The following is a 131,832-nucleotide window of genomic DNA, read 5'->3' as shown; positions in this document are numbered from 1 at the left end:
ATGAAACAAACAAAAATGGAATAACTAGCGGCAAGGACCCAAAGAACTTTCAAAGATAATAGATTAGGGTGAAAAATGAAGAACAGGCGATAGTTTTATATTAGCAGCAAACAACAGCCCATAACCCTTGACCACTAATGTGGCAAAGCTGGATGTGACCCAAATTTTGTAGGCAACTATGCACTTATGTCCACTTGTCACTGTCCCAGTGAATGGCAACTTTCCTTGGACTGTTACCTTACCTACCCTTCTAAGATTTCAATTGATGAACACTGGTATTTTCCATAGAGAATTCGCAGGCGGAAGGAGGGCATGGAAGGATTGTTGGAGAGAGTATAAGTCAGGCTTCATCTTTTGAGCGGAATCTGTACACTTGTGAACTCTCGAAGGAGCACAGCGAGTTGAAGTGATCATGTTTCAGGGAATATTGGGGTGGCGGAGAGAGCATGAGAGAGATGAAAGTGTGGGCCTTCGGCAGTTGATGAGGACGGCTGCTAAAGGTGATATATAGATTAAAAAATTGATGCATAAAGTAACATTGTATACTGCTATTTCTTTAAACTACTTATTTTCTATAAAACATCCTTCCATCAATTATCCGTGAAAAGTATATATATATATATATATATATAATATAATATAATATAATATAAGTGCATGTACTTATGTTTCGTGGCTAACTTTTTTTTAAACTATTTTATACCCTTCTTGTTTATTTAAATATCTTAACATTACATTATCTCTCCTCTTCATCTGTCTTATTTTTCTATTTTGAGGTACCCTTTGTTCTTTTTTATAATTAAATATTAATATTTTTAATTCATTTAAAGAATTAGTTTCTTTATTAAACTCTCATGCCCTCCGCTCTCTCTGAATAAAGAAATTAATATTAGTTTCTAAATATTAGAAAGGGTGAAGGACATGAGAGTTTAATAAAGAAACTAGTTTTTTATTTTAACTGAATAATGAAACTAATATAAGTTTCAAATATTAGTTTCTTTATTCAGTTAAAAACTATTCAATAACTAACAAAATTGGCTACCTACAGCTAATCGCTAAACCAAGCCTCATCGTTCACCTTCTCCGACCCTACTGCTGTCAGTGCTGATGGAAGTAACCAAATGTTCAATTGAAGTAGCATCATTGATATTGACAAATCATCCAGACTTATGAAACACCTTGGAGGACCTTGGCTCTCTAGCTACTGCTGAAGCCCCACCAGAATCTAGTTTAGCAACATAAACTTGCTTCATTTTAGAGGCAAAGTTTTTACCTATCTCTGATGATTGTTTTCTTCCTTGGAACCCCATTCTCCCCGATGGGATCATTCACCTCCGGAACTGACCTTCTAAGAAAGTCCATCAATTCTTTGATCCAAATACCTAGCTAGATTAAGGTACTGGTGTGTTGATGAGGTCTGCAGATGAGAAGATTGCGGCTTGAAGGCGCACCAATAGATCTCAAACACTTCCCGATGCCTACTCCGAACCCTTGAAAACCCCAACCTCCTTGCAGATAAAAGATCCAAAATAGATATGGCCGATCCTGAATGCACCAATGATTGAGAACTGATTTCACTTCCCACCAAACCAAAGCATTGCTCAGCAAACTTACTTAGTCCATCATATTTCCTACCATTCCTTTCCAACCAAACAAAATACGGGATGAGCACAAAGCCCTTCAACCACACACCCTTAAGAGTAACCTATGATGCTTGAGGCTTCCACCATGTCATCATACTTTCAAAACCCGCAAAACCAGGCCATGTCATCTCAAAACAAGCACAATATTTCTTCCAAATGGAACTCGCAAAAGGGCAGTCATAAAAAATGTGATTTCTAGACTCTTCGTCAACACCACACAACTCACATCAGGAAGGCAGCTGAATTCCCCATTTTTTAACATTATTTGTTCGTAATATGTTCTTAATCATTCTCCATCCAAAAATAGCTTGACTAGGCTGAAGATTAGACTTCCAAACCAAAGACAACCAGGCCACCTTTGGTGATTCCCTTCTCACCTTGTCTCAAGCCGATTTCAAAGTGAAAACGCCCGAAGAAGTTAATCCCCAATGGCATTTATCCTCCAAGTCCACTACCCTAATTTTCTTTGCTTGAGCAACAATATTCTCAGAAAAGACTGATTCAACTTGGGGAAAATTCCACTCACCTTTCCTTATAAAATCTGACACCCTTGCTTGCATAGAGCTAATGATGCAAAAATTTCTTTCAGCCATCTCTTCAATAGACTTTCCTCCCAACCATCTCTCCAAAAATCTATTTGTTTGCCATTTCCAATAGTCCACTACTCATGAGACTCCATCCACTTCCACAGCTTGTTAAGGCCTGACCATATTGAGGAAGAAATATGACCAGCTTTCATCGTTCCATCACCCTTCAAGAAACGAGCTCTAAGGAAAGAGCTCATTATAGATCTCTCAAGTTTAATTTGCCAGGCTAACTTGCATAAATAAGCAAAATTAACATCTCTCAATCTCCTAATACCTAGACCGCCCTCCCTTTTAAGCTTGCATACTTCCTCCCATTTGACCACTATCTTTTTCCCAGACTCCATATCCCTAGACCAAACAAAGTTGCGCATCCACTTCTCTACTAATTGAATAGTGCTCAATAGCCACCAATAAATCCCAAAATTATGGATAGGGATACTCGAGATCACCTATCTTAAAACTCCACCCTACCTACTATAGAAAGAAGCCTTCCCTTCTAGCCCGACATCCTTTTCTTAATTTTATCCAACAGAGGTAACATCTACTCCCTTTTAATTCTCCCCTTGAACAGCTCAACCCCTAAGTATTTTGTAAGCAACCTTGCCGAGTCAATGCCCAATACTTGCTAATATAATGCTTCCTGTGGGCAGCAACAGTCCCAAAGAATAAACTGCTTTTTTCCAAGTCAAATTTTTTACCTGAGAAGGCCTGATATTTAACCAGAAAAGCCTAAAGATTCCTTACATACTTTGAAGAAGCATTTGTAAAAATAAAAATGTTGTCAGAAAACAATAGGTGAGAAGGAGTAACCACACCTCGAGGACCTGGAAGGGTCTTGATCATCCTTTCATGCACCAAACCACTAAGGCCTCTACACAACACCTCTTTAGCCAAAATAAATAGAATAGGGGATAATGGGTCACCTTTACGCAGCCCTCGTCCTACCTCAAAAAATCCTACCGGACCCCCATTCACCAGCACTGAAATTCTAGAAGAAACCAAGAGATGGTGCACCCATGAAATCCAAATTGCTGAAAAGATGAACCTCTTCAAAGTTGCAAACAGAAAGTCCCAAGATAGAGAGTCGTAGGCCTTCTGAACATCCAACTTCATTCCCATCCCACCACTCCTTACTGTTGAATGCATAAGGTTTGAAAGCTCAGACGCCAAACTGATATTTGCAGAAATTATTTTTCCCTTCTGAAATGCATCATGTTCTTCTAAAATCAACCTAGGAAGTAAAATCAAAAGTCTAGAGGACATAATTTTTGTTAGCACTTTACAATAAAAGTTCCCCATACAAATAGGATGGAACTTATCTAGTGACGCTGCCCTCTCTACCTTAGGAATAAGAGTAAGAAAGCAATTATTTATGCCTTTAGCCAATCGACTAGCCACCAAAAAAATAATAATAATAATAATTACAGCCCTGCAAAAAATGTCCTCAATTATATCCCAACATTTTCTAAAAAAATTACCTAGGAAACCAACGGGACCAGGCGAGGTAGCTGGATCCAAATCCCACACAGCCTGTTTAATTTCTTCCCTACTCAGAATAGCCTCCAAACCTACCACGTCCTCCTCTTCCAACACCTTGGGAATAGTGTCTAACAACTCAGTATGAGTTGTGGTTTCTGATGCCTTATGAAACCTCTGGAAAAAATCAAAAATGTAGGAAGCAATTCCCTGTTGATTAGACACCCACGAGCCATCCTCCTTCTTTAATGAAGTAATCTTATTTTTTGCATGCCATAACTTAATAGATAGATGAAAATATTTGGAATTGCAATCACCATTCTTCAACTATCTTTGTTTAGCCTTCTCCGCCCACAACCCATCCTGCATCTGATTTGCCTTCAGCAAAGCAGTCTTTGCATCTGCCTCTTTGTTAAATAAACCATCTGACATCCTAGCCACCTCTATCATGTCTTGCATATCTTTTAGAGCGAGCCTAGCCTTCTCCACCTCCTCATTCAAATTTGGGAAAGCAACTCTCATCCAAGCCCTCAGCTTCTCCTTCACCATTTTTAATTTCTGAGCTAGAATATAAATTGGATCACCACCTACTTGAAGGTTCTAAGCCTCTTCCACCACTGACAGAAATTTATCGTTTTCTATCCAGAAAGAATGAAACCGAAAAGGAATATTATTAGGCTTTGGGACTTCATCAAAAACAACCAATAAAGGGGCATGATTTGAGAATGAAGACACCAAGACCCGTTGTTTCACACTCTTAAAAAACATCCAACCATTTCTCATTATAGAAACTGCAATCCAGAATCCCTGCGACATAACCCCACCTACGATTATTAAACCAAGTAAACTTCTTTCCCTGTAAGGGGAACAAGAAGCTGTAGAAATGCAACCCTAAAACGATGCAGAAGATAATGGAAAAACAAAACAAACAGTGCACACGGATTTTACGAGGTTCGGCAAGGTTGCCTACGTCCCCGGTGAAATGAGATCCTGCTTCACTATCAATGGAGAATAGGGTTACAGCGCTCGTCCTCACACCTCTCAGTATTGCTTGCATTACAGAGAAAGAAACCCTCGCTACAAATATATAGTGAGAAAAAACCCTAATCCGAATTAAACTACAACTGCTACCATAATCCGGATTAAACTACAATTGCCACCCTAATCCAGATTAAACTACAATTGCCCTCAAATAAAAAATTCGAGCGGGGGGCTGCGCCCCCTACACCCCCTGCTATGCAGGGGGGCCTCCTACCCCCCTTGCAACCCCCACAGCCCGCTAACTGGCTAGTGGGACTGCCGTCCTGGCTGTCTAGGTGCTGCACCAGTACTCCCTGGATTAAACTGCGACGGAATACAAGACATCATACACCAACAATCTCCACCTTGGCTTGAATTCTATCGAGCCTCTTGTAAAGATAACTTGTAGACGTCTTCATCATTGTACCTCATTAGAGGTACAAACCCGCACCTGTTTGGTGCGTCCCTCATCTTCAACAATGAGTAATATTAATCAAGTCCAAACAGGACTCGAACTTCTCTGTAGTAACTGACTTTGTAAACATATCTGCAGGATTGAGATCTGTATGAATTTTTCTCAAGTGAATACTGCCTTCTGACACAAGCTCCCTGATCTTGTGAAATCTCACATCAATATGCTTTGTCCTTGCATGAAACACCTGATTCTTTGTAAGATGTATGGCACTCTGACTGTCACAGTGTAACACTGTACCTCCTTGCTCCAACCCCAACTCACGAACCAGTCCAGCCAACCAGACTCCTTCCTTGGTAGCCTCAGCTGCTGCCATATACTCTGCCTCTGTAGTGGACAATGCAATTGTAGACTGAAGCATCGCCCTCCATGATATAGGTCCACCAGCCAATGTAAACACATACCCTGTAGTAGACCTCCTCTTATCTAAATCACCAGCATAGTCAGAATCAACATAACCTGCCAATTCGGTAGAACTTCCCTTGCCACTGAACATAACACCTATATCTTTAGTCTTGCTCAAATATCTGAAGATCCACTTAATTGCATTCCAATGTTCCTTCCCTGGATTACTCATATATCTGCTAACAACACTAACTGCATGAGACAAATCCGGCCTGCTACAAACCATAGCGTACATGAGACTCCCAACTGCGCTAGCATAAGGGACTTGAGACATCTGCTCCACCTCCTCATATGTTGTAGGGCATTTCCTTTCAGATAACTTGAAGTGGCCAGCTAACGGAGTGCTAACCGGCTTGGCCTTTTCCATATTGAAATGGTCTAGCACCTTTTCAATATACCTCTTCTGAGTTACCCAAAGTTTACCTGCATTTCTATCTCTAAGGATTTCTATGCCAAGGATCTTCTTAGCGGCACCAAGATCCTTCATCTCAAATTCAACACTCAACAAAGACTTCAAAGAGACTATATCATGTTTGTTCTTTGCAGCAATGAGCATGTCATCAACATAAAGCATCAACAAAATAATGGAATTATCACTTGACACTTTATAATAAACACAACTATCATACTCACTTCTTGTGTAGCCAATCTTCATCATGTAGGAATCAAAGCGCTTGTACCACTGCCTAGGAGATTGCTTAAGGCCATAAAGCGACCTCTTAAGCAGACAAACATGGTCTTCCTTTCCCTGCACCTTGAAACCTTCAGGCTGCACCATGTAAATCTGTTCCTTTAAGTCACCATGAAGAAATGCAGTTTTCACATCAAGCTGTTCAAGCTCTAAATCATACATGGCCACCAAAGCAAGTAGTACCCTGATCGAAGTGTGTTTCACCACTGGAGAGAATATTTCATTATAGTCTATCCCCTCCTTCTGTGCATAGCCCTTGGCTACAAGTCTAGCCTTATACCTTTCACGCTCCTTCTCAGATGCTGCCTCTTTCTTACGAAAGACCCATTTACACCCAACGGTTTTTCTTCCCTTGGGTTTTTCCACAATCTCCCAAGGCTTGTTCTTCTGTAGAGATTCCATTTCCTCCATCATAGCTGTCATCCATTTATCATGCTGTGCATCACTCAAAGCATCATGGTAGGAAGATGGATCACCTGTACCTACAGTGAGGGCATAGGCAACCATGTCCTCAAACCCGTATCTCATAGGTGTTTTGTGAGTACGCTTCCCTTTACCCTTTGCCACAGTATAGGGAACTTCTACTGCTTCCTGTTGTCCTGGTAAGTCACTTGATGACTCATTCTCTCTTGTTATTTCTAACTCACCTAACTCCACTTGCACAGTAGAACCTTCTTTATTTTCATCAACTGCTTGTGAATTGTAATTTGACTTCACTATATGAGACTCATCAAGCACGTCTCTGCTAACAACAACTTTCTGTGAACTTGGATCCCACAACTTGAATCCCTTTACACCTTTCTTAAAACCAAGAAAGATACACTGGTTAGACTTTGAGTCTAACTTGGAACGCTGCTCACTTTCAACATGCGCATAGGCTGGACAACCGAATATTTTTAGAATAGAATAATCTACTGGTTTTCTGTCCATACCTCTTCAGGAATTTTACAATCAATCACCTTTGATGGAGACCTATTGATAAGGAAACATGCCATGTTCACTGCTTCTGCCCAAAATCTCTTGCTCAACCCTGCATTCAACCTCATACTCCAAGCTCTTTCTAGAAGTGTTCTATTCATCCTTTCAGCTACACCATTTTGCTGTGGTGTCTTTGGAACCGTGAAGTGACGTGTAATCCCTTCAGCTTTGCACAATTCTAGAAACGGCTTGTATGTGTACTCTCCTCCATTATCTGTTCTCAAGTATTTAATTTTCTTTCCTGTCTTCCTTTCTACCTCAGCCTTCCATTCTTTAAATTTAGTGAACACCTCACTTTTATGCTTCATGAAGTAGATCCAGACTTTCCTTGAGTAATCATCAACAAAGGTCACGAAGTATTCTGCCCCACCTTTAGATTTTGTTATTGAAGGACCCCATACATCGCTGTGTATATAATCAAACACCCCTTTACTCTTATGTTTTGCAGTTTTGAAACTAACCTTGCACTGTTTCCCCAACACACAATACTTGCAGAAGTTCAGTTTATAAGTTTTTACTCCCTTCAACATTTTCCTTTTATGAAGCTCCATCAATCCTCTTTCTCCCATATGCCCTAACCGCATATGCCACAGATAGGTATCATCTGTATCAAATATTGCATCTGTAGTCACAGATGCTCCACCTATAACTGTGCTCCCTATGAGTCTGTATAGGTTTCCTGCTAGTTGTCCCTTCATGACAACCATTACACCCTTAATAACTTTGAGAACTCCACCTTCTGCTATATACTTACAGCCATTTGAGTCAAGTGCCTATCCCAAAGATATTAAGTTTTTCCTTAATTCTGGTACATGTCTCACATCTGCTAAGGTTCTTACTATCCCATCAAACATCTTGATTTTGATAATGCCTATCCCAATGGTCTTGCATACAGTATCATTCCCCATTAGGACAAACCCACCATTATATGGTTGATATGTATCAAATCAATCCTTATGTGGACACATGTGATATGAACATCCAAAATCTATAATCCAAGAATCAGAAGGTTGATTCTTACCTGATGATACAGAGAGTACATCTCCATCATCTCCATTTGAACTGTCAGCCACGTTAGCTTCCTCAGATGCCTTATCTACACCTTTCTTCTTTAAGTCCGCCTTCCTCTTCAAGCACTCTCTCTTCAGATGACCTTCCTTCTTGCAATAGTAACAAGAGACCTTTGTCTTTACCCCTTTTGATTTCGATCGACTCTTCCCAGATCCCTTTTGATTTGATCTCCCTCTTTCCTGCTCCTTATCACCTCCGAAAAGACCTTCTCCTTGAGATTTCGTACTACTGGCCTTCTTCCTTGTATCATTGGACATGAGGGCAGCTGCGACTTCATCCATCTCAAGGGTCTCCTTTCCGTACAAGAGAGTCGTTACTAGGTGATCATATGATTCTGGGAGCGATGACAGCAATAGTAACGCCTTGTCTTCGTCCTCAATCTTAACCTCCAGGTTTGCAAATTTACTTACGATCTGATTGAACATGTTAAGATGCTCTAATAGATCCGTACCTTTCTCCATCTGTAGAGAATACAATTGCTTCTTCACGAACAACTTGTTCGTTAAGGACTTCATCATGTAGATGCTTTCAAGTCTCGCCCATAACTGCGGTGCAGATTCGATACCCACAACATATTATAGGGCATCATCAGAAAGATTTAATCAAATAGCACTTACTGCTTTTTCCTCCATCTCTTCCCAATCTTCGTCAGTAATTTTTGCAGGTTTCTTCGACTTCCCCAATAACGTTTTCGCCAAACCTTGCTGTATCAGAAGATCCTTCATCCTTTGACGCCAGAGGGTGAAATTGTTCTTCCCATTACACTTCTCGATATAATATTTGATATTCGATCCCTTCCCGGCCATCGTGATAGTAAACCCTAAAACGGAAACTTAGAGCTCTGATACCAATTTGTAGAAACGCAACCCTAAAACGAAGCAGAAGATAATGGAAAAACAAAACAATCAATGCACACGGATTTTATGAGGTTCGGCAAGGTTTCCTACGTCCCCGGTGAGATGAGATCCTGCTTCACTATCACTAGCGGGACCGCCGTCCTGCCTATCTAGGTGTTGCACCAGTACTTCCTGGATTAAACTGCGACGGAATACAAGACATCATACACCAACAACACTCGTCATATCTTTCTTACTCAATTCCATAGAGCCCACCATTAATCCCAACTTTGTTTTCTCAATTCTACTAAAGAGCTTTTGGATGCAGCCAAACAAACCTATTCTCAGGAAGGGAACCACGCTCAAATTTATGAGATCCGCTGTACAGTTCGTTCCACTACTTAGAAGTCAGAAACAAGCCATGACTATCTCATAGGCCACGTCAACTATTGAATCTAAGAAGTTGCACCACATCCTCATAATATTGTCAAATAAAACTTTGCCCCTAAAATAAGGTCTTGATGTCTCCTTCAAAATAATTTAAGAGGTTCTTCAGGATTCCAATCACTACACTTGATATCCCTAGTCAACAATCCAAATCTCTCTCTTTGGGTTATTTGATCACATCCTTCAATCTAATCCTGCTAAATATTAATCTTAAACCTTAGCCACACATTTCTATTAGGGCCCTATCCTCCAAATAATATTAAAAAATCATCAAGCATCAAGATCCAATAACATCCTAGAACCATTATATTCCTGGTTTAGATCAAGGTCACTACAGTGTGCATTTTAGCAATTTGAATCAAACCACCAAAATGAGGGTTGGAACCGATTAAATGAACTTTAGAGTAGTAAAACATGCAATAAAAACTCAATTTGTACATGATTGTGGATATAGCAGTGTAGCAACGGAAAATGCAGGCTCTGTACCCAAACAGATTCTTTCCTCAGCAATCAACTCAAAAAACAGCAATAACAGACTTTGGATGACCAATCATCCAGAAAACTCTGCTGAAAGTTTCCTACATTCTCATAGATCCCTTTCGAGTTTTACATGTGAACAGAATTTTTTACATTTCGAAGGGTTTTTTTTTTTTTTTTTCTAATCTCTACTTGGAACAGTTTAGAATATATTACGCACCTGAAATAAAATAGTACATAATTAACTAAAGGGGAACTCATATTTCACGTAGCCAGCCTCATATAAATCAGTTCATATTTCAAAACAGGGACTGGGAAACAAACATAATGTTACAGGAATGTTCCTTTCCCATTTTTTCATATTTATTTTCTTCCCTACTCGTGCATAAAGAATGATATGTTTACCTGAGAGGGTTTGCCAAGGTTCTCTGCCCAATAGTAACAAAACTAGTCTCCTGATTGGACATGAACCAAGCAAGTGATGAAACACTGGAAAATGAAAGGAAACAACACACATTAGGCCATATGTCCTTAAAAAAGATTATACAAATATTTTTCTTCATGGTACGCTGTCTGCCAAAAATAAAACTCATTAAGATTAAAAAAAAAAAAAATGAAATTGTAAAAATATTAAATAAAACTGGCCTTCCAGTAAAAATATGCTCCCGAAGACCCAAGATTGTGGGCTCACGTTTCCCACGACGATCTTGCATAAACTCCTCCAAAACATTTCTCATTTTGAAAGCCTCCTCAAGGTAATTATCCTGAAAACAGAGTTTAAATAGATAAAGCAAGTATGAGTGTTACCTATAAAAATAAAAATAAAAGTATGAGTGTCTTCATCAACCTCAAAGAGGAATAGTTATCTGGGTCAGGCAGTAATGCTGTTGTTTTAGGAAGGTGAAAGATATTAATTAAAAGCCAAATTAATTAACCTGTGTTTCCTGACCAATATGGAAAAGAAAAAATACAGAACAGAAATTTGCAGTACATTTCAAAACCAATCAACAAAGAAAACATAATTGGATAATCTGTCACTTGATTTCAAATATCAAGTACAGAATTGGACTGAAACTGATGCTGGCCAGTGGCCTGACTGCTGACTGTATTCAAATAAATTTTACCTGATTCATGTCTATGGTCTGGAGAGCTTCCCCACGGGTGAAAATTATGGCATGATTTTGATTTTCAGGCTTTCCTTCACCAATAACCGTTGGAAGACCAGGGAGCTTGATGCGGTAAATTTCCTAACAAGAAATAAATAAATTCATATTTAAGTAGAGTTAGAAGAAAGATATGGTTCTGTATCATAGAACAAATATCAAATGCTCAACCCCAATAAATTATCTATTGGTTGGGTGGAGAGGGAGATTTTTTTTTTTCTAATGAATTTTTTGTTCATCCAAAGAAAATCAACATACATATAATTATATTCAGACCTAAATCGCAACCCCTCAGCCCCTGGTTCCGCCTGTTTTTATAATCCATAGTTTTTTCTGCATTTGAGAATCAGAGGAAGCATAGGGTCTTCCTTATTTAGTTATTCTTCGAAATAGTTGCTGTAACTATTTCTTCTCTTCCACCCCCACCCCCAAAAAAAGAGAAAACATTGGACCCAAAATACTCGATTGGGGCACACTTACTGAAGTATTTATACAATTTGACATCTAATATTCTTTTGTCATCATAATTAAATTTGTTTTTGAATTCAATCCTATTTTTCACCTAACGAGTTGGTTTTGCGAATTATCTAATACCAAATATCCTTAATTATACAATCTGAGTTGGTTTTGCGAATTATTAAAATACAAAAGATCATAAATTATTCAATCCAATATTCTCTCTCATTTGAAATCCATTGTTGATTTTAACTATCCGAAGGATACCCAATTCAATTTATGGACTAATAATAATGTTTGAATTTGAACAAAATCGGCCAAATATTTCTGTTTCTCCAGGGGTCAAAATCACGTGCAAAGGAGAAATCTCAAACATTAACCAATGGTGCAAGACATGGCACATGTGATATTGAAAGGATTACGTCTCACCAGGGAAGGTACTTGCAAAACATAACCTAAACAAACAACCGTTGTTTAGCCAACTCATCAGCCACCTCATTAGTGGTCCTTGAGCTCCACTAGAACGAGATTCAGCCATGCTGACAAATGGAAAATGATTCTAGTCAGAGTGAAATTCTCCATGGCCTCACAGGTCATACTTTATGGTGTCCATGGTGGATGGCAAGACACTGATTTAAGAGGCTGTATATCCCAATTTTTCACACTTCTACCTCTGGTACTTTCAGTTCTAAATTTTCTTGGGATTTCATTAGAACTCGAGCCCCCTGGCCCCTTGGCGCAAGCTTGTCTGATTCAAGTTCCACATCCCTATGCATTGCTTTACTGTTTGGAGAGCCTTATCAAACTGTCTTCCAACGCAGTCCTTGCTCATCCACCGTCAGATCTGTCTCTCTCCCCTTTGTTGCCTCTGCTGGAATGCTATTGAAGACATCGATCACTTGTTATTTTCTTGCCCCCTTTCCTCCCCTATTTGGAAAGGTGTTCTTGTGAACTGTTGGCCAAGAAACTGCAGGATCCTTCCTCTCCAAAGGGAATAGCTTTGGATTGACATGACTTTTGATGGCTCTTTTTTCTGTGAGTGTGGGAAAGCTCGCCGTCAATGTTGCTATTAATCATATTTGGATGGAGTGGAATATTAGGAAATGGACCTCCGAACTCTAGTACTATTCGTCAGATTTGGGATTCCATCTCCTTTGAAATCAATGTAAAGCTCTCTGGTGTTTCTTCTTGTATTGATTCTCCACGGAATAGACACATGTCTCCTAGGGTCTCCCCTGTTGCTTATTTGTACCCCTCCTTAGGATTGTGGTTTTTTGGCATTCTTCCTACGAAAGTAGGTCTACAGCTCTGCATCAGAGCTTCTCATAGAAAAAGTATCGGCATTATCATATGAGAAAATTAAATATGAAGAAAACTTTGGCTAACTCAAATTTATTTGTAGATCTCATTGTTGGTTTCTATGAGACTACCTAAATTCCAATGGCTGGTGCTTCTTCAAACCTTCTTTGCTCATCATGTGCAACTTCCCTCCCCCTTTTTTGACTCTTGGAAGTTGGATTTGTATCACTCGCTTAAGAATTCCATTATTCTATTCATTTCTAACAGATAAGTAGACGCTAGTTCCCTTAATTCCATTCTTTCATTGTATACAAACCACCCATTACAGTGCCAAAAGGTAAGATGGAAAATGAACAAAGTCAATGAAGCGACAGAGAAAACATAAAAATAGTGGGACATTATCAAGTCTGGCCTCTTTAAAGCCATCAGAAGCTTCTTCTTCAATCCCTCTCAGATCCATGGTATAGGCCACATTTTTCTCTACCTCAATCCAAAGAAAGGGGGGGCTTCCTCCATGACTGACTTTAGGCCCATCTCCCTCTACAACCTTCTCTACATATTCATTGCCAAAATCCTTGCATTAAGGATCCAGACGGTAATTGACTCCCTGGTTAGTGCTAATCAATCGGCCGTTATTGCTAGTGGAGCATCTCTGAAAGCATTCTCTTGTGCCATGAAGTGGTGAGAGGGTTTAATTTCAAGTCGCACTCTCTTGCCACCCTTCTCAATATTGATCTCCACAAAGCTTTTGATTCAATCCAATGGGACTAATTCTCAAAATTCCTCTGAGCGATGTCCTTCCCCCGTGCTTATACACTGGGTTCATGCTTGTATTTCTTCTCCTTGCTTCTCTGTCCTTTTCAATGGTAGCCTTGTTGGATACTTTCCTTCCTCGGCGAGTATCCAGTCAAGGTTGCCCCCTTTCCCCCTTCATCTTGTCCCTTGCTTTGGAAGTCCTCTCTAGATCCATACAAGTTTCAACGGATCTCCATTTCATCTCCCCCCTTCCCAAATGCAGATCTCTCGGCCTCACCCATCTTGCTTTTGCTGATGATCTCATGATCTTCTCTAAGGTTGATTCCCTCTCCATTGATACCATCATGTCTTCTCTTTGCCACTTTGAGCAATTCTCTGGTCTCCGTCAATCTCCTCAAATCCCATCTCTTCCTTTCTGGGTTCTCTGATGTCTCCAAAGCCCACCTCCTTGCTCTTGCCAAATTCTCTCATGGATCTCTTCCTATTAAATATCTTAGCCTTCCTCTTATCTATGCTAGGTTAATTGCCCACCACTGCACCCCTATATTGGATGTAATCAGGAAGAAACTACAACTTCGGAAGGGCAAGTTTCTTTCCCTTCCTGGTTGATTGGAGCTTATTAGATCAGTCCTTCAATCTTATTATATTTATTAGTTTAGTGTTTATGAGCTCCCCCTATCTTCCATCAAGAAAGTTGAATCCCTCTTCTTCTCCTTTCTTTAGAAAGGAAATGATTCCTCCAAATTTCTTCACCCCTCAATTGGACCTCTGTCTGTCTCACCAAGATGGAAGGTGGTCTTAGGCTTAAGAAGATTCAATGTCAACTCTACCGGTATCCTCAAACTTCTTTGGAAGCTTGCTTCCAAGCAAAATAATATTTTGGGTGTCTTAGACAAGGATTAAAGTATCAGTTAAGATACGTATCAGAGATATGCTAGGACACGCTAAAGATACGCACATAAATGGATAGGAAATACCTTTTTATACACTTCTACATAAAAAAAAATAGTTAAAAAACGCTATATATAACATGTCTTATGCATAAACACTAAATTGAGAGTATCGCATTAAGAATCTAAGGTTTGTAGTTGTCCCATAAATGTAAAATCCTTGTTCCAAACCTTGATTTCCACTTTAGTTAGAGAGAAAAATGACTAGCAGCAACTTTGGAACAAAAACCCCTCAAAAAATCTTGTTTTTTTGAAAAATGATCCATCTTGACCATTATATGATTGTAGCACATCGCATCGGTATGTATTGTACCATAGCAGTATGTATCGATCGATTCACACCGATATGTACCGATACATACCGATACACACACATACATACTTATACATACCGAAACGTACATTTCACCTCGATTTTATATTTTCCATAAAGTATCAGTACGTATCAGTGTATCGTATCGTATGGTATCAGTGTGTATCGATGTGTATTGTAGGATACGTACAAGGATTAAAGTATCGGTATCGGCCGCCGTATCGGCCGACTAAATTTAAGATACCTATTGGAGGGGTATCGTATTGTATCGAAGATACGCTAAGATATGCTGAAGATCAAGGATTAAAGTATCGGTATCGGTCACCGTATCGGTCGACTAAATTTAAGATACATATCGGAGGGGTATCGTATCGGAGATACTTTAAACCATGGATACGTATCGATACGAAAGAATTTAAAAAATTCCATATATGGTATTGGTAGTATCATACCGGTAAGGACCAATATAGATACGTATCAGCTGATACGGTACGATACATACCGATACTTTAAACCATGGTCTTAGTTTTACTCCCACTTTCTCAAGAGATATTCCCTATGGACTGTTCTCATTCCCCCCAAATGCTTCATAGGTTTAGCGTAAAATCCTAAACCTTGGAGCCCTTGGTCTTAAGGCTATCTCCTCCCTCATTTTTTATGACTCCTCGGGCTCGACAACTGGCATCTAGCAGGTGTCCAATTAATGTAGTACTATATTTGAAAGAATCAAAATAGTAGCCAATTGACAAGGATCTATACTCAAAGAATGGTCTCGATCCAAATAATGAAGACTAAGAGTGAAATAAGACGGCAACTAAGGAGGAAAAACAAAACTATAAACCTGAGGGGAAAAACAGTAATTTTTCCCAATCTTGAGAAGGGAATGGTAGACTTGGTATTTTTCAAATATCTCAAGGTCAAGCCACCAAAAAGAGCCCAAATTTGAATTGATCCCCAAATCAAGGTTCTTGAATACCTGGTCAGAATTTGAGTTTGATCGGATGGCAGAATTGCTTAATCCGAAAAAAAAAGTGTGACATCCTACCTTCTAGAAGACTTGAAGAAATTCAAGGAAAATTTGAAGAACAATACTTGTTGGATGAAGAAGATGATGAAAGAATAAAAAAATAAAAGAAGAATTGAGATGGGATAGATGTGGGTCGGATGGTGGGATGGCTATCTCAATCAGGGCCCCTCACCAACAGCTATCTCAGCTGTTGATGAATTCTTTCTCATAATTTTGGGAGCACAAAGCTGCAATTTCGTTAATAAATTCGTGTACAATTCTGTAGCCCCTTACAAACTTATATAGAAGACTCAAAACAGACTCGGACACCAATCAATCCTTAACTAATTGGGAAACATAAACTGACTGGGAAACTAAAATAACAAAGAGAATAGACCCAAAACAGGACTCTAACTAAACTAATGAACTAAATCTCGTTTTCCTACTTTATACACATATTTTAGGCCCATTAAAGTGGTATATTATAAAGAAAACCCATGGGATCAAAAGCCCAACACATACATAACCCAAGCCAAGGCTTATTTCCAATAAAATAAGCCCATTAAGTGACTTTATCTGCATCAGTCCTTTTTTCTATTGTTAGAGCTAGAGTTGTCTATTCTTCTGGCCTCCCTAAGGATGCTCTTGTTGTGTCCATCATTTCCAATGGCTTCTGGAATCCCCCCTTCCCTCCATCCATCCCCTCTTTGACATCTTGTCTTCCCTTCCCCCCATTCCCCCGCGTCATCGGGGAAGAGGAGACAGGCTTGTATGGTCCCTTTCCCCTTCTCTGCCTGGGACCTTATCAGACCTCATAACTCTCTTGCTCCGTGGCAGAAAATTGCTTGGTTCAAGGGTCATATTTCTCACTATAGCTTCACTGCTCGGAGAGCCCTCCCCAACTGTATCTATAGGCAAATACTAAAAATTTAATGAATCTTATCATGGTAAAACATTGCTAAAAAGATGAAAAGTCCGGTAAAATAATATTTTGTTATGCCATCCATCAAATTATTTTTATTTAGGTGATTTTAATAGAATTCCCACACTTTAAAAGAAGTTTGACAAGAACACAACTTTGTAAACAAAACTCATATTTAAGTAATCTTGGACTTGTTGGAAAGCTGGTATTGTGCTCTACCTAATACAAAATGTTTCATGTAAAAATAAAATCATTTGACCAGTCAAATTTATTATAAAACAAGAACATTTCTCTAAATGTTGATTTTTGATGATTTGATGTGATTTAATATTGATTTTTTATGACTTGATGTGGCTTAGTGTTGATTTTTTATAATACAAGGTATATTTAGCATATTATATAATGTTAGAAAAGAGGGAAAATAAAAGATAACATTTGGTCGCCTCAGGCACCTTGTTCGCCTTAGGGAAAGCACCTTGTCGGCTAAATGCTTAGGCACCTCTCCACCGCCTTGGTTTGCCTTGGCGCTGTGCCAACTATGGCAACAATGCCATGAGTGCGATCCTTCCACCTTGAGGCATAGTTTCAAATTTCGATCAAATACTGAAATTTTGACAGTTTATCTCAGTTTTGTCCCTTGTCGAAACAAAGCCACCAGTGACTTGACAAGCTTACAAGGTTTCGGTCTTCAACGAAATGACCCAACTGGTCAAAATTTCGCTCAAATGGTTGAAATTGTATAATGCTTCCCAATTTTAAGTTTCTTCATTTGTATTGCCTATTCCAATTTTTATTTTTTATCGAATGTTGTATGTTCTAGGACTAAATTATGTGTAGAATTAACCATCCAAAAAAAAAAAATTTGTCTAGAATAGACTATATAAAGGAAAGGATACAGTAGGCTATAGTGTACATTAGCACCCTAGGGTACGAAACCAAACTAATGTAGGACTAGATCACTAACAACCTAACCCAAAATAGGATCACAAGTACAGAAAAAACAAGAGAAAACAGTAGACTATAAATCTATTATCCCAATTCCAGCAAGAGAAAAAAATTGGTAACAGTCCCACTATTAAAATACTGAAATGTCAGGTTGACAGGATTTTCATAGTTGTCAGCTGTCAGACTTTAAGTTTCTCCTTGCAACATGTATAGCAGATTATCCAAATGAGGGTTTCCTATTTGGCTTTTGTGGTCCTTCATTACTTTCCCTAAAGTTGATTAATATAGAAAAGTCGTCCAATTAATGAAAATCTAACTCCTAACCCAGAAAAGATAGAGCAAGAAACTGGAAACAACTTAAGCAATCAATAGAAGCACATCCAGTGTGACCATATCGGGAAAGTGGAAATGCACTACGACCGTTAGCGCAAGACACATCTCTGTTAGTTCCATACCTCATCAAATTTATCCCCTCCCTTGAGGAGAACAGAGTAATAAACCTTTTCTAGATTCCCATTAACAGTCTCCTCTCTCTCATCTATGTAAGCAACACGCAGAGATGGATACCTATAAAGTTTTAGAGGATTGAGAGTGACAATTAATCAATAGATTTGCAAACAGAGAATGAACTTTTAGCATTCTATTAAAAAATTTATAGCTTACTGTAACATGAGATTTAAAATGTTCTGGTAACAACTGCGGTCACGAGGATCACTGGATTTTTTCTGTTGGCCATAGATCTGACAGGAAACAACATAGGTGAACTTCATATTTACAACAGCTTGTGAATTAGCAGCAAGAGCTCTTTCCTCCCTATTGTTTAAATCCACTGCCCTGTAACCACCAAAAATTTCTGCAGTAGCAAATGTTATAACTCATGAACATTCATTTTGGTCAATGGCCATTAAGATGACTACAAAGGGATATCAAAATCATATAAGCCAGAAAACCACTGACCATGGTCCCCTGCCATATCCAGGAAACTTTGAAGCACAAGTGCCTGCCTATAATACATCATCCCTCTCACTAGATAAAGATATAATGTGTTAAGTCAAGGTAACAACATAGGGAAAGAAAGGCTGCAAGAGTTTTGTGGTGTCCGTACCTGTCCTAGAAAGTGTCTGACCTCTGTAAGATACCCACTGACGAGTTAACTCCATCACGTCTATTGCAGCATCACGAGTCTTCAGATCTTTAAGACGTTCCCGGAAATTGCTCCATTCATCTAGTTTCCAGTCACCATGAACATATGATACAAATAAAAACTTGATTGTATCCACATTAATTCCTGACTAGGAAAATTACAACACATTAAACTGCTGTAAGAGTTACCAGGATATATTTTCTGTAGGTAAAACAAAATCGATATTCCATCCTCGTTCTCTTTCTCAAGTTCCTCCTCAGAATAGAGGACATCTTCTTTGTAGTATGGCGTCAAGACACTATACCATGGAGGAAGCAGTAAACATTAGAGCAAGAACACCATCCAGTAATCTCCCATCCACATTTCAGAGATCCACAAATCAAAAGTGCTTATTGGTGCAGGTGCAAGGTTTGCTACGTAAAAACCTACTCGACAGAAGTACATCTCCACCTATCACGCATGAAGTATGCAACAAAGATGCAAAGACTATGCAAAGTAAACGGGAGAAAGAAACATTTAAAAAAGAAAAAGAAAAAGTGACCAGTGAAATATGAAGTCTTTCTACCCCCCCCCCCCAAAAAAAAAAAAAAACTCTCTACCTGCGCAATGAAGACTCTGTTCAAAATTAATAGAGCTGCTCTGTTCATTTACCCAGACCGTCCCTAGGGTAGGCTCTGATAAAACAAACAGGCAGGTTGATCGATCAATGATTCCTTTTTTTTTTTTTTTTCCCATAACTTTTCCTATTTAGTTTTGTTAGCATGACCAATGGGAGGATGAAAAACTCATCCTTCCTGTTCTTAAAAGCAACACATGGCATTGAAGGGCTGACAATTATTGCAGCTCTAAACTTTTCTGTCTAAGAGTGAGCATTGAGATACACTTTGGCATCATTTCATAGATGGGAGTGGAAATTTCATTGCCCCAGTCATGTTATATTATTTTCCTTTTCTTTTTTTAGCTCAATTATGTTCGTCCTTCTTCCTCCTTTGTCTCCCTCCACCCTTCCCCCCCGCCCCCCCCAAAAAAAAAGCACTGGAAAGTGCATGGAAACAGAGCTTTGGCCTGTACTCTCATCTAGAGGCCCTATCCAGTACTAATGTACTATATAAAACTCATATTCCCAACAAGGTTTGAAATCACATTTCATTTCGGTGTTTCAGTGGGTTTGCAACCACCAAAATACCGGAATTTCTCAAAAATCTCAGCAAGTTTATGTAAAAAAGAAAAAATCCAAATGACTTTTTCGGTGGTCAAACAACCATATTATGATCTGAAACTTGGTGGGAAACTTGTTTTAAGGTGAACAAACATATTTAAAACTTGACTTCGCTAAAAAAATGACACAGTGGTGTTTTAGAGCTGCATCCTTGTTTGGCAGTAATCGTCAGAATTATAACGCAACATCAGATTTTTTTTTTTTTAATGAGTAAATGAAACTTGATAATTTGATGTTATGCTTGTGGTTTAACCATTTCATTACAATATACAATATTTCTACATGTCCATGAATTTTCTTCCTTTTTTTTTAAGAAAAAATTTATGCCTTGAATTGGGCATCTGCTCCACTTTGTGCCTTGCTCTTCTGGCCATTTAGAGGCCCATATGCTTTGCTTGTGCTCTTGGCCAATGACAACATTAAGATATGTATTTTGGTAACCTAGTGTCGAGATCTGTTTCAGCATGATACTTATGAACTCTTTAGTATACATAATAGAAGACTAGGACTACTAAAGGTTCAAACCTGAAAGACAGCATATTTCGGACTTTTGGAGCATTTGGCATTTTCATAAATAAGGAATTAGTAAAGAAAGTGATGCGGCGGCGTGCTTCCAAATTCATAGGCACATCTATTGCAGATTCCTTAACAGTCAACAGCAAATGAAGTCTAACAACCTGCAAATAAAAAGATAGAAATGCTTAACAAGAAGAAGGTGTTGGCCATAGAGAACACAACATATAGGGAAAATTCTAAGGGCAGGGTCAGCCATCTAAAGGACCCCCATATTGGATTGGACTTCATGGGATCAAAATTTCCTGAAAAGAACACGAAATAGAAGTATCCCATATGGTGCGATAGACAGCTGACCCTGGAGTCCTCCAAGCATTGCTACAAGATATAATGGTTCAAATGCAGACAACAAGTATAGGTATACCTTCTCCATCCAGGATCTATCCAGCATTAGGTCAAGTTTTATCTTTTCAAATTTTTGTTCTTTGCTGTCGTTATCCTCTCTCCTTGCATGAGCTCTTTCCATTATTCTTGAAAACGAAGGGAAAAGATAATAAGATATGAGTCATCAAGACGCATCTGGCAGTGCCAAAGTAATGATGTAACAGAATCTTACTTATGCCCATTAACCATAACATCCTCCGTAATGATCTCCATAATATCCTGAAGGACATTGATTATTTGGGTCTTATATGACTCAACATCTTCATAATCAGCTTTCTGTAAATATGAGATATTAAGTACACAAATGGATGATACCAATGAGGATAGAACTACACTCAGTACAGAACAATAAGAAATAAGGGACTTGAAACAAGATCACTACCAAAAGATTTAGAAGTCTCTCCAACTTAGAGCTGAGATTAGGAAGTTCACTCATCTTGAATTCATTCAAGAATCTATGCTGATGTATGCTAGCATCCAGTTCAAGACATATGTGATTGACAAACCTGGTTCATAAGGCAGAAAATCCATAAAATCATGAATCACTTAATTAGAATGAGAAAATTAAGCAAAGATACCTTCTTATAACAAAACCAATGTTTACGTAGGAAAGCACTATTTCTTACATTATATCCTCCTCGTCATCCAAAATTCCATACAGTATATCTCTGAGTGTTTCATAGCATTCAACCACCGCAGAGAGCATGTACTCATCACTTTTAATCTTTTTAAATAAATCAGTGTCCGACTTCCCCTTGAAATCTTTTGCCATGTCCAATGCTATAGGTATCTACTTAAAAACAACACACAGTGAATATCTTGATTATATCAATGAACATAAGAAACTTTCCACTATACATACTTTACTGGCTAGGAGAAACGGTGGCCACTGGACAACAGATACAATACTTGAAGAATATGGTACAAGAAGCAGGTCCTTCTCCCTAAACAATATAAAGTCAAATAAGTAATAACTTAAACCGAAGGGATAAAATTCAAAATATATTAAGCAAGAGAAGTTTCAACCTATTACTGAGTAAGTCCTCCTTGCGCAGACAAATGATGAACTCATTCCACACTTGGGAGAACTTAGCTATGTTCTTTCTTTGCAATGACTCATCCTGATAATGCACAGCAAAGAAGACCTCATCATTTGAAATGGCTACGAATTAGGGATGGAATATGTTCAGAGACTGGTCAAAAAGGAAACAAACCACTTTCGTATCCATAAGATCCCAGTTCCAGGTCTGGATCCATGTGATCCATATCCAATCCAATGGAAACTAAATGTGGATAAGATCCAGGTTGGTTTGAAACATTTGTGCTTAGTCTTAACTCTTAATCCATCTAATAAGATCAATAAATACATCCCCAAATTTCTTAGGATCCGCTCATCCTAATCCAACCAGGATTGTAGCAAGCAAATGGGATTTTAAATGGCAGATTAGACTGGATCTCTAATTTTGATCCAAACCTTCTATTACTCAATCCTGAAGTTGCCCATCTTTTTCCAGTTTTGGGTCCCCAATCCCAACCGAGTTTATGTTTAGCTTGGGTTGCAATTATGGTATTCTAATCCACACCAAACTACCAAATCACTCTCTTTTCTTGTTTTCTATTTTCCATGTTTCCTGCTTTTTCCTCTTCATTCCTCAATTTAACTATCCTGATTTTTCTGAAGCTGACAAATCATGAATCAATTTAAATTTTGTTTGGGTTGAAGATGGATATGGTTCCAACCAACCTATCCCCTCCCCTACGCAGCATTACCAAATAAAAAGATCTGAACAAAAATATTCATAGAACTGATATGTTATACTTTGATGTAAGTCTGATTGATAACTGTACATATGTTATACTTTGATGTAAGTCTGATTGATAACTGTACACATACTGAGTTGTAAAAATATACATAGATGTATAATAAATATTTCAAGATTGTGTATCCCATTTAATTTATTACCATGGGGTTACTTTCGAAATCCTCATTTGGTGGCACAAGACGTTTAGTGAAAGCTGCTGGCACAGAATCAAACCTGGAGCGCAACATCCCAAGAGTCCGAATCTAAAGTAAAGCCAAAAACATTAAAAAGATCAGCATGATACCTTATCAAAAAAATAATTATCATACTCAAATACACTTAGGAAAAAATAAATTTCTTTCTATTGAGAAACCATTTACCAGTGACCTTCAGTATATTACTAAGCACACTGTTAAACATTTCCTGCAAGATGTTTCTTAATGGTACCAATGCAGACTGCCAGTTTCCACTAACCTCACCCAGGTGGCTGAAGGCTCCACTGATACCACCAAATATGGTAGAGAAAATAGCATACCATATCTGTGCATCCATGAAATACACCTACATGCCAACAATTGTATATGAAGATTGAATATTAAAATCTAACAATGATCAAAATGCCATTTATCGAGGGTTTTTTTTTTTTTCTTTTTTTTTTTGGGGGGGGGGGGGGGTGGGGGGGATCTTCTTACCAGAACAATTGGTGCCCATATAGAAATAACAACACCAATATTGTACTTTACTGCATCAGTTTAAGCATATTAGAACAGAGGAATGCCACTCAAGAAAAGCGAAACAAACTAGTAACAGCATAAACAAAATTTTACCATTAGGAAAAAATTCATGCCACACATAAGTACCAACTTTCAACCCCATGATCACTTTCGTAGGTCCAATTAAAGGTAATATCTGTTTAAGGAAGTGTGCCGTTAGAGCTTGAAAATTTAACAGTAACATTGCAACTTCTGAAACTGGAACAAAGAATGTGCCAGAACTCCCAAAAGATGATTAAGTGTTTACCACAAAGAATTGTTTTCTTTAATTTGATTATAGGCTAAAAATGTATGCATCCACAATATTAGTAGACAAAATGTGGTAATATCATAGTTGTCATGGAGTTTAGGTGACCCAATGCGTGGGAGGGGAGCCTGGATGTCAAGTCGACACCTATGTGATGCCTTGACAACTATGGGTAATAGTTAGTTCTGCTTATTTGAATCCTAAGAGTGCTGCATTTGGGGAAACAAAATCACCTCAACATAGTAGCTGAATGCTAACTTGCAGATTAGCAGAAGGATCCAAAAGAGAGTGTATCTGACCAATGAAATATTACCCTGTCAGATAAACAAATAACATTTTCTTTAACTAGAAACCCAAAACTTGTCCCTTTTCTTACTTGAGAAGAGACAAGAAGCCCTCATGCAGGCCCCTTCCAACATACAGTTTTGGCTGCAAAAAGACCACGTATAGGTAAGAAAAACACTAGCCGAAGAAAGTAAGAGAGACAGGAAAGAAACATTTGTTAAAAGACAAAACAGAGACTTGCCTGTGCCCACCACATAATAAGGACAATAATGTGTGAATTTGAACGCTCCATTGATCTCCGTAAAGGCGGAAGAATGAATATTATTGCAGCCAATATATTGGGCATCATAAAAATTACAATGGCGAAGTTAAAGAATGACTGGCTTTGCCAATTATTGATCCAACCACTGAAAAATCTTACTAGTCCTGTTGGATTCTGCACAGAGCTGAAATAGCCTATGGGAAGGACTACTACCCATACAGCTGCAACTGCAAATTTCAGGAGGTACCGAACAATTTGGGTAGGTTTCAAGCTTCCCCAAGCTCTACAACTAAGAATTATATCCAGCATAGCTGCATGATAAAGAAGTAATGAAGGATAAGACAACAGAATAGAAGCAAGGCAATATAGGATGACAAAGAAGCCACTATCCAAGTATCCAACAGAAGTCGGTTCTATGCCCCACCATTTTAGAAACAGCTAAAGAGATGTATGGAACAGCTAAAGAGACAGGTATGAGCTCAAGACTGAGTTCAAGACTATAATGTACATTAGGCATATTTGAACAGTGCATTCCTTCTTTAACAAAAATATCAAAATGACAATAGAAATATTAAAGAAGTCAAAAAAGATTCAGACACTGCACCTTGCAAGAAATTAAGTAAAGAATAAGTTATAAAAATGCTCATAACATTTCTGAACACATCCGCATCAAAGAAAGATGAGAGTGACCCTCTAGCGCTCCATGCAACTATTACCATAGCCTGAAGACCAAATGAAAGTACGACTGTAGTTGTATTCCATAAAAAGGCAAAGTTAAATACCAACTTCACTGAAATCGATAATTGAACATACCTGGAAAGCCAAAATGAAGAATACCCACAATCGGTCAAAACTTCTATAAAGATGCCAAAAGGTACGGACCTCAACAAAATTTGTCTTAGGCTTTCTCCTTCCAGCAGTGACAGTGTTGGGTTGCTGCACAAATGAACATGCATGGAATTAGTAATGTGCCTTTTAGAAAACAAATAATTTTTATGGTAAAAGAGAAATTTAAAACTCAATCCAAAATATAGGATGAAAGGAACAGCTAATCTGCAGGATCCCATTGTAGAATCACAAACCATCAAAACATTTCACTGATACTCACTAGAAATATTGTAGTATTGTACAACATTGAAAACTGCTAAAATGCCAAATTGGAGCACTGCTAAAATCCCTTAGTGGCATATCAAACCCTACAGTCAATTGAAGTGTTCAGAACTGATGTAGGACAGAATTCAAGAATTCTGCAGAGGTTGATTGATCAGTTCTAAAACAAAGGAAAAGGAATTAAAATGGTAATGCAAACTGAGAAGCCAAAGAGTATGATCCTCAGTTGCATACAGTTCCCAGGTAGACTGTTAAACAAATGCAAGAATCTTCACAGTTTCGGCTGATCTGATCAAGGTAATTTCTAACAGTTACTGCACAACAGAGAATAAAGGGAAGGAAGGAAAAGAGGAAAGGAAGGAAAAGAGGAAAGGAAGGTTGATGAGAAGAAAAAGAACCTTCTAGCAAGGTACCACAGGAAGGGAGGGAAATGAGTCTTGGGGTGGGGAAGAGAAGAGAGAGAAAAAAGATCACGAGAGGGGGAATGGGGAGCTTTCACATACTACTTCTCAAAACAGAATTCTTAATCCATTCAATTCGATGGGGAATGAATTTCACAATTTTAAACAAGAATAAACTACCAGAATTCTAGTCAATCTATGCTTTCCTAAGTAATAATCTAAAAACAATGAAACAAAACATTTAGAATTCGGCTCCTTGACCATCTCAACGATCTAAAATTTCCCGTAAGAGGCTGCAGAACTTTCGGGGATTCGTTAGTCATTCTCAAGCCCATCCCAATTTGGAATTCTTTGTGGTTCGGCAGTCCGGCTTGTACAGGCAAGTACCCCAACAACTGAAAGAAGTGGGCTTTCAATGTCAAAAAGAACATCAAGTTAGCATTCCGGTTATAATTAGTCATCAAGAACGACCGCCCTGCCGAAAGGTATATGGAAGATTGACATCAAAATTACGTGGACACCCCTGTACTATGGCCTGATTGCTTGACACCCCTAAAGTTTGAAACAATTACTTGAACCACTTCTTACAACTAGCCCCTATCTGCTAGTTAGTCACCGTTTAGTGATGACGTCATGGGTTTGGAAACTCCTAAATGCCCAAACTACCCTTTAAAGGTAGTGAGTTGACCCTTTTACCCTTTCACTAAAACAAGGGAAGATGCCTTCCTTTTTATCGTTGAACAACCCCCCACTCTCTTTCTCTGCTACTGCGGCGATTTGCAGACGCTGGAGAAGAAAGAAGCAAGCACCTGATCTAACATCCTACCGCCGGCCAAAAAAAAAACTCAATCCTTCCACAAACCCTTGCTGAAACCCCCCTCTTATTCGAAACCCTATCCTGCAACCCTCCCCTGAAAGAGCGACGGAAACAATGCGAAAGAGCCAAGCTAAAGAAACCATAATAACTGATAAGGTTTGGGGTTTATAAGGTTTAATGAGTCAATCTGATTTCTAATTCAATACGGTACAGCAGGAAGAAGGTAGGAGAAGGATTGTCTTTCACTCTCCTCTGTTTTTCCTTTTCTGTCTCGTCTTCTTTCTTCTTGGCCCAATTCCAAGCTTTCAACCACTGCAACTCAACATGCCAGGTATCTCTCTCTTTTTCTCATAATGTTTCATAAGAAAATGATAAAATATTTGGGGTGGAGACAAGGAGAAAAAGAATAAGACAAATGATTACTTTCCATCCTGCTAAGGATAACAAATTGCTCATCTTCTCTCACCCATAGTTAGCAATTCGGCCGAATAATTCGCGAATTATTCGGCCGAACCGAATTTTAAAGAATTTTATCAAAAATTCGGACCGAATCCGAATTAAAAATAAAATTCTTTAAAATTCGCGACTTTTTCAAAATTGAATATAATTCGCGAATAATTCGGACCGAATCCGAATTAAACCGAATTATTCGGTCCATTTAAACATTATTTTTTAAAAAAAAATCAAAAATAAAAATAAAAAAAAAGAAAAAAAAACAATTTTTTTTTTAAAAAACCCCAATAAGATTTTTTGACCGCTTTTTTGACCGAATCCTTAAATTAATCGTCCGAATTATTCCGAATAATTCTCCGTCCGAATAATTCCCGAATCCGAATTTGCTAACTATGCTCTCACCATATCTCGTTGCTTTTCCTGTACAACCTGAATCAACCCTAACCTGTAAAACCTTAGAGCTGAATATGCCCTAATTTCTGATATGGTATTGTGAAAGAATTGAGATGGAAGATGGTTTAAAGAGGAATCCCTTCACCCACTACGTAAATCGATTTGGGGTTTTTTAGGTTAATACCTTTAAGGGTAAATTGGTCATTTTTAACTTCACACGTTTCAGTTGAATAACTCATAAGGGTAAAATGGCCTTTTCATTCAACTACTAACAGCAGACTAACACCATCAGGTTTCATGGGGCTTCAAGTGATAGTTTCAAACTTTAGGGGTGTCAAGCAATCGTGCCATAGTACAGAATTTTTCAGAGTTCAATCATTGCCAAGGCTCAAAAAAACCAGTTGGAGGAAGAGTGAAGAAACGTCAAATAAAATACTTTGAAATCCAAACTTACGGCTAGATTGGGAACACACTTTTAACAACAGATATCTAAAACAATTTTAAAATAAAATAATCTACTCACTAATAACTAACAAACCTGACATAATCTTATCAATATACGTAATCCCATTCGCTCCATCAGTTTACCTTTAAACATGCAATTGAGTGGTACTAAGTGATGCAGGTGACATCCCTTGGAAGAAGAAATTTTAGATTTGGGTTTGGTTCAGTTTTTTGGGTCAAGTTGAATCCGCATTTCAATAAGTTAGGTCCAATTTTTTTTTGGTGAATAAAGAATTCATTACCAAAGAGGAAATGGGAACGATACAAGGGGCCCCAAAGGGGGAAAAGTGAGACAAAAACTAGCAAAGAAGCCATAAAACACAGCACCAACCCATCAAGGGATGGGTTCAGCGGGCTGCAAAAGAGAGAGCATCATCAAGTAGATAGAGAAAAAGTAAGATAATTTCTGAAGCAAGTATTAATGGTAAACATGGATAAAAACCTCATTTCTAGGTTGTGTCTCATCAGAATGCACAAAAAAGTCTGCTTTACGGTTCATTGGCCACCCCAACTTAAAACAATTATCTGACCTGCAAATGTAACCAGAAATTTCAAATATATGTTAAGAATATCAAGTTAAATCATAAATCATCTAAACATAACCTATGTTCCAAAATATTCAAAGAGAAACTAGCAATCTTACCAAAAATATTCATTTAGATCATCATAATTTCTCCACTTTGAGTGGCTTACAGTGCCTCCTTGGTTTCTCTTGGCTTCCTTTTCCACCAAACAACAATGAATACTCAGACATGACCTTGAATTGGAGCATAATAACAAACCAGTCACAAGATGTCGGTTACCTTGCGCAAGACCAGGTAGATGGGTGTCACAACTTCACGCAGAAATGCCTCCTCACCCTGGTGTGCTGGTCGAAATGTACCTCCACTAACTGAATACACATTGCCGTGCAGGATCCCATCAAGCTCTTTAGCCATCTTATTGAATAAAATAGAAAAAGTATTATTAGTTTTTATGAATGAAAACGGTTTGTTAATTCTGATACATAGAAATCAACAGCAAAAAAAGAGGATTGAGCCTATCAACCACAATAACAGCATGACCACTTTGTAAGTGTAAACAATATTAGAAGAAGAAGAAAAAGAGAATAGGGAGGAAAAGAGAATTGATGGATGTGTAACCCTATTGGGAATTACAACTTAATGTTAAAACTCCCACTTCAATATATAATAATCTACAGATAACAAAGGATATGATTGGAAGAAAAAAACAGAAAAACAAAAGGAGACAAAACTGTTCCTCACCCATCTCCTATTGCTAATACCGAGATCCTACAGATCTCGATTTACACCCCCCCCTTCACGCGGGAGCATATATGTTAATCATACCTAGCTTGTTACAAATATAATCCACTCTAATACTTCCCAAAGACTTTGTAAACAAATCAGTAAGTTGCTCCCCTGTACGAATATGACAAGGAGAAATAAGTCCTTGTTGCAACTTCTCCCGAACAAAGTGATAATCTACTTCAATGTGTTTCATTCTTTCATGAAACACAGGATTCGAAGCAATATGGATAGCAGCTTGATTATCACACCACAACAGCATGTGCAAATCATCTGTAAATCCAAGTTCAACCAATAACTGTTTCACCCACATCAGTTCACACGTAACATGTGCCATAGCCCTATATCCTGACTCTGCACTAGATCAAGCCACAACTGTCTATTTCTTGCTCTACATGACACAAGATTCCTCCAATAAATGTGTAATAACCTATAGTTGACCTCCTGTCAATAGGAGAACCAGCCTAGTCAACATCTGAAAAGCCCTCAATCCATCTATGTCCATAATCCGCATCCAGGATCTTTCTTGAGGAACCGCAAAATACGTATAATAGCCTCCCAATGAGACACCTAAGGAGCAGACAAAAATTGACTCACCACACTGACAGGAAAAGCAATATCAGGTCAAGTCATTGTCAGATAATTTAGTTGTAAATTTCCCAACAAGCCTTCGACACTTCTCAGGATCCCCAAGATCATCACCATCATCAACTATAAGCTTTAAATTGGGATCCCTGGGAGTATCTAGAGGTTTAGAACCCAACATTCATGTTTTTGAAAAAAAAATCAATAACATATTTTCGCTGTGAAAGTGAAATTCCTTTCCCTGACTGAGCCACTTCCACACCCAAAAAATATTTCAACCTTCCCAAATCTTTAGTCTGAATTTTCTGTTGTAAATGCATCTTAAACTTTTCAATTCACGAATCATCTCCTATTATAACAATATCATCCACATATACAACTAGAAATATCCGAACTACAATAGAATGCAGGAAAAATACAGAATGATCAGTACCACACCGTGTCAGCCCAAACTCCAAGACCACTTCAGTAAACCAACCAAACCACGCCCGAGGCGACCATTTCTGCGCATACAAAAGACTTCTTGAATTTTCACACCATTTCACACTCCACTTGAGCAACAAACCCAGGAGGTTGCTCCATATAAACCTCCTCAGGGAGATCACCATGCAAGAAGCCATTCTTATCATCTAAATGAAATAAGGGCCAATGGTGGGTAGTAGCAAGAGAGATCAAAATGCGAACCGAAGTCAGTTTACCACAGAGGAAAAAGTATCGAAGTAATCAATCCCATACATCTGGGCATAGCCTTTGGCCACAAGCCTGGCCTTCAAACGTGCCAACAAACTATCTGGATTTACTTTCACCCCATAAACCGAACGAAAACCAATAGATGATTTCCCTAAGAGTAACAGAACAAGGTCTCATGTTTGATTTTCCTCCAATGCCAACAGTTCCTCAATCATAGTAGCCTGCCAATCAGGATGAGACAGTGCCTCTGCAACAGACTTAGGAATAGAATGACTCTCAACAGTATTTAAACAAGCATGGAAAGTAAAGGACAAACCAGAATAGGATACAAAGTTAGAGATAGGATGTTGGGTACAACCCTGAACACCCTTATATAAAGCAGTAGGTGCATCAAAATCAGAAGCAGCAGCATAAGAAGAATTACCTACAGAAGATTCAACAGACGAAAGAGGCAAGGCAGAGGCAAATGAAGCCGAGGGGCCAAACCTTGATGGGTGCGATGCTGGTACACAATAATAACAGGTCATAGCTGCGGAGGTGGTGGCGGCGGTGGTGAAGAAACCTAAGGAATCTGAGGACAAAAGACTAAATAATATACAACGAAATATCATCATCCAACTTTTAAGCAACAAAAGAAGGGTCAGAATAAGGAGAGGACTCAAAGAAGGAAACATTAGTTGTGAGACTTGTGACAAAATACTTATACAACTCAAAAGAATAACAACGATAACCCTTTTGAGTATGAGAATAACCAACAAACATATATTTAAGAGCTTTTGGATCCAACGTAGAAACACCTGGACAATGATCACGAATAAAGTAAACACTACCAAAGACACGTGGTGGTAAAACAAATAAATGTGTAGAAGAAAATAACAGAGAATGGGGGATACCACCATAGAAGATAGAAGAAGGCATGCGGTTAATAAGATAACACGCAGTCAAAACAACAACAGCCCAAAAAAGGTTTGGGTACCTTCATTTCAAAAAGAAGAGTATATGTAACCTCCATTAAGAGTTTGTTCTTCCTTTCAGCCACACCATTTTGTTGTGGGGTGTCGTCACAGGAAGACTAATGTAGAATTCCATGATGAACCATAAAAATAGTAAAGAGATTGGAGAAATATTCCTTAGCATTATCACAACGAATGCACAATGGAATATTAAATTGAGTTTGAATCTCATACACATATGCAAAAACAAATGGAAACCAGCTCGGAACAATTTTTCATTAAATAAATCCAAGTAACTCTGAAATAGTCATTAAAAAACATAACAAAATAATGAAATCCCAACTTAGAAACAACTGGACAAGGACCCTAAACATATAAATGAACTAAAGAGAAAGAAAGGTTGGTTAGGCCGTTTATTGACCCTAGGGGCTAGCTTACATGGTGAAGCTTCCCAAAGTAACAAGACTCACAACTTAAACTAGAAATAGACCAAAACCAAGAATCTAAAAGTTTCAAATTGTCCAATGAAGGATGACCCAAACGAATAGATTCAGGGAGGTGATGCCATACTCGAACACACCACGGATAAAGTGTCCTCGAGTAGATATAGCCCCCCGATTCATGACCTCTACCAATTGTCCTCTTCATCGCAAGGTCCCGAAAGACAGGAATCAGAGAAAAAGTCACAGAACAATTACGGGTTTTGATGAACTAACAGACCAAAGATTAAAAGGAAATCTAGGTAAATAAAGAACATAAGATAAGGATAAAGAAGGGGTGGCATGAACAGTGCTTGTACCAATAACCTTAGCTAGAGAACCATCAACTAACGTAACACTAGAGGACGACGTATAAAAGAAGAAAATAAACCTGAGACCCCAGTCATATGATCCGATGCACCTAAATCAATGATCCAAGGTCATGAAGCTGAAGCAATCAAAAGATAAGCAATGGCCTTACCTGTCTAAGCAAATATAGCAGTAGAAGGTTGGGATGAGTGAGAAATATGAAACTCTGTAAAGTGTGCATAATCTTCATCAAACATCTTCACTGTCTTACCATCTGATTGTGTAGATGATGTAGCAACAGAATTAGTAGTAGTACCAGAATTGGCAAGCTATTGTTGAGATGGTTTGCCCTAAAGTTTCCAACAAAAGTGTTGGATATGTCCTGGACGACCATAAATGGTGACAAGTCCTCACTGAAACAGAAGAATCTGAGTTAGCGTAAGTGCCAAAATTAGGGTCTATTAGGACTAACCCCACGACCACCATTACCTGCCCCATTATTGGGCTCACGGTTAGGTGTAAAAGAAGTCAAAGCCGAATTATCAACAGGGGTGGAATCACGTGGAATCTCACAAGACTCATAGACTCTATGAAAAAGTGTCTAAAAGTGTGGCTACCTTGTCACCACCCAGAATCAGAGAGCGAAAAGAGTCAAACTCCTTCCCAAGACCACCCAAAAATCCCATGACAGCAAGCTCTTCTCACTGATTTTGCATCTGTTACACATCAAAAGTAATAGGAAGTAAGGAATTCAGCTCCTCATACATCCTCTTAAAGTCAGCAAAATACTAAGTCAAGGAACGACCCTTTAAATCAGCACTGTAGAACTCCTGAGACAAATCATATAAGCGGGAAAGGCTGTTTTGTCCGGAATACGAAACATTCAAATATTCTCATAACTCCATAGTAGTATTAGCATGGGTAAGTCAACAATCTGATTCTCCATAGAATTCGGCATCTGTCCCAAACTTCTTGCATCAATCGTGCCACATAATGTGTTAGCAGCGGGTTTAGTCTTTGTCAAGTGATCCTGGTGATCACGACCAGTCAACACCAACCTAACAATATTTTCCCATTGTTAAAAGTTGGCAATTCCTCATAGTGGTTTTTTTTTTTTTTTTTTTTTTTATGAATAAATAATTCATTACCAAAGAGAGAAAAATATACAATCCCATGAAGAGGGGGAGAAGAAAGAAAGCAAAACCCTCAGGGGGAGACAAGGTTCCTGATTACAGAGCTTGGAAGCTCCTAGGAAGCTACAATGTGACAATTTCTGGGGGAGGGGGGACAATTGGAAGAAACTTTTGAGATCTTTACTTTGACATCAAAGAAGATGGAGTTCCAAATCTTTCCTAAAGGTCAAGAGTTGGAAGTCCATTTCCTATGATTTCTCTCCATCCAGATTGATTTAAAGTAGCACAAAAGGCGAGCTTTCCCACATAGTCACAAATGGTCTTCCCTTGGAAGGTCATATCCACCCAGATCCACTCCCTCTGAAGAGGGAGAATTCTTCTATTAACTGGCCAGCACTTGGAGAGAACAAGCTTCCAAATGGAAGTGGAGACAGGACAAGCAAAGAAGAGACGGTCCGTGTCTTCAGGCTCAGAACCACAAAGATAGCAAACAGGAGAAACCTGGATTCCTCTTTGGATGAGGAAGGCTTGCGTGGGGAGACAATTCTTAAATGCTCGTCAGGCAGTGAAGCTTTGCCGATGGATGTGATGCTTAGACCAAATGAGTTTGTGCCAGTGGGTGGGAGACCCATAAGCTCTGATAAAGTCCCAAACAGATTTTGCACTGAAGTGACCACTCGGAGCATGGTTCCAAATAATAGTATCAGTCCTCTTGAGACCCGCAAGAGAAATGATTGGCAAAGAGGACCAAATTTCAGCTATCTGGGCAGATGCAGGGGCAGGGTGGCCCATGAGCCAAAGGAGATGATGTCAGCAACCATAGCATGCCTTGGGAGCCCAGAATTGTAGATATTTCTAGCACTCAAAACCTGCGAGAGAAGGCTTTTAGGATGCCGAGGATCCAGCCAACGGTAGGTGGAGGAATGCGAATGGAAATGGCTCTTTAAGCCATAGATCTCAGAGAAATTAGCTTGTGCCACAACCAGGAGGCATCGGAAGGAGGGCGGACCAACCAAAAGATTTCTAGTGTGAGGAGATGCGAATACACCCAATGTAATGCAATAAATTTTGGAACCTTAGAACATATATCTTTTTTATGTTATTTTCTAAGCTTATCTTTTTTATGTTATTTTCTAAGCTCACTTAAATATTTAAAGTTATGGTTTATTTAACGACTTAATGAGTTAGCCTAGCGGTTAGTACCTTGACTATCTAGAGGTCCTAGGTTCGAGTCTTGTTAGTATTAAGGGGGGGCTTTTATTTCTTTTATTTTTAAATCATTCCTTGTGGACCCCACCTCTTTTAAACAAACCAAGGGAAAAATAGAGAGACGTGAGGAGAGATAAGGAAGAGAGAGACGTAAAACTGGAAGAAAAGAGAGACGTGAGAGGGGGAAGAGAGAGACATGAGAAGGGGAAATGAGAGAGACGTGGATATAAAAAGAAAGAAAGAAAGAAAGAAAGAAAAGGATAGGAAGGGGATTTTGGTGCCTACTTCTCTATTTTTCTGCTCACTCCAGGTAATAAAGCTTCCCCTTATCCTTAGCTTAAATTGTTGGTTCTGGTGGTTCTTCTTTTTGGGATCCAATATGGGACCCAAATCATTTGTTTTTTGGGACCCTAATTGTTTTTAGAGTTTTGTTTCCTTTACCTGGATCAAATCTAATATTCTTTTTAGGACCCAAATCACTTGTGACCCAATATTTAGGGTTTTTAGGACCCTAATTGTTTTTAGGGTTTTGTTTTATGGTTAGGGTTTTTTTGGAAACCATTAAGGTTTTTCTTGAGACCAAAACCGTGACCTAAATCTAATATTATTTCTTATCAAGGCTTAGGATTCAATTCATAGGGACCACATATAATATTCTTTACGTGACCCAAATCTTGGGCAAGATAGTAATTAACATAGACTATTACTAATTTCAGATTGGGACCTCCTGGGCACTTGGGACTTAAAGGGGAGGTAACACTTTTGCAAACGAAGGTAAGTGGATTATAGTGGGATTACCCCACAGGTGTGTGGGTTCATTGTATGATGTGATGTTTGGTGTGCTTGTATCGTTGATATGTGCTGACATACTTTTTGAATTGTGTTTATGTGTGAAAGGAGTTTACGGAAGTAATTGATATTTGATGAAGGTGACTTAGTGTGATGTATATTGATGTCGATTCTTACGTGGAGATTTTACCTATGTTCCTATTTTTAAAGAAAGTGATTTCATGAATAGAGATTTTGTGAAAGTGTGAAAAGAGAAAGTATGTGAGGGTAAATAGACTACTCTGTACCATACCAGAGAGGGGTGTCCCATTGAGCCACGGGACTTATACCCACTATACACAGTGGTGTATATTTAGTCACAGAGTGGTGACGACAGTGTGATTGTGCGATCATGCGATCGTGGGATTGTGGGGGCTGTGTTTCCTTCTCGTATTATGGGCGGTGGTAGCTTATTTCCCTCAGTGCTGGCTAAAGTGTGATAAAAAATGAGATTTTTAAATGATCGTGTTTTATTAAAAGTGTGGTTTGAGAAACCAAAACTGTTTGTTTTAATCGTTGTTTCTAGCTGATTGTTTGCCCTGTGATGTGTTTTTACTATTTTCCCTTACTGAGCTATTGAGCTTAATCCATTATTTTAACATCACAGATAGTAGAGATGAAGATATGCTTAGAGCAGATTTCGAGGGACACCTGAAGCTTTCTTTTTTTTTTTTTCTTTAGTAGATGATTTTAGTAGGTTGTTTCATGTAAACTCTGACAAAGTGTTCTTTTAAATTTTGGGATCACATCTTAGATTGCCACCTTAGATCACACCTTGAATTGTTATGAGTTCTCATATGCCTAATTTTTAGTGAATGTTTTGGATCATTTGATCATTGCCCGCGAGGGTTGTACCCTTACTTGTATCTGGGTTTGGGTTATGACACCCAATCAACCCAAATGCTTTTCTTTTTGTTAACAACCTTCCAGATAAGCGTGAGAATACCTACCATGTTGACATCCTTGATGCGTCTCAATCCAAGACCCCCTTCTTTTTTAGGGAGGCAAGTAGTAGCACAACTAAGTGGCAAAGGAATCTAGAGGAATCACACCCTTTCCAAAGGAAGGAAGCAAACAAAGATTCCAGCTTGGCTATTGTCACTTTGGGCAAACCACATATGCCAAACCAGTAGATGTAGGAAGCTTGGAAGATTGATCTGATGAGCTCAAGGCAACCGGCAAAGGATAAGAGCTTTCCTTTCCACAATTGGAGTCGCCTTCTAATGCTATCCAGCATAGGAGAGCAATGATGACTCGTGAGCCTTGCAAGGATGAGCGGGAGCCCAAATATTTGACCGAGAGAGAGCCCAAAGCAAAACTAGTTTTCTGAAGAAGAGAGTTCATGGAGGCTTCCGAAATCCCAGTCAAGAAGATGAGAGATTTCTCAGGGTTGATGTGAAAACCAGACATCAAAGCAAAGAGATTCAGGCAGTGCATAATAGTGTTAAGGGAAGAGTCATCAACTCGGGAGAAGATCTTCAGGTCATCAGCAAAAGCAAGGTGAGTGAGCCTGATGGCCTTGCATTTGGTGATGGGGATGATGGAACCCTAATCCAAAGCAGATTGTAGGCTGCGAGAGAGAACCTGCATAGCAAGGAAAAATAAGTAGGGGGACAGAGGACATCCCTGACAAATGCCTAAAGAAGAGAAGTATCCAGTTGAGCTACCATTAACCAATACTGAAAATTTGGGGAAGGCAATGTAGTGAAAGATCCAGTTGGTGAAGACAGGAGGGAAGCACATCATGTTGAGCACTAAAACAATGTTGTCCCATCTCAAGGAGTCAGATGCCTTATGGATATCAATTTTCATAAGAGCTACCGAGGGGTGGGTCTTTCTGTCAAAGCCTCTAACAATCTCATGACAGAGAAGGATGTTGTCTCGGATGAATCTTTTGGGGATGAAGGCAGATTGGTTATCACTAACAAGAGAGTCAATGATGGACTTGATTCAATTGGCAAGGATCTTAGCAATAAACTTGTATAGGAGGTTGTAAAGGGAGATTGGAGATTGACCTGAAATCGTTCATTATGTCTGCACCCTCCTACTTGGGAATGATGTAGAGGAAGGTATGACTGATAGCCTTGATCTGACAGGGATTGAAAAACAAGCTCTTGACAGCTTTGATAAGATCCTCTTTAATGATATCCCAAACAGAATTAAAGAAGCCCATACTAAATCTATCAGGCCCAAGAACTTTGTTGGCTTTGTGAGAGAGGATAGCAACTGTAATCTCTTCATCAGAGGGAATGGCCCAGAGCTTTGGAGCAACATTGTCTGGAACAAGTTTATTTATAAGCCCCTCAGGAATGGGCAAGATCGGGGAAGCATCCGGGTAGAACAAGAGCTTGAAATGATTGACAGCCACCTCTTTTATCTCATCCACTTTGGAAACTTGGGTACCATCAGGAGACGATAGCATGGTGATGGAGTTGAAATTGTTTCTAGCCTTCAAAGATCGATGGAAATAAGAAGAGTTGGAATCTCTTAATTCCAGCTAATTGAATCTAGCCTTCTGCTTTAAGAAACTTTCTTCTTGGGCCAGAAGAGATGAAAGGATTTCAGATTCAGCTTCCTCCTCAGCTAGAGAGGAGTTCATATGATTAGACTGAAGACAGGGCTGGATGGAGGACATACAATTCCTGCAATCAGTGGCAAGAGAAGAGATACCCCCAAAAGTGTTAGTATTCCAAAGCTTTAAGGCTTCTTTGACATTACTGAGCTTCCTGGATAAGGCAATGAGAGGGGTTGAGAAAGCTTGGACAGGATTGAGCCGGGCTTCCTTGACAATAATGGTAAAGTCAGGGTGGGACGTCCACATATCAAAGAATTTGAAGGGCTTAGCACCAAAGGAGATATAGGGATGGATTGAAAGGTAAATGGGGCTGTGGCCTGAAATGGATGGAGGCTCAAAAGATGCATGGGAAGAGGGAAAAGCAAAAATCCAGGCTTCATTAACAAGCATCCTGTCAAGCTTGCAAGCAATGCAGAAAGGGCCATTCTTTTGTTATTCCATGAAAATTTGATACCCGACCAGCGGAGGTCATCAACTGCAATGTCCTCAATGCAATCATTGAAGGTGTCTATGCTAACCAGATTTTGATGGCCTCCTCCTTGTTTTTCATGAGCGTACCGAACAACATTAAAATCCCCACAAATCCCCCATGGTCGAGAACCTACTTGACCAGCGAGGGAACGAAGGTCATTCCAAAGGGATTCTCTGTCAGCCAAGCTATTGCAGGCGTAGATAGTAGAGAACAGAAAGGAGTAACTGCAGGAAGTAACATAAATAGTCAAGTGAAGGAGCTGGGAAGAGGCAAAGATGAGGGAAACAAAGAGGATTTTTGGGTCCCAGAGAAAACAGATTCTACCATTAGGACGGTGGGAGTGATTGGTAAGGAATGACCAGCCTGGGGCTATGATGGAGGCAATACGGGAGAAGAAAGATTCCTTAACATGTGTTTCCAACAAGCAGCAAAACTTAGGACAAGGGTCCTTGATGAGCAGATGTGTAGTAGCATGCTTATTAGGGGAAATCAGACCCCTAAGATTCCAGACGAAGGCCTGTGGCATTAGGCAAGGGAAGGGGAAGGTGACACATGCTCTGCAGGGAGGGGGCAGGCGGGGGAATTAGGAGGGCAGGACTTACTGCGTCGCTGATAGGAGCGATGCAAAGGGAGGGTAGTCGAATTCAAAGGCCCGGGGGTGGTCAACGAAGAGGGTTGGCGAGGTTTCCTGGCGGCCTTGTTGGCGGGAGGTTTCTTCGAAGGAGCAGAGTTATCAGGTAAGGAAGACGAGTCAGAGGAGGTCCAATGGGTTGAGACTGTAGTGGTAGAGGGTTGAGGGGGGTTAAGATGAGGGGGCCCAGGGTAGTTCGCGAAGATAGGTTGGGCCAAAGAGGAGGTGATATTTAGAGGTGGGCCAAGAAGGGGCAAGTTCAGGCCTGGCTCTCCAAAACAAAAGACGACGAGGGAGATGAAAGGGTTTCGTTAACCCTTGGCTCGACCACGACTACGATTGAACCAAATGGGGGCAAACCAAAGGTGAAGAGATGGTCAAAGGGGATGGGACAAAAGGATCCTTCAACAAGACAGAAGGTAGCTTTCCAGAAGAAGAATCCACTAGCGCTGAGTCGCAGCAAGAAGCAGAGGGATGCTTCTCATCAACAGAGGACTTGCTTGCAGGGGAATCTTCAGCAGAAGAAGAAAGATCCTCAGAGGAGGAGCCAGAGGATGACGAGTAACCATCATCAAAAGAGTGGGCTTCTTGGGAACCGACAAGGGATCGATGGCAGGACAAGAAGGAAAATCCTGAGGTTCTATCCCCTCATCCGGCTATAGAACCGAGAAACAGTTTTGTCCAACGGGCAAAGAATCAGAAGGGACCTCTGGAAGCAACCTAGAAGGGCTGGTAGAGGTACTGTGGCACTTACAACATCTTGCAAGGCCTCTGCCCCTCTCCGGAGGAGAAATAAAAGGGTCGACCATCAATAGTAGACATGACCGATCTATCTCGATGAGAGAGGTGTAATGGTGCTATCCGCAGTGGGTTTAGGTAGGCAAGAAGTTGTGTCATTGCCGAAGACCTTGCATCTTAGGCAATGAGGTGGTCGCCAGTCGTAATGAATGGGTTGCTGAAAGCAAACTTCATCTCCATCTTGGATAGTGATGGAAGACGGTAGAGCAGCAGAGGCTGGCACTTCCACACAAATCGGAGAAAAGGCAAGCCTATCTTTCCTGTTGGTTCTAGCGTCGGATCATATAGGGGTGCCAAGCACAGATCCAATAATGCTCAGGCCATCAAAACACCAAAAGTGCAAAGGGAGACCTGGCAGAGAGACCCAAAGAGGGATGGTGAAATAGTCCACTTGGTTTAGCAGAAGCTACCCGTGCCAAGGCCTGAGGAATATAGGCTTGCATCCCATAAGCCACAAGCCACGAGCCACCCTCCAAGCAACGGTTCTTGTCTCGATCCTCAAAATTTGAACGAGAAGAAACCATGATCCATCAAGAAAATATCCACCATGCTTGAGGGCCTCCATTGCTTTAGCAAAGATTTCTTAACCAGGTGAAAAGGCGTATGTTTGCCCACAAAATGACCAATGAGAGAACATTACCATTTAGAAGCTTCATCGTCAAGAAGACCCGCTGGGCATTTAGCCAATAGGGATTCACCCAGTGAATAAGGAGGAACGAAATGCAGGGGAAGGCCGTCTACAGGGCGCTGACGGCAAAACTGTGGTGGCAGTTCCAAGCGTTAGCCAAGGGAGAGGGTTGAGGTTAAAGGAGAGGGTTAGAGATGGTGGGTGCAGGTTTAGGATGGGGGGAGGAAAGGTAACGGTGGGAGACCCCCCATCAAGGGAAGAACTATGGAGGCCAGAGCTTAAGGAAGGGTCATGTCGGAGTTCAGGGAAGGGTGGGGGGGTGCGGATGGGCTGAATCTGTAAACAGCAGTTGGTCCATCCCAATTCCCCATAGTTATTAAGGCGGAAAGGCGACCGAGGCGTTTGAGGGTCTTCCGAAGCACTTTGACGATAGGGCGGGCATAAGGCGTCGCTTTATCGAATAAAGATTCTAGTGTTTTTTTTTTTTTTATGTAACCATTTTATTTGACACAAATAGGATATTAAAAGTTATATAATTCTACTTGTATGCTAAGCAAAGGTTAAAGATTCATACCAATGCAAGATATTCATACAAAATTAATTTAATAAATAAATAAAGTGAATAAACTAAAATCTATGATGCCAAAATGAGTGCCTAAGGTCATCCACTATATTTCTACTACTGTCAATCTGATTAGGGCTGCAATTAAGGTCAATATCGCTGGAATAGGAAAAGAAAACCAGGAAAGAGGAAGAAGAATGAAAGAAGAGAAGGGAAGCTCACTAGAATGGGAAGAAGAAGAATGAAGGAAGAGAAGAAGGGATTAAGGGAAGAGGAATAGAAAGAAAGAAAGAAAAAAAGAAGAAAAAACATATGAGAAAGAGATCTATGTTCAGTAACAAAGAACTGAAAAAATAAGAAGAAAAATAAGAAAAAGAGTAACTTGATGGAGCTAAAATGGTTTGAGGAAGACTCGCCGGAGCCAAAATCGACGGAGGAAGGAATAATTTGTGATTTATTCAGCCAAAGTATGGTTTTTTACTTTATATAATTTGATCCCATAGTTCTCAAGTATACAGAATTCTCATAGACTCGCCAATCACAACAAAATATATGGAATCTGTGGTAATACACTTCAAATGAAAGTAACAAAAAAAAAACATAAAAGGTGTTCGCATTAGTTGTAAGGCGCAGACGCGCAGTAAGGCATCATAAGGTGTCGCCTTAGCCATTAAGGCGGTCACCTTACATGAAACCCATAAACCGCATGACTGCCTTAGCCTACTCATATTACCTTAACACCTGGGCTTCACCTTAGTAACGCCTTGGCGACACCTTAATAACTATGCAATTCCCTCTAATTTCTTCTCAGTAATACGGTTAGAGGATGAGGAAACAATCTCAGTAATAATATTCTTTGGTGGTTTAGACATTTTTCACAAAATTGGGAAAATAGAGAAACATGTATTAATGATTCAGAGAAAAGGCTCATCCAGACAAAAATTGGTACCTGCAAAACCCTGACAAAAAATCAATTTCTCCAGAAAACCCTGACAAAACATTGAAAACTGCTAGCCACCTCTGAGAACTCTGAAACCCAAGCTGCAATCCTCACTTCATAAATCAACCAACATCAAAGGGAGAAATATGAAACTCCAATCGCAATCTCCATTTCATAAATCAACTAACATCAAAGAGAGACCTAGTTCTTAATTTGAAACGTTAACTAGTCTCTAAACAATCCCATAAAAAAAAAAACAGCATAGTGTGTTGCACCCCTTCAAACAAAATCTGAAAGAAACCTCAAAGATGATCAAAGATGAATCAACCAATAATGGTTAAAGGCTTGAAAGAGAGGAGAACAAGATACTAGGATATTTGCAGCGGTACCTAAGGATCTTGCCCTAATACCATGTAAACCATATTAGAAGAAGAAAAAGAGAAGAGGGAGGAAAAGAGAAGGATGTGTAAACCTATTGGGAGTTGCAACTTAATGTTATAACTCCCACTTCATTCAATATATAATAACCTAGAGATAACAAATGACATAAATGGAAGAAAATGAAAGAAAAATAAAAGGAGACAAAACTGCCCCTCACCATCTCGGTATTAGTGCGAGATCCTACAGATATCAATTTACAGTAAGCTATGAAGTAGTACACATCCGAATGTTTGCTTCTCTCTTCACTCCTCTCTTCTGTCATAAGGTCCAACTCCCTTTGCTTGTAAAGTTAGTGATTTCCATTCAATTTTAATGGCTCTCATTTTTTTATCAAAACAGGAAAGGAAATTATCCCAAACTTTACGGGGGGAGGACATTACCACAAAAGTAAACATCCCTCTGATTCACATAATAATACAATTACACTATATACTGTCTATTTGTTTGAAAAAAATTCTTTACTTAAATCTAAAGTTCTTTACAAAGCTCCAGACCTTCAGAAATCCAAAGCAAAAGAAAGACACAAGGAATGAATTCTTAAAGAGAGTAAAATCTGGGGAGGTAATGTGAAAAGAGGGAAGGTCATGGCTGGTTATAAAATTTATATAAATGAACATTCTATTTCCTTGCAAACCACGAAGAAGAATGTTAAGAAATGAAGTGTACTGTGAAGATAGACTGCCTGTAAAGTTAAAAATGGTCTAGTAAAAGCACCAACATCTTTCTTCCTTTATTCTTATTGATAAACCAAAAAGCATTATTAAGAAGAACGAAAACACATGAAGAGATCACCAATCCATGAGGTGATGATACATATAGTACCTGTTAGAAGTCGATGTTAGTAATGGAAGAGGAATCGTGACTGCTGCTAGCACAAGTCACGATTCCCCCTAGGGGTATTTTGGTCCTATTAGATCTTAGTATGTTAGAGTTAGTTAGTCATTGGGTTTCCTATTTCGGTTGTGCTTTCTAGTTTTCTATTCATGTTATGCCTTTGTAATAGTTAGTCTATATATTGAATGAAGGGGGCCAGTCCCAACCTTAAGGTTGTGACTCCCAAAGTTACAGCCATCTCTTGTCTCCTTCCTCTTTCTTATTCTTTACATGGTATCAAAGCTTGATCCTTAAACAAGAGATCAAGTCTTTGCTGGCACTACATCAACTAGTAGCATACCCTCTTCTTCTTCTTCTTTGGTTGTTGTTGGTTGATCCTAGAGGTCACATTTACATTCAAAGGGGTGATTCGGTCCCCCAGTTTTTGGATTTTTGGACTTTTGGAATGGATGCTTGATTGATCATGATCAATCAAATTTTTTGAAGGATCGACTCAAGTTATTGGTGATAATGTATTGCTGATTTGATTCTGTTAAAGAGTATTCACGATAGGGAGAGTGTCCCCATCGTGCTATAAGTTCAGTCTTAGAATTAGAGTTGTTTTATGGTTTCCTCATTAGATTATAATGAGGTGTTTGAGTTTTAGTAGGTTTCCCACCAAGACTACTTATTGGATTATAAATAAAGGTGAGCACCACGATAGCTATATACAGTGGGTTTAAATATCTCTCTCGGTTTTGCTTCTTTTTCTTCACAGGTTTTGGTTGGTTCAGCTTCTTTACATGGTATCAGAGCTTGATCCTTAGGGACTAGTACAATCAAGATAGTTTTCATCATTACAAGTTCTACTTTCAATCAAGAGTGATTGAACCATCACAAATTCTGTTTTGAAGATCTTCTCGATTTTTTCTTGAAAGGAGCGGAGCACCCTATGCTGTTTTTCCGTTACTTTTAGAGACTATTTCATGACCAGCTTTAAGAACTAGATCTCATTTATGGTGTTTTCTGATTTATGCAGTGAAGATTGATGGAAGATCAAGCTAGTGAAGAAGTTTTGGACAAAAATCGATTTGTCTGAGTTTTTGGGATAAATTTTTGGGAGAAGGTTCTTGAGATTTATTTTTTTGGAAAACGGTTTTTAGATTGATTTTTTGAGAGAAGGTTTTTTTTTTTTTTTTTGGATCAATTATAATGCTCTTAATTATGGGATTTTTTGGGAAGCTGATTATTTGTCCATGTTTACTGCTACACGTGAGGGGGAGATTAAAGATTATTATCAGTTTGAGTTATTGTCTGCTTAAGATTGTTTCAGTTGAAGGTTGATTTATTATTAAGTATCTGCTCATGTATGTCCTCAGCAACAGTTGGAGATTGATTTATTGTTAAGAATTTTCTCATGTATGTCCTCAGCAACAGTTTTATCTTTTAAAGATGGTTATATTCAGTGACTAGATATTGTTTGGTATATTCAGCAATGATGCTGGAGCATTTTCAAATGGGCCAACAACCCAGCCCAATAAGCCCACAAGCCTAAGCCAAAGGATATAAACTGGAAATAAAAGTTATAGTCCAAGATTTTGGGGTAACTTCACGGCGACACATGTTCCAACTCAGAAGGAACTAGAAGTTGTGCCATATATGGATGGAAAGATCTAGAAGTCTATTTTCCAACAAAAAAAAAAAACGGTGCATCATTTGCTATTTTCTAGAAGAAGTTATGACCATTTTGATAAAGTGTGTTTGGGCCGACTCCAAACACTTAAAATTCCAGAATTCATCTTTTCGGTACAACTTCCATTCAAATTCGGTTCTAGGACTTCTTGGGCACTTCAACCATTATATTTTCAGACTCTTCAAGATGTGAAAAATGCCTCTCAAGGTTCCCAAGGTCCTTTCCTATTGGATAGTTGTTTGTCTTCCCCATGTTTGTTTTTTCCAATTAGTCTTAATTTCATTCTTGGAAATTGCCTATGCTTGGAATGTTGTTCCATGCTCATCTATATAGCTTATACTAGTGAATGGAATGTAGATACTTGGATTTTATTCATAATTTGAGCCTTTAGCCTTTAAGAAGAATTAGTTCTTCTAAAGTTCTCTTATCCCTTAGGTGCATTTCCTTTGGGTGGCGAGTTCTTTTTGTCTTTGGAAGCAGCCACTTGTGTTACCTCCTACTCCTCTATAATTTTCCGGCGTCAAGCAACCTGATGTTGTTTGAACCCCAACAACCTAATGTTGCTACTTGGTTTAGGAAGACCTCTGCTTGAGGCTTGTGAGTGCTTTTAATGTAATTGTTGGATGCTACAATTTTATTGGAGTTCCTTCTTTGGGAATGTTTTTTGGTGTAGCTGTTGGATGCTACACTTTGTTGGAGTGCCTTCTTTGGGAAGGTCTTTTGATGTAGCATTGGATGCTACACTTTGTTGGAGTGCCTTCTTTGGGAAGGACTTTTGGTGCTGCTGTTGTTCGTTGTTATTGGAATGTTTTCTTTGGGAAAGGCTTTTGGTGGTGGTGTTGTTCGTTGTTGATGGTTTTGCTTGGTTTATTCGACAAGAAGTTTCTTTATCTGCTGCTGTTTGATGTGTTTGAGCTGATATTGCTACTCGCATTATGATATTGGAGTTCTCTCTATGCTCAGTGGAGTTCTTGTAGGTCTAACTTGGAGCATTCTTTTGCTATATGTATACTCCCTCTTGAGGGGGAGTGTTAAAGAGTGTTCCCAATAGGGGAAATGTCTTCATCGTGCTATGAGTTGAATCTTAGAGTTAGAGTTGTTTTTTGTTTCCTTATTAGATTGTAACTAGGTGTTTGAGTCTTAGTGCGTATCCTACCAAGACTTTATTTATTGGATTATAAATAAAGGTGAGCACCACAATAGCTATATACAGAGTTTTCCTAAACGACCCAGTTTAGGGTTTTGTCGCCTGAGTCGATTTTTATTATCTATTGTTTTTTTGCTGAAGCTTTTAGTTGGAATTTGAGTTTTGCACCAATTTGGATTGATCAATAAAGTTGGATGAATTATTTTTAGATCTATCTCCCTGCCAGGGTTTCAAATCGATTTCCTATGGAGCAAGGTTTGTCAAAATCTATTTTTTTTGCAAGTTTTTGGAAATCGAAATTTTGTTTTTACTTTGTGATAATGGCTGAATCTGAAAATGTTGTTACTGAGGAAGTATCATCCTTCTCTCATAGGATCACAAAGAAGAAACTTGCAAGAGCTTCCAATTTTCAAAAGTGGAAGAAACTTGTGCAAAATTGGTTTTAATTGGTCATGGTCAGTTAGGTCATCTTACAAAGGTGCTTGTCACAGCGTAAGGGTATTACGAGTAATTGGACTGATATGGATCTTCTTATTGCATAGCGTAAGGGTGTTAGGAATTGTACCCAACATCCTATTTCTAACTTTGTGTCATATTCTGGTTGGTCATCTTCCTTTCGCTCTTGTCTTTCAACTGTTTCTCTCATCATGTTCCTAAGTCTATTGCAGAGGCATTATCTAGTCCTAACTGGAGGATAGCTATGGAAGAAGAATTACTCGCAATGGAGGAGAATCAGACTTGGGATCTTGTACCGTTGCCTAAGGGCAAATTTGCTTTTGGTTGTTGCTGGGTTTATGTGGTTAAAGTTAACCCTAATGGTTCTCTTGCTCGGTTTGAATTCCAGGTTGGTTGCAAAGGGGTATGCCCAGGTTTATGGTGTTGACTATATGGATACCTTTCCTCCCATTGCTAAATTGGCATATGTTCGTCTTCTGATATCTCTTGCAGTGGCGTCTCATTGGCCGCTGTATTTAGCTTGATGTGAAGAATGTTTTTCTTCACAGTGATTTGCATTAGGAGGTCTATATGGAGCAACTTCCAGGGTTTGTTTCTCAGAAGATCCACTTAGCAATAATTGGTCAACCTACCACTAGGAATAATCTCATTGGTTGGTTTATACTAATTTGAAATATAATCTCCCGCTTTCATTGACTAATAAAATGCAGTCATTGAAGGGAAAAAGAAAAAGACAAGACAAAATTACAATTATGCTGTTTCAACAGAATAAAAGAGAACATACATTATGGAAGATGTAGCAAATACATTCTGGCATGAATCGAATATTTGAAGCTTCACCCCAAATGAGAAGATACAATCCAATGTAAAGTAGCTGTAACTGTTGACTGTCAGCAGCATTACGCGGGATCCTGCAAATAAAAATAAGAAAACTAATAAAAGGACACATCCAGAGCTTCTCAAGGCAAAAAAGAAAGCACCCAAAAAATTGTATCACTACTTTGAAGGACATTGTTATGAATTATGATATGACTTGCAACCACTTACTTGACATTTTGTTCAATATGCAAGTAGTTACACCATGAGTAATAATTTTTTAAGATTCTCTTCATCAAATTCTCTACAGTGCCATTATCCAGCTGCAATAAGCATATTTGTTAATCATAAATGATGGATGCAAGTCCAGATAGCTAACAAGCAAATAGACCAAACTAAATTTGATCCTGGCCAAAAGATAGAAAATTACCTGGCCATAATCCTCTAGTTGCTTATTCTTTATATCAGCATTTGCCAGTAACAATATTAAGTGTTCCCTCTGATTTGCTAAATTTCCTTTCTTCAATGTCAAACATTTATGACAAAAGCAGAAATAGTCAGATGGCTCAAGTGTATATTTACTGATAATAGTCAAAAACAAATTAGATTGTGGAGAAAACTAGGATTACATATATCCAGACCAACAGATGACCGTGTATTTTACAGCCGGCACACTTAAATCTTCTGCAAAGAATTCAGAACCACTGGTTGACAAGCCCCACCTAAATAACTTCAATTCAAATCATCTAATCATATTCCTGTAACCACCAGAGGTTTTGTATTCCTACTGGTTTTTAAAGATCTCATAATTCATAATTATTCCCAACGTAACCATTGTTTCCCTGGTATGTGTCCTTTTCTACAAGAATCCTGCACTTTCTCCGCAGCTTTTTACAAATTACAATTGAAAAATCAGATTCTACCACATCTACAATTTGAATTATTCAAAGTTGAGGAAACAATAGCACAATTTTTTTGGGGAGTGGGGACAAATAGCGATGAATGCGATTTTCCTATTTTCAAGTCATTTCATAGTGAAGGGGCACACAAGTTGGGTATTACATTGAGATTTGAGAGGTCAACGCTACGGAAAATTCCTCAAATAATTCGATATGCAATAGAGCAAGAACCCAGACTAGATGCCGAAGGATCCATCATCCTTCCCCATCGCTCTCTCTCTCTATCCCTTCCCATTCCTCCTGCTTGCTTAACTCTACCAAGAGCTGGAAAAAAATAAACGAAAAAGAAATTGCCTCTTTCCCCGACAGACTGCACCCATTGAAACCCCACCCTTTGATCTCCCACAGCAACCCATCATCGACGCCCTTCTAAGGTTTCTGCAATAAAAATAAATAAAAAAAAGAAACAACGCCACCTACTGAAACCTAATCCCCTTCGTTCTACCCCTCCCTCAACAGCCCTAACCCCTCACTGTGACATCTACTCCACTAAACCCTCCCTTCCATCGAAGTTGCCAACTCCGATTCGAAGTGGAAGTCCAGCTCCACCTCCACGCTGATTCTCCAGCGGTGACATGTCTTCTCTCCCACAAAATCAATAAGTCCTTCCCATCGTATTTTTTTCTACTCCCTAACATACCCCCACCCACTCAGATTTAATTAATTCCCTTTACCGGCTTACCCCATCTCCATACTACCCCTCCCTCTTAACGTTACTCTCCCTTAGCCTTCTATTTGCATTTACATTTACATTTTATCATTTCCTAATTCCTATAATGCCCCTGCTGGACTTTGTTTGTTAGCTTGCTATTGTTATTTACAGTTCTACCACCAACTAGACTATTAGAGTTACTGATTCTAAATTAGAGTTAGTGAGTCTAAATATAAACCGTGTATAAAATCCAAACCTAAAGCTACATCATGGAGATTGATCGGTATGATATATTCCTTAAGAGTAAAAGATGATCTCCATACCCTGCAAGATAAACTTTGTAATCTCCATTCAGGTTGCTAAATCCTATTTGGCCACTCCATGAACAAGCGTTCATGGCCATTATGGAGAATTCCTTTACGAAGGAGATAAGTTAGTTACATTTATATATGAAAAATCGAGATCTGGTGATATAACGCAGGGTCTTGAGCTGAATGAGATGAAACTTTCACATCCGATTTTGAGGGGGGGAGCTCCTATAGGAACCTATCCCAATTTCCCTTTTGCTAGGCCTATAGCTAAGAGGCCTACTTTCTACAATTACGAGACTTATTCAAATATAAAATACAATCCTGGAAATACAGCATACCGCTTTTTTTTACTACCCAAGGATTCGATACGTTTCAAAATCGACAAACCTCTACGGGAACAGGTGCTATCAGAGAACAATTAGCAACAGCTTGCCAATAATAATAACACCTTCTATGATAAGGTGTCAAGCATGATAGAATCCTCAGAAGGCAGATCATAAGACAACAAAAGTGAAGATTAAGCTAAAATGAACAGTCTGATCAAGGTTGCAGTTGAAGAATTGATCGACGGTCCGATTTTATTTATAAAACCCCGTGATCAAATTCCAATCAAATACAAGACATTTGCTTATAACCATCAGAGGATCGTGATGATTGATCGTGAAATGCACTAGATCATTGCCCCATCAAAACCTATGTTTGTGGATAGCTATCAAATAGTGTTGATTCTCTCATTTTACAAAACTTGTAGTCGAGTTTTTCTCAATGCTAGGGGAGTTGTTGTAGGTACACTACCTTGAACCGATCCAAGCCCATTTGGGTATCCAGACGAAGATGATAGCTAGATCCAATGGTTCAATAGGAAATAGGGACTTACTTTGAGTTATTTTGTAATTTCGCAAGTTACCTTCGAATCAGAAATTCTGACTGCCATCCATTCCAGCAAATAAAGTCCCTAGTCTTGATGGCTTTAGCATATGTTTCTTCTCTTCTTGTTGGGATATCACTAGTTTCGATCTCATCTATGCCATCCACAATTTCTTCTTTAAAATCACACATTCCTTTGCCTTATCCCCAAAAAAGAAGGAACCTCCTCCATACAAGATTTCAGACTTATCTCCCTTTACAACCTTCTGTACAAATTCATTGCCAAAATTCTAGCCTATCGCCTTCAATTGGTTGTTGATTAACTTGATTCCCTGGTTAGTTCCAATAAATCTACATTTACTGCCGGTAGGAGCTTTTTATAACAATATGTTATGATACGAAATTATTAGGGAGTTTGAGTGCAAATCCCACTCCCCTGCAGCCCTCCTCAAGATTGACATCCATAAAGCTTTTGACTCCATCAATTGGGACTTCATCCGCAAAGGCCTAATTCAAATGTCCTTTCCCCTGTTTTTGTTCACTGGATCTATTCATGTATCTCCTCCCCTCTTCAATGGGGATCAGATAAGGTTGCCCTTTATCCTCAACGGTAGCCTAGCTGGCTATTTCCTCTCTCTCTCTCTCGTTGTGTGTATGGTCCCTTCCTAGGAAACACTTCAACTTTAGCTGGATGTCAAGATCAAACAAATAAGTTAGATGTGATACTTGCCCTATAAGCATGTTACACAATTTTACAAGTGGTTTACATCCATAACATCAATGTAAAAGATCAAAAATTGATCCAGTTACTGCCATCCCTTTTGCAGTGTTCTAGTAGTATTTCTTTTATAAGTAGCTGAATGGCAAGATTAAACAATTAAGTTTGTTTTACTTCTTTTTTTGCTATGTCTGAGTAGATTTAGGTAAAACAAACTAAAACATTGCAACATGAACTATTGGATCTATTTGATCATAGATTTTAAAATTTCTTAGAAAGTCAACAATAGACCATTACTACATGTAAGAAACCTCATCTTTTTGAACAATTTCAATTAAATACACTTGTCTCTCAATACGGTGTTCTCCATTTTAGTGTTTATGCATGATACATGTTATATATTACTTTTTTTAACTGCTAATTGTGCAAAAGTGTCAAAATGTGTATCATGTCCATTTATGTGCGTATCTTTAGCGTAGTGTATCTCTAATACGATGAAATACCCTTCGATACATATCTTAAATTTAGCCGACCGATACGACAATTGATACCAATACTTTAAGATGGCAACTCTCACTTTCTAAGACTGACTCACCTAAGAAAAATTCTGAGTCACTGCTCTCAAAGTAGGTGTACTTGACAGTTTCTCACTTTCTTGATCCCCTTATATGTGAACTATATGCGAATAATTAAACATCGTAGAGGACTTTTACTAATGCAGAGGCCACAGAAACAGTCCATGAAATGTAAACTTCAGTAGTTTACAATTATGTCTGTTAAAAAAGAATTTCCGCATATAACAAAATGATAAAATACAACATGAATAGGGATTTCAGATTGCAACTTACCTGAAACCCGAAAGCTAGCCAAAGCCAATCAAGCAAATCATGGATGGCTATATCCCTGTCATCAGGCTCATTAGGTGTCGATTGAACTCTGGGCTTTGGAAGGTTATCCACCTTATGCAGAGCCTTAATCGCTGCTTTGATCTATACTTCCAGTCAGATAAAGAATTAAGCAGAGTAGTTAAATGAAGCAATAAAATTTGCAGCCAAACAAAATTTAAGAAAGGATATAAAACACAAATTTTACCTCAGCAAGTTCCATTATTGCTGGCTTAACTCCAGTGGCATACAACGGAAGAATGTTATAGTGTACATACTGCTCCTTTTTCATATCAACTTCTCCAGCCCATTTGTTTATCTGAAAGTAGATACACAATAACACAACCTCTAAAAAATTCTCCAAACAAAATAATAATAATAACATGAAACTAGTACAAAAATGACACAAACTGACCTGTGGATCAATTTTCTCAGAAGGCACCACAGCTTTCACAACATCATATAACACCGAAGCAATCTGATAGATCTTGGCCATATCCTCCCTACAAATGACTGTCAGAATAAAGACAGTAAACCAAGAAAAATAGATACTTGAGACATTCAATATTAAGTCTTACGGTTTTCTCTTGTAATGGCCGTCCCTAACTTTTCCTTCATAGAACATATAGTAGAACTTCTGTATTTCCTTAGGATCATTTCCTGCAAGCTGAGGTTTTGTTTCCCTTTCCTCCTGGCACCAAAACAATCTCGACATGTTTTAAGGAATGTAAGCACTTACAATTGAAGCTTACATATACTAGAAGCATATGGTATAAAAGATTTTATAGACAGCATCAAGTAACTTTAAATGTAAAAGCAAATAGAATTTTCCCACCATAAAGTAAGCACCTTTAACAAAACACAGAGTTCAGAGTATGTTAGTACGACAAGCACGCTGGTAAGTCTCATAATAATCAAGTTCTTTCCACATACCACAGAGTTAAGAGTAATACTAAGAGAGAGTCATCTCCCACCATAAAGTAAGCACTGAGCATTATTCCCACCTGGGAATATGTTTCTTTGGCTGTTTTCCACATCAGTGTAGCAGTTTCTAACAACAGATAACCCCGAGTGGAGTGAGCCGTCGAATTCAGCAGGTAGGACATAACCAAGTAATTGGCAGCATGCCATTTGTCCCGAGGAGCACCAGCAGTTGAATGGCAGGCAGTAGCAACTGTGAGATACCCGGAATAACCATGGGAACTGATAGGCAGGAAACAGAATCTGGACCACCTCAAATAGTTGCTCCCATCCAACTTGATGGATTAGCAGGAATGAGGAGTAGTCTCCATTAGAACCATGACCTACACTGTTCGAAAGAACTGATGTAGTTGAATCCTCTGACCCCATAGTTGCTGGTCTCAAGGAGAATCACAGACTAATAAAGTCCAGATCTAAAAAGTCATAGAAATCTGAAAACAAATCAACCCATACGGATCAACCCACAAAGAAGACTCCCGGTGGGACGTGGGAAGAGACTCACCACCAAGGGTAAAACCCTAAAAAAAAAAAAAAAAAAAAAAAAAGCCCGTTACCTAGTGCACAAAGGCTTCCCACATTTAAGCAGGGTTCTGGGAGGGTATATAGGTAGATAGCCTGACCCCATTTGCAGAGAGGAGTCCCGCACCACTGCGCAGGCGGTCTACTCGAACCAAAAGAAAAGGGTCTCAAGAAGGAGAGAGAGAGAGAGAGAGAGAGAAAAAAGGGTGAGAGGCAAGAAAGTTTGAGAGCGTCGCAAGGGGTGTTAAGGCTTCCATGGAAAGGCGAGCAAGGCAATGGAGGGAGAGGGGTGAGGGAGAAGATGGAGAAGGAGAGAAAAAGGGGCGATGGAGAGAGGAGAGGCGATTAAAGTTCCCACTCTGATACCATGTTGATTTTGGGGAATGAATGACTTGTGTCAATTGACACTACCCCTCCCTTGTTCATAATAGCAGGGTTATGAGTACAAAAACATGTAAGCCCTTATGGACAATCCCTATGGACAATTCTACCCTTATACCCATATTATAACAAAAATACTTGCGAAAACTAGCATTAATATATTCAATGTCAATGTCACTGTGAAGGATCCGAACCTTGGCATCAAACTGGGTCCAGATCATGGTAACAAATGAGTAAAAACAAGTAAATGCCTCAGATTTATGGAGAAGAAGATAAACCCAAGTTAAGTGGGAGCAACTATCAATAAAGAAATAAACCAATGATAACCATTCCGAGTGACAATCCAAGAAGGTGCCTACACATCTGAATTAATAGTAGAAAAAGCGGTATCGCATTTATCAAAGTATGGAAATAAGAAATCCGGATATGTTTAGCCAATTCGCAAGTTTCACAATAAAACTATCCAGATTACAGTCCGTTATCAAAGAAGGAAATAAAGAACGAAAGGAGTGATGACCAAGACGTTGGTGCCAGAGATGCACTTGTTAAAGAATGTTATTAGCCTGATGAGTATGAGAAGAGGGGAAGGCATAGTAGTAGGAGCTGGTTCTAGGTAATACAGCCCGTCCCGTACCCTACCACATCCAATCGTTGATCCTGTCACCAGGTCCTCAAAAAGACAGTGTGTGAAATAAAATGAGAAGCAACAATTATTTTTTTTTTGGATGAATAAATAAATTTATTACCAAAAGAGAAAAGAATATACAAGGGAAAAAAGAAGAGGGGGTAAAAGGGACCAACACAAAAAAGTACCACACTCAGGAAGAGGGATCCTACAGGAAAGGACACGTCAAGGGAGAAATAATGGAGATAGGAAGACCCCAGGAAGACAACAGTGAACATGTTCCTTGTGGTGTCACGGACAGAATGGGGGCAAAGAGATCCAAATTTTGGAACTAACATCAAAGAAGACTGCCTTCCAAATCTTATGGAAAGAACGGGAATTGGAAGTCCATCTACAAAGATTTCGCTCCATTCAGATATGGTTGATGGCAACACAGAAGGCAAGCTTCCCGGCGGTGTCGCAAATGGAAGAAGCAACAAGGTTACGTCGGCCCAAATCCATTCTCTACTCAAAGGGAGGATAGATCTCCTAACAGGCCAACAACTACTGAGGACCTTTTTCCAAACAAAGTGAAGAAAGTGCAAAAGAAAAAAAGATGATTAACATCTTTAATGCCATTCCAACAGAGACAACAGGAGGGGGAAACTTAGATGTGTCGGATATGCAACAATTTAATTCAACAGTAAGGTGGTAAATAGAAAGTAAGTTAGCACATAGATTAGGAACATGTAGAATAGAAGATAAGGAATAGTATAGAGCATACGATAGAACTTTACCAAAAATGGAGGATAAGGATTGTCAGCAACCCGAACAAGGAACGTAGGAACAGAAAAGTCTGAGGAATCAATCATATGCTTTTCTAGGTCAAACAAGACCATGTGGAGATCCTTCTTATGGGATTTATAACTTTCCATGAGCCTTCTCAATAGGTAGATAACCTCTATCGTGGATCTACCTGGCATAAAACTAAACTGGTTCTCCGAGATCTTAGTTTCTCTTCACAGGTGGGCTTCAATAGCCTTCTCTATGATTCATTAGTTTTATGCTTCTATAGTTATTGCAACTCTGAAAATCCCCTTTATTTTAGTAAATCAGGACTACAATGCTTCTCCTTCAATCATTTGTCATCCTCCTTATGTTCATAATCCTGTTAAACAACTTGGTTAAACACTCCGACGGTTTTCCACACTTCTATGGTATCTTATCTAGGCCAGGTGTCTTGCCTACTTCATCTTTCTCAAGGCTTCTTTAACTTCCGCTACCCTAATCTGTTATACATATCTATGACATGTGGGATCTTGTTGAGTAAAGCAATTTTACAGGTCATTCCTACTCAAGAGATCTCCATTTACTAGGGCACTAATATACTCATCCCATCTCTTCACTGTCCTCACCCCTTACCAACACTCTGCAATCATCACCTTTGATACACCTCACTAGATCAAAATCCCTACTCTTACTTTCTCTCATTTTAGTTATCTTATATATAGCTTTTTCCCTTTCTTTCATGTTAAGATTAATATAAAGATCTCATATTTCTTCATCCTGGCCATCCCCTCAATCTTCTTAGCTTTGTTTCGGGCAGCATGATACATCTTCTTCTCTTCTGAATCTTTTTGTCATGACTTATGTTGTAATAAAGGGTTTTATGAGTTTTAGGGAAAGTGTCAGTTACCAAACGGGCCCTAAGGGGTTTAATCATCTTTATAATTCTCTAGAACCTTCTCTCCATTGTTATAAATAAAGAGGGCTAGTGTCATATTAGACACAAGTCATTACCCCATCCAACATGGTATCAAAGCTGTAGCTCTGAAACCCTAAGGGCTCTCCCTCTTCTCCATCTCTTTGCCTCTTTCTCATTTCTCTCTCCCATCGCCTCCTTCATCTGCTCCTCCCTCCATCTCTCTTCATCTGCTTCTCTCTCATGGTGGGAGCTTCTTAAACCACAAGAGGGCTTCTAGCCTCCATCCATCCTTCCCCTGGACTCTCAGACTCTCTTCAACAATGATCTGAGAGACCCTGAACCTTTTTTCATAACTTTTTCAGGTTTTCTCCCAGAAATCGTTTTTTCTATTGTCGGGATGCTTTTTCCCCGTTTGATGCTCTGATTGTCCTAATGTTTGTTGTGATTGGTGCCCCTTATCCTTGTAGTCGTATGTACTGACCACTTTTTTGTTTGAGAGCTCTGTTCTAGAGCTATCCCCAAAATCGTTTTCTCAAGATTTTACCCTTTATCAATTTTTTGGGTTTTCTAGCTTTTCTGATTATTTTGGTGCTTTCTCTATCTCCGGCTAGTGTCTCTAATATTTGCACAGCCCCCTTGTGATGCACATTAATAACCAAAATAGGCTTGTTTTATTAGGAATAAGCCTAGGGTTGGGTTGTATATGTGTTGGGCCTTCAATCCATATGGTTTGGAGTGTATTGGGCCACTTTTATGGGTCTAAAAGAGGGGCTCTAAGATGAGTACGGGATTACTAGATAGTTTCTTTTTTTCATTAGTTTCCTTTTTAGTTGGGCTTTGATGGGGTTAATTAGTTTCTAATTTCAGTCAGTAGTTAGTTTCTAATTTCAGTAATTATATTTTCCTAGTTTCTATTTTCAAAATTGGAAACTAGAGGAGTTGTTTTTTGTTTAGTTTCCTATTTCAGTTTTGGAAACTAAACTTAGTTTCTATTTTGTAAACCCCCCATCATTATTGTAAATAAAGGAGAGCTCTCATTAGTCGAGCCACGATTTATACAAACAAAAAAATTGTTGCTGCTGCAATGTCTCTGCTGAGATTTCTGTGTTTGATCAAAGTGTTGGGTTTGGTGTTTGATCCAAGTGACTCCTTGCGGCGTAAAGTCCAGAAGGTTTTCTTCAAGCTTTCTTATTATCTTTCAAGTTGGCTTTCAAGTTATTTCAAGGTTTTACTGCTGTTATTGAATCATGTATTTACGCTTGATTTCCTGCCCAGAATTCCTGAAAACAGAGCCAATCGGCCTTTTCTGTTGGTACTAGCTCCAGTCATCGGCTGGTTCCCAAACTTTAGTCGATTGTTCCCCTGTACCCCCTTAAGGATCGATCCAAGGTAGGCCTGATTCTACCCAGCCATTAGTGAGATATTACAAATCACCATATTCTCGTCTTTAGTGACCTGTCATGACCAGAACTGAACTCGATGGGTTTATTTTAGTTTTTGCTAGTTGTTGAGCCTCTGTTGCATATTCATCTGTTGATCTGAATTATTTGAAGCCTTATTCCATCACTAGTTTGCTTTTATCTGATTATCCTTATTCTGTCCTAATTGATACTGGTTGTTGAGATCAATAGCCTACTGACTTCTTACTGTTCTATTGGAATGATTATTGCTAGTGTGTTTTAGGTATTTGGTTGTTCTTTGGTTTTAAAAGTTCCTGAAGTTTGGGTCAAATTTGAGTTTTCAAATCTAGTCCTACATTAAATGGTACAAAGCATGGCTGAGAACAACACTCTCACCTTAGCTTCTATATGGAGATGCTACAGAATATGAGAGCTGAACTGAAGGTTGAACAGCAAGCCTTGCGGACTGAACAACAAGTTATGAATGCAAGGTTGTTGACTGTGGAGACCCAACCACAACAACCTACCCGTGGCTCTCATACAGCACCTGAGGTGGAAGCTTCATTGAACATAGTTGCTCAGTTAGTTAACAGGAGACCTATCCCTAATCTAAGAGCACCATAAAGGGTTCCTGTAGAGCAACCTACTTTTGAAGAACACATAAGGGGATACTTTTGAGACTGAATGTCCTGCACATCAGAGGTACTCAAGAGATTCACAGAAAGTCAAGCTTGATTTGAAGGAGTTTGATGGTAGACAAGACCCCCAATTGTTCTATGATTGGGAAGCTGCTTTGGATGACTATTTTGACTATTATGACTTACCTGAGGAACGAAAGATGAAACTAGCTCGTGCTAAGCTAGTTGAAGCTGCTCGTGATTGGTGGAGAACCTATGAGCAAGAGTTGGAAAAACGTGGTAGAGAGCCTACTACTTGGTAGGAGATGAAGCTTGAACCATATGACAAATATTTACCACGTAACTTCAGAGCTCACATATAAGATCAACTGAATTCTCTTCGTCAAGGGACTATGACTGTTGCAGAGTATATGAACAGATTTGATGCACTTTATTCTCGCACAGGCATAAGGGAGAATGAGAGACAATTACTATCTCGATTTCAACTGGGATTGCGAGCTGAAATCAACAGAGGAATTAGTATTGTTGATATATACTCAGTGAGGGATTGCTTTGACAAGGCCTTACAAGCAAAGGAGCTTATAGCACAGTCAGGTAGAAGGTTTGGTTTTCAAGCTGGGGAGGTCAAGAAAAATTTTTCAGCCACTAAACCTAGTAGTTCAGCACCCCCAAAGGTCACCTTTCCTCCACGGGTTGATTATAAAGGAAAGGCACCTATGGCAGGCAACAACAAGGTACAGTGCTTTCATTGCCAAGAGGTAGGACACTTTGCGAAGTCTTGCCCACATAAGCAGAGGGTTAATGCAGTGGTTGAAATTGAAGAACCCAATGGGGAAGATGAGTTAGCTCTTTATCCATACCCCTGGGAAGACGATGATGATGGTAGGTATGATTATGACCAGGAAGATACTAATGATGATGGCACTTATGGCATTCATGTGATAAGTAATGTCTTGGTGGCTGAAACCATAGAAGAAGACTCCACTAAAGGATTCTACAATGAAGAGAGCATAGAAGACAAGACTAAAGTTGTGGAAGATGAGGTAGTGATTGAAAGCACTCCACAACAAGTCTTTGGGTTTCATGATGACAAGGAAGAGCTTGTTCCTCCTACCCTTGATAAGAAGGCTACCAACATTGATGACTCTATTCATACAACATTCACGGTTGGTATAGATTCAGAGGTTGAGCATATAGAGTTTGTTATACCATCATGGTTCTTTGAAGAGAAAGCTCCACGCCTTGAAGACTACCTTCCAAAAGTCTACAAGCAACCTGAATTCTATTCGGGAACGATTATGGCTACTATTCACATGTTGTTCCCACCTCATCACTGCAAAATCCGATGACGAACTTTTTCAAGATAGAGAGAGTTGATGCAGATTAATAACCAAAATAGGGCTTATTTTATTAGGAATAAGCCTAGGGTTGGGTTGTATATGTGTTGGGCCTTCAGTCATGTGGTTTGGAATGTATTGGGCCACTTTTATGGATCTAAAAAAAGGGCTTTAAGATTGAGTACAGGATTACTAGTTAGTTTCCTTTTTCCATTAATTTCTTTTTCAGTTGGGCTTTGATGGGGTTAATTAGTTTCTAATTTCAGTCAGTAGTTAGTTTCTAATTTCAATAATTGTATTTTCCTAGTATCTATTTTCAGAATTGGAAACTAGAAGAGTTGTTTTTTATTTAGTTTCCATTTCAGTTTTGAAAACTAAACTTAGTTTCTATTTTGTAAAACCCCCATCATTATTATAAATAATGGAGAGCTCTCATTAGTAGAGCCATGATTTATACAAACAAAAAAATTGTTGCTTCTGCAATGTCTCTGCTTGCTTTTTGTTTGATCAAAGTGCTGGGTTTGGTATTTGATCCAAGTGACTCCTTGCAGCGCGAAGTCCAAGAGGTTTTCTTCATTATTTTTCAAGTTGGTTTTCAAGTTATTTTAAGGTTTTACTGCTGCCATTGAATCAGGTATTTATACTCTTGATTTCCTGCCCAGAATTCCTGAAAACAGAGCCAATTGACCTTTTCTGTTGGTACTAGTTCCAGGCATCGGATGGTTCCAAAACTTTGGTCGATTGTTTCCCTGTACCCCCTTAAGGATCGATCCAAGGTAGGCCTGATTCTGCCCATCCATTAGTGAGATATTACAAATCACCTTATTCTTGTCTTTTAGTGACCTGTCATGACCAGAACTGAACTCGATGGGTTTATTTCAGTTTCTGCTGGTTATTGAGCCTCTGTTGCATATTAATCCATTGATCTGAATTATTTGAAGCCTTATTCAATCATTGGTTTGCTTTTATTAGATTATCCTTGTTCTGTCCTAATCGTTACTGGCTGTTGAGATCAATAGCCTGCTGATTTGTCACTATTCTGTTGGAATGATTATTGCTGGTGTGTTTTGGGTATTTGGTTGTTCTTTGGTTTTAAAAGTTCCTGCAGTTTGGGTCTAGTTTGAGTTTTCAAATCTAGTCCTACATTACCTTGAGTAGCAACCATGTCTACCAGCTCATCTGTTTCTACTGGCAGAGACACCATGACTCTTCCTACCTTTCCTCCTTGTGTTATCAAGCTCGATGGCACAAACTACCTTATGTGGTCATGCTCGATCTGCATATCCATCAAGCCCCGTGGCTATTACTGGTACCTCACTGGAACCACGAAGTGTCCAACCACCGGTCCTGAGATTGACAAGTGGGAGTGTGCCAACTCTCTGGTTATGGCCTTCCTTGTCAACTCCATGTTGCCACAGCTTTCGCTTAACTATCTCCTCCTTGACTCCGCTGCGAAGATCTAGAAGTCTGTCCAGGATATCTATTCCCAGGGAGGGAATGATGCTCAGGTCTTTGAGCTTCGCTAGAAGGTTCGTGATCTGAGGCAGAGAGGGCTCACTCTGTCATATACTACTATGAGTTGCGGATACTATGGACTGAGTTGGATTTCTATGAGGAGTATACTCCTTCCACCCTGAAGATGTAACCAGTTTTCATAAGCAAGAGGACAAGATCAAGGTCTATGACTTTCTGGCAGGTCTGAATGTGGAGTTTGATCAGCTGCAGTCCCAGGTTTTGAGTCGTACCCCCTTTCCTACCTTGGATCAAGCATATACTGTGATCCAACTTGATGACAGTCAACGTACCACTATGCTTCCACAACAAGTCGCCACTCCTACCGAGAGATCTGCACTTGTCTCTGGCACTCAGTCCCTTAGTGCAGCCCCACAGTCTGGTGGCTCCTCTACTAGGACTCCAGTGAAGTGCGATTACTGTGGGAAGGAGCATCACACCAAGGAGCATTGCTGGAAGCTTCATGGTTGTCCTGCTGATAAATCTGGAAAAGGGTGAGGGAAGGGTCGTGCCAATACTTCTAGGCAGGCCGACCATACTGAGAGCCCTGACTCTGACTCTGCTCTTAGCACCTCAGTAGCCTCGCTATCCTTTGAGGAGCATACTGCCCTCCGGCACCTCTTGACACGTCCAAACTCTCCTACACCAGCCACTGCAAGCTCTGCTCAGGTATCTCCTTTTGTGGTTATACTATGTCTATCCCTTCTACCCTTCGATTATAGACTCTGGGCTTGTGATTATATGACAGGCCGCTTACCTATTTTTTCACAGTACACTACTTGTCCTTGTAATGGTAAGGTCAAATTGGCTAATAGAACTTATTCCACTATTTTGGGAAATGGCTCCGTTAGTTGTACCCCTTTTTATCGCTTTCTACTGTATTGCATGTTCCTTTTTTCCCATTAACCTTTTGTCCATTAGTAGTCTTAATTGCAAAAGTCACCCTTTTCCCTTCTCATTATGTTTTTCAGGATCTGGTGACAAGGGCACCGATTAGCCCGGTAGGGTATGTAGTGGTCTGCATCTACTTGATGATGACTCGGCATTGGTATCTGGGCAGGCTCTTCAGACATCTTCTACGTCACCTCCCATCTCTGAGTTACTGCAGTGGCATCGTCGGTTGGGACATCCCCCTTTGGGAACTTTAGCTAGAGTTTTTCCTTTCTTTAAAAATTGTAATTCGAGTCAATTTTTTTTAGGCATGTGTTTTGGCCAAACAAACTCGAATCACTTATTCTGTTTCTAGAAATAAAAGTGCCACTCCTTTTTCATTGATATATTCTGATATTTGGGGACCATCCCGCAATGTGTCTGTCAATGGTTATTGATGGTTTGTCTCTTTTATTGATTGTCATTCTCGGACTACTTGGGTTTATATGATGCGAACCAAGGGCGAGACCTTCTGTTGCTTTCAGCAGTTTCACCGCATGGTTCAGACTTAGTTGGTGCTACCATTAAGATCCTTCGAAGCGATAATGGTCGTAAATACTTTGAAGGGTCCTTTCAAGCTTACCTTTCCGATTATGGGATGATTCATCAGACTTGTTGTGTGGATACTCCGGCTCAGAATGGGGTTGCTGAGTAGAAGAATCGCCACCATTGTGAAGTAACATGCTTTCTTACATTTGAGATGCATGTTCCTCCCCAGTACTAGAGCGACGTAATTCTCACTGCTACCTTTCTCATCAACCGAATGCCTTCTCGGATCCCTGCCTTCCGCTCCCCTCTGAATCTTCAAGTTCCGCTGCTTATCCTGTTCCTCCAAAGGTATTCGGTAATGTTTGTTATGCTCACGATCATCATCCTCATGGAAAGTTTGATCCTCGTGGTCTTCAATGCATTTTTCTGGGGTATGCTCCTATTCAGAAAGGCTATCAGTGTTTTCATCCTCCTACTCGGCGTTGGTTTGTGACTATGGATGTTGTCTTTCACGAATCTGCGTCATACTACACTGCAAAACCTCTTCAGGGGGAGTCTCCTTCCATTATGGAAGATGTGCCGCCGTCTCTTAAAATTGCTATCCCTGCTAGTATCCCGTTTCAGGGGAGAATGACACTCTTACTTCTCCTACTTCGCCTCGGTCGGAGATATGTGTGTATAGTCGTAGAGAGTAGACTCAGACCACTACACATCCAGCATCTACCCTACCATGCCAGTTCTCTCCTCTCGAGCCTGATCTTGTCCCTTTGGACCCTGGTAATTCTCCTTCTCCTTCTCCTTCTGTTGATCAGTCTCTTGAGTTGCCTATTGCTGTTCGTAAAGGCATTAGGTCTTGTACTTTACATCTTATTGCTAAAACTGTTTCTTATGACTCATTTTCTCCTTCTCTACTATAGTTTAATATCTTCTCTTTCCTCTGTGTCCATTCCTCATACCTGGTAGGAAGCGAGTGGAGAATCACAATGGCAGGCAGCTATGGTTGAAAAGATGCAAGCTCTGAAGAAGAATGACACATGAGATCTGGTCTGTCTTCCGTCACAAAAGAAGACAGTTGGGTGCAAGTGGGTCTTCAGAGTAAAACAGAAGGTTGATGGTACAGTGGATCGGTACAAGGCAAGACTTGTTGCTAAAGGCTTCACAAAGACTTATGGGATTAACTACCAGGAGACTTTTGCTCTAGTTGCTAAGATGAACACAATTCGTGTTATCTTGGCTTGTGCCGCCAACTTAGATTGGGATGTCCAGTAGTTAGATGTGAAGAATGCCTTCCTTCATGGGAAACTTAAGGAGGAAGTGTCTATGGACATTTCTCTTGGGTTCACTTGCTCCAAAACCCAAGGGAAGGTATGCAAGCTGAAGTGTGCTCTGTATAGGTTGAAGCAATCCCCTCGTGCTTGGTTCGGACGTTTCCATAAGACTATGGTTGCTACAGGTTACTCTCAAAGCAATGCCAACCATATTGTTCATCAAGAGATCAGACGGGAAGATTGCTATCCTAATAGTCTATGTAGATGATATTGTTGTTACAAGCGATGATCTGGCTGAAATCTCTCACCTCAAGAGATACTTGAGTAAGGAATTCGAGATCAAAGATCTAGGACAACTTCGTTACTTCCTCGGTATTGAAGTTGCCAGGTCTTCTCGTGGGATCTACTTGTCTCAACAGAAGTATGTGCTTAATCTTCTCTCTGAGACAGGCATGTTGGGGTGTAAGCTGGCAGACACTCCTATTGAAGCTAATGGTCACTTGAGTAGCAAAGAAGGTGATCCTGTGGATAAGGGGAGATATTAGAGATTAATGGGGCAATTGATCTATCTCTCTCATACAAGCCCTAACATAGCATTTACCGTCATCCTGGTTAGTCAGTACATGCCTGATCCCTACTCAACCCACATGGAAGTTGTGCAGCATATTCTTCGGTACTTGAAATCTACCCCAGGACATGGCATCTTTTTTTCTCCTCTTGAACACCTTAGGGTGGAGGCCTTCACAAATGCTGACTGGGCAGGTTCCCCTGATGACCGCAGGTCTACTACTGGTTATTGCAACTTTTTTGGTGGTATAGTAACCTTGTTACATGGTGAAGCAAAAAGCAAGCCGTGGTTGCCCATTCAAGTGCCGAAGCAGAGTTCTGTGCTATGGCACATGGCATTTGTGAGCTCCTGCTTTAGCTGTTCTCACTGATTTGGCTGTTCCTTCTACACATCCTATGAAGCTCTTTTGTGACAGCAAATCTGCCATTAGCATTGTTCACAACCCTGTCCAGCATGATCGAACCAAGTATGTGGAGATCGATCGATACTTCATCAAAGAGAAGCTAGATATGGGCCTTATCACTGTGCCTTTTGTTCCCAATAGTAAACAACTGGCTTATGTATTTACTAAAGGTCTTAGCAGTAAGATGTTTCATCATCTTATCTACAAGTTGGGCATATGTGATATCTATGCACCAACTTGAGGGGGAGTGTTGTAATAATGGGTTTTATGGATTTTAGGGAAAGTGTCAGTTACCAAACGGACCCTAAGGGGTTTAATGGTCTTTGTAATTCTCTAGAATCTTCTCTCCATTGTTATAAATAAAGAGGGCTAGTGTCATATTAGACACAAGTCATTACCCCATCCAACAACTTAAAACAAACTTTATTGGTCTTAATGGCTACTTAAACCTCTTCATCCCAGCACCACATCTCCCTATAGGTCAGACGACTGCCCTTTGCTTCCCCTAGAACTTCTTTGGCAACCTTCTTAATACAGGTCATCATCTCGTCCCACATCACATTGTGTTATCACCCTCAAAGTCCTACTTTCCTTGTTTGATCACATTATCCAAAAATGTATTTAGGGGCTCACCTTTTAATCTCCACCACCTTATTTTAGGGTACATAGCTTCCCTCCTACGCTTTTGTGCATTGGGACGCATATCCCGAACCACCAGTCTATGTTGGGGGTAAGACTCTCATCAAGGATAACCTTACAGTCCTTACACAATGATTTGTCTACCCTTTTTGTTAGAAAGAAATCTATTTGACTGGTATGATTGTAACACCCTAATCTGATATTTATACCCCTACTTGTGGACAGGCAAGAAGAAAGAGCAGAGAAAGCCAATGCTGACATGGTTGGCAGCTCTAGAGTGCCAAGAAGGCAGAAGTGACCCCACCTGCTCCTGTTCCTGCCAACATCATTGGGGAACTCATCAGGAGGTGTGGACAAAGAGGTAAAGTTAATTGTAAGACTGAGTATAAAAAGATAAATAAATAAAAAGAGGGAGTGCAACATAAGAACTTCCCAGGGCGTCACCCATCCTAATACTACTCTCACCCAAGCACGCTTAACTAGGGAGTTTGGATGGGATTCGGTGCAGTTGTGCTGGTATGATCGTACCCAAATCGGTAGGTCCAAAACCGGCCAGCCAATTTTGCCTAGCAGAATGTAATTTTTGGGTTTTTACACTGTGGAGCCCACCTCTACTGTGCAAAATTCCCATTATACCCCTATAGGGAGAGACTTAAATGAGGCATGAAATGCATATTTTGTACTAATAAATAAATGGGAGGAAATGAATTTATAAGCTACTAGGTATTATATATATATATATATAGCATGTATGTAATTTATATGGAAATAAAAGAGGGCAGCCAAACAAGCCTTAGTTAACTTAAAAGGGCAGCTAAACAAACCTTACTTATAATGACTTAAGAGGGCAGCCAAACATACCTTAGAAATAATTTAAGAGGGCCAGCCAAACAGACCCTTGGGGCTGCCTCATATAAGGGATTAAGGGCTGAGAGGCAACACTTATTTTCGTTGGCTGCTGTAACAAGAAGGAGAAAAAGAAAGAGAGGAGAAGAAGAAGAAGGAAAGAGAAGGAAGAAGAGGAAGAAAGAGAAATGAGGAGGGAACTCACTCACCTCAAGCTGCTCCTAGATCAACTCTGCACCCAGGTAAGTGAACTTACTACTGCAGCAGGGTTAATTAGGTACTTTCATGTAGATTAGGCAGCTAGGGTTAAGGTTTTACCCAATTGTTTACTGCCAGGGAATCCCTGTGAGTAGAATAGTTGCCCAGTAAAAAAAAAAAAAAACCCCCTGATTTCTGTGGGCTATTGGGGACCCAATTGGTAAAAACTCAATCCCTGCTAAACCCTAGAACCTAGGACTCCTCCTTTTTCAGTAGGGATTGTGCAATAAGAGCTAGAATAGGGTTGATTTGGTGGAAATTCTGCCAAAACCCTAGGAACATAATTTTATTCAAGCTGGAATTATGCAATAGGGGCTGAATTAATTAGGTTAGGTTAGGTTAGGTTAGTATTATAAATGTTCATCTCAAATTGATGGCCAAGGCATAAGAAATACCCTAATTCTGCAGATCTCTTTAAATTCCTAAACTATTCCTGCAGAATTGGATTATATCAGTTTTGGGTGTAATAAATTGAAACTCAAAATTGGGTCAACTTGGCATTTAACCTTTTCCTTACTGACCTAGGATAAGTATTGGAAATTCAGAATGAAAAATTGATGCAATTCGGGCACTACACCAACCATGGTACAGAGTATGGAAAAGGCAGAATCAAATTCTGCAGAATAAAAGGAACAGACAGGTCCCGACCGGCCAACCGGTTTTGACCCAGGTAACCCACCGATTAGGGTTCCCGAAACCAGATGGGCTGTATAACAGGTTACTAAACCTTTGGACATAAGTTTGAATTATATATAAGAATTAATGATAAACATAACCCATGACTGTAGGGTCCAATGTTCGGAATTTCATATAACCTCGAGGACTGTAAGTATGGATGAAACCCCTTCATCCAATGAGGATCGATTAGTGATTTTCTATATCTAATTCTACTATAGAAAAGGTTTAAGAAATCAAAGAATCAATATGTATATAGGAAGGAACAGACAAAGAACTCTATAGGTTGGGTATGGGAATGCTATACTTATAGTAAGTGGGTAAAATGTAGGAATTTGTGATGTACCTAATGATTTAAATATCTGTTGAATAGGGAACATAAGTGACAGTGGGCAATTTTCTTGAATCCAAGAAGCGAACTTGCAAAAATTGAATACCAAGGTGAGTGGGTGCCCTTCTCAACCCCCATTCTTTTGGTGTGTTTATTAATGTTGAGCATGCATTACTTATTGTATTTGTGCATTTGCATTGCATTACTTGCTGTATTTGTGCATTGGCATTCATTTTCATCATTTGCGTCTACTTGCATATCTATGGTATGATGGATATGATGGTGGTGGAAATGTGGAAGGAAAGGTAAGTGAGATGGGTCACGTGCAGGTGCCCCAGATTCTTCTAGACCATCATCCTTTGTGTCACTCAAACGCTCGTAGTATTTAGAGCGTATGGATCGAAAGATTTCCATAAGGTTGGTATTGACATCACTGGCTCGCAGTTGCACCAGTCCTGACTCATCATCCTTTGTGTCACTCCCTATGTGGATTAGGGAGATGTATTCTTTGACCTGTTCCCCTATGGCCAATGCGGTTACTGCTTTGAGAAGATCAACTGTAACCTCTTCAATTACCTCTGGTTTGTCCTCTGAAAATATAGTGGGCTGAATTAGAGAAGTGGGATCACTCTCCTGGCCTTCCTTTAAAGCATTCACTGACCCTATTGATGAGGTTATCTTTGGGGAATCTGGTAGTGCAAGCATATCTTTCCAATTATACCCATCCATCCATCCTTCTTTTGGGTTATATACAGAACCTTAAGAATGAGATTGGTATGAGGGTGATGAGGGATACGAAGCTGGATGGTATAAAGATGATGTAATGTGAGAGGTAGGATATGAAAATTAGGGGTGATAGGATGAGGAAATTCCTTCTCCTTGATGGTGGGGGAAAGGTTGATGATATGGCGGAGGCTGATAATATAGTGAAGGTGGGAGGTATGGTGGAGGTTGGTAATATGGTACGATGGATTTTTTTATTGATGAGGAAGGATGAAAGGCGAGAATCCTATCTTTTGATGATTCTCTTCTTTTGGGAGTCTTCATGACTCTAGCCCTTTGACTCATGAGTTTCCTATAAGTGCGGGCATTCATATGACTCTTTCGTGCTCTAGGTACAATGAGTTGACTGGGGTCACTCTCTATGGCTTCTTCCTCTAGACTGTTCATATGATCAGGGAGTGGATTGGTGTTGATACTGGGAGATTGCTTGACCTTGACTTCAATGGTCCCGTTGTCGACCAAGTCCTAGATCGCATGTAGGAGACCTATGCATCTTTCAGTGTTGTGCCCTTTCTGAGTATGGTAAGCACAATATTCATGATCCCTATACCAAGCTGGGGGAGGGTTGCTAATTACTCTTAGAGCCACTGTCCCTAGCAATCCCTGTTTCTTTAACTTCTTATATACTGCTGTCACGGGCATTCCCAAATCAGAAAACTACCTTCTTGGACTAGGGGCCTTCTAAGAGGGTGCACCTGCTTGTATTACAAATGGCTGTGAAGAAGTGGCTGGTGAGATTGACTGCTGAACTTCACTCACCATATTAGTTTCTGGACCCTTTCCACATCCTACTCTGGTGTTCTTCCCTACATCTTAGGAGGGTCCTTGATACTGGGCTTCCCTTAGGATTCTGTTCTCCACCCGTGTGCCAGTGGCTATCAAGGCATCAAAAGTCTATAGATGTTTGTAGTAAAGAACATCATAATAAGTCTTTGATAAGTTCTCTATCACAGTGCATATATGGTTCGGATGATTTGTTGTGCACCATATAGAATGTGGGCTAGGTATCATAAACCCAAGTGCTACACCCCTTGTCCGTAGGGGGTTAGGTACGGACTGATCCCAATAAAAGTGATTGTCTAATCAGCAGTGCACTTTGAGTGGTACGACGTACTGTACCAGTGGTGGATGTGTATGGATGTGAGTGTGTATGACAGGATACCAAGTACTTTATGCTTGTAGATATATTTATGATATAGGGTTACCTTTTAGGGGTTAGCCGGTGTGGACTGGGACCCGTACCGGCACTGGCTGGCCCCTGCCGACGGCGTAGCTTGTATACCTTAGGCCCAACGTACAGGGTAGGGTATGCCACCTACGTTGGTAGCACTTATACCCATAGGTGATGAGACCTAGTAATTGATTAGAAATTTTGTATAGTTAATTAAATGGACTCATGAGCATCATTCTCTATGTGTGGAGCATGCATAAGCATCATTCTCTGTGTGGAGCATGTATTGCATATGGATGTGTGTGCTTGTTCTCCGCCACCCCTCACTGAGCATTACCAGTGCTCACCCCTTCTATTTACTCCTAGATGTCGAGGTTAAACCCAGTATTTTGTCGACTTCCTGCTCTGATTATGAGACAGTGGCCATGGACAACTTAGCCAATCTTCAAGAAGATGGAATCGACCATGGACTCGACTGCGAATGCGACGACTGTGCCTACGGAGGCCAATTCTTCTAAGGAATAGAATGGACTATTCTTATGCCTTTTTGTGTATATATTCCTACTGATGCATACTCTTATGTATATAGTCTACTACTGAGATACTGTAAACTGTGAATATTCTCTTTTTGTAAGGTATGTAACTCTGATCTGAATAATTGTAAATATATTTTATCACTTAGTTGGCACTGGACCTTATGTAAGATATTTTTGTTGGACTGTGCATATATATATAAACTCTGATCTTTCGTAGTGTAATTGTGGTGTTATGATCTGCCCTAGTCTAGATCCAGGAGAAACAGGCTGACTGGATACGGTAAAGTGTCCAGTGCCTCATGCCTTAGCCTATTGAAGGCAAGGCAAGGTGTGACAATGATTCCCAAAATTGTAGGTAAGTGCTCTATTTTTGAAAAGAAAGTGTTCACAATGAAAAGATCATAAGCTACTGCAAAGTTCAGGATTGAGATCCACTCCTCATTCCTCTCCCCACCCCCGTGGCCTCCATGGACACCTTCATATCCTCTACGATCACCCTCAACATGTCCGTTAAAGTCACCTCCAAAATAATAAATCCATACTGATTAAGACTCTGCATTAAATCATCCATGTGATCCCAAAATCGACACTTGATACTTTCATCCAATTTTCAAGAAATCTCTAAATTAAACCCTAGTTCAAGAAAGTGAGATTTCAGGATTTAGTCATCATTTTAATTTGAGATTTTGAGAACTTATTCCATCCTTCAAAACCAATATTTGATGGAAATATCTTCCTCATCCATCTAGAGTTGCTATCTTGATTGAAGTCTATTTTCAGATCTGAGAACCACCCTAAATCAACCCTGCGATAGGAGTATATAGGCTGCTGCCTACTGTTATATTCTGGCTGGGGTTATTGGCTGTATTTGCTAGGTATTGTTGGAAGTCCTAGGGATTGAAATAACCTATTTCACGTACTGTTATTACATGTTCTTGTACCGATATCCGACAGAACCAGTACATGAAGAAAGAAAGAGCTTTACAAGCGGAATTGCCCTTCTGGATCAGTAGCTAAACCCATTGATAACTACTTAGATGGGTCACAAGCTCGGCTCGGTGTGCTCGTATGGATTACCTTTCTTCTGTGCATCACTTGAAGGCCAATCTGTCTATAACAAGAGGAGGGGTCTTTCAACATCAAACTTCAGAACGAAAACCAAAATCAGAGTGAGGAAGAAAAAGATATCGTGATGTAAGCCCATTATTCCTTGCATTATAGGTGTTGCTGCGTCTTGAGATCCTAATTGCCATGGTTCCGCAGCGTCACAAAGAACATTTGGGAGGAATAGCCATTCTAGAACAATGATCAGGTTTGGTTCATTCTTTGACTGCTCTGCTCTGGAAAGAAGAGACTTGTTCTTGCTTCCCAACTCAGGAAGAAGGAAATTGCCGGTTGGGTTGGTCCGACCAAGAAAGGAATGGGAGCAAAGAATCCACTCCATAAGCACTGACGTGCGCCAGAACAACAAATGCACGGGCGATAAAGCCCTTTTATATAGGGTGATCGTAGATCAGCTTTTCTTGCTGGCTCAAAAGCCAGCCTTGCTCATTTAGGGTGGTCTACGATCAGCTCCCACAGGCTGATTATATATTGAGTATAAGCTAGGACGCACGAATCTAGGGACTGATGCATTAAGTCGGAAAGCAGAGCTTGTGAGCTTGAAGCTACGGGAGAGAACTGCTGTGAGCCCGTTTAGGAGCACATGTTTGGATATATTCCTGTGATCCTGACTGGGGTTAGGTTAACTATAATCCAGCCTTACATTATAAAATCATTGTTTACATGCTATTATTCTGTTTATTAGGCGATGTACAGGCTTGTTGCATAGTGAATATATATCCGAAGTTTTGCTCCCAGATTTTTACAAAGGAACCATTTTAAACACAAATTAAACATATAGCATATATTGTTGTACGTGCTTATTTGCACCGGATTTTTAAAAAGTATGATTGTTGTCTATACTCTAGTAGAAAGCGGGCCTTGGCGCAATGGTAAGGTTTCTCTATTGCGACCTAGAGGTCATGCGTTCAACTCTGGAAACTACGGCAAAAGCAGGGGTAAGGCTATGTATGTCTGCCCCTCCACAAACCACATATTGGCGGGAACCTCAAGCACTGGGTACACCCGTTTTTTTAAATAATAATATATGTAGTTTCTATGTAACAATGAAAAGTGATGTTTCCGAAATCACATGATAAATATGAGCCATCCATTTTTTAGGTTTTTTAATCTGAACCGTCTATTCTCACTCAAAGTTAGGAGAGTGCACAGTAATGCCAAGAGTAACTCCACACATGCATGGACAAGACATACATGTGATATGTGCCAATACGAAAGGGGGTATTTTATTAAATTATACTTCGAAATTTCACATGTGACTAATCTAGACCATGTCCTCTCTATCTGTTGAATTGGGGAATTGAGCTTGTGTCTCACAGAGACTAGCCCTCTTTATTTATAATAGAGAGAAAGGGATATTCTAGGGAATATTACAAGACCATAACCCTAATGGACTTAAGGACATGTTTGGTAGAACTCTAGAATACCCATAAACCCATTATTACAAAACACTCCCCCTTAAGTTAGTGCATACTTATCAAACATGCCCAACTTGCTAACAATAGGACTAAACAACTTACTACTGAGACTCTTAGTAAAGATATCAACTGACTAAGCCTCAGAAGGTACAAATGGAATGCATATGATGCCCTGCTCCAGCTTCTCTTTGACGAAGTGACGGTCAATCTCTACATACTTCGTGCGGTCATGTTGAACTGGATTGTGAGCTATGTTGATCGCGGACTTATTGTCACAATATAGTCGCACTGGTAAACTGAAAGAGACCTAAAGAAGACCTTGAAGCCATAGTAGTTCACAAATACCTTGAGCCATGTCTCGAAACTCAACTTCAACACTAGATCTCGCAACCACTGCTTCCTTCTTGCTTCGCCATGTAACAAGATTACCTCCTACCATGGTACAATATCCAGAAGTAGATCTCCGATCATCAGGATAGCCAGCCCAATCAGCATCAGTGAATGCCTCCACATGCAAGTGGCCATGAGGAGAAAATAGTACACCTTGTCCAGGCGCTGACTTCAAATATCTCAAGATGCAATATGCAGCCTCCAAATGAGTGGATTGTGGATCATGCATATATTGGCTCACAAGGCTAACCGCAAATGCAATGTCAGGGGGAGTATGAGATAGGTAGATTAGACGACCAACTAGCCTCTGATAGCTGCCCTTATCCACTAGTTCTCCATCTTTCTCCTTGAGGTGAGAATTAGGCTCTACTGGAGTATCAACAGCCTTGCATCCAAGTAACCTCGTTTCAGATAAAAGGTCAAGAGTATACAATCTCTGAGACGGGAAGATACCTTTAGCAGAATAGGCTACTTCAATATCCAAAAAATATCTGAGCTTCCCCAAGTCCTTGATCTCGAACTCAGTTCCCAAGTAAGCTTTGGGATAAGCAATCTCACGTGTGTCACTGCCAATAATCACTATGTCATTTATATATACTATAAGAATAGTAATGTGCTCCCCTGACTTCTTGATGAACAAAGTATGATCAGTATTACTCTATCTGTAACCTATGGCAACCATTGCCCCTGTGGAACTGTCCAAACCAGGCTCGTGGGTACTGCTTCAACCCATATAATGCCCGCTTTAACTTGCACGCCTTGCCCTGAGTCTGCTGAGTGGAGAAACCATTAGGCACATCCATATATACCTCATCTTCCAACTCATTATGAAGAAAGGCATTCTTCACATCGAGTTATTGTAGATCCCAACCACAGTTGACAACACATGACACGATGACCCTCACAGTGTTCATTTTGGCCACTGTTGCAAAGATTTCCTGATAGTATATGCCATATGTCTGAGTGAACCCTCTTACAACCAGTCTAGCCTTATACCTATCCACAAAGCCATCTGTAGATTGTTTCGCACTGAAGATTCATTTGCAGCCAACTGTTTTCTTCCCTAATTGAAGTTGAACAAGCTCCCATGTTTTGTTCTTCTCAAGTACCCTCATTTCCTCATGCATTGCTTCTTCCACTTTGGATCAGCAAGAGCTTACTGTAACTATGAGGAACAGAACAGACGCCAAGGAGGAAACAAAGGAATAGAAAGAAGGAGACAAGCGCTTATAGGAGACAACATTAGAAATAGGATGTTTAGTACATTCCCGTTGAGGTTTACGAACAGCTATAGGTAAATCAAGGGATGAATCAGTAGGGACTTACTAGTACTAGGACTTGGTTTTGGAGCATGCGACTAGCTTGGTGCAGTGGGTAGGATGAGTTTTCTTACGACGACGGCTCTCAAACACCTCAGTGGATCTGGTCGGCAGTTCACCTTTGGCTGGAATAGTCAATTCCCCCCGGGCTGAAACCATCGATTGCTCCCCCTAGGCGGAAATAAGTCCCAGCTATTCCTAACTTGTAACTTCTTCCAAATTAACCATCATCTACTCCGCCCACTACTAAAGGAGCAACTAGTGGCACATCTTCCACTTTGAGCAACTCCCCCTGAAGAGGTGTAAGATAATAGGCAGCGGATTCATGGAACACCACATCCATGGTTAGATAGTACTTCCTCGTGAGAGGATGATAACACTAGTACCCATTCTGAGTGGGAGAGTACCCAAGAAAGATGCAACAAAGACCCCTAAGATCAACTTCCTATGTTGCTGATAATTTCTGACAAAGGCAACATAGCCAAACACTTTGGGAGGTACAACAAAGGAAGTAGAACCCGTGAGGACCTTAACAGGGCAACGAGTTCCCAGTACCCGAGATGGCAGGCGATTTATCAAATAAGATGCAGTAACACTACATCACTCCAATATTGTGGGGGAACATGTGTCTCAAACATCAGGCACTGAGCCACCTCCAACAAGTGGCCATTCTTCCTCTCTGAGACTCCATTCTGAGCAGTCGTGTCCACAAAACTAGTTTGATATATAATGCCTTGATCGGCTAAATACACCTGAAATTCTCCATCAGTTACTCAGTGCCATTATCAGACCGAAGTATCCGAACCTTAGCATCAAATTGAATCTGAACCATGTAATGAAATTGTTTAAAACAATAAAATAAATCGCTCTTCTGATGCAGTAGATATACCCAGGTAGTACGACTAAAAAAGTCAATAAATGTCATAAACCATCGATGTAGGGACACGACGAGATGGTCCCCACACATCAGAATGGATTAAAGCAAATGGAATTAAACTTCTATTATCAGAAATAAGATAAATAAATCTAGTTTGCTTGGCAAAAACACAAGCATCACAAAAGAAATTGTTTGGATTACACTTGCGAAATAAGTCAAGAAATAACCTTGCTAGAATTCCTAATGGTGGGTGACCCAAGTGACGATGCCACTGGTAGAGACTATACAAGACAGAAGTAGATGCAGCCGGAACTGTGTGCTAAAAGGTCAATGCAGTAGGAGACCGATCAAGCATATACAACCCATCCACCACTTTACGACTGCCAATAGTATGATCTGTTACTAGGTCCTGAAAAAGACAATAGGTAGGAAATAATGTTACTTTGCAATTAAGATCTCTAGTAATGCTACTAATGGAAAGAAGATTAGTAGTGAACTTTGGGACATGCAAAACAGAAGACAAGGATAATAATGGACTAGGAGAGCTGGAACCCTTTCCAAAGATAAGGGAAAGAGACTCATCTGCCACCCGAACTTTTTGGTTGTTGCCTGATAGAGGAGAGTAACCATCAAAGTGTTTAGGAGACCCTATCATATGGTCAGTGGCCCCTGAATCAATAATATAAGAAAGGGATTCAATCGATGCACAATGGCCACCAAATGGTATACATGTGTACGGTGCAGGATTAGAGGAAACTGGCAGAGAAGTAGCTGAGGCCACAGAGGAGGAAGCAGTGTTAAGCTTGGTCATCAGTTGGCACAAGGTCTGTAGAACGTCATTGGAGACAGAGGAATCCGTGGGAATGTAATCAGAAACTTGATTCGCAACAGCATTGGACCATCCCTATCCACGACTATAGTTGTTGGCTGGTTTACCATGTTCCAGTACCTATCCCTACATTCCTTTCCACAGTAATCACACTTGACAACCTCCTTCTCTGTAAGTCTAGGTGGAGTTTCCCTAGTTTGATTCCCTGAACCTGAGTAGAGAGCAAAGTGATCCTGTGTAGCAGGGGAAGCATAGCAGTACCACGAGTGTCCTTAGTTTGAACAAGGGCATAGGCTTGTTCCAGGGTGGGAAAGGGATCCCTACTTAGAATCTGAGCTCGAGTTTGATCAAACTCAGACCAAGAAGGAATGCATAAACACGAATCTTATCTTCTTTGTAATGATAGCAATGTCAGCTTCGCATTTAAGAATAATATCATAATAAAAGTCCAACTCTTGCCACATACCTTTGAGGGTAGAATAATATTGGGAAAGAGAAAGTTCCTTCTGTTTAGTGTCATGGATCAGTTTCCTCAGCTCGTAACATTGGGCATCATTGCCAACCTGGGAATAGGTGTCCTTGGTAGCCTTCCAGATATTGGCAGCAGTATCCAGTAAGAGATAGTTCCGAGCAATAGTGAGATCGATGGAATTAATGAGGTGGGACATCACGAGAAAGTTGTCTGTCTCCCATTTAACTTGCATTTTGTCAACAGTAGTAGGCTTCTTCGTAGCACTAGTAATATAGCCTGACAAGCCACGACCACCAATAGCCAAGTAATAGGAATAAGACCATAGAAGATAGTTGCTCTCATCCAGTTTGATAGAGCTAGGGAAGATGGCAGGGACAGATGAAGAGGTCCCGTCAGATCCTAAAGATGTTGTAGTAATTTCGGACATGACTGTTGATTAGAACCAAAGGGTCTCAGACAATAGCACTAGAGTCTTCAACAACAAGAGAATAGATCTCTGGTATATCATCTCATAGAGATAACATGAAGAACAACCTCGGTGGGAAATATCAAATTCAACCACCGAGGGAAGAAGTTGTGGTGCCCGAAGAAGGAGCTAGAAGCTAGCGGCAACGACTCGACCGCTGGAGGCACTAGCGGTGAGAGGTGAGAGGTGAGAGGCGATGGCGCTGAAGGCAATGGTGGAAGGAGTTGTCGCCAGCGGTGGCAGTAGAAGTCGCTATCGCTAGCAGCGGCTAGAGGTGCAGGCGGCGGTGGTGGGGAATGGTGATCGCTGGCTTTGGGAGGGGTTTAGATGGTGCGGTAGGTTAGATGGTGAGGAAAGGGTTTAGGGTTTTATGGGTCTGATACAATGTTGAATTGGGGGAATTGAGCTTATGTCTCACAGAGACTAGTCCTCTTTATTTATAATAGAGAGAGAGAGAGGGATATTCTAGGGAAATATTACAGGATATTCTAGGGAATATTACAAGACCATAACCCTAATGGACTTAAGGACATGTTTGGTAGAACTCTAGAATACCCATAAACCCATTATTACAACACTATCCAACGGTCAAAATGGGCATATCATTTGTCCATATGGCAAAATAGAAGTCTTGTAAGTTGTAACATTTGGAAAAATAATAGACCTTTGTGACAATGAAAATTCACTTAATAATAATAATAATAATAATAATAATGACAGTGATAATTATTATTATTATTATTATTATTATTAGTATTATTATTATTATTATCATTATTAGTTTATTGATGATGATGATGATGATAATGATAACAGTAATAAACTAATAATAATAATAATAATGATGACAATAATAATAATAATGGCTTGGTTTCAAGAGAGAGTGGCTTGGTTTTCTTTCATTCTTATTAGAAATGTAAAATTACATTTTTACCACAAATTTAAACATTATAAACATGCTCATTAAACCATTCAGAGCAAAATAGGTAGAAAGGATTCTACAAAATAAGCGAAATAGCCCCTTGGCCATTTGACAAATTCTGTTGAAATTGATTTCAATCTCACAGAAATAAGGTGCAAAAATCATACCAAACACATTCCAAAATTGAAGTCACCCACTGAAATAATTCTCGAAGTCATACCAAAAAGAGCCCTAATCAAGTGTTAAAGACTTAAAAAGAGACTGGAAATGTCGGGATGTGATCCTTTTTTTTTTCTTTTTTCTTTTTTTTTTGGGGGGGGGGGGTTTTTTTTTTTTTTTTTTTTTTTTTTGGGGGGGGGGGGTGTAATTGGGGAGAGTTTATTTGACAATTTTGGGCTGTCATTCTTGTTTGGATGGTGGGTGACAAGGTTGTATCACTTCTGTTCCAATGGGGATAGGGGGAGGGATGGGAGTGGTTTACTTTGCTTGATAATTGTTTTACTATCCTCGGTGTCTTCCCTTTTCTCGTCCAACTCTACTCTTTCTTAATGAAGTTTGTCCGTACTCACTGATCAAAGATAAAATTACATGGAAGTCTTTGGGCTGCAGTGCTGCACAAATGTGTATTTACATGTTTATGAGTATGGGCATGTGTGTATGTATTTATGCAGTGATAGATAGAAAGCATCACCATCATTATATATCAAATGGTAATACTGCAATATATATCAAACAGCCATTCAGAAACACCATAAGTAACTAAATTACCTAAAGCATGTGAACATGTTTAAAAAAAAAAAACAAAAAAAGGCTTTTTCCAGTGCCAAATTGCTGGAAAAATGTACTCTGTTTGGCAAAGAAAAAAATATTGTTTCATTAAATATATCAAAAGGTCAACAGTTTGTCGGTTCAACCTTTTCTAGTCTATGCAGAAGATATGTTTTGAATTGACGAACGCCACGACCATTTGACAACGGATCCATTTTATGAGCCTTCTCAAATGCATGGAAGCGACCTAATTGAACACAGAGAAATTGCATTATGCATTAGGATAGATGCTAAATATCAAATGTTCAAATTGATGATAAAAAATGGACCACTGTAAGTTTGCAACAGATAATGATTGAAACTCTTATCATATTGTCAAGTAAAAACCCAGTATAGAGAACAGAACAGTAATAAATATTCTTTCAAGAAACATACAAGTTATCTGAGCCAACTAATGACAGATGATGGAGTCACCTAACTATACTTTATAGACAGCTTTATGGCTTGGGAGGTAAGAGGTTAGAGCTTCCACTAATATCTAAAACATTAGTCACAAATGAAATACAATGATAATTCTATCTAGGATCCATAGTTGTCAAGGCACCGCCTTGGCGTCCAAGAGGTTTTTTGAGGGTCTAGGAGAAGATCACCTTAGTGCAAGGCACTCATTTAGGCAAGAAATGGTGTCGAATCAAGTTTGGCACTGATTATGCCAAAAATAATATCTTAAATAAATGGCACTCCATTTACATAAGATATTATTCATAAATAATCATACACCAAATGAATCTAATAACTATGGTTGATTACTTTGTTTAAATGTGAAATTGATGAAGCTTGTCATGAATGTTTTGTTGGTATCTATCAATCGTTTGATCAGTGCTCGTCATGGTTTGAAATTTCGACCATTTCGATCATATCAAGCCAATCCAAGATGAAATTACATAGTACATTATAAAAGTCCAAGGTTTCGACTAGTTTCGAGTGGTACCCATTTCGACCAATATTTCCCAGAAATGGACTGGTTCAATCAAACCAGTGCCTATAAAATGACTAGTTTCGGGGGAAACAAGCTCATTTTGGCACATTTCGACCTATTTCGACTGTTTCTCTTGGAAACAGTGGATTGAAGCAAAAAAAAAAAGTCAAATTTCTCTCACATATTTTGCATAACCAAAGGAATCTCTACATTAAGAAGAGTAATTGGAGAAAAAAGGTAAACCCCATTTTTTCCAAAATTCATTTTTTTATAGAATATATTTGCATACAAAGTAGAATGCTTCAATTTTTATATGTTAGTTAGAATGACCCGATCTACATATTCATGGTGTCGAAATTGTTTGCTTTAATAATGTATTTTCATCTCTAGTATGTAACTTATATGTAGACTTAGGCTAATGTACAGCTTCACTTAGCGTAAACTAGCAAACTTGGGTCAACACCATAAGTAACATTTTATGTAATTTTTCATGAAACTAATTAATGGAATATGTTAGAAATGTCAAAAATATGATGTACACAAAAATCTGACTGAAAAAACACAGTTTGGGGGTCAAGACCATGGTTTCCTCGAAATTTCGGTCGAAATTGTCGAAATATGGGTCGAAACCCGATATGTAAAAACCTTGGCGCCTATGAGGACTGAACCCTTACATGTATCTGGTTCTTGGTCGTGACACATGGAGAACTCGCATTGAATTATGAGTCAAAAAAAGTCTTAGTTGGGCTTCCCTGCTTCTTTCTCATACCTATGTCGATGATTGGAATTGACTTTTTCCTCTATTAAAGAATGGACTCTACATCTAAACATAATAGCATTTGGGTCTCTTGGGTCTACTCCTCTCTTCTAAAAAATGACTCCATTTGGACTGTCAATCCTTCCTTTGATGCCTCTTGGGTCTGGCAAACAAAAGATTCTTGACCTCAGATCCAAAGCTCTTAGTGTCATTAACTCCACCATTGGAAACGGCTCCTCAACTTCTCCTTGGCTTGATCTCTGGCACCCTTCTGGTGTGCTCCTCTCTATTGTTATTCCTAGAACTATCTACTCATCGGGTCTTAGTAGAACTATCCTTAGCACCCTTCCATTTCATTTTCGTAATCTTGCATTTTCTTTGTCTACTAAGTCTATTCCCAAGTCTCATCATGAAGCCTTGTTTCACCCTGGGTGGAAAGTTGTTATGGATACGGAAATAGATGCACTATTATCTCGTCAAACAAGAAATCTTATGGATTTACCTCCTGATAAGGATCTTGTGCATTGTCGATGGTTGTACACTATTAAATATAATCCTGATGATTTTATTATATAATCTCAATGGTTGTTGAAGGCCTTAAAGCGCGATTGGTAGCCAAATGATATACTCAGACCTATGGTGTAGACTACTTTGAAATTCTCTCTTTCGTGGCAGGGTTAAACTATGTTCGTGTTCTTATCTGCCTCGTTGTCAATCTAAATTGGTCTCTTTATTAGATGGATATCAAAAATGCTATTCTAGACAGCAATCTTCAAAAAGAAGTTTATATGGAATAACCTCCAAGGTATGTCACTCAAGAGGAGAATTCGAGTAGAGTATGCATACTTCACAAGGCCATCAATGGGTTGAAGCAGTCACCACGTTCGTGGTTCGACAAATTTAGTTCTATTGTTCTTCGTTGTGGTTTCTCACAATGCTATTCAGAACACTCTGTGTTTGCTTGGCACCAGAAGTCCAAGATTGTTGTTCTCATTGTTTACGAGGATGATATTATTATATCCGAAAATGATGACGCTGGTAATACTGAAGTTAAATCTTACCTTCATCATAATTTTCAGATGAAGGACTTGGGCTCTCTCCAGCATTTGCTTGGCAATGAAGTTCTTCGGAGTAAGAAAGGGATTAGTTTATCTCAAAGGAAATATGTGTTTGATCTTTTATCTGAGATAGGGTTGTTGGCCTCAAAACCAGTTGATACTCCTATAGATCCTCATCAAAAGTTTAGAACCACTAATGGTGAAGACTTTGGTGACTAGCACCGATATAGGAGACTAGTGGAAAAATTTATTTACATCACTATCACTAGACCGAACATATCATTTGTTGTTGGTGTTGTCAGTCAATACATACAATCTCCAAAGAAGATATATTGGGAGGCATCATGTCGTATCCATGGTTCGAGAACTCGATCAGAACCTGCGAATCCCCAGGGGTCGAAATGATACCTGTGACTTTTGAAGTCACATGTTTCGACCATGTTTCGACCAAATTCGACCAAATTTTCTGTCGAAACATGAAAAATTTCTACCAAACCTATATTAAGTTAGTTTAGAAAGAAACCCAAGCCTTCTTTAGTTGAATTCGACCCCCTCTTTTTAGTTTTTTCTCCTGCGAGTGAGAAACTTGGGGAAACAGTGGAGATTTCCATTTTTTGCCTAACAAAGTTGAATCTAAGGGTGGTTCTTGCTTCATCTACATAAGAAATACAGCTTGGACCAAAAAGGTAAGTCCCAACTTCCCCAAAAATCATTTCTTATGGAATATACTTGTAGATAGAGTAGAATTATATAAATTTTTAATATATTACTTAGGAGGACTCAGTCTATGCATTCACGGTTGGCTGAATTTTTTTTTGCATGTTAATGCCTATGTGAACCGCTACGCCCCTCTAACTCACAGTAAAGTCGGCCTTTGCTTTGCTTTGCTTTGCTTAGCTCAACCTTTAAAGGTTCCCGGTTCGTAGAGCACATAACTATGATCATAGACCAACCAGCTTTTTTTTTATTCTGTTTTTGAAAATGCATTACCTACAACATATTTCAGTCAACAACTCAGTGTAATGATTACTGAACCTTTGGTTCACCACACAAGTATGACTTTATGTGTTTTTTTTATGAAACTAATGATGTGAATGTGTTAGAAATGTCTAAAATAGGATGTACACAAAAAAAATCATGAAAAAAGAAACACTTTTAGGGGTTCGAAACCTAAGTTTCCACCAAACCGGGAAAAATTCCTTAGTTTCCTCGAAATTTCCCAGGTTTCAACCGAAATTTTGGTATCCCCAATGGTCGAAACCCAATACCTTGAACCTTAGTCGTATCTTAAAATTTTTTAAAGGAGCTCCAAGGAAAGGGCTCATTTATCATCCCCACCTCAGTGTTGATTTGGTAGGCTTCTCTGATGCTGATTGAACTGGTGCTGATGGTGACGAGAGATCAACCACCAGATATTGCACATTTGTGGGTGGTAATCTTGTCATATAGAGAAATAAAAAACAAACTACAGTTGCAAGATCCAGTGCATAAGTTGAGCAACGAGCCATGACTCATATTGCAGCTAAATTGATGTGGTTGAAGTCATTACTTCATGAGTTGGGTTTTTCGATCACTTAACCTATGAAGATCAGAAGATGTTTTGTGATAATCAGGAAACCATCTATATTGCGAGTAACCCCGTATTTCACGAGAGAACCAAACAAATAGAAGTGGATTGTCATTTTGTGTGCAATGCAGTTATGAAGAAATCGATCACCACTCCATTTGTTGCTTCTGTTGACCAACTTGGTGATATGTTTACCAAACCCTTGTTTGGTCTTGCCTTCAATAAATGATGTTCCAAGATGGGCATGGGTGATTTATATGCTCCAGGTTGAGGGGGAGTGTTAAAAAATGGACTCTTGTACCGTGGCCGTACAAAGAGTATATATGTATTGATTAGGTCACTTGGGTATACAGTCACTCACATGACTCAATCCTTGAGTTATTTCCCTTACCTCAAGTAGATTAGATTACTTCTTTTATTTTATTTCTTTCCTGAAGTACTTGTACTTCCCTTCTAGTATTTGTTTCCTAGTTAGGATAGGTCTCAATCTTTTTTCCTATTATGCTTGTAACCTTTTTGATTATATATTCATGAAAGTAAGGGAGATTGATATTCATGATTTTGTGAACTAGCAGTCTCAGTTTTTCTCTTCTTCTTCTTCTTCTCTTGGTGATTGCTGGTTCTTTGTCTAAGATACTGTTACACCCTCATTTCAATAAAATCAAAACGATGAAGGATAAAATAAGGAATGATCATAGTAGAGCTGATCTAGGAGTAGCTCCGATATATGATAAACTAGGAGAAAGTCGTTTGAGGTGGCATGGCCATGTTCAACAAAGGACTTTGGATACTCTAGTACGGAATAATGATTTGATTCAGATTGAAGAAACTAAAAGAGCCCATACCTAAAATGACCCTAGGAGAAGTGAGGAAAGACATGCATAGCTTAAGCATTGTATCAAGTATGACCTTGGATAGAGCTGATTGGAGGGAAAGGATCCATGTAGCCGACCCCATTTAGTTGGGATAAGGTGGTGGTTGTTTTTGTTCAATAGAATAAAAAATATTCTCAAGACACCATCTTTCCACATAATGCCCACATGTATAAGCCTCATGATCTCTCGTGAAGATTTTTTTTATGGCCATCATATCAGATTGAAACCAAACTCTGCACAAGTCAGCTCTACCTCAACAAGTTTCAATTCATTCCCCACTCTATTGACAACCCATACTTACTCAAGAATTCATGGCAGTTCTTTGCATCTAATCCCAGTTATAACAAATTTATAATTAAACATACCCTAGAATGTACAAGGTATTTGAGTAGTTGACGACTTCTCTAGCAGTTATTCCCATGACACATACCGTTACATGACAACATCAGTGTCAATAAGATGCATGAGATGCTCTGGGGATATCAAAGCTGAATTTTCCATTCTATACGGCAAATTTACAAATAGCCCAATATCAAACACGTAATTCTAATACTGACAAATCACAACAAAAGCAAATTAAACAAGAACTATGAACTTACAGAGGTAAGCGACCCTGGGGTTCTCGTGCTCAATTTCATTGGCAACACGAAGAATTGGAACGATCTCGGTTAGTGACGATGGAACGAGTTTTTCACTGTCAATGCCTTCTTCTTCAGGACCATCGACTGGTGCCCCTGTCCGCATTCTTGTCATCTTCTTGGAAAGGGATTTGGACAGACCATCACTCTTAGTGCCACTCGTACTTGCCATTTCTGGCAGAGTAACTCTGGAAGCAACAAGAACAACAACGATCGATGGGTTTCGCTGTGTTGCCTATCTGGGTTTTGTTTCAGCAGTGAAACAGAGAATAGATGTTGCTCTATAATAGGCAATGGAGGGTTTAATGGAGGAATGACCATTTTTTTCTGTGCAGAAAAGTATCAGAGATTATTCCTTTTTGCTCAAGTGGGGTAAGCGTCTTTCGGTGTCTCCGAGAGAAAGAAAGGAATTAGAGATCCCCTGCTTTTGAGCTTTTTGAGCTTTGGCCTTTGATTTTGTTTGTGAATGGTGGATGGCATACTGACGAGACCCGAGCTTTCCCTTTTGCTTTACTTCTCAGTGCTAATAGTCCATAACAGAAAAGAATAGCTCTCACTGCTTCCGAAGAACTAACCAAAGCTTTTCTGCTCTTCTTTTGTTTTTTAAAATTCAACACTCTGCTTTTTCAGATTTCTAACTTTCGCTGGTCATGTATTTGGGTTTTTGGTTCTATACTCTGCTTTTTCAGATTTTTGCATCTATGTCCCTCACCACAATGACATTTCAGTCTCACTCCCTAGTTGAAATTCGGAACAATTACCTAGATCCACTAGATAAGATAATTTATTATAAAATAAATAGGTCTAAAATTTTATTTTATATTTACTAATTACAGTTTAAAAATAATTACTTAGACTCCAAGATTAGTTATGGACTTATGGTTCATGGGACCCAAGAAAAATAAAAGTAAACTCCCTAAAGTATCTCCAACCTTACTTCTTGTGCAAAACTGCTGAGGTGGAATCACATTAGTATTGCATCTTGGAAACCAATGATGTTGAAGAGGCATCTATGCATATTGATTGTTGCAAGTCTCATTTAAACGCCTAAATGCTATTGATACATAATATTACATCATGAGCACAACAACTAAATGACTTATATGTTTCTAAATTATTGGACAATCATATCTTAACAAAACAAACACCTCAAATGGATTCACAAAGCCAAGTGAGAGCAACACAAAAGACAAAATCAAAGTTGAAAAGAGGCACATGAAACCGGTCCTATGAAACCATAGTTGAAAAGTGACATCTAAAACCATGTATAGAAATTATTACCATCAATGCTACTGCGTGCATGCATTGGAACGTACCTGTATCGATCAACAATTGCTCAACACCTAAGAAAAGATAAGGAAAGTCTCTAGTCTCAGATGAATATAGGAAGGGAGGGAATATCTATGGTCATCTCGCTTATTTTCCAAATTGTTATTTCGTTTCAGAGTTGCTAGGTGGATCATGTTGGTTTCCAAGACGCAATACTAATGTGATTTACCTCAGTATTTATGCACGATAACTAAGGTTAGGGTTATTTCAGGGAGTTTGTTTTTAATTTTTTTTGGACCATGAACAATAACTACTTTGGGGATTAAGTAAATATTCTTATACTTGAAACTATGCAAAATAAATTTTAGACCTTCTTAGTTTGTAATCAATTATCTAATTTAGTGGATTTAGGTAATTTACTTTTTAAAATTCTCCATCCACTTTTTTTTTTCATTCATTCTTGATTTGTTTACATTATCCTTGGTATTAAATAAATAAATAAAATCATGTAAAATAAACATTTTTATGTAAAATCTATATGTAGTTTTCATATTATTCTACCAGGCTGAGGATGGGCATGTCGTTGGCTTGTGGGTGCTAGCAGCATGCACCAATGAGGAGTATGAGATGGGAGGGGCAGGTGAATCTTTTAACGGGTGAGGAAGAGAGAGACAAACATAAGGTTGGCACAAACTTTTCCCTATTCTATGCGTTTTTTTTTTTTTTTCATATTTTTTATCTAGAAAATAAATGGAGTATTAATCCACTTTCTTATCTTGACTTTAGATGCTTCTTTGATCCTCTCAATTGTGTATGGTAAATGGGGGAGGGGGGGAGTGTAAGCACATAAACAGTCTTAATCAACTTTCGCATCTTGGTTTTATATGTTTCTTTTAAGATCTCTCAAATATATAGGTACCAATGGCTAAGTAGGAGCAAATAATAGATGAAAAGGATGGGAAGAGAGAGAGAGAGAGAGAGAGAGAGAGAGAGTTGGTACAAAAAATGTGACCTAGATTTCAAATAGGTAAAGGATCATTATGTCCAACATTGTCTCTTTTTCTATTGGAAAACCACCTACCCCTTGCATCCAAACTCTTGCATTGGTTGAACTTCTAACTTCAAAAAACACTACCAGTGTGCCCAACCTCAATCCAATTCAAAAGTATCATTTTATTTTAATCAAAATTTTTGATCATCAAATAAGTTAAAATAGACATTAGATCAATTACCAATAATGTCGGATTCTTTGCCAAATGACGGAGTTTGTTGACATCCATATTTGATGGACATGTTAGACAAATCATCATCTAACATAGGATTATAATTTTTGCTAGATAAGTCATCATCTATACATAGGATTATAATTTTTGCTTCTCCGAACAAAATGCAAGATGACTGCACATAGGTAATAAATACAAAAACTACGTAGGTATAAGGCAACAAAAGCAATATTTAGATTTTGACCCAAATATTTCAAGTTTTATAGATCTCCACTCTTTTGATGGATCTACATACAAGATCTAACAATTACAGTTATAACTACTCCTAACCCATATAAAGTTGAGTACAGACACAAAAGCAATGGACAGGTTTTCCTTGTGTCTTTACTTAAAGAGCAAGTATTGATAGAATTAACATTTATGAAAACCATATAAAGTTGAGAATAAACATATCTTCAGGGTTACAATGGAATTCATTCACCGACCTTCCGTCTTTGCCTTTGGAGGGCAAAGGTATGATTTTCTTTTCTTTTGATAAGAAGGGTATGATTCTGTAATTAACCCATAGGCTGAACAGGAAGGGAAAGGATAAAAAGGGCCTACCAGTGTACTTAAACAAGTTTTTTGTTTTGGTCGAATATGTAGTTTACTTAAGTGGAGACACAAGGGGCATGAAATGACTTATCTGCCCCTCCTAGGTTCGAGCGCCCCTTGACGGAGCACACTTGCCCTTGTGTATTATATATGGTATTGAATTCCCTGTCCAAGTTATGTAGCATACACTAATACCTCCTTGTGTCCATCTCTCTCTTCACACAATTTTTTTTGGGGGGGAGGGGGAGGGAAATATATTATTTCATAAAAGAGGGGAGAGAGATAGACACATAGTGGCACTACACATACGCTAGTGTTCTTTCTCCTATTATATAATCATGGGATTGAGTTCCTCGTCCATCTGTGTAGCATACATATGTGCCTTCCTATGTATATCTCTCTCCTCTCACCATAGGGGGTATATATGTCATTTCATAGGAGGGAGGAGAGAGATGGACATAGGGAGGTGTTGTCATACATATGTAACTTGGCAGCATTATTTCTCCCTACATAAAAGTATATGGGAAGAAGAATGCTACCTAGCTGTGTGGCCGATGCAGGGGCCAGTAAGAAGAGCACACAGGGGCATCAACGAGGAGTGGGTTTTTGTATTTCATAGGGGTAGAGCTATCATTTTTTCCTTTAAGATGGGGTTTGTGTCTCAGTTGTAGGATTAAAATGGGACACATATTGCAAGTAGATGAGAAATTGGTGGATGAAGAATTGGAGGTGAGCCAAATCCCCACATGATTAGGTAGCATTCTTTTCCCCTATTTTTATATAGGGTAAAAAAAAAAAAACATTAAAATCTTATTGTGACGACCTTCGTCGTAAACTTGGACGTCCTAAGCTCGACTCCCACTAGGCACACCTTGGGCCACTCACACGGGGGGTTTAGTGCTCTTCACTGCTTTCAGTGAAAATTGAATAGTTCTCATTCAATCCCGGTATGACCTAGTCCATCCAATTGTGGGGTCAGTATAAATCCACAGGACTAGTAAGACCGAAGGTTTGGATATCCATTGTTAGCTAAAAAAAAAAATGAACCTCGATGACAAAAGATGTTCCCATCTTAAATATTTTGCCGTATTTATGAGAAAAAGAAAGACTGCTAAGCTGCATTGAAATGCCACCCAGCCCCTTCTGAAACAAAAAAATTATACCTCTATTGAATGCATATATACAGCCCGAGCCCAGCCCTGGCGACCTGGCCCCTTGGCCCAGCTCGCGGGGCTAAGAAACTCAACCCAGACCCGGTCGGGCTCGAGCTTGTCGGCCCAGACTTGCATCCCTAGTTAAGCAGAAAACGCTTTCTTCCCACATCCCCTTCTCTTCCCGAATACAGCTACACAGTGTCAAAGTCTCAACTCTCAAGTGAGCGGGAAATCATCATTGGAGAATCACTCGCATTTGATAACGTTTCCAGTTGAATTGTTTATGCCCATCGTTGAAGCCGCTAACGGTCTCGGTAATGCTGCAGATATTATTCTCTTAAACTGTCGTTTATTTGTTCTTTGTTTTATATGATGTTGGGCTTACTGAACAGAATTCTTCCTGGGTGTTTATGTGGGCATTTGGGATTTTGCATGAACAAGACTTTACTTCGAGTCATGGCTTTGTGATACAGCATTATAGCTCACACATAAATTTTTATTTTACCAATCAAGCGTGTATTTTGTTCTTCTTTGCCCCACTAAGGCTGGTGTGAGACCTAGAATTTTGAGATCGGATTGTCTGGATTTCATCTTGTAAGTCTTTTATTTTGGGCCTTTATCCATGTTATGATTCTTCAAGGAATAAGGCATAGCGTTTCATTACTTTTTGCAACTTCTGGGAGAAAAAGCATGGTCTGCTTTCTGTTTTTAAGTGGGGACACCTTAATTGATGTCCTTTGATATGATGGGGTGAGAAGATCCCTCTCTCTCTCTCTTTCTCTTGAACCTTCAAAATGTGTGCGATAAGGGAGGGATCTGGACTTCTTGTATTCTAGAAATGATATGGTATTTTGGAACAGTTCATACGTCAACATTGTTGATTAGGACAAAGGTTTATTTGCCCAATGCCCGCTGTCAGCTGTTGGTTTCACGTGTCCATCTTGCTGTAGTCATTGTGATTACATGTGCATATTTCAGATTTGTTTCTTCTGTTTAGTACATGGTCTTTATAGAATTCCAACCGAACTTTTGAGTTTACTCCCTGTGTTTCAGATAAATCAGCAAAAGGGGGCTTATTTTAGTGGGAATAGTCTTGGGTTTGGTTCTATATGCGTTGAGCCTTTAGTCTAAATATTGTAGTGATTGTGTTAAATCAGGAGATGATAAGAAAGTAATGGCTAGCCAATTTATGAAGTTGTGGTCTAAGCTTTAGGAGTAACTTTATGTTACCATAACCCGAGGAAAGGTGAGGTTCAGAAACTAGAAAATCCTATATGAGGCTGGAACATTGGTTCATGGCAGTCCAAATATTCTTGTGTTTGGTTCTATTTTTATCATCAAGGTAACAACAATGAAGTGGAAGATGATAAAAGAGATATGTTTTAGCAGTAAAAATAGAACAGCTTCCTTGGAACATCCCCTACAAGGGGTCAGCTATGCTGGTCTTTTTCCTCTACATAGGTCTATCTGCGGTCATACTAGACTCCAACACACAATTTCATATCTTTCCTTACCACTTCGTCAATACTCATTTTAGATCTGCCCCTACCTTTTCTATTGTAAATACACTTGTAATTTCTATTTAAAGATTGTAAGGCCATAGAGCCACATACAATTTTATTAATGAAAGAAAGCTTTGCTTCCTTAAGCTGTGGTGATTCAGAATTTTTTTTGTGGTGATTCAACAGGTTTTTGGGTCCACTCTTTGGGTGGCTGTGAATTTATCCAGTTGAGACATTCTTGTGATAAGGTGTATCGAGAGCGATCTTCTCATGTCTGATGCAATAATTATCAAATTTATTTTTAAACTGCTTCGAAGTATATACCCCACCAACTTACTCACTCTATAGGGCCAAATACATGGTGATTCCAGCATAGGCCTTGGGTGATGATTCCCAGTTCATATCCTCTTTCCTTCCGGTCTTTGTTATCTTTCTAAGTGCTGAAATACAGATGTTAGTAGTCCTACAAATATCTGTTCTGGTTTCTAATTTTGAACCCTGTTTCATGGTGCTGATTTTCTGTTATTGTTAATTCCTACTGCTGTTCATTCGCTAATACTCGCTGCTGTTCTGAAGTTCTGCTTCTACTGTCAAATATCATTTATGGAATTATCCTATCTCTACTAGGATTTGTTATTAACAGATGACCAACCATTTTATGGGCTTGAAGCTTATTCTGTTATATTCTCCTAAATATTCCAAGCCAGCTTTGGGTTTAGTTCTGATATTTCATTGTTGAATTGTTTAAATTCTCTTGCTCTGGTTCTCCAATTCTGTTATAAGATTACATGTTAGTGGTGTTCTGTCAGATTTCAGAATCAGATAATCTGATTTTGCTGAAATTTGGTATGTTTTGTTCTCCTTTATAATAGCAGTATTTGACCAGAATTTCAATCATATCTTATTCTTTGATTCTGTTTTAATGAGGTTTCTTTGGATCTGGTTCCTACTTTCCTGCATTTCGGAAGTTTTTGTTGGTTTCTTAACCCTAATGTCCTAGGTGATTAGAACCACATTATTGACTTAGGAGTTAGCTTCTACATGGAACTGATCATTTCATTCGTGAAGTACTCAGTTGTTAGTTCGATAGGATGATCCCATTCTATCTATGATAGTCTAGTTTTACCTTATAGTAGATAATCTTATGAGAATTTTGGTCGATGGGTCTAACTTTCATGCTGCAGGTGTCTGTAGCAGTGTGCTGAAAAAGATATCTCATGACAATGGCGTTGAAAGGTGGCCATATTGCAAGGTGCACTTCAAGGACCCATTTTTACTATTATTGTCCGAATCTGTAAATTAGAATGGGGGAAAATAAGCTATGATTGTTTTGTCGTGTTTGAGGTTCACTTCTCTCTTCCTCATTTGTGAGTTTCCTTTGTTTTTGTTGTTTGGTTCTTCAGTTTCAATTCACTGCATGCATGTCGGGAGCTTACTCCCATTTTTTTACTTCATAAACTTCTGTCATGAATTTTTTCGATTTCTCATGTACATGCCTGCACTTCCTACTAGTATGGGGTGAGCTGATTGTAATGGATATGAGCTGCCCAGGAAAATGTGTTTTAGTTGCTTCTGTGACTCTGGTTGGTTCCTTATGCTGCCCATAGACCTGATTTTATATGTAGGACATCTAGTGAATCCTTAGGCTTGATTGATTCAATCTGCTGCTTACTAAGTCACATATCACTCTTCCTAGCATTTTTTATTCTTGAAAACATTATTTGATTGTACTCTGGAGCATGCGTCACAGCATAGAAACAAGAGAACTTGTGGCAGAAAGTTTATAGCCGTGGTGCATCAGTGGACAAAGTTGGTGAAGAATCAAATAATTTTCTCTTTCTCAGACTTGAAGAAAAATAAACTAAACTACGAGGCTTCCCACATCTCCAGCCATTTTTATGTATTTTAAATACTCTAAGATTTAGAAACTATGTTCAAAGCTGAAAATATTTTTCTTTGACTGATCCATGTAGCCGTCCCCATTCAGTTGGGAAAAGGCTTAGTAGTTGTTGTTGGTGTTGTCATTTCATACTCTTACCCCCTTGTCCACAAACGACATTCATGTCCTTGAATACATATTCATTTATATTATCAATATCACAATATTTCAACATTGTAACTAAGCACATAAAATATACTCGACTTCAACTACTTTTATTTGGTCTATATTAGTACAATTAGATGACCATTTGACTCTATATACACTTAAGTCGTTACATTGCATCAGCTAAATGTGGTCCTGCCTCATTCTATAGTTTCCATTCGGTAAGGAGTGTTGAAGAAATCCAAAAAGAAGCTGTGAAAGAAAGAAACAAATTGCTTGCTGAGTTGTCAAAAGCTGCCAGAAAAAAGGATGATGCTTCAGCAAGTTTGGTTGAGTCATCAATTTCGTAAGTCAGCAGTCCTTACATTTTGCCTGGGTATTATCGCCTGAATTTTCCTTTTATGTGAACATCTACTTAACAAGCACGATTGATGGTGCATGCTTGTTAGCATATGAAGCCATTGGTCTTCTTCACCAAACAGAAGCTTGGCCTTAATTGCTCTTTGAATCAGTAAAAAAGAGAATTTTGAAAGGGTCTGAGATATCCTTCTGACGTACACATTCTTTTTATGATTATTTCCTTCTTGGGTTTATAGAATATTGTGTTATGAGGGGAAATAATATTAGGATACATCAGAAGAAGAAAATAAACAAGTGGCTGAAGGAAGATCATCAAGAAATGGCTTTGGGATTCTTGTAACAAGGTTAAAGTCTTTGGGATCCTGTGACCGTTTAGAAGGGCAAGAGCTTTGGTGTGATTAATGTCATTTTAATGGGACTTAAGAAACATCTCCAGCTCTACCATTGGAGTTCTAATCCTGGAATGATCTGGGTTCCGGTAAAGCACGCTTCAAAGTTCTAAATGATCTCTTGTTTGAAGGAGTCTTTATGGTGCAAGCACCCACAAAGTGAGACAAAGAATGGGTCACGCCCTTTCTATCTCCCAATATATGATTGGAGTTACCACCTTTAAACTTGCAAGAGCAAGAGCAAGAGCCCTTTGGGAAATGGTTTCACAAGATTTATTTACTATTAGAATATGGGGGAGCAAAAGTGACCTTTTTCTTTTCAACATGGATTGCAGTGGAGGAATTTTCTTAGAAAGGATGTCAATTGAAGTTTCATGGTTAAGGAGATTTACGATGGTGGATGTAGATGGATAAAGAAAAAGGGGAGGTGGGAGAATCGACTGTGGAGGGGGTGAGGTTGCATCAATCCTGGACTGCCCTAACAAGTAGGGTGTAGGAGCAGGTGCTATCTTGTGAATCTGCCAAATGGTTTGTTCTGTTTCATATTAATGTCTGAGGAGGCAAAACAGTCTTGATCTTAACATCTTGGATTCATTTTTTTCGTGGAAAATCAATTTGTAGATAAATTTATTTGTATTTCTTTGTCAGTGTATGGGTGTGTTTTGTTTTAATTATACATGACCTGGAACCATATTTAGGCATGATTGATTGAGGAAAGAAATCCTACAATATGATGGGGGTAGTGTCCTTTGGTGGCTGTTGATGATTGATCTAGATAGCATCATTTTTTTTTCCTGAAAACATCCATAAAATTAATTGGTAGTTTTATTTCAAATTTTTGTATCACATTTCAGTAAAATATATTTGTATATATATATATATATATATAGATTTTTTTCTTTTCAATCTTATGCAAATTTCTTTTGGTTTTAAGTCATACACTATTTTCCATGGGGACAAATTGAGTCCCAGTGAAAGAGAATTAGTTGCTACTTTATTGTGCTGTCGGATATTGGACAAATCATGAACTAGATCTTGTGACAGGGAAATAGATGAGAAATTCCTAATATCTTGGGTTGTTACAAGTCTTCAGGTCTGTAAGCCATGTGGATTTGTGAGGTTGCCTTATCAAGGAAGATGTGAAAAACTTCTGAGTATGAGCGAATGAAGTAGCTGCGTGAAGAGTGTGCACTTTTGTTTCAGCTTGGCTGAAGTCTTCACAAATTTAGATGGTTCCTGTTCATGTATACATTGGCGCTGGCCTTCCCTGGTAGTTTGAGCTTTTAGGTAAAATGGTAGCGAACATGGTATTAGAGCAAGGAGGTCAAGTGTTTGACTCCTGGGAAGTGCATCGGGAGAGTTATCCCCGACATTTCTTCTCCTCGATGTTGCACGAAGGGAATCCTGATATTTCTCCTTAGTTTTGTTTACACTTTCCTTAATTTTTCAAATGTTGGTCAAACATCTTCAGACTTAAATAATAAGATGTGGTTATGTCAGATTGGTCTGGAAAACTTAAGGTCGGTTCATTTAGTTGGATGATGATGTGGACAATACATCCACTAAATTTTGGGACCTAAAAGAACTGCCACCTGGCAGTTATTGAGGTCATGGTGGATGGACTTCTGGGTATGGGCATGGCAAGCTCCCACTTTCTTAGATTAAATAATAAAGCCTATCCATTTTAGTGAGTAGTTATTTCCCTGAAATCCTAGTATGTTCTACATATATAACTGGAGAATGTGTGCAAATTCTGTTCCTCAAAAGGGAATTATCAGAACTTCTACACTATAGTTTGGTTTACCCTTTTCTGGAGAGGAGGGGGTGTTGGAGGGGCTAGCTCTTGAAGGGTTTGGTATACAAGGGGATGAGAGCAACTGTGCGAAGGAGTGCTTCAACCACAACTGGGAGCATCACTTGAGTCTTGAACATGATGCATCTCTTTTAGCAGACAGCGTGTGTACCTACTCTCCTAAGTGATGATTTGTTGGTTGCCGTAGTTTCTGCCACCCAATATTCCAATGTTTCCTTGGTATGTGGCATGCTGCCCACAGTTTCAAGCACATGACTGGGGTCTTGGGCATATAAAAATATTAATCTATACAAATAAATTTAAATTAACAAAATAGAAAAATACAAGGAAAGCCTTAAAAGACAATAATCAAAGCTGTGGAAGTTTGTCATATGACACCTTGTCTAGGAAGGTTAAAGTGCTGATATGTTTTGCTGAATCATTTTGAAGCATCATTATCATGTAAGAGGTAATATTGTTCAGACTGCCAAATGTCAGCATATCTAGAACCGTTTGTTTTGAGATGGCCTGGTACTGCTGCTAATTATTATTTTGATGCTTTAAGGGAACTTGTTATTGGTTATTGTCTCTGGAAATTTTATGATCAGTGGTTTACATAACAATCCTTTTTCTTAATTCTGGTTTTGTCTTATGATTTGAATTCAGTGGCTCCCAGCTACAAAGCAAAACATTAGGTTCCATGCAGAACATACCCAAGGCAGTTGGGGCTTCAACACCAGCTCATATTTTGCAGCAGCAAGGACAGTCCCAGAATATGCTGAACTCAAGCTTGCCGAAGGGCATTCTGGATTATGAGGACGAATTTAAAAATGGATTCCCAACGGAGGGTTTAGCAACAATTTCTCTGAGATGGTGGGGAAGCAGCAGTCCAGATGCTACTGAGGATGATGATTTTGGAGATGAAGCCCCTACTGGCCAAGAAGACAAGCTACAGTCCTCAGAAACAGCTGGCGATTGCTCAAAACTGGAGGGTGAGAAACCTGACAAAGGAAATGAGATGAGTGATATTGGTCCCCAAGGGTCAGCTTTGCTGTTATCTGTGAGAAAGAGAGCAGCAGAGGAAGGACGAGAATCTCTAAAGCATGGTGAGTGTAGGGGCTATGGGGTGTATGAGCTGGGGAGGAGAAAGAAAATGTTGCTTCAAACAGTTTTTCAATCTTCCTTGCCAAGGCAATGGAGCAAGTCCTTTGAACCTTAGTATTATACTGATGATCATTTTTAAGCTCCATGTTATCAGATTGAGAACTTCAACATGAGATCATGTAGTGCTTCACCTACTGCATTCCATGTTCAATCTTCATTTGTGATTCAGTATGCACAAAAAAATAGTATGTTTCCCACAGGATTCAGTGGCCCAAATAGGTGGAGCACTGTCATTTTCCATAAACGTACGATTTGAAAACACTGCAGATATGGTTCTAATGGACATATTAACTGGACCTCCTGCTCAGCAGGATGCTTATAATCTGTGCTGATTTACTGCCTTTTCCCATGTACATGGGGCATGAAGATGCATGCCAAATAGAAAGGGGACTACTGAAGTGTGTTAAATGAGTGATGAGGCCATAATGTGGTGATTAGTTTGGTTTGGGTTTCAAGTTGGTTCACCTGGTAGGTTTGGCTCAGCTTCAGGTTATGAAGAGCCTTGGTTATTTATAGCTAACTAGAGAAGGATTTCTTTCTATTGAGGTTTGAGTTGGGTTCTGAGGAGACCTCAAATTAGCAACACACTAATTTAGCAGCATTTATGAATTGAAAGAGGGGGGGGGGAGGTTTGGGGGAAGGAGTTGGAGAAATGAACTTGTTTGAGTTCATCTCACATTCTCCTTGGGGGTTTTCGCAGCTAACTTGAAAGCCATTTAATCCTTGGAAGTAGCCAAAAAGGAAATAACCCATACGTATAGTCGTGTTCATGGAAAAAGGAAGCTTTCTCAGTATTATGCATTTGGCAGTTCCCATAACCTGCAAACATAATAGAAAGAAAAAAAAAAGGTCAAAAAATAAATCCTTAATCCTACCAAATAGCAGAATGTTCTTTATTTGTTTCATAATGTTTCTTTATCAAATCCTCAAATCTCTAAAAGAAATCGGGGAACCTTTGGAGGATAAATAAAAATTTTCCAAAAACCAGACATTGGGAGATGAGTTAATACCATGCATGAATCATTGGGACCCGGATCCTCTACAGCACGTTCAGCGTTCATCAGATGGCTTGCAGCACCTGGACATGCACCCCCAACCATCGGATGCACGCTAGAAAAGATCTGATTCCGAATAACTGAGTGCTTTGACTTAAAAATTAGACATTGGTTCTTCTTCCCTGTTCACTTGAATGAATGTAGTTGGTTCCAGCCGGGTTCTGAAACTAACCTCAACTGTGATGGTTCAATATAGAGATTTAAAGCAGAGTATTATGTTGTCCGCGTTAATTTGATGAGACCTATTAATTGCTTTCTTAAAGAGATTTGATGAAATGCGTCCCACCTGCTACAATTTTTTTTCGTAAAAGTCCCACCCGCTACAATTGAGAGTGCATAAAGAGACATTTATTATGGAAGCAAAAGTAAAACATAAATATCATCACCGAATGGTATTTTAAACATTCAATGTATGGGTGGTGATCTAGGTTCATCTAGAGAGGGCGGTTGTTGGGACTCTTTAACTTTGTTATGCTAATCATCTCTGCCTCTTAAAGAGATGTTTATTGTTGGTGTATAATATCTTGTATTTTATCACAGTTTAATTCATGAAGTACTAGTGCAGGTGTCTTGACAGGTAGGACGGCGGTCCAACTAGGCGGTTAGCAAGCCGTCGGGGTTGCAAGGGGGGCAGGAGGCCCCCTGCATAGCTGGGGTGTAGCACCCCGAGTTCGAATTTTTTATTGAGGACAGTTTTGTACTTTCAGGATTAAGGTTTTTTTCACTATATATTTGTAGTGAGTGTTTCTTTCTCTATAATGCAAGAAATACTGAGAGGTGTGAGGACGAACGCTGTAACCCTATTCTCCATTGATAGTAAAGTAAGATCTCATCTCACCGAGAACGTAGGTAATCTTGCCGAAACTCATAAACCACTATGCATTATTTGTTCTTATTTTTCCATTATCTTCTATATCATTTTAGGGTTGCGTTTCTATAGTTTATATGGTCTGAAGTAAGCTCCTTGAGCATAGTTTGATCAACATTTATGTCTTTTTTTAGTAAAAATGTTTTCATGGGTGATAGTGGCCCTTGCGTCTCGATACATTGGGGCAAAATGACTTAAACTCCCATGAAGGAAAAATAATTCTTTTCTGGATGCTTTCCTCATGAGCTCCTATTGATCTTCGCACAGGAACCACACACCCCCATATAAAAAATTTCCTCCCTATTTGTTCTTTTCAGAAAAGAGAAAATTAGTCCTATAGTAAACAAGAGGAACACAACCCTGTTCAGTAGTTCAGTAACTTCAATTACATAATTGGAAAATCATTATTGTGGTTTTATAGTTGATTTATTACATCATGAAGCATTTTAATGGCTAATGTGAAAGCTAAGCTTACCCCTTCTGAAACAAATGAACTGCAAGAATTTCAAAACTCAATCGAGGTTCCTGTCTACTCTCTTTCTTTCTCAAAATTCTGAGCCACACAGTCGGATCTAATAACCAGAGAAAATGGTTTCCTCAAATATCAAGAAAGAAAAACAAAAAGTTGGTCTTAATTACACAATGGTACATTCACCTAATTCGGTAGGCATTTCTAACCAAAAAGAAAACGGATGGGGCATGAGTTTTATGTTGATCTACTAAAATAAGAAGTTCAGAACTGCAAGTCGCCACCCATTGCAGGACAAGTCTAAAACAGTCCAAATGGTGGGAACGATTACCTCACAGTGTTCGTTGATTCCAACTAAACCCAAAACCTTTCTTCGGGGAAGAAACCCAACTCGATTTTTCAGCCAAATCCATCTCAGAAACGTTAACCTTCCGCCCTTATCCACATTCCACACAAATCTTCGGACTCATTTCATTCTGAAGGCTGCTTCTTCAGGTGAAATGCTTTCATTCTTCTTCAGATTTTTTTTTCTCGTTTTCCTGACTTTGATTGATATAGTAATTTGTAATTCTAATGGTTTCTTATTTAATACACTTCCACTTCTTTCGGTTGTTTGGTCATGGCACAAGCAAAGAACTAATTAAAATTCCCAGAGCTCAGAATTTCATTGCTTCACTAATCAGTCTAATTTTTATGCATTTCCTTCTGAGTAATTTCAGTTGGAGTTAATTTGGTGTTTCTGTCTTCCTTCTTGTTGATATAATCTGTAAGATACCAATGCAAGGCTCAAAATTTACCTGTTCATTACAAATTCTATTAAAAAAAAAAAAAAAAATGTAATGCTAATGGTTCCTCCTTTCCAGGGTGGGGATGGGGAAGAGGATGAAAGGATAAGAGGATAGGCTTACAACAAGGTTTAAAAAACCGAGAATCGGGCATGGGATTGGCCTCCGTCAATTCGAATTGCACATGAATCGATTGGGAGGAAGAAACAAAGGTTTCCATAGATTTTGATAGAAGGGATGAGTTTAATTATTTTCTGCTATTTTACTGACTAAAAGAAGTAAAAAATGGCCCAAAATGAAGATACAAGTGCAATGTCCAACCACATTGAATCAAAGGTATCAGTGTATCACAACGCATGCTTGGTCTTTGCTCCTTTTGCAAGCATCTGCCTGAATTTCAAGTTTGTTGCAAACTAGATTGGATGGAGTAGTATCAGTATGGTGAATGTTGAAGTCTCTCTGTAGTAGTCCATCTTTCCAATTTTAAATCTAATATCATGATTCAATCAAAGATTTTATAACTTCATTTGCTTTCTTGGTGTATGGTTTGCAGTTGACAGTGCAGAATATGTTGTGGAGCCTGCAACAAATGTCAAATTTCAGACAACAGTGAGCCTGCCAGGCTGCTCAAATTCGTTGGCATTGCTCGGCACTGGTCAGTTGCTCTAATTGCTGACTGACTTCTTAAAAAGAAAAAAAGTTGCCACAACAAATTATTCTAGTTCCATAAAGGACGTAGAGGTCAAATAACAATCCATACTGAATTTGTGGCTATCTTTTTATGTCACCTTTTGCTTGAGATAGAATCTTTAATCCTCCTAATGGAGAATCATAATCTGTATTTTACTATTAAATATGTCATCCGTGTAACCTAATTGGCCCACAGTCGATCTAGACTGACCCAGCCCCATTTCAAGTTCATAGTTTTGTTACTATGGTGCCAACTGCTTGTTGGAGTTATTTCTCATTTAGATAGCATACAATTTGCACCTTTTTGTTTAGCCAGCCTCGACATGTCTCCAAGAGAGTGTTATCGGGGCATGACTTTTTTTTTTCTTAACATTTTCTTGTCAATTTTTGCTCTGTCCTATTCTTGCTTGTTGATTATTTGTGCTAGTTGTATTCTGCATACTTCTGGATCTGTATCATTATATATATTCTATTCCTAGATGTTCATATTCTGTTTCTTCCATGTAGTAAGTACTTATCATCCTTGTTCCTTTTTATTTTTTTCCTTGGTCATCTTTTGTGACAAGTGTCCTGCTTTTGGTCTTTTCTTCCTGCACTCTTATTTTTGGATTTGTTTTTAAATAAATTTCATCTTTTAAGGAAAAATATTTGTCTTTTTTTCTGATTTTGCTCCATGAATTGGACACTTTTGCAGGATATAGGGAGAAGGTTTTTGCAATCATTGGTGTCAAGGTCTATGCTGCAGGGTTTTATGCAAATAAATCTGCCATAGAAAAATTAAATGCTTGGAAAGGAAGATCAGCTACTGACATTCAATTGGATTCATCATTGTTTGCAACAATTTTTCAGGGTATTGGTGATCTATGTTTCGCACACGATTGTTTGCAGTTAAAAGTGAAGTTCTGTTGGAAGTACTGAATTAAACTACCTCATGTGCAGCACCTGTGGAGAAATCATTACAGATTGTTATGGTAAGAGATGTTGATGGCAAGACCTTCTGGGATGCATTGGATGATGCTGTCTCCCCACGAATCAAAGCACCTAGTCCTGTTGATGAATCTACACTTTCAATTTTCCGTAGAATCTTTCAAGGGCGCTCTCTTAGGAAAGGAACTTTCATATTCTTGACCTGGGTTGATCCATCAAAGATGCTAGTAAGTCAGTCTTGAATGCATGAGGATATGATTGCATGCCACACCCATAATTCCTTATAGATATGAGTGCATTGTATCTTTGCATATACCAATCTTTCATGTATCTATGAGCCTATGTTCTAAACATGCTTATGTAGATTATTTTATTTTTAATATTCATTTTTTGTCAGCATTTGAAATCAGATCCATGAAGCTGACCCCATTTAGCTGAAATTTTCCTGAGTTGCTATTGTTGTGCTTTTTTCCTCACCTTTACTCCCACTTTACTTTTTAGTTTTTGCACGGATCCATGTAGCTGATCCCATTAAGTTAGGATAAGGATGAGTTTGTTGTTGTATTTGGAATCAGATCATTGTGATGGTTTTATTTCAGGTTTGCATCTCCTCTAATGGGTTGCCTTCTACTGTGGATGCTACAATTGAATCGGTGAACATAAATAAGGCCCTCTTCGATGTGTTCTTTGGAGATGCTCCAGTGTCACCTTCCTTGAAAGCCTCAGTTGCTGAGGGGTTGTCAGTGGTCCTCAAGTAGAAGCCATGCACTACCAATTGGTTTTATTAGTTTTATCTTCAAGAGTAGTTATATTGTTGTTTCTCTGTTTGTTACGAAGCATTCAGTTTCTGTAATGCTGTAAGATCTTCCTCCTAGTTTACATTGCCTGCTTTAAATGGAAAGGCCAGAGCAATGGATAGGCTGCAGTCATGTGCAAAAAACAATATGTCAAAATTAAGATACGTATCAATTTTGAAATAAATATTTTGACAATAACCAAGGATTAAAGTATCTGTATCGGTCACCGTATCGGTCGGTCAAAATTAAGATACGTATCGGAGGGTATCGTATCGTATCGGAGATACGCTAAGATACGTTAAAGATACACACATAAATGGATAGGGAACACATTTTTATACACTTTTGCATAAAAAAACAGTTAAAAAAAGCTATATATAACATGTAGAATGCATAAATACTTAAGTAGAGGGTATCGTATTGATAGACAAATAAAAAAAAATAAAAAATACAAACTATTTAGAAGAATTAAATTTTTTTATAGAAGTTGTAGATTAAATGTTTTTAAAGAACATATAAAAAATCAACAAAGTGTGGACCAATATATTTGAGTAGATCTAAGAAATAAAAAAAAAAAAAAAAAAAACTTTTTTGGGGAAAAAATGTGGGTTTCATTTGAAATCATGTATTTAGTAATTATAAGTTATGACATTATTTTTAAGAGTTGAATGAACTAAATTTTCTAAAAAAAAAAAAAAAAAAAAAAAAAATTTGGGGATTTTTTTAAAAAAAATTAATTTCCGAATAAAAAATTAAAAAATATATATTTTTTTGAGAAAAATCAAAAATTTCCATGGAAGTTGTAGAACACTTGTTTTTACATAACATATAAATCCAATGATTTCATGTAATAATGATGCACAAAATGTGATTCTAAGTATGATGAAAAAAATTGAAACCCTCATTTTCTCTTGAAAAAAGTTTGTAAATCCTTATAAATCCAATGATTTCATGTAATAATGATGCACAAAATGTGATTCTAAGTATGATGAACCTTAGATTTATAAAAAAAACTTGAAAATCTAAGGTTAAAGTTGAAAAAAGTGAGTAAAGATTCAAGAACTTACTATTTAAATGTTTCAACTTTCAAATTCAAGCCTTCAAGGTTCTTCTTGGACTATGTTTCAAACAACAAAAGGCACATTCACACTTAAGTTTCAATCGGTACAACAAAAGGTGTGTGAATCAAAGGGGAAGAAAGAAGCAAAATATAGAAAACTGTTGGTGAGAGTGTGAAGTGTTTGTTTCAAACAACAAAAGGCACATTCACACTTAAGTAGCCGTATCTATCGGTACGATACGGCTCGATACTGCACGATACCTTCGATACGTACCGATACGGTACCGATACTCTTGGGAATTTTCAGATTTTCAAAAGTTCGTATCAATATGGATTTAACTATCATCTTGGCGTATGAATACCAATTCAGTAACAAGGACTATAATTTCTTATCATTTTTGTAGGGAACTGCATGCTTGAATGACGGACCCCTTTTATTGAATTTAATAAAGGCAACGGCTTGAGCTTAAATTAATTTTACCAGTCATCGTATGAATGAATCAGGTTTGAAGGCAAATATTATTTTCCCCTCCCATTAGCTCCTATCCCTGGCTTAGAATCTCTTGCCAAACCCTGGCCATCCATGGATTGGGTTGGAGTTAGGCTCGTTCAGGTTAAGGTTGAGTATGCCAAAGCCCATCCCATTTCCACCCTGTTTCCATCCGGAGTTGAACCATTGCTTTTACCACAGTATGTTCTTAGTCAAACATTGGTGTTTCATCTACATTTCTCTATCTGGGATATCTCTAAGCCCCATACATCAATGAATTGATACGTGAGGTTATTTTACTATCATCTTCCATTACACTGATATTAGAGAAATAATATCTTGCTATTCTGCCACCTACATTGAACTTGTGATTTTAGTCTATCGTTCTCGTTATTTCTTTCAGAGCCTATTCTCTTCTGTTTCATTCAAAAATTGAGCTGCTGTGCAACATGCTTAGTGCCATAAAATGTGATGCATAGGTTATGCTAAAAAATAGGTTGATATTGTGGGTCAACTGGATGGAGTGTAGTTTAACAGCTTGCAGTGACCAACTGAAGGAAGTTTCAACATTGAAATATTGTCAGTCTGAGATTCCCAACCAAGGCCCAGATAATTGATTCAAGCTAGGAGGTGTCAAACCGCTGTTGTGAAACCTAAATGAACCAGATCATCAAGTAGGAGCATTCTTGAATTTCTTTCTAGGAGAAAAGAAAGAAGGTTAGGAAACTATTCTTAGGATTTGAGCCAGAAGTTGACTGGATTACATTTGCCACTACATTGATCAGTGTAGGAAGCGTTCTTTAATCAACAGCAACAAGCTTCCACTCAGGAAAGAGAACACATAATATAGAGATCAAGAATCCAATACAATTTTATTGGATTTTATTTGCTCAAGCATCTTAAGAACCTCAATCATGGTTGGTCTCTTGGAGGGATCTGATTCAAGGCACATCAATGCTATACTGAATACACTGTTAACTTCCTCCAATGGACAACACCCTAAGGTATGATCAATTACATGCTCTTCCTTCTTGTCATCAACTACAGCTTTCACCTGTTACATCACGCAAATTGATTATTGTCAAATATAATGTGTGGTGAATTAAAGCATGAGAACAAAGTGTTTGACAGGATAAGGGTCAACCCTTAAACCTAAAAGAAATGCAGAATGAAGTTTGTGAAACTATTGGTGTTGAAAAAGAATTGGATCCATTGCAACTTCATTTGCATTTAATGATAAATGATAGTGCAACTCTGGTTAGTTATTTTACCTGTTCCCTGAAAAAAAAAAAGAAGAAAAAAAACTCTCTTTGGTGTTTCGTAATAAAAAACTTTGATAAGTATCATGAAAGTAGGGACATGTTTGACACAAGAGATCCATTCAGTTAATTTTATGTCAGATGACAATAAGAAAATTGCAAATTGATTTCTAATACATGGTACAATAGGGAACAAAAAAAACAAGAAAACGAAATCACTCCTTTTTTTTTTTTTCTTTTATTTCTAAGGAACTACCCAAGGGGACTTTACTCATGCACACCAGAGGGGTAGGGGGATTGATAGGGAGGGGGGATACACACTAAATACACACTCACACACCCATGTGATGGGAGTCGATCCACTGACCTCCTGGCTTTGATATCTTTTATGTACTTTGGGCTAACATAACCATGAACTGGATGATAACTGGTGATGAAATAAGTCAGTGACCAAGGTGGAATTGTACTCCTTCAGATGCAATAAACTGGAAGAATTGCAAGAGTTAGTGAGGTTTTTGGTGGTATTTACATTGGGGGACTGAGCAAAATGAAGTTGGGTATTGTTAGTGGCTGATGTTAGGAACTGTTAAATTCGTCATCTGGGACTATATTTCTTGTGAATGAGAAGCAATCAAGTGGTGGGATGGCAGCAGAGCATGTCTCCAAGACGCAGGAATGATGCTAGGAAACGTATCTGGATACAGCAGGCGAGGAGCATTTTTAGAACTGGTTCCAATCCCAATGATGCTTCTCTCTTTGGAGATCAACCAAATTGCCCTAGAAATCCTAGGATCCATTTTTTTTTTCAATAACCCAAGGTACACAGGCTATGGGCATTTTAAGTATAGCATACTACAGTCAACCAATGATCGATCCATGTTGGTATGATAAACCAGGTAGAACTATTGGGTGAGAGCTGCAGCCCTCAAGGTAATTTGACTGGTCCAAAAAGCTCGTGGCTTCTGTTAGGACTTAGCTAACACTTTTTCTTTGTCTAGTCCAAAAAAGTTTTTGTGGCTTCTGTTAGGAGTTAGTAACACTTTCCTGTGAGCTTTTGGTCAATCCCTCTGTGTTAGGAAGTTCGAATTTTGTACTAGCATCAAATTTATTTGAATTCTAAAGAAAGTTTAGGTATTAGAAAGAATAAGATCAATTTTCAGAGATCTACAGTGGACATGAATAGTGCCAAAGGCTAAGTCGGTCTCCAGTCCACCCCTGCTAGGCCTTGTGATAGTGGGACTCATATCAGGTAACAGCTCTTTATCAGAGGTAATGAAAGTCTGGCTACAAGTTGTGCACTAAAACTGTTACTTGGTTAGTAGCTAAATAAATGTTGGTTGAAAGGCTGCTTAGGCTATACAAGATGTGAGTAATCTCTCAGGTTAAGTGAATCCATCCTTTTGATCTCTTACTCTCTTAGGCTGGTAAAATGATACCACTGCAAGCATTATCATTTGTAGAACATAACTATAATAACCTCTTAGACCCTATACCTGCAACCAGCTAATGTCTGGAGTTCAAAAATATCTTAAAGCTCCTATGGAGATTCTCTTCCTTGGTAGCATTTGGATAATTTAGGAGCAAGAGCAGTGCAGTGACCAACAGGGCTCTCTCTAGGAGATTTTTGTCAGAAAATTATTATATATATGCTTGAACAATCTGTTCATAGTTCTTTTACAGGAAAGGGTGAAAAATATCAGAAATTTATTAACGAAGGAGCAGAAGAAGCCATGCATGCAATTCACACATGAAATCTGTGAACCTTGTAAAGAAGTAGTACACCTCATAAATGTTCTAGTATGATTGAATTTAGGAGTAGCGATGAAGGGAATTTATAATAATCTCTTAGCTTTGGTAATCATATGACTGTTATCCATCCATAAGAAATACCAGTTGTAAAAACCAGAGAACAGATGTGTGAAGTAAAAAGGCGGCTACTTTCAGGAGTTTAAATATTTGACACTATGAAAGCCAATTTAAGCACATTCTAAATTTTCCAGATTTTTCATCCAATTCAAAAATCATGTGCTTGTTAAGCAGTGGATAACCAGTGATTTAAAAATATAGCTTGTATCTTACATTAAAACATTTTACGTTTTAACCAGATGGGGCCTGTGTCTTTTATCCAAAAAGTGTGAGTCTAGATGAGAGGAAAAAAAGAATGGGGTGGAGTGAAGGGGAGGGGAACTATTTTCTGTTGAAAGTTCCCTTGCATGAAATGGTGCTCTTACCCATGTGACCAGCTTAGTGCCTTCCTCAATAAATGCTTCATCCATAGGTCTCTTCCCTGTTAAAAGCTCGAGCAGAACAACTCCGAAGCTGTAAACATCTCCTTTTGCAGTTGCTCTCCCTGTATCAAAATATTCTGCAAAAAATCCTGCATAAATCATCTAAAAGAACACTCTCAGAGAAATGTGATGAGGGAGAACTGATGGAAACATGAACATAGGAACTCTACCAGGAGCCAAATAACCAAAAGTTCCAGCAACAAATGTCGAAACATGAGTCTTGTCTGGTTCCATTAATGTGGCCAATCCAAAATCAGACACTCGAGCTTCCATATTTTGGTCCAACAATATATTGCTTGATTTGATATCTCTGTGTATAATGTGAGGGATACAATCATGATGAAGATATGAAATGCCTCGTGCAGCGCCTACAGCAATTTTGTGTCTTGAAGTCCAATCTAAATGCATCTTTTCATTTGATCTACCTGCATTAGCATCTACATTGAGATGGGGGAAACAAAAGAAAAACTGAAGAAGTGGCAATTATTTGGTGATAACAGAGAAATAAAACTATTTGGGTAGACTTCATAGCAGCATACCATGAAGCAGAGTATCTAAACTTCCATTGGGCATGAGACCATATATAAGAAGATTAAACTGAGGGGCAGTGTAATATCCGTGAAGAGTGAGAATATTTCTATGCTTTATGTCTCCCATTGCCTTCAGCTCTCTCTCAAATCCTCGATCACGGTCTGCGTTACCTCTGTTTAGCCTTTTTACAGCGAAGGCAGTGGAATCATCAATGGTTAGTCTGTACACTGTTCCATAACCTCCTGATCCGATGATGTCTTTGTTGGTTAACTTCAATGTCTTCTTCAAGAAAATCTCTGAGGTCAGATTCTGAATTGTTGGAGACCTGAACATTACCATCTTTCCTCCTGTAATCCCCGCATAGAGTTTTAGTAAGCTTGCTTTCTTGCAAAATTGCAAATTCAAACTCTTTAACTACTATGAGGAATATTTTTTCTACCTGAGGCACTATCACGGAAAATACTATGCTTTCTTTTCCATCTCCGATAAAGGAGTACTGAGATTACAATCTTTGAGACGACAAACGCAATGCAGCAAACCGTGATATAGAATGCCAAGATTGCGGCATTTCCCATTTCTCTGTACAGCTGAAGAGGAAATTCAGAGCAGATGTGAATTCATGTAAAAATAAACTTTGCAGTATCAGTAGTTTAATATTGATTATTCAATGCCTCTGATAATATCAAGTTGCAGGAGTCAAACATTACTATCAAATCTCAAAGCATCAGAGTATTCAGGAAAAGCCCAAAATGGCATAACCAAATGACATAACATGTATAAACAACATTCATTTTCAGGACAGGATATGAACAAGACAAGTTTCTAAATTGTTTCTAATCATCAGAAGACCATTTGAATTAGATGTTCATAGAACATGATTAATGTCATGTATAAAACAGAGGGAATCATCAGTAGAATATGGCTTCTGAAGACACATCTTCCTTTAGTTACAGATACAGGAATTAAACAAGAGAGAACTCAGGGGAACTGACTTAACAAGGAGAATCAAAACCAGCATCAACCCATGAAAATTAGCTCATTTCTAACTTGAATCTTCAAAGCCCTGTTTCTGTAAGAGTTCTGAATGGCTTACCTGTAAATGAAGAGAACAGACCCAACTGTGAGATCTTATCTTGAAGACTCCATCAGATTCAGAAAACGAAAAAAATGATTAACTAAGTACATAGTAAACAAATCTGTCGACTTCAATGCGATTCTGAACATAAGAAAGCCTGTGATCCAAAACCAAATGAAGTGTCCAGCTGCAATAACAGGTATGGACCCTTTATATGATTCAGTGTGTACACAGCAAAATTTAATACGGCAACAACCAAACCCAGTAAACATATGATGAATCACATGCAATTATTGCTTTCTCTCACCTAAAATCTAATTTCCTTCCATTTTTGTGGGAGGTTTGGAATCTATAAAGGTAATGAGATGAAATATCCAACTTTTTGGGTAGTTTCCTTATTTTTTTATTTTTTCTTCCCTCTTATAGATGTGAAAGCGAAACTGATGATTAATCATTTTCATCATCTGCCTAACATTTAGGACTTTTGATGATCTATTTCAGTTGTAACATTATGAAAGTTTAATCCTGAGGTCTGACACCAACCCATTACCCACTAAGGCATATGGAGCTTTATACATTTGCCACCAAAGGAGGATACTGTTTCCAACTTTCCATGATATGAGATTGTTTATTTTCTTGGTCAAGGTTTTCAGACTCAATTTTCTTTTTTTACCTGTGGTGAAGAAAAAATCTCTTAACCAACCCTCTTTGGAACTGTAGAGACTCATATGAGACTCTATGAATAGTGAAGGGTATTTCGGGTATTCGCTTAATAAAGGTAGAGTAATTATGACCATCTCTATTTGTAGATTAGATACATATTGATCAATGATATCAATACGATTAATCACTGGCATCGGCCAATATATGTTCTTTTCTGAATGAAATCAATACAAGCCTATCAATATGGGTATCACTAGATATCAACACAGAAGCCAATGCCGATACCCATAACCTTGGGTAAGTGGCAGTGAGTTTGGATCATGGTTCTAATTTATTATTATTAGATTGATCAGCCGTAGCATATTGGTATTAACTGAGAACGACAACAATACTCTCTGAATTAGAGACAAGGGGCATATCTAGTTTTCCTGTTCCAATTTTGGAGGGAAAAAAAAGGAAAAGGAAAGTAAATCTCTCATAACAAAAATGGATCAGCTGCTCATAGGAATCAGCGTCTAACATTTATCATTTTTTTTTTTTCAAATATACCCTTTTTTATCCTTCTAATAGTAGAAGGTAGAACAAATGTACAACCAGATGGTGGTGGGAACAGTTGGATTCCATCTCATGACATGGGTCCTGTGCAAGACTCTAGAGCCTAGAGAGCTTATTTTGGATTTTTTTCTGAACCGTGTCAGAGGCTTATTGGTCAAAAGGTGGTGGGGCCATTAGATGGGATTTGTCGTCGGCAAACATGGGTGAATGTCGATCGTTGTGAACTTGTGATATAGACGACCCCACATGCAACAATTTGGAGTTTTAGGTCACGTTTTCTCAGCTCAACAAAATATAGTTGGTGTGCTCGAAAGCAAAGTTCAAACTTTGAAGTGATTTGACTATTAAAAAGTTCAAAGTGATTTTAAAATTATAAAAAAAAAAAAAAAATGGTGGCTTGGACCAACTTAAAAAATACAACGGATGTGAAAAGATTGCAAAAATGTTTGTATTTGTTGTCTCATATACTTGCATATGTTATCTTATTGGTCATTCCTGTTAACATGTATCTAGATCAGAAAGTAATGTTCTCTTATCCTTATAAAAATACTGATCGATTTAATACTCAACAAATACCTTGCAAATCAGATCCTCCCAACCATGGAATATATGTAGAGGATCAGTCCAAGGTGAATACAACGGATGTGAGTGTGCTAATTGCTAAACAACTCACTTTTTTTCTTTTTTTTTTTTTTTTTTTTTCTAGTTTTTCGGTTTTCTCATTAGGACTTCTAAAGAGTGCTTAACATTTTTTTAAAATAATCTTCAAATTAGATAGCTTCATTGATTTAAGCAGAATGTTTATTTTATTATTAATATTTTTAAATAAGGGTGTTTAGACTTTTGACCCCGACTATATCCCCCGGATGCATGTGTGCGTCTTCACATACACAAGTGAGTTGCTAGCTCTTATGAGAACCATAGAAATCGTGGGGCTAACCTTAAGGTGGTAAGGGGATTGGAGAAGGGTTCATAAAAATTCTAGAGTTATGTTACACCCCTATTTGTTCAAAGAGCAAAATACCCCCTATCTCCTTCTCTTAAAAAGAAAAAAAAAAAAAGAGGAAGATTTTCTTCAATCACAAAACTATGGAACAGACATTAATGACCCTAGATGGATATCCTTTTCCAGCATCATTCACCAAAAATGTTTAGTACAGTCCTATCTCATTTTGCTAGTCGACTTCATATAAGGTGAGCTGTTTGATTTGTTTGGATCATGGTTGTTTGATGCCTGCATGCCTGCCTCCCTTAGTTTGTCTAGAGTTGGGTCACTTCAACTAGGAAACAGGTCAAACAAGAACTCGTGGGTTGTGTTGGCTTTATTCGTTGGCACCTATGCAAGGTATGCAATGACCTCATATTTAATGACATTGATCATTCCCCCCTAAAGGGATCTATCAAGCTCACAAGGACTTTCATGAATTTGTAGTGGCAATGCCCCCCTTACCGGTCAAATAAAGACAACAGCCAGGACATTCTTCTACATTCCACAATTCACCCCAATCTGGCACCCTAAAGTTTTTTTTTTTTTTTTACGAACGAGGAACCCCTCGAACCCGGTTTTATGGTTCAGTCCCAAGGATAATCATAGTTACATAAAATCACATTTAAACCGTGTTAGTATAGATCAATCACGGGGAAACCCAAACTAGAGGCATCCGTCAACACACAGCCCCAAAGTCTTTATGCCAACAAATTAAATTTTGGATGCTTATTGTAAGAAGATAAAAGAGGACCTACTTCTTCATCTGTATCAGATCGAGATTCTTAGTCCCAACTCTGCAAATTGAAGCCCTTGTTCTAAGGGGAGGATCGCTACAAGCCATTTATGGGTGTATCAAGCATCTTGAAGCAGAAGTTGACAAGAAGGAGCTGGTGAACCTTTCCAATCAGAGAGATTGCCCCAACCAGTAGAAGTAGCAAGTATCATTCGGGATGTTAAATACTTGGTTACTTTCTTTGCGTCTTGCTCCTTTCATTACATTTTTGGGGAGATTAATAGTGTAGCTGACTTCCTGACCCAAAGGGCCCTCTGTCTTGTGCGTGTCAAACAATTTGGCCAAATCTCACTCCTTTGTTGTATGAACTCTGTAATTTAGATACCTTGCGGTATTCATGCGTCAATAAATCTACTCATTCCAACATCCCCACACCCCCCAAAAAAAAAAAAAAAATTGAAAGTAGAGTCTTACCTTGGGTAGAGGCTTATTATTAATTTTATTTAGTTTTTAAGAATCAAGAGCACCAATAGAAAAAATCTCAATTCAATAAGCGGCGATCTCATGCCTTATTGTCATACGATACCAGCTGGTTGTTTGATGTTTGAATGAATTGGGATCTGAGGATTGATCACCAAAGTATATTCTGATTTTTGTATTGTTAAGGAGTGTTTGGTTCGATTATTCTATCAGATTACTTTCCTTGGAGTCATGATTCTTATTCAATGAATATCAAATTTATTCACCAATAAAAAAAAAAAAATGAATGTTAAATTTATCTTATTAAGTGACATTTTTTTCCACTGAAAGAGTGAAAAAAATTGCATTTTGACTACTTTCTAATAATCTGAAAATAGAAAATTATACGAATATTTTGAATTTTGTAAATTTTAAAGCATGTTAGTTAATGCTAATATACTTAAAACAAGTGAAGTTTTACTCTATTTTGGATCCGAAAATTTTATTTTTAGTTTAAAAATTGATTATGTGCTAAATCATGATTATTTTTGTACTATTAAAGAATTCTAGTAATTTTGTATATTATGTGTAAGAATTTTTAGCTTTTTTGTATTAATCCAAAAATAGAAAATTAAGCCATAAAATGGAAAATAAAACCAAAGGACTGGTCGTAAAACCAAGCAACCTGTGGTTCGGTTTTAACTTGGCCCGAACCAAGGGTCCAAGTCAATTTTTCTTGCTGTCAATTTAAGAAAAGAGGTGGGTTTTTTGGCATAATACTTTGGATTTTGAAAGACCTCCTTCTAATCAATTTCTGTTTTTTGGATTAATTTTACCCTAATTAATGGGTCCTGAAATCAAGCTTAGTGGTTTAAGTTCTTAGGTCCTGGGCTTGTTGGACCCTTTTTTAGGGAAGATAACAGACCTTAGGTACAAGTCCATTAAGCATTAAGCATTAATCATTAATCCATTATTCGTTAGGGCTTGGGCTTGCATGTCCCAAACAATTTTCAATTCTCCTTAAATCTTTTGGCTCCTTATTGTTTGCAAGGGAACTAGGAAAGATGAAAATGAAGGGACTTAATTTGTATCTTCTATAAAAATATTTCACTTGTATCAAGGATATATTTGTATTTTCCTTGCATTCAGACATCAAAAATGATTTTTTTTTTCTGTAAAACAAATTTTATTTCACAAAGAAATATTTGTGTTTCCCGCGCAACTAAACATAGCCGAATTCGTGAATTTTGCATTCTACCAAATCCACCCCACCAACCAAAAAAAAAAAAAAAAAAAAGGATTAATAGTGATTGCCAGGAGATATGGACTTTGGGAAGTAATAGGATATCTTGGATATTGTAGCCAAATGCATATAGAACTTTAGGATAAGAACAAGAAATGCATATCTATTACTAGAGATTATTTGTTACATCATTGTTCTTGTTAGAAAATATTCTTTGTATAATGACATTATTTGAAAGAATACATGTCTAGCTATGTTCTCTTAGGGCCCGTTTGATAATGTTTCACAGAAACGGTAGAAACGGAAATTTCCGTTTTTGGAAACAGAAACGAAAAAGGAGGTGTTTGATAATACTTGTTTCTGGAAACAGAAATGGAAAAGAAGGTGTTTGATAAATATTGTTTCTGGAAACGTTTCGAACATGGGTTGATGTTTATTTTAATCAAAAAAATTTGACATTATTTAATTGTCATAGAAACTCATAACCCTTCATTCTACCAAGATAAGCGACCGAACGACCTTCAAATTTCCTTATTTTAACTTATATCTAAATATTTTTCTTACTAAAACATATTAACCTACAATACTAATACAATGCAAATATTCCGGGTATGCAATGTCTTACATATTTCCACCAGTTTGTCATTACCCGCTAACTATCACCTTTGTTGATGTCCATATTATTAATTGCATATAGGATATGTATATATCCTTCGTTTTTCCTCAGACACATCTATTTCGTTTTTCAATACTCGTGACTTCTCCTCTTCACATTTAATTGCTCTTTCCAAGTACCCCTTCACAAAATCAGAGGACGGTGCTGATGAAGAAGAGTGACCTCCAACCATCGAATTGCTTGTTCCACAATCGGATGAAAGTGCACTTGTTGAATTGCTGTCTCCATAAATCCATTCAAAAAAATTACAACCTCATTCTTGGGCCTGTAATTACATTCAACTGAATTACGAAATGTATTCACATAATAAAGGTCAATAGCTTACTTTAAAAAAATAAGGTTAATAGTTATACCCCATTGGATTTAGGATAACACCAGAATCGACGATTAAAGTTCGTCGCTGTCTTCGAGACGCGAACCTTACATTGTCCCTCGCCACAATCACATAAGCGAAATTCATCTACCCACATAAAAAATTCATTATGCCTCGGACATTTGAAGTACGATCTACCTCTATTAGGCCCATGTTTCGTTGTGAACTTATCGCACAAACCATTACAGTATTCACATCTTGCCATTGTGGTGTCACTTGAAGACATCTGTAGCAAATTATAATGTGTGAAGCGAAAAAAATATAATTAGTAACACCATAACGACAGATTGGAAGCAAAAAAGTGCCTCAATTTTTTGTCAAACATATAATACATAATGAATGTGATTGACAAACATTCAAGATCCATCTAATGGAATCGTAGCCATTCTCCCAGAAATTATCAATTGGTTGGCTATATTTAGGTGCACTATGAACATTTGTCTCACTGAATGTCTCTGGGACGTATCAGATGTCGAAGCATGGTACGTATAAGGATCAGGGTTCATAGGGTCATCAACATGTTGTTCGCTTTCAAGCTCATTAAATTACTAATCTTTAATAGCTTGTTCCTTGATGTAATTGTGGATCCCACAATAAGTGACCACGATTCGTGTCTGATCTTCAATATCGTATGCTTTCATACTTCTTAAGACATGGAATCTATTTTTCAAGACACCTAATATTCTCTCAATAACATTGCACAAGGACGAGTGTCTGTGATTGAACAATTCCTTAGTTGTTCTTGGCTCAAGTCTACTCTCACCATAATCTTCTAAGTGAATAGCATAATATTTGCTTTCAATTATTATGGAAACATGTATGATATTAGATAAGTATTTCATATCATACATATACGGAAGGACAACTATAAGTTCATAACATGTTTGTACCTAGTGGCGGATGAAGGAACCCTAGGGTATCATTGGTTCTTGCTGCCTCAAACACCCTTGCATCGTGTGCACTAGCTTTCCAACCCGCATACACAAATATGAATCGTATGTCGAATGAACATGCACAGATAACATTCTGTGTGATTATACCCTTTTGATTTCGATAACGTGTCTCTTCCGACCTACATACGATGTCACTTATATGGGTGCCATCAATAGCACCGATGCAATCCTATTTTTCATTCCACATAGGTTAGTCCATATAATTGTGTACAGTGCAATGAACTTTAAGTGGAAACATTGAATAATTTTGTTCACTCTAAATGTGATGCTGGTTATCTTGAAATATGGATAGAATTTAGAATTGTTGACAATCTCTGGGGGTACCACTTGAAAATTTGGTGGCCTGATTGTCTCAAGTGACAACTAAAGCATAGTTTGTAATACTATGTGGAAGACAACACTAATCGTCTGTCCGGACAGATTGAATCTCCGTTGTGTTTGCCTATTACTCAACCCTTGACCTATTATCATGAGAAACATTGCTAGCTGCTCATCAACTCGAATGTAATGACTGTCCTCTAACTAGCCTCTATGTACCATTCTATCTTATAGGTTGAGGAATACATGTCGTTCAACCGTAAACTCTTGATAGCATAAGTTTGCATGGCCTGTGAGAATCTCCGCTACCATTATAGGTCCAGTGTAACTACTATCATTCAGCGGTTTTCGCATCCTATATGTGCTTAGAAGGTTTTGGAACTGATATAATATAATAATATCATCGTCATCACTAGATGACCCTTTGATGTTGGTATCGGCATCATTTGACATTCCTGTAATTATGACCACATTCAGCAGACCACAAGTACTACCTTATCTAAAAGTAATATCCTTACCATGATGTCATAAAAAAAATATAACAAATCTATAAACTTGACTAGCAAGATTGAGTAATATCCCTACCATGATGTCATAACAAAAGTTTCTGTGTCATTTAAAAACGTCCACCAATCCTAATAGCATTACTGTCTATATGCTAATATATGTATCATCATTTAACAAGTAATTAAGGACACCATACACCAATCCTGTTAGGATTTCAATCCATAGCCATATGCATTACCTGTCAATATTATAATATATTTATAACTTTGTATTAAATAGGTAAGAAAAGGCAAACACTAATCCAAGAATATCCAGAACCTTGCAATATCAAACAAATTAGCAACATGCACCAAAAGTCAAGTGTCAACACCATAAACCATTAGTAAAAAGAGTATGTAGAAAAGTATGTAAGTAGTAAATAGTCATAAAATAATTCCCCATAAAACTAGTCCATCTGTATGTAAAATCATTCACCAAAACCAACTGCTCCACTTCAGGACAACTCCTTCAGATGCCTTATCATCCATGACCTTCTATCCGGGCGGACCTCCATGAAAGGCAGGCACCAACTAGGATCACTATGTATCTTATTCTGATCCAAGACATACAACTCTGATGGAATATCATCCAAAGTATCCAACAACTTCTAGTAGTTCATCATACTATGTGGCCCATCATACATAGGATCAGGAGGTTGGACTACGGCTGAAGTTGCAGAGGAGTTTCCCTTATCCAACCTCCACCTCACAAAATCTCTGAAGTCCTGAGTGGAGTTCGTGATTGCCCTTGTCTGACTCTTCCTCCTACGACCCATAGGAGTCCTGTCAAGTTGCCACTTAGGAGGAGCAGATATTTCGGGTGTGCCTCTACTACCATCATTGTCGTCAGGATCAATCTCCTGAAAATCATCATTATCATTAGCAAGGTTAGTAGATGGAGGAGTAACAGCAGTAGACTGGGAAAACCCTCTATCTCCACGGGCAGTTGAGTCGAAGAAGATCTCTAACAACTCTGACCACCAATTAAGACCATTTCTTCTATACTTTGCCCAATATTTATTTCCCTATAAATAAAAAATTGATAATGTAATCATAAAAGTTTGTTTAAGTAGTAAATTATCATCCTAATATAAACCAAATAAATGGTCATACCTGAATAGCTGATTCCCATACAGAATCCTCTGCTGTTTCAGCCTGAGCATTTGCATCCCATCTGAATCCAGTTGTTTCCAACAACCGCCTGAAGCTGTTATACTCCTTCCGCAACTTGTTCATCTTATTATGAAGTTGCTCTTTCGCAAATGGTCACCTGAATTCAGCCTCCAATCCTTTACAAATATTCTCCCATCCAATCTTTGTGAACATTGAGTTGATCTTCAATCATTTCCTTACATTCTCAACCATATGATTGATGAATGCTCTTAATTCAGCTTCATTCCATATTATAGTAGTGCTTTTGGGGTTAGGGGTTCTTGGGGATCTCATAACTTTGGACATGTATAATTGATTACGCGAACACTTTTTTATAGAATAAACTATTTAAAATCACAAAAAAAATGGTACTTATGCATTAGGAAACATGAAAAAGTAAAAGAATACAAGCAACAAGCATAAGCATAAGCATAGAGATGTGTAGAACTTGCACTTGAAGGAAAAAAATTTACCTGTCCGTCATAGTTATTTTGTTGAGTAAGAATAGTGAGGAAAAATATAAACAGGTAAAAGGTACAATACAAACATAGGTTATATGTAAAATCAAATGCGAAAATGACCAAAAAACTAATTTCATATACCGTGCTTTGGGACAGAAATAAAAATATATGACCCAAATTAACACAAGTTCTAACTACTTCACTGTGTTAGTAATAGTCATGGTTAAAGAAGGTCAACTCTGAAGTACATGAAAGATATCATAATCTTCAATGTATATGGAGATCCTTAGAAGGAAATCATATGTGGATACGAGATGGAAGATCAACCAACGATAGTAATGATTATGCTCCAAATACACAAGAAAATTAGTGGAATCGATGAGTCATCTTACCTTTTGTTTAAGGAAAACATAGATTTCAGAAATCACGGAAGAGGTAATGGATCACAGAGATGTGGACGTCTATACCCGTGTAATACCATGATCTTGAGATTCTGCAGTGTAAGGTCAAACAATCAATAAAAAACAGACTTTAAAGGAAGAAATACATTTGAGGCTAGAGACTCGTATGTAAAAGGGAAAGGAACTTACATATGATGGTTACAATGACCGGAAATTAATAATTACATCTTACTTGTAATTCAATCAATGCATTTCCTTCATAACACATACCAGAGTCTAGGATATAGCATGATATATACCCATTGTCCAAATGAAATCTACTCATCACCCTAAGCAAAATATTATTCCATCAATTATGAAAATCACTCAATCATATGTTTGTAGAAAAAAAAATCATCAACTAATTTGGTAAATATGCAAAGATGACAGAGATTGTCCATAGTGGGCTGAAGCTGAAACTGAAGGTCTTCCTTCAGCCTAGCTTTTGTGACAACTCCACTCATCTGGGATCCCCTGCTTGATCCACAATGTTAAAAAAATGGAGAAATGCTTTTCTGAATCATGCAATGACTAGTAAAGGAGACAAAAAAAAAAAAAATTTGTTTGATTCTGACAGTATGATCTTCAAAATGGGGTCAAGAATGCCCCCAGAATGGATGAAAAGATCCTCAAATATTTGCTAAATCCAATGATTGGATTGGCAGATGATGAATGTCTCCATAATCTTCAGAATTTAGTAACTTCTATGGTCTACCAATCTAAAGGCGAGATGAAGAACAAACCTTTGTACATGATGTGTCTAGTCAAGGGAGATGAATCCCCGAATATCTCAAAGATCCAATGGTTGGATAAAAAAATAAAAAATAAAAAGATAAAAAAAAACCAGTTTTCAGGTGTCGAAGAACACCTCAAACAAGAAGGTGCACCGATGAGGTAGTATGACAGGAAATCAGGGTGCTATAGGGGTTAATCTACACTACATCAATGTATCAAACAGAAGATAAACATATCACCAGAACCCAAAAGAAACTTAGGGGAAAAAGAATTACTGCCGCTGATTTCTAATGAAAAATACAAAACCCCAAAAAAAATTAAACAAAATTACTCAAGACTCATAAACTTCATACGCATGGAAATCCACAGTAGCAGAGAAGTACTTGTGCAGAGAAAGAAAAATAATTCGAAATAACAAAAAAATCATTCCAAATAGTGGAAACAAAGAAGTAGAAACGTAGGTGAGGGTAATCAATAATGGTTAAAATCACTTACTTGCAGGTGTTCCCCTTACTAATCTTCGAGATACGGCTTCGAATCACTCCGACTCTTAGTAGTCGAAAGATAGCAGTGAAAATGGCTCAAAATAAACCCTACCTATAGATTTCCACAACTTTCTACAAAATTAGGGGCTGAAAATTCTAGACTCAGAACCTTCAATAACCGAAATCATAAACCTACAACAAGAATCATGAGTTTCTGTCGAAATTGGAAGAAGATTTTTCCTGCCGAATAGAGAAGAGATCGCTGGCTTAGGGTTCTTGAACTTTTCCTTAGTGACCACAATTCGTGATGCAAGCTCGATCGATACCATTTCTCTTGTATTTCTCCCTTTTCTTCCTTTACAACTCACTTGTGGTACGATTTGCAGCTCCTTGCGACGAATCTTGGCAGATGAGAAGACATGAAGGAGGTTCACGGGTGCTCCAGTCGTCTTCACGAGGGTGAAAATCAGTGGAGTCAATGCTTTGGGAGGTGCAACTTTACGGAGTGGTACGATGGAGGAGGTTGTGTTCACAGTAGAGGGAATGGGGCATCGTCGATTGTCGAAGGAAAATGTCAGGTTTGGAGTTAAAATGGCCCTCATTTTTGTTTCAAGAAACGGCGAAACAAATTAAACTTGTTTTGTCGTTTCTGTTTCTTGAACCATAAATAACTATAAATTATTATTTATGTTTCAAAAAACAACAGAAACGGAACAGGTTTATCAAACGGGCCCTTAGTTAGCTTTGTTTGGTAATGGCTTGGGCTATACTCTGATGGTTTTGCCAAGTTTCTTCTTTTATTTCGAAAAATTCATTTTATCAAATGGATCAAGTTTTTCTTCACCACGACTAAGGAGGGGCTATAAATATGACTTTTGATTCCTTCAAAGTTGGTGAAGGAAAACTTTCTCCTTACTTACCGACTGCTTCTGTTTTTTATCAAAGTGGTGAAGTGAAAAGTTGTAATATTTTTTTATTGGATGAGAAAATTGCTATCACTCCTTTATACTTATCCTATATTTACTCAAATTTCATCTAGAAAAGATAATTTCCACATACTAATCAAAATCCTCTCTTGTGGCTCCCCTCTCGACAGCCCATCTCCAGCTCCTATGATGCTTAGCGCATCATCCGACGGTTGGGAGACCTGGGCACACAACCCAACACATGAGCGTACGTGCACCCTAGGTTCTTCCAACCATAAGATGCGCGCTAGATGTCGCAGTGGTTGGAGAGGATTTGAGTCCCACCCTCCACCCTCTGTCCATCTCCCTACCCACCAATCAACAATTTTAAATACTGAAGACATTCTTCTATATTAAATCATTCAAAAGAACCCCACTCAATTTAAGCATAAAATGAGATCCACCAAAATATCTCTTGTTTTTCGATTAAACTGCCTCAGGAAGCTAATGTGAACAATAGAGCAATCACCAATGGGGTTGGTAGCCTAGTGGTGAAAATGCCCTCAACCCATCACCGCTCAAGTCGGCTGGTTGTGGGCAGCCAAACCATGGCATGCATTTATCTTTATGTTTGAGAGCCATAACTATGCCGATAGACCGAGTCTCTTTACGGTGCATCGAACCGTCATCTCGAAGTCACAATTCATTATCATGGTGGCCGAAGAGTTGTAGAGGTGATGATTACAAAAATTTATTTTTCAAATTTTAAAATTTCAGTTTTCTTCATTTTAATTCACCTGGCAGCCAAACTTGTCAATACCTTGAGGCTTGAACCATCACATGCATGTTTTAACTTGCAAGATCATTTTTGGATTTCAGTCACAAATTTAGTCATAGAATAAAAACCACAAGGAGCTCCCATACACACTCCCAACCTAAAAGAGACCGAGCCATTGAATGGATTAGACTGAACCAAATGCTTGGGCTTTAAAGACCCAAAATCGAATTACAGTTGAAAAAGCAAACTAAAAATCGATAAATATCAGTTTATACCAAACACATGTAAAAATAGAAATAACCTAAATAAATAACCTAAATAAATACAAATACAAATTAAACCAAAGAGAGCCCAGGTTAATCTCCTATCCATTTTTTGTTTCTTATTGCAACTTATGAGAAAGTGGTATTCATGCACAGGAGATTATCCCATCGACTCCATGAAAGAGGGGTGACTCCATGAAAGAGGGGTGTTATGTCATTGTGAAGGGCATAAATGCTCATCATGCTGCACTTAATGTTGGTTGTGATTATAACCTTTTATCATAACTTATTATCAATAAATAAATAAATAAATAAATATATATATATATATATATATAATATAATATAAAAAATTAATTTTATCCATTTTATTCAAAAATTTTAATTGAATTTTTTGATTTTTATTCAAATAGTTGATGAAGCGAAATGACTTGGCCACCAGTGTCTCTAGAAACACATCCAAGACTAGCCTATGGGTGGCTCCCAGCAGGCCAACAACACCATTGAATTGTAGGGTGCTTGAAAATGGTCATGATGTCCCAATATTTACAAATATATGTGAATTTTGGTGTATCTTCAACATCAACATGAATACCATGCAATTGGCTCTTGGCATCATTTTGAATGAAATGAACCATGTACTAGTGGGACGATTGTTTATCAAGATGTAAACGGATAGTCGAATACAAATTCATTTTGCATTCGTATTTGTTAGGGGTATTTGTGTTTGGTAAGAGGGTATTCATATCTGAATTCAAAAAATAATTATCTGACCCAAATATAATAAAAAAATTAAGTAATTAATTATTTTATAAGATCTTGAAATTTAGTTAGGTTCTGCAAAATGAAGAAAAGAACTAAGAAAACTTAATCGTTGAATAAATTATATCCATTGAAGGGTGAAAGATTTAGATTATACAAGTCAAAAATATAAACAAATGGTTGAAAATCTTAATCCACTTCCATATCCATTTAGAGGTATGCATATCCAATCAAAAAATATATGAATATTGTTTATTTCTTCAACATCAATTCATCTTTAACTAAAATCGGGGAGATATATTTACATCCTTCAATTTCGTTGCCCACTTCTATATCCAATTTATGGCATGCATCCCATCCGTAGATTTAGAATTTATTTTCTCTCTTTTCATTTAATAGATTTCAAATTTATCGGCCAAGACGTACAATAATGTTCATATCCCAGTTCTGTCATCTTTCTCATCCATTTGGCGCTAAATGGGAAATAAGTTGGTTAGTGGGTTAGTAGTAGTCTTCGTTTTCCTTTTCAAACTTCACGGATCTGCCTTTTCACACACAAACACAAAAACCAATCTGTCCCTATCCTTTTGCCGTTTTCTGCAACTTCTGCTCTCGAAGTAATGGAGACTTTATCCATTCGGCGCGTCGACAGGTAACCATCATTCTCTCAAACCCTACTCTTCTCTTATCTATTAATCCTAAAATGATTATACGATTGAAATCACAAGAGATTCTTTCTAGACTGCTTGTAGTGAATGATCTTCATGCAAAGAGAACCCTTTTCAGATATGGGTGGTTTTCCTTCTTTAATCAGTAGGGGTTAAGTCGATTTCGAGCTTAATAATCTTGGTACTGGCTGTAGTGAAAAGTGAAACCTACTCAAACATCAATGTCAAGTGTCCAATACCCACAAGAGCCAAAGCTCAGTTCTGTCGTCTTCTCCCTCTTTTTTGCCGATTTCTGCAACTTATATTTTCAAAATAAGTGGACTAATGGAGACTTTACCCATTCCGCGTCGACGGCTAACATTCTATATAATGCCACTCACTTAAACCCCACTCTTCTCTGTCTGTTACTTCTTCCAATAAATGGGTTCAGGAAAAACTAATCCTAAAATGATTGTACGATTGAAATCACAAGAGATTCCTTCCAGACCACCTTGTTTTGACTGGTTATCAAAGCTTTTGATTAAATTGGTTTGATTAGAGCAATTCTTTTAGATTTTGTTTACTTGACTTTGTGTTGAAACCCTTTTCAGATTAGGGTTGTTTTCCTTCCTTAATCAGTAGAGTTTAAGAGGTTAGGTTCTAGCTGCTTAGCTCATATCAATTCTCCAAAGTCAAGAAAGGAAGACAGCCAAGTTCAAAGAATCGTGTATTCTATTCTGATTTGATTTTTTTGGCTTTTTGATGACTATTACTTTCCATGGGATAGGTTGAAGACTCCAATAAACAAATGCTCCTATAAAGCTCCTTTGTGGGTTCTAATCTTCGGACTCAAGTCTCAACCATTCCGAGGAAGCAATGACATTCCATTATGGGATTCTGAATCTATTCTTAGTTTCTTCCCTTCTTGTTACAGCTCAATGTGCAGAGCTGAGCTCTACCACCGATATTGAGGTCTTGAAGGCCTTTAAGAATTCAATCACCAATGACCCATTTGGAGTGCTGGCAAATTGGACTAATGCAAATCATTACTGCAACTGGTCTGGCATTGCTTGTGATCCATTCAAGCATGTCATTTCTATCTCTCTCCTTGAGAAGGAACTCCAAGGCGAGATCTCTCCATTGCTGGGAAACATTTCGACCCTCCAGGTAATTGATTTAGCTTCGAATTCTTTCACAGGGTCAATTCCTTCTCAGCTAGCAAATTGCTCAGATCTTACCCAATTGTTCTTCTTCAACAATTCTCTGTCCGGCTCAATCCCAAAGGAATTGGGAAACCTGAGAAAGCTGCAGGTATTGGATTTGGGGAATAACTTCTTGAATGGAGATATCCCTGAAAGCATTTGCAATTGCACTTTGTCTGAACTTTACTTCAACACCAATAACCTCACTGGTGTAATCCCATCTTGCATTGGTAATTTGGTTAAACTTCAGGTTTTTGTGGCTTTTACAAACAACCTGAGCGGTTCCATACCAGGTTCCATTGGTATGTTGTCAGCTTTGCGAATTCTAGATTTGAGTCAGAACCAGTTGTCTGGGAACATACCTTCTGGGATTGGGAACTTTACTGGCTTACAATATCTTTTGTTGTTTGAAAATCTTTTGGGTGGGGAAATCCCACCTGAATTAGGGCATTGCCACAAGCTTGTGGAGCTGGACCTGTATGGCAATTCATTCGAGGGAAGCATTCCTTCTCAGCTTGGAAAATTAGTCAACTTGGAAGAACTAAGGTTATTTAATAACAGTTTATCCTCAACAATCCCTGCCTCCTTATCCCAATGCAAATCATTAACTCATCTGGGTCTTTCCAGTAATAAATTAACTGGGAATATACCTTCTGAGCTTGGGTCTTTGGGTTCACTAAAAGTTCTCACTTTATTCTCTAATAACCTGACAGGTGAGATCCCTTTGGCATTGATGAACTTGAAAAATTTGTCATATCTTCACTTGGGCTCAAATTTCCTTGGAGGGGAGATCCCTTCAAACATTGGTTCCCTCTATAACCTGGAGAAATTGTTTTTATATAAAAACTTCCTAGAGGGTTCAATCCCATCAGATATTGGCAATCTGAGCTTTTTGGTCACCTTACAACTTGGTCTAAATAGATTGTCAGGTAGCATTCCTCCTACAATATCAAAGCTGACATTCCTCCAAGGGCTTTCCCTGCAGGGGAATAACCTAGAAGGTTTAATTCCCACGCAAATATTTGAACTTAAAAAGCTGACTGTGTTCAATTTGCGTCACAATAGGTTTACTGGTCCAATTCCAGATGCTTTCTCTAACTTCCACTTTCTTTCAACATTGAACCTTGATGGGAACATGCTTAATGGTTCTATCCCAAAAAGCATTGGCCATCTTGATGGGCTTACACTCTTAGATCTGTCCAATAATCACCTCACAGGATCTATTCCTGGATCTGTAATAACGGGACTGAAAAACATGCCGATCTATCTCAATTTATCATACAATTACCTGGAGGGATCCATTCCAGTTGAGCTTGGAGGGTTGGCAATCATGCAGGCAATTGATATCTCCAACAACAATCTTTCTGGAAGTATTCCCACTGCACTTACAAGCTGTCAAAGTTTGTCTTCACTTGATCTGTCCATGAATGCTCTATCTGGTCAAATTCCAGCTGATATTTTGTCTAAGTTGGATTTGCTATCATACTTGAACCTTTCCTATAATAATTTAGATGGTGAGCTGCCAGGACACATAGGAAATCTCAAGTATCTGAACACCCTGGATCTTTCTTGGAACAAATTAAATGGTACAATCCCTGAGAACTTTGGGAATCTTTCTGCCCTGAAACATCTCAATATTTCCTTCAATCAACTTGAAGGCCCTGTTCCAAAAGCTGGCAAATTTCGACACCTTGATGCATCTAGTCTGGAAGGAAACTCTGGCCTCTGTGGAACCAATTTTCTTGGACCTTGCAGCAATTCAAGCCACTTAAATACAGCACACCGGTTCTCCAAGAAGGCTGCAGTAGTTTTCATTGTTCTTGGATCCATTATTATATTTCTACTTCTGTTTGGTGCAATTTCTTTCCTTGATCAATGCATCAAAAAGAGGAAAGCTGAAGACTCTGAAGCTTTAGATGCATCTAATTCCTTATCCCCAGCCATAAAGAGGTTTGATCAAAGAGATTTGGAAATTGCTACTTGCTTCTTTGGCGAAGATAATGTGATCGGTAACAGTACCTTGAGCACTGTGTTCAAGGGCAACCTGGAAGATGGGCGTACTGTTGCAGTGAAAATGTTGAATCTCCAGCACTTCTCTACTGAGTCTGACAAGTGCTTCAATAGAGAAATTAGGACCCTGAGCCGTTTGAGGCACAGGAATCTGGTCAAGGTAATAGGCTATGCTTGGGAGAGTGGGAAATTAAAGGCTTTGGTTCTGGAATACATGGAGAAAGGGAGCTTGGAAGACATTATACATGATCCTAGGGTAGATCAGTCAAGGTGGACATTTTCTGAGAGGTTGAATGTATGTGTATCTGTTGCCAATGGATTGGTTTATTTGCACTCCAGTTTTGATTTCCCTATTGTTCACTGTGATCTGAAGCCTTCAAACATTCTTTTGGATGGAGACTGGGAAGCCCATGTGAGTGATTTTGGGACTGCTCGCATGCTTGGGGTTCAGCCCAATGCTGAAATCAGCCTTGCTACATCATCAGCCCTTGAAGGCACCATTGGGTATTTGGCACCAGGTACTTTTTAAACCCATTTTAGTTTGAGTTATTTGTATTTCTGTATGCCTACAGTTATATGATATTTTGGTTAAACCTAGTAGCAGAACTTTCATGTCTTTTTGAAAATTTAAAGTTATGCAGTTTTGGTGGTCCAACTCAACCATGTGCCCCGCCTTGTATTGGAACTTTTCCTCTGTATTTTGAACCATTGATCTTCTTTTTCCTACCTTTACTTTTAACCATTTATTTTTACCCTCTGAATTGTTTTCTTGGATCTGTCCCTGTATTACTACACATTTTATGAAATAGGACCTCTTCCATATTTTTTTCTTTTTGAAACTCAAATGTATTTCTTGTTTTCTGGGAGCTGGTAAATATTTTTGTTTGTTAACATAGAATTGTGTTGAATCTGAGAATGAGATTTCTGCTTGCCTCATTCCTTGCATTTTATATTATTTCCGATCTTATTGAATTACATTGTTTTATTTTGTTTACTTGCACGTACTTTTTTTTTTTTTAATAACTTTATTGATCACTCTTTCAATTTTTAGATTTTCAATCTTCCTCGGTTGTTGGAATTGTTTGTCAATTATATTTGGTAAGTGATTGAAATTTAGTGATCTGTCTTACTAGTTCTTGATGTGAGATTATATCAGTTAATTGTTGTGTTGTCAAATAAAGAAACTAGTCTTATTATTCATCAAGCTCTCAATTTGTTGCTTGAACAATCAGTGATGAATCAATTGGAGTATCTACTAGATTAAGCACTGTTTCATCTGACAACATTCACTGCAGTCTTATGTTCTCCTTGGGTTAGGATTACGAAAAGTCCTTGGTATTCCTCCCATGTAACTTTCTCGTGGGAATCTTTTTTTTTTTTGATAAGTAGGCCCCAAGGAGAGTTGAACTCATGACTTTTTACGTGTGAGGCATGATCTTTGCCAACTGTGGTAGTACCCCCATGGGATATTTTAAAGAGTTTATAGTGTTATTTCAGTGCTTGAAGCTCTAAATTATTTGTGAGTTCTCACTTGAGTGAAATGATTTTGAGTTTTCAGAATTTGCATACATGAGGAAAATTACCACTAAGGCAGATGTTTTCAGCTTCGGGATAGTGATGATGGAGTTCTTTACGGGTAAAAGGCCAACAGGAACCATGGAAGAGAATGGATTGCCTATCACTTTACGTCAATATGTGGAGTTGGCCCTCACAGAAGGAATTGATAAGCTTCTTCAAGTGGTAGACTCGAATCTAGCTTCAAGCATATCCACCAAACAAGAGAAAGAAAAACTGGTGGAGCTCTTTATGTTGGCCTTATCTTGCACTTGCTTGTCGCCTGAGGATCTACCAGACATGAATGAAGTGTTGTTACCCCTTTCAAAGTTACATCAGTGTATGATGGGATCCAATGCTTGATGTTTCTAGTGGAAAAGATGAGAATGAACCAACGCTGTCTACTTCAATGCGATTCTCAACATATGAAAGCCTGTGGCCACATTGAATCCAAATCGAAGTGTCCAGCTGCAATAACAGGTAACAACATATGATGATGAATCATGAGAAATGCTTGCCATCTCTTACCTAAATAACTTTCCATTTTTTGTGGAAGTTTTGAATTTATTAAGGTAATGAGATATCCAATTTTTTTGAATTACTTAATGGGTGTGAAACCGATTATTTGTCATTTCATCATTTGCCCAACATTTATGACTTTTGCTGATCGATTTCGGTTGTAACATTATGAATTTCTAATTCTTGCTGGTGCAAGTCTGCCTGTTTCATAGAGGGCAGAAAAGGGTGTCAATTGGTTTGGTTTTGGTTCGGTTCAAGATAAAGAATGCAGAAACTAAAACTGAACCAAGAATAGGGACAAATATTCAAAATCCATACCAAATCGGTTTGGTTTGGTTTTGGGTTTTATTTGGTTCTTTATTCGGTTTAATTTGGTTTCATATTTGGTTTTGGTCTTATCACCCACAAAGACATTTCATCAATAAATAGTATGGAATTGAGCCTTCAACTTCTAATGCAGAACATATTCCACATAAAAAATAGAAGGTTCTAGTATCTTGTTAATCAAAGAAATTATAGTTCAAAGTTAATCGTGTATATTTAATCACTTGGATTCATAAATATACAACAAATCTCCCAAATTTGCTTGTGACTTAATGATGCTTTATGCCTTTATTTTTTATAACTTTTTTTTTTTTACCTTCACCTTGTCCAAACAAGCTGTAAATAGGATTGTTCCATGTAGAAATTTCCTTTGTGCAACAGTAGAATGATGAAACTTATTTTGGATTAGTGTATGGGGCTTAATTTTGAATGTAAAGCCTCACTTGACTTGAATCTAACATCTGGAATTACCCCGTAGAATGATTTCAGTAAGTTACCTTAAAAATGATCAAATTTCCCTTGATAGGGTTCAACCAGCTAAACAACATTATTAGAATTGGCCCAAACTTTACAATTAGGTGTATTTTATCCTTAAAAGCTCTATTCTAAAAGATGGGATGAAAACGATGCATTTGTGGGTCCACCACTCGAAGAGCTATTTGGAATTTTTTTAGGCCATACCAGCACCCAATCCTTTTTCTACTGGATAATACAAGGAAAAATATTTCCAATGAAACCTGACTTGTAATTTTTTGATCTGTGCTTAAAATTATATGAATGTTCAAAGCTTCTAGGGTTTTAACAAAATTGAAAAATCAAAGAACCGTTCAAAACCCGGCCTATCTAACTGAACCGAATTTATTTCAGCCTAGGATGACTAAATTCGTTCCTACCTAGGAATGAGGCATCCACATCAGCCTCAAGGCTAAATGTTGAAGGGTGGTATAGGAGCTACCCAGGCCATTTCCCTTTCCATGTGATAATTTTGTGATCTGGTTGAAAATTTGCTTCCTAATTAAGTTATGGGAGAGGGTTGGGCATGCCAGCAGATTTTGGTAAGCTAGTGGCATAAACTAATCATAGGGCTGGACATAAGAGGGCAAGGGGGACTTTTCCAAAGGGGGAGGAGAGAGGATGACATGCTCGGAACCCTAGCAGTTCCCAGCCTTTTCCCTTAAGTTATTTCCAAAATTAATTGCCTGATCTAGACCTTTGAATCTCTACCTAACTCATCCTATGGTTGGTAGCATTCTTAACCATTACCCCAGCATTTAAGTGAAGGGGACCCTCTCCACTATAAATAGGGCATCACTCTTCATTCTACAAATACATCAAAAAGACTCCAAGAGATCCTAGAATGATAAGGGGCCGTTTGATAACACTTCTATTCCTGGAGAGTGTTCTTTTACAGAAGTGTTCTTTTTCGATTCCATGTTGTGAAGACACTCTGGCGGAATAGAAACAGTGTTTGGTAAAACTATTTCAGAAATGTCCTTAGAACAGGAAAAGAACAGAAACAACGTTTGACAAACACTTCTATTCCTGAAGAGTACAATAATGAAAATTCACTTTTGAATAATGAAATCAATAATTACAAACATGCTATTATGGTCAAATTTAACTTAAATAAGGAAATAATTTGTTTATGAAATTATCTTTTAAAATACTATTACTTAAAGGAAATAATAAAATATAAGCATAAAGAGTTTCCACATTTATCTTAATAAAAAAACAAAAGTCTACTATTCAAGTTTATAGGAACTACAAAATAAAAATCATAGCTGCAAATAGGTGTCTTGAAATTTTATTACATAAACAATCAAATCAGGGGGTAACCCTTATCTACTGCCATCTGAGTTGCAATTTGTATCCTTAGCTCATTCATCTGTCTTCCTTGTACACGTTGACTACCCTAATGAATTGTAGTAGAAATACCAGCAATATCACCATCTTCTTGTTCTCCGTGAACGTTGACTACCCTGACTCTCTCTTCATTATCATAGTAGTCATCTTCCCCAAATTGTTGAAAAAGTGCATCTGTTATTTGTTCAGATTTAATATAGTTATGAAGTCCACAACAAGCTATCACAATATAACTTTGGTAACTAAGTGAGAACTGAGTCATGTTTTTTAAAATAGGGAATCTTCATTTTAAAATTCCAAAACAACGCTCAATATGATTCCTTAAAGAAGAATGTCTATAATTAAACAATTCCTTAGTACTTCTGGGTTGTTTTCTTCCTCCATTATAATCTGGTATATGATATCTCTCTCCTTGAATGATGTCAAATATCCATTCCTACTCACATATCCTGAGTCTACAACGTAATACTTCCCTACAATATGATAAAGCAAGACATTAAAAACATACACAATAATCATTTGCATACATGATAATTTGGGAATTGATATACCTTGGGGAGGATGAGGAAATCGCAAGGTAGGATCCTCTAGGGCTCTATTGAATACACGACAATCATTTGCCCTGCCTTCCCAACCCGCATATACAAAAGTGAATTTCATGTCAAACGAGCAGGCACACATCACATTTTGGGTTGTTATCCCCTTCCGTCCGCGATATGGGATCTGTTTTCCCTTGGGAACTATAGCAGTAACATGTGTACCATCTATGGCACCAATGCAATCCTATTAAAATAAAACAAAAAACCAACCAAAAGCACTATTATGTGAAACAAAAAACGATCATAAGTTAAAAAATGATGTAAACTTATTAGAAAGAAATTTTCCATTTTACCTTAAAATATGGCCACGATTTGTTGTTTGCAATTATTTCCACGATTTGTTTTTTTTTTCCCTCGCATTTTAGGGTTCTCATGCATGCTTAACTTTAACAATGTACTAAATTTCTTCATGTAGCACAGACGAGTAATGTAACTATATTCATTCCTTTTAGGTAATCTAGTTTATCATTTGCATACTAACTCTATATGTAGCGCCGAGACCCTCTATGAGTATTTCTAACTTTACTTTTTTAAATAGGATGGTTAGCCTTTATTTCCATACGTGTATGTTTGATTCCATGTCGTAGGCATAAAATTCTTTATTTCCTATTTAGAATGCCAAGTATGGAAGACCGGTTTTAACCAGCGGATTGGAGTGCCCAAATCCTTCCTTGGACCATACTTGACCCTTACCCAATCTCATGGTGAGGCTAGACTGGCAAAGAGTCAATAAGATCACTCAAAGACCATCAAGATAAAATAGGCAATAATAAACACTTACATGCATAGGTCCTAGATCCCTGAACCTAGGTGGTGACTGCTAAGCTTTTTGAAGACACCCAAGGATAGGAACAGTTTCAAACCATTCCAAGAATTCTGCGGAGGGGAAACCTTGCCCATGGGTCATTATTTTCACATGCCACCTTAAAAAGTCCTAAGTGAGCTTATCAATGGCCTTGCATGCATCACCGACTAGTAGCAAGAACATTTTTGTGTCAAGACACAAAATCAGCTAAATCATAGACAAATAATTGATAGATTTTTTGAACTGATAGATGTATTTGTTTAAGTCCATCCTACATAGACTGCCATCACACATCTTTTTCAATTATTGTACAATGACAGATGCAATTGCATCCACGTGCATAAGGCCACTTGAAGAACTGTAGAACAACAGCCTATTTTTAAGTCCATTTCTTGATTTTGATTTTGCTCAATAGTTGTTTTTATTGGTTAAGTAGCTTCTTGTGCAAAACTGTACTCTCTTCTCTTCTT

The 131,832-nt window shown here is 38.4% G+C and overlaps 6 protein-coding genes and 1 pseudogene across 14 annotated transcripts in view; 3 read left to right on the top strand and 4 right to left on the bottom strand.

The window, feature by feature from the left end:
* Window positions 1-10,380: 10,380 nt before the first annotated feature.
* Window positions 10,381-85,197, bottom strand: LOC122079365 (putative callose synthase 6). 2 transcript variants are annotated; one of them, XM_042645763.1, is made up of 36 exons: window positions 84,529-85,197; window positions 78,840-78,940; window positions 52,715-52,827; window positions 52,552-52,639; window positions 52,345-52,455; window positions 52,101-52,241; window positions 48,176-48,265; window positions 47,977-48,068; window positions 47,714-47,840; window positions 29,084-29,218; window positions 28,924-29,000; window positions 28,723-28,810; window positions 25,416-25,538; window positions 25,207-25,324; window positions 24,582-24,913; window positions 24,432-24,484; window positions 24,289-24,349; window positions 23,863-23,944; window positions 23,728-23,777; window positions 23,510-23,596; window positions 23,197-23,298; window positions 22,260-22,354; window positions 22,096-22,177; window positions 21,860-22,023; window positions 21,616-21,739; window positions 21,406-21,509; window positions 21,214-21,319; window positions 20,802-20,953; window positions 19,246-19,355; window positions 19,019-19,138; window positions 18,871-18,939; window positions 18,577-18,766; window positions 18,369-18,480; window positions 11,228-11,350; window positions 10,795-10,867; window positions 10,381-10,592 (listed from the first exon to the last, which is right to left on the bottom strand). In XM_042645763.1, exons 1-36 carry the CDS (start codon window positions 84,737-84,739, stop codon window positions 10,396-10,398), a joined length of 4,203 nt encoding a protein of 1,400 aa, XP_042501697.1. In that variant the 5' UTR covers window positions 84,740-85,197; the 3' UTR covers window positions 10,381-10,395. The 2 variants fall into 2 exon arrangements, with proteins under 2 accessions (XP_042501697.1, XP_042501698.1); XM_042645764.1 differs by having other exon boundaries at window positions 10,489-10,592; window positions 10,749-10,867.
* LOC122080515 lies at window positions 65,922-66,040 on the bottom strand (annotated as a pseudogene).
* A 3,669-nt stretch (window positions 85,198-88,866) lies between the features above and the next one.
* LOC122078273 lies at window positions 88,867-96,209 on the top strand. Of its 4 annotated transcripts, none has more exons than XM_042644183.1 (4): window positions 88,867-89,121; window positions 91,494-91,561; window positions 92,565-92,699; window positions 95,561-96,209. In XM_042644183.1, the coding sequence occupies exons 2-4, from the start codon at window positions 91,527-91,529 to the stop codon at window positions 96,111-96,113; spliced, it is 723 nt and encodes a 240-aa protein (XP_042500117.1). In that variant the 5' UTR covers window positions 88,867-89,121; window positions 91,494-91,526; the 3' UTR covers window positions 96,114-96,209. The 4 variants fall into 4 exon arrangements, with proteins under 4 accessions (XP_042500117.1, XP_042500119.1, XP_042500118.1 ...); XM_042644184.1 differs by lacking the exon at window positions 88,867-89,121 and adding an exon at window positions 89,214-89,401; XM_042644185.1 differs by lacking the exon at window positions 92,565-92,699 and having other exon boundaries at window positions 88,871-89,121.
* A 2,362-nt stretch (window positions 96,210-98,571) lies between these two features.
* On the top strand, window positions 98,572-101,777 carry LOC122078679 (fatty-acid-binding protein 3, chloroplastic). The gene is made up of 5 exons (XM_042644770.1): window positions 98,572-98,945; window positions 99,789-99,890; window positions 100,620-100,775; window positions 100,865-101,079; window positions 101,452-101,777. Exons 1-5 carry the CDS (start codon window positions 98,765-98,767, stop codon window positions 101,608-101,610), a joined length of 813 nt encoding a protein of 270 aa, XP_042500704.1. The 5' UTR covers window positions 98,572-98,764; the 3' UTR covers window positions 101,611-101,777.
* Window positions 101,778-103,743: 1,966 nt separating this feature from the next.
* LOC122078678 (receptor-like serine/threonine-protein kinase At1g78530) lies at window positions 103,744-108,611 on the bottom strand. 3 transcript variants are annotated; one of them, XM_042644766.1, is made up of 6 exons: window positions 108,371-108,611; window positions 107,717-107,864; window positions 107,286-107,624; window positions 106,917-107,171; window positions 106,690-106,835; window positions 103,744-104,253 (listed from the first exon to the last, which is right to left on the bottom strand). In XM_042644766.1, exons 2-6 carry the CDS (start codon window positions 107,850-107,852, stop codon window positions 104,053-104,055), a joined length of 1,077 nt encoding a protein of 358 aa, XP_042500700.1. In that variant the 5' UTR covers window positions 107,853-107,864; window positions 108,371-108,611; the 3' UTR covers window positions 103,744-104,052. The 3 variants fall into 3 exon arrangements, with proteins under 3 accessions (XP_042500700.1, XP_042500702.1, XP_042500701.1); XM_042644768.1 differs by having other exon boundaries at window positions 106,690-106,823; window positions 108,371-108,607; XM_042644767.1 differs by lacking the exon at window positions 108,371-108,611 and adding an exon at window positions 108,270-108,358.
* A 7,855-nt stretch (window positions 108,612-116,466) lies between these two features.
* LOC122079923 lies at window positions 116,467-117,094 on the bottom strand. The gene is made up of 2 exons (XM_042646714.1): window positions 116,972-117,094; window positions 116,467-116,883 (listed from the first exon to the last, which is right to left on the bottom strand). Exons 1-2 carry the CDS (start codon window positions 117,092-117,094, stop codon window positions 116,467-116,469), a joined length of 540 nt encoding a protein of 179 aa, XP_042502648.1.
* Window positions 117,095-122,306: 5,212 nt separating this feature from the next.
* LOC122078594 (LRR receptor-like serine/threonine-protein kinase FLS2) overlaps window positions 122,307-131,832 on the top strand; it is a 9,890-nt gene continuing 364 nt past the window's right edge. The window contains exons 1-3 of one of the 3 annotated variants that reach the window (XR_006140124.1): window positions 122,307-126,216; window positions 127,257-127,675; window positions 127,741-128,172. Coding sequence is in view for 1 of the 3 variants with exons in the window: in XM_042644633.1 (XP_042500567.1) it covers window positions 123,363-126,216; window positions 127,257-127,615 (3,213 nt within the window). In the remaining 2 variants the exon portion in view is untranslated. Of the gene's footprint in view, window positions 126,217-127,256; window positions 128,173-131,832 lie in introns of those variants that run through there. The other 2 variants (XR_006140125.1, XM_042644633.1) reach the window with 2 other exon arrangements.

The sequence above is a fragment of the Macadamia integrifolia genome, chromosome 5 (genome assembly GCF_013358625.1).
Source record: "Macadamia integrifolia cultivar HAES 741 chromosome 5, SCU_Mint_v3, whole genome shotgun sequence".
Classification (NCBI taxonomy): Eukaryota; Viridiplantae; Streptophyta; class Magnoliopsida; order Proteales; family Proteaceae; genus Macadamia; species Macadamia integrifolia.
This window is presented reverse-complemented; position numbering and strand designations above follow the sequence as displayed.

Excerpts from the sequence above, each read along its gene's own strand:
- LOC122079365 (XM_042645763.1), bottom strand. The coding sequence starts at position 84,739 with ATGGCAAGTACGAGTGGCACTAAGAGTGATGGTCTGTCCAAATCCCTT. Across the intron at positions 52,640-52,714 it reads GGCCATTACAAGAGAAAACC|GGAGGATATGGCCAAGATCT; the intron begins GTAAGACTTAAT and ends AGTCATTTGTAG. Across the intron at positions 29,219-47,713 it reads TTTGCTACATCTTCCATAAT|ATGGCTAAAGAGCTTGATGG; the intron begins GTATGTTCTCTT and ends TTATTCAATAAG.
- LOC122078273 (XM_042644183.1), top strand. The coding sequence starts at position 91,527 with ATGACAATGGCGTTGAAAGGTGGCCATATTGCAAG. Across the intron at positions 91,562-92,564 it reads AAAGGTGGCCATATTGCAAG|TTTCCATTCGGTAAGGAGTG; the intron begins GTGCACTTCAAG and ends CTCATTCTATAG. Across the intron at positions 92,700-95,560 it reads TTGGTTGAGTCATCAATTTC|TGGCTCCCAGCTACAAAGCA; the intron begins GTAAGTCAGCAG and ends ATTTGAATTCAG.
- LOC122078679 (XM_042644770.1), top strand. The coding sequence starts at position 98,765 with ATGGTGGGAACGATTACCTCACAGTGTTCGTTGATTCCAACTAAACCC. Across the intron at positions 99,891-100,619 it reads GTTGGCATTGCTCGGCACTG|GATATAGGGAGAAGGTTTTT; the intron begins GTCAGTTGCTCT and ends ACACTTTTGCAG. Across the intron at positions 100,776-100,864 it reads GTTTGCAACAATTTTTCAGG|CACCTGTGGAGAAATCATTA; the intron begins GTATTGGTGATC and ends CCTCATGTGCAG.
- LOC122078678 (XM_042644766.1), bottom strand. The coding sequence starts at position 107,852 with ATGGGAAATGCCGCAATCTTGGCATTCTATATCACGGTTTGCTGCATT. Across the intron at positions 107,625-107,716 it reads TTTCCGTGATAGTGCCTCAG|GAGGAAAGATGGTAATGTTC; the intron begins GTAGAAAAAATA and ends CGGGGATTACAG. Across the intron at positions 106,836-106,916 it reads TTTTGGTTATTTGGCTCCTG|GATTTTTTGCAGAATATTTT; the intron begins GTAGAGTTCCTA and ends TGATTTATGCAG.
- LOC122079923 (XM_042646714.1), bottom strand. The coding sequence starts at position 117,094 with ATGAACAAGTTGCGGAAGGAGTATAACAGCTTCAGGCGGTTGTTGGAA. Across the intron at positions 116,884-116,971 it reads TATGGGAATCAGCTATTCAG|GGAAATAAATATTGGGCAAA; the intron begins GTATGACCATTT and ends TTTTATTTATAG.